This window comes from Sceloporus occidentalis, unplaced genomic scaffold, assembly GCF_023333645.1.
Source record: "Sceloporus occidentalis isolate IW3139 unplaced genomic scaffold, rSceOcc1.0.p SCAF_54, whole genome shotgun sequence".
Taxonomy (NCBI): domain Eukaryota; kingdom Metazoa; phylum Chordata; class Lepidosauria; order Squamata; family Phrynosomatidae; genus Sceloporus; species Sceloporus occidentalis.
The window spans coordinates 4961062-5105240 of NW_028317034.1; the positions used below are offsets into that span (position 1 = coordinate 4961062).

Consider the following 144179-nt stretch of genomic DNA (forward strand, 5'->3'; position numbering starts at 1 on the left):
TTTGAAATAGAACTGTGGTTTTGACTCCCTCACGTCACTATTTATTATGAAGGGCCAACACTGGTCGCTTTCTCCATCAAGAATAACTGATCTGACCTTGCATAATATATTCACTATATGGACAAAAGTATTGAGACACCTGACCATTGTTTTATGACATTGCATTCTAAATGCATAGACATTAATATGTAGTTGCCCCCCCATGCAGGCTCTCCACAAGATTTTGGAATGTTTATGTGGGAATGCTTGCCCATCCAGAATGCAAACTTCATCCAGAAGTTTCGAGGTAAGGCGCAGTTCATCCCAAAGGTGTTCAGCGGGTTTAAGGTCAGTGCTCTGTGCGGGCCAGTCAAGTTCTTCCACACCAAACTCATTGAACAATGTCTTTATGCACCTTTCTTTGTGCAAGAATTGAATTGTGGAATTGAAAGGGCCTTCCCCAGTCTGTTTCCACAGAGTTGGAAACATAGCATTGTCCAAAATGCCATGGAATATCCCCTTTGTCCCGTGGGGAGACTTTGGCATGAGGGTCCTACTGATGAAGAAATTACTAAGATAGGACGTACACGTGTCTATTTTGACATTATATGTGCCTCCGCATTTTTCAGGTACTCCTACAGATGGGAGTGGACATCATTGCCCGGAATAGTAGATGCCCTGTTTTGTAGACATTGAAATAAATTTCATAATCTATTTTTTAGCTTGGCATTGGGGGTCGCATTACGTATAGGTGCATGGAATATACTGTCATTGGGTTACTTATAATTCAAAAACTACAGGAATTCTAGTGATATATATTAAAGCAAAGTACATGAGATGCAGTTGGAATGTTACCAGGGTATATAAAAACCTGCTCTCATTTTCTTCAAGATTCAAAAATTTGCTAAATGAAATTGTGAATTACTGAATCAAATACAAAAATCAATGTGCAATTTAGGATTTAAATACAGTATTATAACACTGTTTTGTTGGGTGATCTGCACAATGGCTCACTGCACAAAAATGTTACACACAGATAGCCTCTTAGTGGAAATCAATATACATAATAGCTAGCAGAGTGATCTTCCACACGCTGTAACATTTGATCGGCACATTCTATAAAATGTTAATTATGACAAATTATTATTCTAGAGAGCCCTTTACAGAAGATGCTGCCATATATTCTTACAAAGTAATGTTGTTCTGTCTTTTCTGTGTCGTAATTATACTGTTGATTAAACTAAAAATCTAATGAATGCATTCATATCTCTCTGCATTATCTCATCTTTCTTAATCTCTCTCGCCTTTCATTTTCTTAATCTTATTGACGCAGGTTTATGATATAAGTACCACTTTTACCCATTGTCTTTCCAAACTTACTTTCCCCAGCCAGAGTCCTCCTTCCTGCAACTAGCTTACCCCACAGTAATGATTAAAATAAAAATAGTGCAGGCACTTCATTAAATAGACAGGGAATATATGTATATGCAGAGAATATATATTTAACGAGGCGCCTGTACTATTTTCATTTACAACCAATCTGTTTTAAGATGAGGGGTCCCGTCATTGGTGTTCAGAGCATCTCTGGTGGGAAAAGCGCAGTAATCCCCACAGTAATCACTTTTCATGAAGCCATGTCTCAACAGGCTTCAACAAGTTAGAAAACTGGCCCAGAGTCAAAATATTGCCTAAAGTGGCACATGTAACACTGGATTTTCATGTCCTATTATAGTTGGAATCTAGTTTAAGATATTGTGCTGTTTCAGTTTTATGATACAAAAATAGATCAAAGGAAAGCTGAAATAAAGCTATCCCTACTGTAAGATTTAGCTGAATCTGTAACCTCTTTCAATAAAATAGTTTGGATTATTCTAATTTGTAGGTGTAAATTCAGTATCTTATTCAGTATCACCCCAGGAATACCAGCATATATATATATATATATATATATATATGTTTTTAGATGGTTACTTATAATTAACAGAAGTAACCATGGGGGAAAAGAGAAATTAGTTAACCTGTGCAGATTTATCCTCTTTGATATAGCTAACTTGATGAAGACAGTATTTCAAGACGTGAAGTTCTGTATACACTCACAACAGTTTTAGGGTAAATCAAAGTTTTATTCGTATTTTTGGTATTTCAAAGAGGGGGAACAGAAGAAAAAAAGGGGGGGTACAAGGCAAAAATACACAATATTTAGAAGGTATCTCCATACAGTGCATAAAACAGATTGCAGTATTAGTAATGCCGAACAACTGGTGGCTTGAGCGCGCAACACGGGGCGCTTTCCAAACCAACGATAGGAACATTGCGGCCAGAGAGGACACGGCAGGTCAGGGGTAGTAGAAAACGCGGGTTGGTATGTGTGCACCACAGAACATGAGCATGAGTGGAGTCCTAGCGCACAGGGGGCACCAGACGTATGACGGAAAGGATGCAGAGGGGAAGACGGGGAAAAAAGGGGGAGGGAGAGAGAAGAAGGAAGGGGGGGGGAAATAGGGGGGGTGATGGGCGAAGAAACACAGAGAAGAAGAGAGGAGATAGGAGCGCTCTAGGGAGGGGGGGGATTCTAAGCCAGGAGGGGGCGGATAAGAGGACCAGATACAAACTCCAGTCAATAGAACCAGGTAGACCTGTATCGCTCAGTCGCCCCAGTCGCCAATAGGGGCAATTCCTCAAAGATTCGTATCCGCTCTATGCGGAGGACCCATTCCTGGAAAGAAGGTGGAGCAGGACTACCCCAATGCAGGGGGACAAGCGCCTTTGCTGCAGCCAGGAGGTGGCGTACCACAGACTTCCGGAACCAACGCTCAGAGTAAGGCATATGGAGAAGGAGAAAGAATTCCGGGGTGAACGGGATGGTCCTGTCCGTAAAGTGCTGCATCTGCGAGTGGATAGAAGTCCAGTACGGGGTAATGCGCGGGCAGTGCCACCACAGATGAAGGAGGGAGCCTGGGGCGGCATCACATCTCCAACACCTGTCGGGGACATCGGGACGGAAAGTGGAAGTTATACTCGGGGGCCTGTACCAACGGGCTAACAGTTTATAGGACATTTCCCGGTCCCCATTACTCCTACAACAGCCATGAGTAAGGAGGCACATTTTCTCCCATTGGTCAGCTGAGAAGGTGGTCTGAAGCTCCGACTCCCAGCCCCCCAGGAACAAAGGCGGGAGCGCATGAAAGGCCTCAAGAAGGAGGCCATACAACCTGGAAATGCCATGCGGCGGGAGCGAAGAAGCCAGGCAGAGGTCCTCAAATCGTGTGCAGCTTCTCAACATAGTGTGCTTCCGAGGCTGGGACCGGAAAAAACTGCACAGCTGGGCGTAGTGGAACCTATCCATTAGGGAAGGAGGTGAGCGGGCAGCCGATTGAGTTAAGGGCTTAAGACCGCCGTCGGACAGGAAGGAGCGGATCGTCGAACCCCCAGTAGAGCCGGGAGCTGGGAAGAGGTCGCCGCCCATCCCGGGGGGCGGGGAAATCAGGGTTGTCCCTAACTGGGGTCAGCGGAGAGGGGACAGAAGAGAGCCGTGTCTTCCTAACGATCTGGTGCCAGACGTCAAGGGTGGCTCGGATGAAAGGATGAGGTAGGGATAACCTACGAGCAATCGAGAGCCAGGGTAAGCCCTTCACGGGGAGGCCAAGCAAGGTCGCCTCAACAGAAACCCACTGCTTATGGGCAGGGCTGTGGGACCACTCCAAGACCCGGAGCAGGTGGCAAGCTCTGTAGTAGGAGCGGGGGCAGAGCCAGGCCACCCGCAGCTTTGGGGAGAATCAGGGTGGCAAAGCGGATACAGGGGTTCCGCGAACCCCACACAAAACGCAGGAAGACAGTCCGTAGCGTATCAAAAAAGGAGGGAGGTATCGCGATGGGAAGGGTCTGGAAGAGATACAGAAGACGGGGCATAATGTTCATTTTGATCGTGTTGATCTGGTCAGTCCAGGAGATCGCCAATTTCTTCCATGAGAGCAAATCAGCCTGGAGAGTCGCCAGTAAAGGTGAAAAGTTGTAATGGAAAAGCTGGGAGAAATCAGGAGATAGCCAGGTCCCAAGATACTTTATTTTGGGGCTATGCCAGGCAAAGGGGAAGGAAGCCCTCAAGGAAAGAGCCACCTTCTGGGGCAGATTAACATTTAGGATTTCTGATTTAGAGGCGTTAAGTTTGAAATTAGCGAGTGCGCCATAGGTCGAGAACTCCCGAAGGAGAACGGGGAGGGTGATCCGTGGCCGGGTGATGACAAACATAAGGTCGTCGGCGTATCCCAAAACCTTGTGGTGCGTGGTCCCCATCCGGAGACCACAGATATCCGAATTCATCCTGACGGCCTGAAGGGAGCCATTGCGAATAGCAAAGGGGTCAGAGAAAAAGCTGTTGACCCGGACGCGAGCCGTGGGTGTGGAGTACAAAAACCGAATCCAGGCCAGGAGACCAGGACCAAAACCCATGCGGGCCAGGGTGGCCAGTGCACCCTGTCAAAGGCCTTTTCGGCATCAGTGGAAAGGAAAATAGTCAGGGTAGAGGTGTGTTTTGCAGAATGCATAAGCGTGAGAGCACGGATAGTGCTGTCCCTGGCCTCACGGCCCAGGATAAAACCAGTCTGGTCAGGATGTACTAACGAGGACATGAAAGGTTTGATCCTGTTGGCAATGATTTTAGCGAACAGTTTCAAATCCGTGTTCAACAGTGATATGGGACGGTAACTGTTGCATAGTTTGAGATCCTTGCCCTCCTTAGGGATCAGAGCAATGGAGGCTGATAGGGTATGATCATGAACGCGGCCCCCCTCTAGGATAGAGTTAAAGGCAGCTACGAAGCGAGGGCCTAAAATGTCTCTAAACACAGAGTAATAACGCAGTGGAAGCCCATCTGGACCAGGGCATTTGCCAGAGGGGGAGGACTTGAGTGCCAACTCGAGCTCAGACACAGTGATTGGGGAGTCAAGAAGAGCTGCCTCTTCCGTGGTGATCTTCTCCGGGGAGAATCCAGATACGATTTAATGGCCGCCGAGTCACTAGTGGAAGGTGGGTCAGTAGTACCTGGGCGAAGGTTGTAGAGGCCTTCATAGTAACTCTGGAAGCAGCGGGATATATCCGAAGGATGAGAGAGGGTTCGGTTATTGGAGGAGCGCACCCTGGTGATATACGTAGGCTTCCGGACTGTGCGTAAGGCCCTAGCTAAATACTTGCCGGGTTTATCCTCGTGCTCGTAAGACAACGCCCTGGTTTTCAAAAGAGAACGTTGCATCCTACTGTTGAGGATAGAGGCTAGTTCTCCTCGGAGAGTCAAGAGAAGTTGCAGGTCGCTTCCTGATAGGGAGGTTTTATGAGCCTGTTCAGCTGCGGTGATCTGGGCATAGAGCTGGTCAATCCTCTCCGTCTCAAGGCGCTTGCCCCGAGAGCAAATACTGATAAGATGTCCCCGAAGGACACATTTGTGGGCTTCCCAAACAGTCAGCGCAGGAGTGTCCGTTGGGAGGTTTTCCTCAAAATAGGGTTGTAGGACCTGGGAAATCTTGGTGCGAGACAAGTTGTCCGACAGGAGGGACTCGTTTAACCGCCAGGAGCACGTAGAAGGCCGAGAAAGGGAGAAGGCTAGTGAGATAGAGACTGGGGCATGATCCGACCAGGTCACCGTTCCAATAGAGAGGTGACGCAAAAGTGGGGCAAAATGGCAAGGAAGAAAAAAATAATCGATGCGGGAATATGAACCATGGGGCGTAGAGTAGAAGGTATAGTTCCTGTCGGTGGGGTGAAGAGCCCTCCAGCAGTCCACCAGCTTATGTTCCGTGAGGAGAGAGATGATCCTCCGCAGAATGTGGCGGGGAGTCCGTGCGGTGCCCGCAGAAGTGTCAAATGCCGAATACAAAGCAACATTAAAATCCCCACCCAGCACCAGGATCCCGGACTGAAAGCCGGTGAGCTCCCGGAGGGTGGCACGCAGAACAGTATGTTGTCCCCGATTGGGGAGATAGACATTAGCAAACGTGTATGTGCGGTCAAGGATCGTTCCCTTGACCAGCAAGAATCGGCCCTCCGGATCGGCCCTCGTGTCCAAAACCTGGAAAGGAACACGGGCGGAGAAAAGAAACGCCACACCCTTGGTCTTGGCCACCAGATTATTGCTAAAGAAGCCAGAGGGATATGATCTGCACGAAAGCTTGGGGGCCCGTGGCCCCTGAAAGTGGGTCTCCTGGATGAAAGCAACCTCCACACGCCCCCTCCTCAAGTCTCGGAATAGGGAGGATCGCTTCTCGGGGGTGTTAAGGCCGTGGGCATTGATGGAGAGCAGAAGGAGCGCACTTTGCGCTGGTGATGACATGGAGTAGAGGAGAGTGGAGCAAAGAAAGTAAGAGAAAGCGCCGGGGGGGGGATAAAGACGAGGGAGGGGGAAAAGAAAGAGAAAAAAAATTAAACAAAAAGGGAGGAGTGGAGGGGGAGGAGGGATGGAGAAGTGGGAAGGAGAGAAGGACGTAGGGCCAAGGGGGGGAGGAATGAAGGAACGGAGGGAGAGCAGCAAGGGTAGGGAGTAGTGAGAAGTGGGGGATAGGGTAGGAAAGACACACACTACGCCAGACGGGCAATACAGACCCGACAATATCGAGGCGTCACAGTGTAGGGGAAGAGTCTACCGAGACAGAGAGGCCAGGGGAGAAACAAACCAGAACTGGAAACATGAACTGAAAAGAAAACGAGAGAACCAAATGCGGGCCGCCGCCCGCAACACTCTGCAAAAAAGGGCATAGGAAACAGCGGAGAATAGCCGCGAAGGCGGAAAGAATCGGTCCAGTGGCCACGCCGGGGAGCTTAGGAGTATACCAGTAACCATCAGAGTGAGAAGAAAAGAAGAAAAAAAAAGGGGGGGGGGACTCGAAGCCACAGTAGGAGGCATCGGAGCGGAGCATCAGAGGAAAAGCAAGACATACTAAGGCATAAGCAAGGTTCCACAGCAAATGAGCAGTAATATACAATATGATGCATGACACTAGCAAGGATCCACCGTAAATGAGCAGCAACATATAGTATGAAACATGACACTAGCAAGGATCCACAGCCAATGAGCAATAATATACAATATGATATGATATATGACACGAGCAAGGATCCACCGCAGATGAGCAGTAAGATATAATATGAGACGTGACACAGGCAGGGATCCACAGCAAAGGAACGGTAATAAACAGTATGATACATGACACAAGCAAGGATCCACCACAAATGAGCAGTAATATATAATATGATACAATACATGGCACGAGCAAGGATCCACCGCAAAAGAGCAGTATTATGTACAATAGGGCACATGACCCGAGCAAGGAGCCACAGCAAGTGAGCAGGAATACACCAAATGATACATGTGTGAATATTGAATATGTGCCTTCAGCTTCTCAGCGGAAATTATGTTAACCCTGAGTGTCCTTTTCTGTGTGATTCTATGTGCAATGAAAGATTAAGAGTGGACAGGTGTTTGGCTATTTCTTGCTCCAAGTAAGTTAAAAGAAACTGACCAAGTCTATTCAAGGACCACAATGAGGGGGGTCAGAAGTGATTGATCATCTCAGCTGCAAACATGGTCTTTGACATAAACTGACCATAATAGGATAAATGATTTTCTGTATCTTTCTGTATGTATATTTCAGGACACTTGCTACGTAGACAGATCTTAGCACGTAGCTGTCTTGTTTGTAAAGGTATATAAGACGTGTTGTTTTCATGGAGAGAGAGTAGTCTGGCTGATGACACTCCCTCGTGTGCACGAGCAATAAAATCTGCTTATTCAACTCTTTTGGGAAGAATGTGTGTCTCAAAGTTATTGAGCATTCACAGTTGGGGGCTCGTCCGGGATCCCACATTTCGGACTCAGGATCCAGACGGTGCAGACTCACGATCCTTTACTCAACATTGAGCTCATCTGAAAGAAGGTAAAAGGCACCTCCTTTAAAAGAAAGCCTTTAGTGTAAATTATTGGGTAGAGGATACGGGGGTCGGCCACTGGGTACCTATCTGAATAACGGGATCCCAAAGAGTTGAGTAAGTAAGATGCATGCATGCTGTTCTATTTTGTATGTTTATAAGAAGTAAGTTATTGTATTGTATTGTCAGAAGTTGCAACTAAGTTGAGTACATAGCCTAACCCGCTATTGTAGAGTACATAGCCTAACCCGCTATTGTAGAAGTACATAGCCTAACCCGCTATTGTAGAGTACATAGCCTAACCCGCTATTGTAGAGTACATAGCCTAACCCGCTATTGTAGAGTACATAGCCTAACCCGCTATTGTAGAGTACATAGAAATCATTTCTCCAGAGTTACCCCGGGGTCCCCTCTAGAAACCATGATTAAGAAGCATGGCAAAGAGATGGGAAAATATATGTATAAATGGAAATTAGCCTCAGAATCAGATGAGGATAATTTTTATTGTTGACCCTCACAGGGATCTTTAAATATGGAATCCTTAAAAGGACTCTGTATGATTTTAAAGAAAGACATTTCACATGTCTCCAAAAATGAATGGAGAGTGTTTTGTATGTGGTTTGGGGAAGGTTTCAAAATCTGGAGAAAGCATAATGAGTCTGCTCCACTTGAAAACTCCCAACACCCTCAGGAGGCCGCCAGTTCCCTTTATCCTGTTAGGAAAGAGGAAACTGATAAGAAACTGCAGAAAGAATCTCAGAATGTTGTACTTGTTGATAAGTTATATCCTCCATTGCTTACTAACATTTATATGACTTTTGATGATTTAATATTTAATCCTCCCCTTATAATCATGTTGCCCCTGGAGCTGATGCTCCTGTTCACACCCCATCCCATTCTGTCCCAACACCCTTTTCATCTCTATCACCCTTATCCCAATCTACTGCTTCCCCTCCTCTTCTGCACCCAATTTCCCCTCCTCCTTCTATTGATGTTAAACACCCCTATGATTTAAGAAATGCAGTTGTTCAGCCCATTTTTCCCGTTGTTCCTAACCCTACTACTATCCTGTCCTCCATCCCTTCAGAGGCCAAATATTTCACGGTAATTGATCTAAGTTCTGCTTTGTTTAGCATACCTTTGCATAAAGACAGTCAGTACCTATTTGCATTTATAATGTGGATGATTTACTTGTCACATCCCCTACTGAAGAAGTGTGTGTTGCAGATTCCTTTCATCTGTTGCAGGAGCTGGCTAGGAAAGGACTTAAAGTGAACAAACAGAAATTGCAGTGGTGTCTCCCTGAAGTTAAATACTTAGGACAGCTTATTTCCCATGGTTATAGGTCTATCTATCCTGATAGGTTGACCCCTATTATCAATTGTCCAGTGCCCCGTACAAAGAAACAGTTACGTGCTTTTCTGGGAATGGCAGGATACTGTAGACAGTGGATTCCTTTTACAGAAGCTGATCTAAATTTGTTTGTAGATGGCTCATCCTTCATTGACCCAAAAGGACAAAGAAGGACTGGCTACGCAGTTGTTGACTGTTTTCAGGTGATTGAGTCAGGACCTTTACCTGGTAATTTTTCAGCACAGGTGGCCAAGTTGGTGGCTCTCACTAGAGGATGTATATTAGCTAAAGGAAAGAAAGTGAACATATATACCGATTCTAGATATGCCTTTGGAGTTGTGCATGATTTTGGTGCCATCTGGCGATTGCGAGGTTACCTTACTTCATCAGGTTCCCCTATTCTTAACCATACACATGTAAAAGCATTGTTAGATGCTCTCATGATGCCTAGTGCAATAGCTGTAATTAAAATTGCAGCTCATACCAAGGGCACTGATGCAGAATCGAAAGGCAATGAGTTAGCTGATAAATCTGCTAAAGAAGCTGCAGGCTTGGCCTTTACAGAACTTTTTCAAGGAGCTGCTAATGTAGACCCCACCTTACTTTTTTTCATGGCCCTCAAATTTTTCAACATTTACCAGCTTTACCTCCTGATTTGGCTCCCTACATTATCAGACTAGCGCATGTGTCTAGTGAAGCAATGATTAAAGCTATATAAGCTGATTGATGGGCCCCAGGTATACGGCCCCTTGTTAAAAAATATTGTGAACAATGTGTTATTTGTCAACAGCACAATGTGGGTAAGCGAGTACAAAAACAAGGGCATGGGAGGATTCCGTGTCCCATGGGACCCTTTAGAAGTTTGCAGATTGACTTTATTGAAATGCCAAGATCTTTGCATTATAAATATGTCCTTGTTATAGTGTGTACATATTCCCGCTGAATAGAAGCCTACCCATGCCAACGTGCAGAGGCAAGAACAGTAACAAAGAAACTACTACAGGAATTTATTCCTAGATATGGTATACCTCTGCACATCTTTTCAGATCAAGGAACGCACTTTACTGCTGATATAGTACAGGATCTTGCTAGAGTTTTAGGTATTGTGTACCATCTGCATTGTCCATATCACCCTCAGAGTGCAGGAAAAGTAGAAAGAGCTAATGGAGTCTTAAAAAATAAGATTAGCAAAATATGCACAGAAACCCATATGCTCTGGCCAGAAGCTTTACCCTTAGCATTAATGTCTATGCGAAACCCAGTTCATGCAGCCATAAAGGTTACACCTCACAAGCTTATAATGGGACGTCCTATGCTAACTGCTAATTCTCTAGAAGTATTTGTGCATGATCATGGTGATAGATTAGCGTGTATTGTAAGACTCTAATGAAGTCCTTTAAGTCTCTCAAATCACAGGTGCAAGCAGTGCGCACGGACAAAGAGGACGACAAACCAATTCACCAAATCCAACTAGGCGAATACGTATTGTTTGTCAAAAGTTTTCAAAGAAAGAAAGTTCTTCAACCTTCAACCATATCAAGTCTGCTTGTAACTAACAGAGCTGTAAATGTAGCCGAGATTGCTTCTTGGATACATTGCAGCCATATAAAGCTTTTCCCAATTCCAAGGAAATCAACACGTTAGTCCTCCAACAGGCACAATAATCCTAGCTGACTAACCTACGTGGGAAAGCCGAGAAAGGTCAAGAGGCCACTTGGGAAACCATGCAGCAAAATATTGGAAAAACCGAAAGAAAGATCTAAATGGGGTTTTTTTTGCATGTCTTGTTAGATTTTTATGGGATTGTGCATGTTGGCAGAATTCCCTTTATCAGTCTAATACAGAAGTGGTCAACTCTATTGTCAGACACTAAAGGGAGGAGATTAGATACCATGGGAGAGGGATGGTTTGTATATTGACATAGGCAGAATGTTTTGTGGAGCTTCGGGGATGGATCAGTCATGTTGGGTGTGTGGGTTTGTTCCACATGCTGCGGGTGCTCCCTGTGTTGGGGGTTCCTTGTGCCAGGTCGGGGGTTTCGCGGGAACTAGGTAATGGGTTTAGTTTTATAAAGCAATGAGGAATGGGATCCATTTGGCCTTGAAAGATGGTTCGGTTCACTTGGAGCCAAACTGGTGACTGGTATGATTGTGGCTTTGTTTGTTATTGTATGTGTGTGTATGTCTTCTTTCTGCTAATTAAGTCGCTGAGTGTAAAGTGTACTGGCACTAGCCACGCAATGCCTTTGTTGGAAGGTGAAGAATCCCCCGATTTTAAAGACCCGGAAACTCTGGATAACACATTGTATGACGATCCACATGAAAAGGAATTAATGGACACATGGTTTGCTATGCAACGAGCTCCATCTCATCCAAAAACAAATTATTGATTACTTAACAGGATCTGTTAAGAATAAAAAAGGGAGGACTGTGAATATTGAATATGTGCCTTCAGCTTCTTAGCGGATATTTTTATGTTAACCCTGAGTGTCCTTTTCTGTGTGACTCTATGTGCAACGAAAGGTTCAGAGTGGACAGGTGTTTGGCAATAAAATCTGCTTATTCAACTCTTTTGGGAATAATCTGTGTCTCAAAGTTATTGAGCATTCACACATGACACGGGCAAGGATCCGCAGCAAATGAGCAGTAATAAACAATATGAGACATGACACGAGCAAGGACCCCCAGCAAAAGAGCAGTAATGTACAATATGATACATGACACAAGCAAGGATCCACAGCAAAAGAGCAGTAATATACCATATGATACGTGACACGAGCAAGTAACCACAGTAAATGAACAGTAATATATAATATGATACATGAAACGAGCAAGGATCCACCACAAAAAACAAAACAAAAAAACACCCCACAGACCCCCCACCCAGGGGTGAAACGCGGAAGGTAAGTGCGGGAGCGAGGTTGATTCCTCCGCGGACGAAGAACTGGCCGGAGAAGCGGCCTCATGGCCGCCTGAGGCCTGGGAGGTCAGGTCGGCCGGGGTGCCGAAATATTCCCGGAGGGAAGTTGAGGAGGACCGAGGACCACCCCCAGGGGTTGACGAGTCGGACCCCGACTTTTTGGAGCGCCCCATGATGGGTAAGCGGCTACATGGCTGCGGAAATGTGCAGGCGGCGACGGAGGACTCAGCTCAAGCGGCCATCTCTCTCGGCGGTCGGACATGCCCCCCCTCACAACAGTTTTAGATGCCTTTGAAAGTAGGTTTTTTTATTGGGAAACAAATTTATGGAAAGAGATAACACTGTATTGGACAAACAAGTAAGAAAAAGAAAAGTAAAAATGATTACTGAGAAAGATGTACTTTCATAAAGACTTTTTATTATTTGAAACAATTTACAGGCATTACATTGCCACAGCCAGTCCACTTAGGAACATGCAAATATCAAAATCAGAGAAGGACATGTCATTTTGATTCAGAGCCTCCATACACGTGGAGTTAAAATGGAATAAAAACTTTGTGCCCCCACCAGGTTTTTAACTGTATCCACGAGTTTAAGGATCTTAAAGAAAGAAAACAGCACTGCTTCTAAAAAGCACAGCAGAACTAAACATTGTATCATTTCCAAATGTTCTCTATCTCTGAAATAGTGGAGTGGACTTATGTTCTCCTGGTCTTGTAGTTGCTATACATTTCCTAGAACTAAGCCTCACATCTCTAAAACAATGATTTCTAGCTTAATATGGGACCACTGAATGATCCTATTTATGACTATCTATCTGGCCAGAGTTTTATGATGGACTGTGGACTGTTGGCAAACACCAACTGATAAGGTGGCATATTGCCCAGCAAATGGACAGCTATAAAACTGTGCTTCTTCAGGCAACATATCATATCTGACAACATATCTATCAAACTACAAGAGTAAGCAATGTTTGGAATGCAAAGCACCATTTACATCACCTGCCACTCAAAACACCCCCAAAGTAATAGTTTTTGTAGCTTTTTGCAACTGCATAAAACTGTCTGGCAGTTGTCTTGATTAAACCTGCAGCTAACTTCAATTTATATAGATATATATGTTTCTACCTATCAACTATTTAGGGGGTTTGACATACAAGACCTTATCCAACAATCAGCCTGCACATACTGATAACCAGAGATAAACTGTTGTATAAAAAAGATTATTTTATCTATGGACAGTGAAGCACCTTTATTTGACAAAAACAGACAAAGTGCTGGTGAAAGCCAAAAGCAATCAGATGTCATGGCATGGCTATGGACTGCACAGTAACTGGCCAGACTACTGGATCTGCTCAGGGATGATCTTCTAAAAGAAAACATACCAGGTCAGACAAGTGTGAGTGATCACTCATGCTTTATGTGGTTTGATACATACTGAGCGCACTTTATCTACAAGTTTCACAGAAGTTATGTTCCCATACCAAGTTGCTCCTAAAAGGAACCAAGGTGTCAGTTTGGCATTACCGTGATTAAAATCGACCGTAGGACTTCTGTCGTTTTCCTATAATGTGTCACTTCTAAAAGCCAAGTATAATCCATATTATAAAGCACTGTCCTTCACACATCTCATTGCTGTCTAACTTCATCAGAAACTGTGGCTCTTGTTTACAAATTATTAGTACCACACTGGCCACCCAACAAGTGACATTATTGCACAGGGAACTAAGCAACTGTTATTGATACCTGCAGTTGTACATCACCTTAAACAAAATGAAAGGTGTCAAATGAATGCATTTTTTTTAGGAAATGAACCACCTGAATTAGTGGAGTATCTCCATAGGTTTTCCAATACAGATTACACATAGTATAGAATTGGCAATATCCCACGGCGAATAGGGACTTATTCATTGACTTGAGGACAGTTTGCACCATGACTTCACTATACAATATAGACCAACCTAGTAGGTTTCTGCAGGTAGAGCTTAAATCAGTGATAATTCTTCAGTCTGCTCACCCATTGAACCAGATGTTAAGCAGTGCATTCTTGCCGGAGAAACCTGCTAATGCTGGCCCTGCATAAAGAATAGTGAAGTGAGAGAGTTAAAGCCAAAATTCTTCTACAAACTCTCCTGCCAACTTCGCTTCTAAGTGTATGCTGTGATTTGGGGGATTCAGTCCATTATAGGTTTTGTACTTCGAATTCCTTATGTGTCCACATTAGAGGTGGCCAATCCATAAGCTGAATTCTTCTATGTATAAAGATCTTTTTGTGTCACATGAAAGGCTAACTGTTATATTAATGTAAGGGATGACAGTGTAAGGCGAGTAGTAGTTTTACACTGACACATCAGCAATAAAGCAGGCTTTACCTACTAATAATAAAATACAAATGTAACATTGCAAAACTGAAACTTAAGACCATGAAGGCACATGCTTCATGTAATGTCACCAAAACTATTAAACAGATTGCTTAAAGACTGTAAATATATAAAAATATTGTATATTGCCTGTAATGCAACAAATGTTTTCCTTAAAAATAAAAAAGACGTGGGCAGATCTGAAAAACCTGGAGTGTGGTAATCTCAGTGTGACTGCTCCTTAAACCATAAACATGTTCATACAAACTATTATCCATTTTGGTATTTTAAAAATAAATACTAAAGGTCTAAAATTGGAAAGTTATGTAAACATGGAGTATAAAAAGTACATTTACAATGTGACAAGTGATTTGAGTAGTCACAAGTGTTACATCACTGAGAGAGTGATAGATACATGAAATAGCTTTCCAGAAGTGAGGGACTTATAAGGCCCCAAGGGAAAAGACCCAATGAAATGGTGGTTTTACAACAGTTCAGAATAATGGACAGACAAGACAGGCCAGGTGGTCCATTTGTAAAGTTCTGTGTTAGTGTTATAGCGTTCTTAGTAAAGCAGCAGTACAAAGCTTTTACTGGGTATGTACTAGGATCAGAATTGTACCATGGATAAAAATTTCCAACAACGCTTTTTCGTCTGACTAGTGCTTAGTGTTAATAAGTGATGGCTCCTTTTGGTCACATAGATAGATGGGTCAGCACAGCTTTGCGGCAGCAAAGCACTAGAATTCTAAGAATGGTATTTGATGCCTATAAATATGGGATGGATTATATCTTCTATGTGGGGCCTTGACCTTTTTTCTATATGAATAACAGGGTTGAACTTGATGGACTCGTGTCTCTTTTCAACCTATATCACTGTTACCTAGCAAACACTGCATAGCCTTGCACCACTGCTAGGGGGTTGCCTGTCTGGTTGTGTTCTAAACCACAGCAACTTCTCAAGCATGAACTCCAGCCGTACACCAAACTGTGCGGGGTAACTTTCTATTCTACAAGTTGTTTTTCCATCAACATGAATATAAGCAGTGGACACCTTAAATGTCCAACACACCAGAATTTTAATACTACAGCTCATGGTTGCTAATACTTATGGGACAAATATTTCCAACACGTGTTGAGAGGCTGCCCACTTGACAGTCTATTTCATGAACATATGTCTCCGTTTTTTCAAAGGCCGGGCTTGTTTGAGCTATTGATTTGAACAGTATAAAGCAGTATACAGTGTTAGGTCAAGAAATGTTAGGGTTACTGAAATGGGGGTTGCTGAATTTCCCATTGTTTTTAATTACTTCTTATGGAGTCAGTTGTTGCTTTTGCATCATCACGAGATGTGTAGCTGGAGAACTATTTTCATATGTCACTCTGGATACTGGTTTAACTTCGGTTCTAAGCTATGGAAAACTAGACTTCGCACAAAAATATCCCATTCTTGAAGTGTTGATGAGCTGTGTTCATGATGCAGTATGTTATATAATCATTTATTTTGTTTATTTAGGTCATGGGATAAAAAAACCGAACAGTCATTTTTCACATTTTGATAAGTGTAAATGTTTTGTTTTCATTAAAAAAAAATGCAATGGTAACAGCTAAATACAATTATTACCACGACAAAGGAGAAGAAACTGTTTGGAACCAGGCAGTGCATTGTAAACGGACATAACAATTACCGCATATTTCTATCAATGTACAGTTATATAATATTTATATAACAAAAAAAAAAAAAGGTTTGAAGAACGCAAACAGACACTGGATATATTTTGTGAACAATCTTTCGCTTGAATCATTTTCAGATTTGTCCAGCACGTACACCAATATCTGAATTCATCACCATTTGCTCTGTTGTTTTGAAACGGAGTCTAGTGGTCAATACTCTTAAACGTTAATAAAGATATAAAGCTGTTTTCAAAATGAAATACAAAAAATGTTCTCTTAGAAAAAAACTTATCATGGAATGTAGTTAGTGGTACGAGTGGTACGAGGGATGTGGATCACAGTGGTTCAGAGCTCAGGCAGCTGGCAGTGTACTTACATACAACTGTAATTATTGTGTAAGCAACCGTGTGCTAGTGTTCTGCAGAACCTTTTTGGACAACAAAATGATCTAAATTGTATCAGAACAATGTGGCAAAATATCACACAATGATGTGAAAAGTATCTTCTGAGGTAATATCGCCCTTATTATACATCTTTTCTCTAAGCTCTCAGTTATTACCCTCACGTTTCTCATGAATAATCAGTGCTGTCAGAGTCTGTGACTCCAGGTGTTGCAGAGCCTGTTTGGTGGTTGATATGTCTTCTCTCCTATTCAAAACTTTCCATGTTGTTGCTTTGTGTAACTGTACCTGGTATATACCTTTTTCTCTATGCACAATACAGAGATAATGGACAAACAGATGCCACTGAATCCTCAGTGGGTGACAGTTGGTTGACTTTATGCAACTCTAACATGTGGCTCCTCTTCTGTTTCCTGGCCTAAGCTGGTGTAGGTCACTGAGGGCTCCAGCTGTCCACTTGCAGGCAGTTCTACTATGGGTCCAGATGGGTTACGGAACTGCTTGTACACTCGAGGGTCCTGTGCAACATAGGTGGTAGTGGAGAAGTATAGGACCAGTCCAATTAGGATGGTAAAGAAGGACAGAAGGTAAAGTCCTGAAAACTAAACAAACATCAAAACAGAGATTACTAAACAGAAAACTCTAGTTGTGTATTAACAACAAGAGAGGACGTTAAGAAAATAAGCCAGAGAAATGGGAAGTGTGTTAACAAACCCTTCTTTTCCTCAACCTTCTGAGTGACATATCTTTCAGGTCTGAATCAATACAGATCAACATGATGGATGTTAATCAGTATTGTAATCAATGTTGATCAGTATTGCTTCAGACCTGATAAAGAGAGGAAAACTCTCAAAAGATTGTCTTTTAAATATTATGTTAGTCCAATAAAAAAGGTATCACCGCATACTCTGCAATACTCTTTTTTTTTTGGACATTGTGTCTACTGGACTAATACGGCTTAACCCATTTACATTATATATATGTGGTGTTGCATACATGTTAGATCATGCATAAAGCCCATTTAGGTGAAACTGCATAATATATGATGGGGTAGACATACATAAGAACAGGTTACATTTCATAATTATGCTATAGAAACAAAATATACCGTATTTGCCTGGATATAGGTCCACTTTCCTCCCCCCACTTTAAGTCTTTAAAGTGGGGGTGCGGCCTATATTCGGGGTTTAGCGCAGGGATGTGCAATTCGTTTCTGCTGTGGGCAAGCAGCAGGGTTAGAATCCAGATCTCCCGCAGCGCTGCAGGGTACCTGGATCCTTCTCTCTGGCAGAGGGCCCGGAGGACATCTGCGCGATGCACGTAGACAACCTCCGCTGCCAGCTCTTCCGCCGGTGGTTCTATGGTGGAGCACTCTTCCGGGGTGCACATACCCTTGCTTTTGGGGCTTCGGACGAATTGCAGAATAGACAAGAATTCATATGAATCTGAATGCACAAGTCTATTAATAACTAATGTGCATTTCAATTATACTTTAAAATGCATTGTTTGTCTCTATTCTGAACAAAAAATATTATGGCAGGCACCGCACATACGGTGCGGTCCACAAAATATGAGGCTGTTAGTTAATTATTTCCAGGACTGGCATTCAATTATTTCCAGGGCTGGCTTTTATTCCCAGTACTGCTCTGCCCCATTGTCCAATTGAACAGAATTTGTTACTCTTGTCAGGGCCCATTACCATGTATTTACACAGTGTCTGGCTTATGTGGGCCTTATTTTGATAAGCCGAGATAATTGATACAATAGCGCAGAAGTTTCCTTTTTTTCATGTGGGTACAAATACATTAGCTCTTGGAGGCCTGACCGCTAACACATTCCTATAACCAATTACAGCATACCTCACACTGCATGAGAATTAATTTGTCACAAAAGATCTTTGTTAATGAAGAGCCTCTTAAACTATTTTACTAACCACAGTTGTGACTCCTACTGAGCATTTCCACCCCGTCCTTTATTCTTAAAATGACATACAAAGAATGAGAGCTTTTAGCCATCGGATTTTTCCATGAGAGGTTTTGCTCCATTTTTTTCCACTTGTCAGCAGGCTACATGATTACAAAACATACCATGATTGTGTGTTTTTTTTATGCTTTTGTTTCCTCTTCGGCTACTGGCAGATTAATGTCTTTTCCGCCTGGAGAGTTATTATTCTTTGTATATGACCAAGCATAATTTACAGCAGAGCCATTGTGACTGTATATTCATTTCTAAGACATTTTCGACAGTGTGTTCTTTATTTTAACCCTTGTAGTGACATAGAGGAGTATACGTCAAACTGTTTTGAACGGAAAGGGCTTAATGGTTTTGTCACTAGCTTTGATGATCATGCATATTGATGCATATATGCTCCTTAACCTGGATAGCTGCTGATATTAATGAGTTAACCAGCATTAGCAGATGTGCTATGCATTGTGATACAGAAAAAGTGCAAAGGTTTAAAAAAACTGTAAAAATGCTCAATATTATACTAAGAAAGCAAAGTTCCTACCTGTTATTGGTAGGTTCTTTACATTTTCACAGACTGTACATATCATACCACATAGGCTGCTGACCCATATTGTTACTGAATGTCATGTCAGAGATAACAATGATGGCCCATCAAGCCATTAAGCAAACTGAAAAATTAATAATATTATACTATATATTAATATACAATAAGAATTGTATGTAAGACAAGGTATGCCACACTTCTGCTTAATTAAAGCCTCTATTGAATACTGGAGATCCAAAGTCATGTGGTAGCTTCCCAAAATGCAGATTAGCAAGTCATCATACATTAAATAAGGAGAGACATAGTGCATGTCTTTAATATAGTTATCATTTTAGCATGCGTCCATGCTAAAATGATGACTATTGTATTGTATTGAGAAATTCTGATAAATGAAGGTAGCCATGAATATTCATTTTTTACTTTTAATGGTGCCTACAGATGCCCTCCAAGCACCATAGATAGCAATAGTGTAAAAAGAGTAAGGGTAGCACTCAAACCACATGGATATATCATTTTATATAAAAAATAAATATATAATTAGATATCCCATCATAATTAATTTAGAAATTTGACAGTAGTGTAAATATACTTAGTAAACTTTTTCTACCAGACATACACCTATGAACAGCGGTGCCAATACACCAAGCACAGTTGCTGATTGTCCAGAATCTGCTTAAAAGAGACTTGCCGGTGGTGCTTGCAGTCTTGGAGCCCTGTGAATTGTCGGTTTACTGGTGTAATTACTGAGTCGGGAGCGAGCTGTTATCCTCTAACAAATAATGAATACTCTAGAACAACAGGTTTCATATACACAAACAAGAGGCTAATGCACTTGAAATGTACACTATCATTCTTGCAGGTATAATTAAAGAATGGGATACATGGGATGCAGCCGATGAAGGATAAGATCTGCTGGTGCATGACAGGAGGTTTATAAATATGTTTGACCTTACTCTGAGATTTGAAATTAAATATATATCAATGAATGCAGAGTGCAGACCAGCAGTGTAATACTGCCCCGAGTAATATGTTCAAGATGGTGTGTAATAAATTGAAAATAAGCCATAATATTTTTTGAAGCAATAGCATAGTCTTTCAAATTGATCTACTTGCGTTGCATACACATTTTGGAGACATGGTTTTTAACAACCTGTGCCTGGGGATTTAACACTTAAATCTTGCCCTGGAAAACAAGACAGTAAATGCACTTAATATATATGAACAATGCTCTCACAGTTAAAGCTGCAAAAGTAGGCAAGGAGACCTAAAACATGTCTATAGTAATTTTCCATATAAAGGCAAGGAGACCCGAAACATGTGTAGAATTTACTACATAACTAAAGGCTTGAATGTCTCCAAACATTAGGAGCCACACAGGTCTGGGAGCCAGCATGATATTGTTTAGAAGGGAGATAGAAAAAGGACTGGGTATTTATCAAGCGCTTTTATAAAGGGATGCCTACATTTTGAGTGCATAATGTTACCTACAATGTACTGAATAGTAACACTAATGTTACATTTAAAGGATGTAAAGGTTGTGTTTGTCGTAGATCAGTTTTGTATCAAGGGGATCAGGGGATAAGGGTAGTCTAGCTTAATTAAACTTAAGGTTCACATTACAAATAACTACATATTAATGTCTATGTATTTAGAATGCATTAGTGTCCTAATACTTTTGTCCATATAGTGTAGCTCACATTTAATGCTATGTATTCCTTTGTTTTAGGAAAGAGCTGAGTAATATCAGTGTTAGGCTTGTTTTAAAAAAAAATGTGCATTAGAGTCCATGCGCTCACCATTCAGCGGCTTTAATGTATAAGGTATATTTGTTGTGCACTGTACTGTACTTGTTTGAAATATAACACCTAATGGCATCAACAGCCTAGTACAAAGAACCGTGTCATAAAAGCAAAACAATTGATTAAGATACAAGTAACAGACTTCTACCTCTGTTACTTTCTGCTGCAGTGCCAGTTTAACCAATGAAAGGCACAAATACCAACAAAGATAATACATTTATTGCAAAAGGGAAAAACAATTCCTCCAGCTCATTAGCAAAATTATACTGGACTTCCAATTCTTTATGAAGTAATTTGGGAAGTTTGTAATTTTTCAATGCTTTATCTTAAAAAAAATAGGTTACTTGGCAAAATACTATCTACTTGTCTATTGTAATTATTAACGAAAAAAAAATTGTTTAAGGGGAAATTCTTAAAATCCAGTGTCGTATACAATAATGTAGGCTAGCATTGGCAAAAACATAGTTTTATTTCATTATTTTTTAAAAAGCATTACTCTGAACACCTGCCATGGCTCTCAGTGTTTTGATATTTTGGGTGACTTTCTATGCGCCACATTGGGATGATTCTTTATGACAATGTATTTGAAGTATGTTCCTCCATAGAATGTAATTAGTTGGGCTGGGTGATTAAGACTGGGCTATTTAGTTCTCCTATATTATTATGCAAAATTAAGCATGTGTTGTGTTGTGTTAATGTTAACACAACCAGCACTATATGTGGCATGCTTTCCATGATTTGATGTGTCTTTCTAGAAGTGTTTTGTTTGTTTATTGCATCCACAGCAGCATTTTAGTCTACCTTCTTCTTTTTTCAAAATGTAGTGTAGTGTAGAAGCTTGTGGTATGACCTTCTTCACTGGAGGATAAAAGGCCATGTAAAGCTAAATTTTGTAAAGCCAAGGTATAAGTCCAACTTTCTCTACTTGCTTCAACCCATATACATATGCACAAAAAATCATACAAAAGTGTTTTTTCTGTCACATTTGACTGTTCTTTATACTGAAGATAATGGTTGAAAGCAAATACATAATTTCCAGAAAATACAAGGAATGTATATAAAGCTATTTTACTTGGCTTGTAATATATATATATATATATATATATATAAATTAACTCACCTTGTAATGGAACAAGAACAGTCCACAGAAAAAGGTATAGAGCTCCGCTGTAAGTGTCGAGAGGTTGATTGCTGTGGCACTTGTTTTCTTAATCACGACAGGCATGAAGCTGTAGAGACCAAACATGCAGGCGGTGTAGCCCACGTACAGGAGCCCTGTAGAAATATTGTTTTCCAGTTACAATTATAGCTAGTGTTTTAAGTTTCTTACACTATAAGTAAATGCTTTATGAGTCTGGCTGAATGATTTTACCAGAAAGCTTGCTTGGCGCTGTAAAATTTCTTTGCCACCACATCCCCTCTGCCCTAGCCCCCATATCTAACACACACACACAAACTAACAAAAAAAAACAAATAACTAATACACACGCACTCCATAGCCTAACACACACTCTAATACCATATACTTTAACATACACTAACACACATGCTAACACCATGCACTAATGTACATATGCCAACACACACAAAGTACACACGAACATACACTCTCTTTGGAGCAACTCACAGAGCCCCTACGACGGTTTAATGTAATTTTGCTTTATGTGACCCAGCTATCAAAAAGTTACAAGCGTGATCCCTGGAGTCCAAAACAATACTTCAAAAGAATTTTCTTGTCCTGCTTCACTGTTCTTTAATAAACAATAATACAAAAAAAGGGGAAAAAAAGAAACATAAAAAAGTCTCAGGACATTCATATAAAGTTGGAAAAGGTTTTTCTCACTTTTTCCCCAAATGATAGTGTATGTACATATAATATGTATTATGACAAAATCCCTGGAATTGTAACAGGGAGTGTGTATATAGTGCCCCAAATATTGCAGGGTATATATCCCAAGTAGCCCAGGAAGATGCAGAGTAGTACACAGTGACTTATTGTATATTTTATTCTATGTATTTTGGGTCCCTGGGGTTGAGCATTTGGACCGTAGGGTGGGCCAGTGCTCCACTTTACATATTTATACTGTCTGAGATGACAGATGAGGATTCCAGACCAGGAATTCCAACTCCCTGACTTCACTCACCTACTCCTCATAATTAGAAGGCAGATGTTTAGATACCTGGCCTGCACTGAGGGAGGGAGAGAACCATCAAAGCCTGTGAGTGGTGAATATCTTGATGATTTGTATTGTGGCAAACAGCAAGCCACCTAAGCATAGTCAGGAGAAAACACTTGTTTAGTGAGTGCCTAGCAGAGTAAAGATGCCACATGAAAACCAATAAAACAGGCAAAGGTCTTTTGATTTATAAAATCTCCTGTGTGTGAAGTGTCTCTGCACCCTTGAGGACTGTGTGTAACCAAAGGTCCACAGAGCAAGACCATTCCATTGGTTACTACAGTAATCACATCACCAGAATAATGCGATGTTCTCCCATTTTGGTTTGTCAGTGTTGAATTACCATTATTATACCAATATTATTACATTTTTATAGCATTTACCACTACATTGGCTGCTACAGGCTCTGTAAGTAAGCAGATCAATGCAGCAGCAGGAAGCATCCGTCCTTGAGATTTCTCACTCATGCCACTTATTATTATTGACTTTAGAGAAGGATAGCATGAGTTGAATCTCCTACAAAGGCATTATTTGCATATTTTAATAGTTCTCATTAAGTTTCTCTAACTTCCTGTCACTTTATTATCCCCACAAGCATTCAAGTGACTTTTTTAATAGCAAGCCCCCTAAAAATCATATGTACATAATGCTAGTAAATTTTTTTTTATTCGTACATGAGATGACTGCATAGAGATACAAACTACATATATAGCCACCAGGTAGACTAAGCAGACACCCACAATCATGTTTGCCTTTTTGTTAGTAATAAACATCATAATGTGTTAAGGCAAAGTCAGCCAACTTAAGTCATTAACCCCTTCTTGACAATGGCTGATTTTCTACCCTTTGTGACACTTATCTATAAAATCTAATGAAAAAACCTTCTACATATATTCTACTATTTGTCCTGAGTGTAGAAACGTTTTCATGTTTTTTTGCTTTTTCCTGCACATAATGAGGAAATAATTACAAGTAGCGTTTTGCTATTTCAAAACCATTTTTTCCAAATCTGGTAGTTCTGCCCCAATGTGCTATTTTAAACATCTTTGAAGCCGGACAATGCAATGTACCCCATCAAACCATATATTTTTGAAGACAAGAAACCCTACAGTATTTCAAATGCTAGTATTTTAACTCTTTTCATGCACTAATTCTACTGTCAGTCTTTGTCAAACTTTGTGGTAGTCATTTTTTTTCTTTTTTTTTTTTTTACTTCAGGTATGAATTTACAGGTCCTGGTAAATATCACACAACACCCCAATATGTGTTCAGCAACATCTCCCGAGTGCAGTGAAACCACCCATGCATGGGTTTGTCTGGCTGTTTGGGGGCAAAAGGGCCACATTTGGGGCATGCACATTTTTCAGTATTGAAATTTGACATTTGGCGATCCTATGCCCATGCCCTATTTGGTAAATTTTTGAGCCTGGACAATTCAATGTGCCCAATAAAACCATCTATTTTTGTAAACTAAACACCCCAGGGTATTTCAAATGCTGGTAGTTTAACTCTTTTCATGCACACATTTTACCACAAGACTGTCACTTACCTATGTAGAAGCGGGAGACCCCCCCACTTCTAACCCACAGCAGCAGCCACTGCAAAGAAGGGGGAGACCCCCTGCTTCGAATACACAGCAGCCTTAGCCTCTGCGAAGAAGGGGGAGACCCCCGCCTCTAAACCACAGCCGCTGTGAAGAAGGGAGAGACCCCCCGCCTCGGAAACACAGTAGCCACAGCCGCTGCAAAGAAGGGGGAGACCTCCCCCCCACCTCCCAGCAGCTGCAGCCTCTGCAGACAAAAACCAGATCCAACTCCTGATGGTAATTATTTTTACATGTTACCATTTAAAAAAATATTTTTATTTATTTATTTTTTAATTTATTTTACTAATCACATTGTGATTAGAAAGCTGAGCTCCATTGACTTGCATAGTCAAATTCAGTACCTGTTTTCAACCTGCAAGGGGAGCCAGAGTTCTAAGGAGGGTCTGGAGAGGTCCTCTTGGAAATCTGTTGCAGTGGAGGTTGTGACCGCTCTCCGGAGAGGTCGCAGTGCATCCTGGGGTGGGTGTTCGGTGTCACTGAATGCCTCGCTATCGAGGCATTTCAGCAACACCATTGAAGCTTATCGTTGATTGTCTCCTAAGCTCTTCTAAAACGGGCGTCCGCTGCCATACAATGTATGGCGGGCATTGACGCCCAGGGGAGGGGACAGACATAGCCTCTGATGCCGATAGATGGGTCAAATGTTTTTTATCTGCCGTCAAATTTTATATTTTTACATAATAATAATGTAAGGCATTTATAATTAAAAAAACACTTTGTTAATGTCTGGGGGAAGCCATTACTGCTCCTTTAAAATAATGGATGTGCTGTTTCTTTAAAATTTATATTTTTGTGCATGATATCATAAGAATAATAATCATAATTATCATAATAAGATGATAACTGGGGCTCAGAGGGACTTGGCTTGTGTTAGACCACATGACAGAATAGCACCTGCAAAGCGCAAACTTAATACATTTCAGATTCTGCAGAGATTGGATTCTTTGGACAAAATATTTCATATTTACATCCACCTTGTCCAGGCTGGATTCCAACATTTTACGTGCGAATCTAGCCCTGTTGCTGTGTTTTATGCATAATTTGCTTAGAGATTTCTAGTTATGGCAATTAAGCTGGTAGCAATTGCTCTTAGTGCTTAGGCTTTATGGTCAGCTTGTTTAATGGCCTTAGTGCTCCTTTGGTCCTACTAAAAGGAACTACATTATCCTTCCTGATTTCACAACCACACTGCTCTCCTTATGGAGCTGTTCTGTGCCTGGGATAACAGGGCTATAAATGTTAAATAAGCCAGTAGGTGGGGAGCTATTTTAAGAAATATTATGAAACAGCTCTGATTTTGACAGATAGCAAAGACTTTGAAGCTTCCCTTTATTCCCTCAGTCCTTTGTTTAGTGAACCAGTATTTATGTAACAGAATGTATATGTCTTACCTATTTGCCAGTCCCAAGGCACTTTTAACAATTCCTTGTGTTCCATTATGGCCCTGAAATAAAAAAAATAGGCTTTTAAAAAAATCCACAAAACACACCACAGCAAGTCAAGTAAAAAATGTCATGGTCTCAATTCTACAAGGATCTATATGAAATATATGGTTGCATATAGTAATATCATAATATCCAATTTAAAACAGACAAATTATATATAGCATTGTTGTATATACAGTCTATACCAGATCCTCACTAGAACAGAAAAAGATCACTTTGATTAAATACACTGGAGAAGCATATTTGATATTGCCATGGTCAAATATTCAAGTAACACTATACACTAACAGTAGAACCACACACCATACCTGAGTTAGCCAGATTTCTTCTGAAACATACTAGCACTCAACAACCATTACAGGAAATAATCCAGATGTTCAGATTATGTTGGTGGTCATACTTAGAATTTTATGTGAAGGATATTTTTTTCTATGGGAATTAACCAATTTACATGCTGCAACAACATAAAATATTTTTGTCTTGCTATTGTGCTATATGTAGAGAAAACACGGCCCTTTTTTAACAAAGAAACATACCAGGGTGCCCTAATTCCTCAGCCCTGGTGACTGTCATTGAAGAACTTGAGAACTTCAATGAATTATCCCCATTATACAAGTGACCCCTACCCAACTTCCTATGAAACAAATCAACATTTGTGAGTGCCACAGAGAATGTGTGTCACTAACTGTAGATGTTAATTTTACTTCCTAATCTTGAGAAGAGCAAAAGCTACATTTTTATTGGAAAATACATAGCATACGGATATAACATGATGTCAGACATGTATTAAAATGTATTATGTAAACCTTGATGCATATTTCTGCAACACTAAGATCCTAAATAGATGACAACAGTGCAAGGAAGATCCACTCCATTAAAAAACAAGTAACTTAAAAGAAGCATCAGGCACGTAAAGACAACAATTTCTGTAACGTTTATCAAGCCAGCTGCTGCCACATGTGATTAATACATACTTAGTTTATTTTTGTGGCTGAGAATTGAAAGTGCTTCTGTTAGTTATCTAGAAAGGCTATACATTTTTCCAGTAAATACTAGTTATCTGGCTCCCTCCAGATCCTCTGCATAGAGTAAGATAGCTTTTTCGTAATAATTAATTTGGCATTTAGGCAGATTTTTTTACGATGCTAATGGATTGACAATTATCCTTATTTTAAACATTACATCATGGCTGACACACTTAACGTATCTTTTCCTTGAATCATAGAATTTTGTTATTTTAAATTTTGTGGGATAAAAAGCTTGCCTGAAAAATCAAGTCATTGAGACATCCATCTACTTATTCTATAGTGATGTTTGATTTCAACAAGTGCTGCTAGAATCTTAGGTCTAGATCTCTGGTACACCACTAATCCTACAATGACCTGTTTCTTAGCAGGTCTAAAAATTTGGTAAATCCAACCCAGATGAACAACAACACATGGTGTATTACACCATGTCATGATTTGTTCAACAAACAAAGCCAAAATGGAGAAGCCATCTGTGAAAAATCTAAGTACACCTTTACTACTTCCATTGGTATTAAGTAGCAGACAGGTGCTGCTAATCAAATGCCCTTGACCAGCTCGAAGTTTTAGCCGTTTGCTGGTCTGGAGCATTCAGGTGTGTATTAATACAATGCTAAGTAGGAGAGACATCAGCTATGACCTTAAAGAAGCCATTGTTAATGCCCATCAATCAGTTACAAGGCCATTTTAAAGTTCATCATTCTACAGTGAGAAATATTATTCAAAAGTGGAAAACATTCAAGACAATTGCCAGTCTTCCCAGGAGTGGACATCCAAGCAAATTCACCCCAAGGTCAGACCTTGCAATGCTCAGAGAAACTGCAAAAAGATTTACATCTCACACTCTACAGGCCTCAGTTAGCATGTTCAATGTTACAGTAGAATTAGAAAAAGACTGAACAAGTATGGTTTGTTTGCAAGAGTTGCCAGGAGAAAGCCTCTTCTCTCCAAAAAAGACATGGCTGCATGGCTTAGGTTTGCAAAGTTGCATCTGAGCAAATCTCATCTCCCCTCTGTCTGTGAGTGTCTTCACCCGGCAGGGACACGGCCAGGTGTCCGCACCTCCGTCTGCATACCACGTGGTCGCGAACCGCACAATGGCACACCAGGCCGCATCCCCGGCCTCTGGTACGACACGCCCGCGCGGGGCAAGTGCTGGGAATAGATTGATGGTGGGGGGCGTGTCCTGTGGCCCGGTGATGCAAGAGGACAGGCTGGGGGTGGGGCAAGTGTGGTGACGGACAGGTGAAGGAGTGTCTCTGAGATCTGGGGGAGGAGCCAGGTTTTGGCGGACTATTTAAACCCCTAGCACTAATCCATCATTGCTTGATTGTTCAAGTCCCTTCCTGTATTTCCCATACGTCATTGCTGGATACTCGTTTTTTGGATTATATGGACTTTGACCTTGGCTTGCTAAGGTGTACTTAGATTTTCACACACCGCGCCTCTTATTTGGATTTATTTTTGTTGAATAAGTCATGGCATGGTGTAATATGCCATGTGCTGTTGTTCATATGATGTTGTATTTACCTAATTCTTACACCTGCTAAGGAACAGATGATTGTTTTTGTGTCTTGATATGTAAAACTATACTATTCAATGAGTACTTTCTTTTTCACACGACTGTAGCTAACAATGGCCTTACTATCCAAACACATATGCCTATTGTTAACAAAGTATAGGCTATCAATATAAGTATGATTATTGCAAGGGATTATATGCTCAGCCAATGAACGTTGTGAGGAAACCTCAGGTTTTTGCACTGCAAAAATTCTATACCAAAATCCCACATATTTGCACCATAAAAAATGGTTTCATTGTGGCAAAAAGTTTAAGAGGGCTAATAAAATCCAGGCCCAACTATAAAGTAAATAACTAGATCCTGAAAATATTTTTTTTTTCTTTTCAAGGAAGTTTTATCCACTACCGAGTACATGCTAGCTGTCAAGTGACTTCAATAATAGCTTTGAAGATAGTCTTTCAGAAAAGGATTACCACAGACTACTGCCACTTTCCTATTTATAGTTGTCCCCTGTTATATAATTTCTCAAATGCTGTGTAAGTTAATGACTCCAGTCATAGTGCAAAGTTAAGCTACTTAGCTTTACATTAGAAGAGCAATAAAATGTGGAACTCTGTATTTCAAAAACCATAGAACCAATCTGCATATCCAATTAAATACAAATTAAGGTAATTTGTAAACTTTATCAGTTATAGCAGTCCTGGAAGATACAGCCTTAAATATTTTTAATGCTGAGGCTGAAAAGCAGTTTAAGTTATGCTTAACTAATTTTTTTTTATAGAGAAATGTAAAGAAAGTGTATGCACCATAAATAAAATGTAACACACACCCAATATATATACACAAGAAGGCTATGGAGGCTACACAAGGAGGATATGGTTAAATCACAGTACAGCAGGGGTGATTTAACACTTTTCATGCCAAATTTTCTTTAAAAAAATACACAACAATACTCTGCTATCATGGGTATCAAACAATTGCAAGTTTATCCCCCCCAAAAAGTTAAATATATGTGTGGCACAATTATTAGCACTCTTATGAATTCATATGAGAAAAGTATATTTGAAGTATATTCCCATTGATATTTTAAATTTTTTGTAATAGTGACTAGCCAGAGGCGTATATAGGGTATGGCAGCCATGGCACGTGCCATGGGCGCCATCTCAAGGGGGGCGCCGGTGAGCGGCTTTTAAATGCCGCTCACCGGCATTTATTTTTTATTTTTTTTGATGCGGAGGAGAGAGAGGGGCGCCTAGCAACCGCTCGGCGCCCCTCATTCTCCTCCACGAGCCCTCTACCCCCGTCCCGGTGCCGCTCTGCATGAAATACCGGCACCAGCGAGCGGCTTTTAAACACTGATGCGGAGGAGAGAGAGGGGCGCCTAGCAACCGCTCGGCGCCCCTCGTTTTCCCCCGCATCAAAAAAAAAAAGAAGACAGCGTTTAAAAGCCGCTCGCTGGTGCCCGCTGCTTCACTGCTGGGCGACGAAATATGACGTCATATTACGGCGCTCAGCAGTGAAGCAGCGGGCACCAGCAAGCGGTGCAGGAAGACGGAAGCATCGTCCTCCCGTCGCTGGACTTCAAGGTGAGAGAGAAGGGGGGGAGAGAGGGGTTAAAAAGTGATAAGGGAGGGAGGGAGTTAAAAAGTGATGAGGGAGGGAGTTAAAAAGTGATGAGGGAGGGGGTTAAAAAGTGATGAGGGAGGGAGGGAGTTAAAAAGTGATGAGGAAGGGAGGGAGTTAAAAAGTGATGAGGGAGGGAGGGAGTTAAAAAGTGATGAGGGAGGGAGGGAGTGGGGGAGTTAAAAAGTGATGAGGAAGGGAGGGAGTTAAAAAGTGATGAGGGAGGGAGGGGGTTAAAAAGTGATGAGGGAGGGGGTTAAAAAGTGATAAGGGATGGAGGGAGGGGGTTAAAAAGTGATAAGGGAGAGGGGGTATATATAAGTAAAGAGTGTGCATTAATGTGTGGATGCATTGAGTGAATGAGGGAGAGCATGAGTTAATGTGTGGATGAGTTGTCTGAATTAAAGTGTGAATTAGTGAGTGACTGTAAAAGTGTTTGTGTATCATAGATGTATAATTATGGAAGGGCAAAGATGGCACTAGCAGGAGGTTTGAGCCTTGGGGACCAAGATGGCACAGGCAGGGTGTATATGGGACAAAGATGGCACTGGCCGGACTGTTTGGGGACAAAGTTGACTTGTGCTGGGCTATTTGGCGACAAAGATTGCAAATTTTATGTGTGTAATCTGGGCGCTGGTCAGGTTCTATGTGGGCAGTGTGGACGCCAGGGCTGGCTTTGGGGTGTGCAACCTGTGATCTATGCCTGTAATTTAGGGGGTTTTAAATATACCTTTAATGCCGTGTTTTTATGTGAATTCCAATTGATCTTTACCTGCAAAGGTGGGTTTTTGTGTTATTCTGTAGATCCATATCTGCTATGCTATGTTTCCATAAATTATTTATGTGTACCTGCAAATACAGGGTTAATATGTCTTATTCAGTTGATCTATACCTGCGATGCTACTTTTCATATATTATTATTGAATACCTGCAAATACAGGACTTGTATGTCTGATTCTGTTTATTTGATATGTGCTGAGATCACAAGTGAATTTCAATTGATCTGGGTTTGTGTGTTGATCTATACCCAGTATCGGCAGCAGGGACTAATATATATATATATATATATATATATAGGCAGCAGGGGCTAGTAAATGGGTTTTAGATATTTGGACAGGGGCGCAATTTCAGTGCTTGCCATAGGCGCTATTTTCAGTAGATACGCCTCTGTGACTAGCAACAGGAAATTGTTCAACCATGACTTCCTGTTTCACGGGAAATGCCAATTTCCACCATCAGGGCAATGTTTAAGAAGTTCCAGTCAACTGGAAATGTTATAAATCGGCATGGAAGAGGACGTGTGTCTATATTGTCTTAACGCACTTTGAAGTGGATGGTTCGATCGGCCAAAAAATCTCCAAGGATCACAGCCGGAGAATTGCAGAAGTTAGTTGCGTCTCTGGGATCAGAAAGTCTACAAAACTAGAATCCGACGTGACATTACCACTAGATGTTTAGAAATTTTTCAAGAAAAAAGTCCATACTCTCATCCAAAAACAAGCCCAATGTTTGCTACACAATACTGGAACTTCAAATAGTAGAGGACTGGTTATATGATCTTAATTAAATCAAAATTTTGAGAGCCTTAAACACTGTGAGAAATGGCAGGCTGAGGCTCCCCAAGTCTCAGACAAAAAAAAACTCACTCTGCAAAATGCTCAGATGCAACACAGTAGTGTCACATAAAGCAGCCACAGTGAAATTAACTGATTCCCTGACTGCTCTGCTCTTATATAGGCTCTCTTCATTACTAGTCTTCTTTTTTTTTTTTTTGAAAGGTGCAGCATAGCCATTGGTCAAGCCCTCAGCATGATATGACAGGAGTGAGCTGATTGGACAAACGGAGATCAGCTCACTCAATGTACCTCCTCTTAGTGCAGGCAAAATTGTGAGACTTTCATCCTCTTACTGTAGTTAAAATGGTGGCCGCAGCAACAGAACAAAGATTTTCGTATTGCACACATACATTTTTCATTTCTTTCGTACAATGTTGCATTTGTTCATTTTTCATTCGGACTAAACCGCAAATTTGACACAAAAACACATTTGTCCGATAATGCATGCGCAAGCCTAAACAAAATCAGCACAAAACTGACCATATAATTAAGGATTTACCATGGCTATTCCAGTCACCTGATTTAAACCCCATAGAAAACTTGTTGGGTGAACTGAAGAGCACACTCTTGCCATGTATTCTGCAATCTCATCAGGCATTATAGGAGAAGACTCAGAGCTGTTATTTTGGCAAAGTGATATAGGAAAAATGTTCACCAATAATTGTGCCAAACATATATTTAACATTTTTTTAATAAACATGTATTGGGTTTTTTTGATATCCATGACAGCAGAGTATTTTTGTGTATTTTTTTTCAAGAAAACATCAAAAGGTTAACCCCTTAACGTCTTCACGACAAAGCCTATACATGTACGGGCTCTCAATGCATTGTCCTGAATGGGTTTAATGACAACCCGTTGTCATTAAGGGGTTAAGGACCATGCTGGTTTTTATTTTTGTACCCTTTATGACCAAGGGTATTTGAATACTTTTGCAGTGCTAGTGTTTAGATGTAATTTTCTCCTATACTATTTAGTGTACTCACGCTCGTTTTAATTGTTTTTTTTAGGACATAAAGGGCTTCTTCAGATTTTATTGATCATATCATCTAATTTCATTAAAAAAAAAAAAGAAATATAATGAAAAATTTAAAAAAATGACTATTTGAAAAATATTTTAATCATTTACAAAAGCTAATGAAACAAACTGCTAAAAAGATTCTATTTGTCCTGAGTTTAGAAATACCTTTTTGCTATTTCAAAACCATTTTTTTCAAATCTGGTCATTCTGTCCTCATGTGCTATTTGGGACACATTTGAAGCCGGCCAATGCAATTTACCCCATCAAACCATATATTTTTGAAAACTAGACACCACAAGGTATTTCAAATGCTGGTATTTTAACACATTCCATGCACTAATTCTACTATCACCCTTTGTTAAAGTTTGTGGTAGTAATTTATTTTGTGTTGTTTTTTTTATCACACAAAATGTACTTCAGGTATGAACAGCTCCTGGTATACATCACTGTCACACAATAACCCAATATGTGTTCAGAACGATCTCCCGAGTACAGTGATACCCCCCATGCCTGGAGTTTGTTGGATTGTTTGGGAGGTAAAACGCCACATTTGGGAAGTGCACATTTTTCAACTTGGAACTATAACACCTGGCCCTACTGCCCTCATGTCCTAAGTGGGCCACCTTTGATGCCGGCTAATGCAATTTACCCCATCAAACTATGTATGCTTGAAAACTATACACCCCAGGGTCTTTCAAATGCTAGCACCCCCCCCACATACACACACATATTTTAATTTACAGCTCCTGGTATGTATCACTGCCAAGAACCCCAATATGTGCTCAGCAACATCTTCTGAATACAGTGATACCAGACATGCATGAGTTTCTCGGGTTGTTTGATACCAGACATGCATGAGTTTCTCGGGTTGTTTGGGGGCTAAAAGGTCACATTTGGGAGGTGGACATTTTTAAAATTGGAATTTTGACATTTTGACATGCGGCCATCCTGTCCCCATGTGTTATTTGGGAAATCTTTGAAGCCGGTCACTTCAATTTACCTCATCAAATCATTTTTTAAACCTATACACAAAGGTATTTTAAATGCAAAGTTTGCTGTAGTGTTTTTTGTGTGTGTTCACCTCCAACACACATACATTGTACTTCAGGTATGAATTTATAGCTCCTAGTAAGTATATTGAACAATCTTTTACTCCCCTACAAACGCTAATGAATAAAACTATTAAACATATTCTAATATTTGTCCTGAGTTTAGAAATACCCAATCTTTGTTTCTTTTAAGTTATAGGGCAGTAAGCACAAGCAGCAAACTGCTGTTGAAAACCTTTTTTTTCCACAAATCTGGTCATCTTGCCCGATGTCCTGTTTGGGACATCTCTGAAGCCGGTTGGTTAAATTTACCCCCATCAAACCATATATGTTTCAAAACACCCCAGGGTCTTCATTTCTGCCCCCACCACATATTTTAATTTACAGCTCCTGGTATGTATCACTGCCAAGAACCCTAACATGTGTTCAACACATCTCCCCAGTACAATGATACCCCAATGCATGTGTTTCTCAGGTTGTTTGGGAGGTAAAACTCAACATTTTAAGTGTGCATTTTTTAACTTGGAACTTTGACATCCAGTCCTTCTGCCACCATATCCTATTTGGGACATCTTTGAAGCCGGTCAGTTCAAGCCCATTTAAGATCATAGATCGCTTTCTAAGCTTGTTTAATGCCAAGACATGCCAGGCACGTCATTGGTCGTTAAGGTGTTAAACAAAGCTGTATTTTTTATGTATAATATATACTATACTAGTATAATATAAACGTAGATACAAATTTTGATGCACAAGTCACTATCAAATAAGGTAATTGGTTTTATAAATGCCAATCCCTACAATTATTTATAAAAGTAATTAATTATTGCATTAGGTAGGTTTGTTTGTCTCGTGTTCTGCTTCTAAACATATGAAAATAAAAGAACCAAAGGGTTACCACTGATTTGAAGCAAAGTATATGCTTTAGAGATACACTAGACATTCTATATCATGTTCAATGTGACTATGTGAGCAAAACAGTTTTATAGATTAAGAAAAGCTATACTTAATGGGCTAAAAAAACATCTGATCACCAAATATGTCTTAGATGCCATTCTGCCTCTTAGACCTCTAGAAATTTTACATTTGTACACATTCTATAGCATACATAATGATATTTCTTAACTAAAAAATGAAGATTAAGATAATACTACATAGCCTTTGGGAAAACTAAGGATCATTCAGTTAATTAAAGCAGATATGAAAAACAAGGTATAATTTACAGGAAAAAAGAAACGAAAAGAAAAGAAAATTTACAAGAAAATATTTAACATATGGGATAATGCCCATGTACTTACAGCTGAATCCCACTAAAAAATGATCCAAAAAGTCCAATCATCCCAAGTAACTCTATTCGGCTGAGATTTCTCACAATGTACTCCTGGCACACGCTGGAAATACCATAAAGAGTGGCACCTCCAAGGACTAAGATGTCCCCAATCAGCTTACTGTCTCTTGGGTAGAAGCCTGGATAAAAAAACAATTAAGACATAAGCCAATGTAACAAAATACAACTTGTACAAATGCTAGATTACTTCAACAATTTGGTGACTCTGAAGAAGACTTACTTTCTTTTTGTTGTCTCCCCATAAGCACATCAGCCCCTGCCATGCAGCCGATGCCTAGGATACAGGCCACAGCTCCAATAAAGTGAAGTACTTTATATCGTACCAGCAAGAAAAACCAGGACAGTAATATGACCACAGGAAACACAAAGCAATTTAATAACTGTAATGATAAAAAGAAAAAATTAATTATTTATAGTTTAAATGCTTTTGATGATCATGTGAGAAATTTAGATTTAAAAAAAAGAAAAGTTAAAAGCTTACATCAGAAAGATAATATAAAGATCACTTTCACGTATGCTCAAATAGCTTAAAGGGGACATAGCTTTTAAATTTGGCACACAATCTTTCAGTATGCAAAACAGAAACTGCATACAACTATGACAAATAAACTTCTAGTTGCTATAAACCACAACATGAAGTGTGAATTGGCCATGTACCACCTAAAATATATTTCCCAAAAATAGTTTAGATTGAAAGACAGCACTATGTATGTTTATCCATGGTCTCATGTCCAGGGATGTATTTAACTTGGATGTAGCCCTGGGCCTGACCCGCCCTCTCCATCTTCCCTGTGGAGCACCAGAAAAGGACATCACAGCCTGGTGCTCCATGTCCTAAACGCGCTAAGTGCGCTGTAATGCATTCCATGGAGGCTGTGCCTGTTATGTGGGGTGTAAATGGGCCAATTGGGGAGATTAGAGATCTCCCTTGTAACTGGCCCATTTAGTAACAGCACAGTGGAGGGAAATCTTTTCCACGGTTTTGCATCAGGGGATAGCAGCCCCCCTGGGCGTAGCGCCTTAGGCCAAGTCGGCCTAGGCCAGAATACATTGCTTCTCATCTATCTGTTTACAGTAGGACTAAAGCTTCTTCAGTTCTATCATAACTCTATGGCTCTAACTGGCGATTACACCGGTTTTTATCTGAAAGTTACTGATTCTGTCCCTTTTTAAAAAAAATATGTGCCTATGTCCAACAAAAATTATAATAAGGAGTCTCCTAATATCTGTATGGCAAAGAGTTGGTAACAAGAGCAGCACAGGAGTGGCAGATTGCCCAAGAGGGCAAATTGTGGCAGGGGTTCTGCTTTCTTAGGTCAAGTCGGCCTATGCCAGAATACGTCACTGCTCATGTCTCTTTTTCTGAAGTGTTTTTTCACCCCGAACTGTAGTTTCTTTTGTTAATAGAGTTGTGTGAAGATAAGAAAAGGGCTGCCAGAACTCACAGTGATCTGTGGCGGTTAAGATGCTGTAGGCAGAAGGACAGAGCTCTGGCATAATGTTGGGGACAGCCATATAGGGGATGTTGGTTAATGTGTGTTGTGGGGTGAGGGGCTCCTAAATTGTTTTGTATATACAAAGAGAGGGGCCAGGGGCTTCTGGAGTGTTTTGTATGGGAGCGAAGGGCTCCTGGAAACTTACTTGTGTTGAGGAAGGGGGAAGGAAGAAAAAAGAAGAGGGAAGAAAAAAAGAGGAAAAGGGAAGGAGGGAGAGAGAGAAAAGAAAAGAAGAGAGAACACGAAGATGGGAGAGTAGAAATAGAGGGCAAAAGGGAGAGGAGAAAGAAAGGAGGGGAGAAGAGCAAGGGAGTTAGAGAAGTCAGAGACAAAGAAGAAAGAGAGGGGACAATAGAAAAGAGCGATGAGAAGAGATGAAAGGGAGAAATTGAAAAGTGTTCAACATTTTAATGACAGCCACATATGGTACTACTTAACACATAAAATGTGCACTCTATTAATAAAACTCTAGATGGTAGCACTCTTACCGTTAAATAATATTAACATGATTATAATAACTTACCCCTGCAGGTGAATTAAGAGGCTATTGGACTGACCAGACTTAAGAGAGACTCTCATGCTAACACTTGCAAAACAAGTTGCATAGTGACTGATATGTGAGTTATTTGCATGGCATACAAGGGTGGGTGTTAAGATTAATGTGTGTATGATATAGTGAGATTGTGTGTCAACATATGATGTCAGGGGTAAGCCTATTATTAGTGTAGTGAGGGAGAAGAGGGAGATACATGTGCATGTTAGTATGTGGATGTGTTTTCGTTATGGGGTGGGTGCCAATGAAATACTGCAACCAGGAACCCCTAGGTTCATACCTGCATGAACATATGCAACTTTAAATATTATTAGTTGCTGGTAAGGGCATAAGAGTTCAATGAAATCATGCATAGCCTCCCTTGAAATTCATGAAAATGTTCTTCACCCTCCCCTGCAATACAATAAGTAACTACATAGTTTAATGAAATCCTATTTACCCAAGGGGGCTGATGACCACTCCCCACTTAAACTTAGTGGTAATGGGGCTGCAGGGTTTAAAACTAAGTCATACATTACATTCTGCATGAAATTGAATGGGCCTTATAGTTAGTGAACCCCACATGTGTAGATAAGAACATATTGAGGATATCGAGGCACTTGAAGGCCAGCGGCCGGTTAATCATGTGTGTACAGCTACCCACTAGATACACGCACCCACACTCTATAGTGTTAGAGGGATGTAGCTAGACTATTGCAGTGTGCATAGTGTGAATGGCCCATTTAAACTAACTTTTCGAGAAACAGCGATGGACTGTATATTCGTTTAAGAAACAGGTAAACAGACATTGATACAAACATCAGCGAATGTAAAAGTACTCACGCTGCTGGTGTGACCACTTTGGCTGGAATGAGCTTCTGCTGCTCTAACATCAATTAGATTAGGTTTGGTCTATTAGATATGCAGTGGTTTAGATGTGGGAACAGTGCATGTTGGGCTGTGATTATGAGAAATGCTTGATAAATATGTATGTGTAATTGAGCAGCTGGCAATTTTTTTTTTCGCTCAGCAGTTGAATTTCTTACCGCAAGTTTAATTTTTCCACACATTCTTTTTTAGCAAACACAGGTTATTGAAACAAGACCTTGGAGTCTAGACATCGAAAATATTTTGCAGTGGTTACCATAGAGGGGCAGCAGCAGGCTAGCAGCAAATGTTTGTGTTCTGACAAGGGGTGATCAAAGTAACAAAGTGACAGAATGGAAAGCTAATAAAACGCAACAAGAATATACAAAAATCTAAATTTCAAACTTCAGAACAGGTGGCAGGCAGATGGACACCAGCAAAGTAAGGGCAGGTGGGTGATATACAGGATTGTAGTAAAGACACCTAGTATTACAGATGAAACAGGGCTGACATACAAAATATAGCAGAATCCCAGAGTATTTATAAGCAAAGGGCTAGGACTGACAGAATCAGCACAGATAGGAGAGCAAACACAAATGCAAAGGAAACCACAGCCTGCAGAGCAAAGTATGAAAATCCAAAAGAAAGAATAAAGTAAAGCACGACATGCGTGCTATCACAAGTGACCTGGGAAAAGAGAACATAAAGTGACTAGATCAATATAGGCAGCCAGTATGGCAGTTCGGCTGCAGGTGAGCTGCTAATTGACTAGTAAATCAGAAGCCTAAGGATATTCTTTTATTAGCTTCCAAGCCAGATGCTTCCTGCAGCGCCTCTGAAGCACACAAAAGAGCTGGCAACATCAATACCCAGGTACAACTTATAGCAGATCTGGACACACCTGCTAGGATAATTTCCTAAAAGGAAGTACAAACATGAAAATCAATCACTGACAGAATGAAAGCTTAAATTTAGGAATCGCAACCTTTCACTTAAGTATATTTAATACTGTTCTAACCAGAACTTGGCTTACGTTCCATTACACACATTCTGAATGCCATTTTTCAAGTCACTATTGATGTAGCTAAGCAGCTCAGCAGCATATGTCACACAGATACACTCTGCTGAGTATGGGGAGACTGGGGGTATGATATAATATACTGTATAACATGATACCATTATATCAAGGAACAGGCTGGTCCAAAATTAGGATTATTTCTTAAAAGTCCTCTTGCTAATTAAGCATGCATCATGTAGTGCCAACTCAGCCCTTCTTGCAGGACACGCTCACCTTTATAATGCATATTTAAGGTGGTACATTGAAATGTTTAACTGTCCTGCAAACTCAGTTAAGTAAATACACCTGTAACAGTGAAAATCTATATGGGTGTCTCAAAATACTAGAATAGAAATGTTGTGGGAATTAAAATCTGCCCTGACTGGCAGTGAATAAACAGTAAGCGTATGGTTGTGTGTATCCAGCAGGCAATGTACGGTAAAGGACTGGATTGACTCTACAGAAGCAATAATGGTACACTGGCATTAGCCCAAACAGCATTTGGTGTATTCAATTATCAATCAGGGCCTGTAAGGAGAAGAATAGTCCCCAACTAATGAATTTAGTGTTCGTAATGTTACTGCTGCTGTTACATAATGAAACTGTATCTAATGCAAGCGTCAGTCAAACCACAAAACTATACCAATATCCAGACAATATAACTAATTGATTGATATCACCCTATAAAATGTTAACTCTTCTCATTTGCTTTATGCTGTGGAAAAACTAATTTCAAATGTGAAAATGCAGCCATGTTTCATCTGTAATGATAATGTGATAATGCACAATTAGGAAGAAGCACGAGCCCAAAGAAGTATCTATAGTCTTTTTTTTTTTTTTTAAGGGTTCTCATAGGAACAATATTCAATTTTAAAAAGTACATTAACAACAATTACACATGGCTGTTTGTTTAATTCCTGGAGGGCATAAAATCTGAAAAAGTATTCAGTTGCATACCTAAAAGAAGATTATATCGTCAACAAAGCAAACATTTAATATCTTTTATGGAACTTTTCTGCTATCACAAGACCAATTGCAACAGTGTTTTTTTGTGATTAATTATTTGGTGGAAAGTTACACCATACAGAGTCTAAGTGGGTCAGGGTTTTTACTTGTTAACTTAGCAGTATAATTAATTCATATGACAATGTCTCCGTGGTTTTAAACACAATGAATAACAAATACCTTTTTTCATCAAGCTTTTTACCTTTGAATTTATGAATTCAGTTAAAACCGAACAGAATCTTTGTTGTCCAGCATGAAACAAATGTTCCCAGTCAACATCAGAAGCTTCATAATAACTGCAGCACCAGCTTTCCCAAGTGATGGGTGATAAAAGTGGATAGAATGCCACAGATAATTGGCCATTATGATATATGTTGTGACCAGAGTCCATGCTAACCCAGGAAGGATCTCATAGCACCAGCTTTATTAGCCTGTCTGCTGCTATCTATAAATACATTTTATGTTATATCTGGTGGTCAAATACATGGGCACACAGAGGATTGCTTGTCAGCTAAACCAGCATTTGCAAGTTTCATTATCCTGAAACAGGGATATAAAGGTCCATCTACTAGGCTTCTTTTAATTTTAACCATTTTAGGAACATTTAAATCGGTAAGGTGTGTTACGTTTGAAGCATGTATCTTTGCCACTGCCCTTGATTTGACCCAAGGCAGCCTCCTTCAGCTGCCCCACCACAGCCCCCACCCTTACGGCTATCCAGAGCCCCCCACTTCGAGTAAACTGATTATGTCAGTGGGTGGGGCCAATTATGCAATGCCCCAGGTGCTTTGTATGCACCGTATTTTTTGAAAAATTTGGAGTCTAAAAACTGGGTGCGTCTTATACAGTGGTGATAGATTTCCCCCCCCCGGAAATAGGACCTGCTGCTTACCTCTGTGTTGTTCAGCAGCGTCTCTTGATCTGTTGTGGCGACACAGGAACCCAGTGGAGTCACGTGAATGTACATCACATGACTCCGCTCAGTTCCTGTTCGAGCAATGCAGAGGGAAACAGCGGACCCCACGGAAGTCTGCGAGCTGCACCAGAAGATCTGCAGTTCAGGTAAGTGAACGAATATAGATATATATATGTGTGTGTGTGTGATAGCATGGATTTGTGTGTAGGGGGCACAGGGAGGGGGCACAGGGAGGCTGAAAGTGATGTGCATGTACTGGCTGCCTGAGCATGATAGAAGTGTGATTGCTAACAATTGCTAGCAGCTAACTCAAACCTCAGGCAGCCAGATCAATGACTTTATGTAATATATATTTTTTCACATTTTGGGCCCCAAAATTAAGATGTGTCTTATACATGGGAGCGTCTTATACTTGGGGAAATATGGTATTTGTTGACCATGTGTCTACAGTGCCATCCACAGATATTGGCACCCTTAGTAAATATGAGCAAAGAAGTATGAATCAACCTGGAAGAGGACGTGTGTTTATATTGCCTCAACACACTGTAAAGGGGATGGTTCGATGGCCAAAGAATCTCCAAGGATCACAGCTGGAGAACTGCCATCACCACAAGTTGTTTGGAAGGGTTTCAAGAAAAAAACAAACCCAACCATCTTCAGTTTGCCAGACGCAAACTGGAATGGGATAGGGTTCTATGGTCAGATGAAACCAAAAGAGATCTTTTTGGCAATAAACACAAGATGCGGGTTTGGCACACACAGAAAGGTAGCCATATGGAAAAATACCTCATGCCCACGGTTAAATATGGTGGTGGCGCTTTAATGTTTTGGGGCTGTTTTTCTGCCAGAGGACTTGAACATTTTGTTAGGATACATAGCATCATGGACTCTATGAAATAACAAGATATTAAATGAACACCTGACTGTCTCTGCAGAATGCTTAAAATGGGCCATGGTTGGATCTTCCAGCAGGAGAATTATCCAAAACATCAAAATCAACACAAAAATGGTTTACTGACCAAGAAATCAATGTCCTACCAGGGCCATCACTGTCACCTGACTTGAACCCCATAGAAAACCTGTGGGGTGAACTGAAGAGGACACTCCACCACGACAACCTTGACATTTGAAGGATCTGGAGGGATTCTGTATGGAGGAATGGTCTTAGATTCAGTGCCATGTATTCCTCAGCCTCACCAGGCATGATATGAAGACCCAGAGCTGTTATCTTGGCAAAGCTGGCGTGGAGGTAGTGGTAGCTACAGAAAGCATTAAATAGGCAGGATGTGGGAGGGGAAGTATGTTGGCAGGGTATAGGCATGGCCAACACCACACTCCTGCTTGGGGAAAGAAGAAACTGACATGGAGACCATGGGTAGCAAAGCTTCACCTGGAGACTTCAGGTTAAGCGTGTGACATTGTAAAGGTTATCACCACCATAACATTTGCACATACAGCCATGTTCAAGTTGTGTACCAACACCAGCAATATACACTTGCTTTATTCCAGGAATCTCCATTGTCCTGGAATGAGGCATACATGTCTAGGAAACTAAAAGTCACATCTGGGACATGGAATTACACTTGGATAATGCTGTTGTGGAAACATTCATTCAAAATGTATTTTTTTTAATTTTTGCTTTGCCCAGATATTTGACTCCTCTTACCTGCCAAATAGTTGTCTTACTCCTCTAATTATTATTATTTTTATTGAGCTTTTTGATGCCAACAGATTCTACCGTGTCATACAGAACATAAAATGACAAATGTAAACACATACAGAAGGTGTGGAGGGCCCTGGTCGTTAGACCTTACAACTCAATGAAATCACCCAATCTTCATAAAGCCTTGCTTTCAGTGGAAAATAACTGGCTTTACATAACAAACATTGCCCTCTGCTTTATCTTGCATTTGTTTACTAAAATTGGCATTGTGTCCCTGAGGTTGTTCCTATTGCTATTACTTTAATGGTTCCTTTTTTTCCTGGAGGTATCATAGATCAGACAGGCCAAATGTTAACGTCACAGAGAGTTTAATCTTTTTCTCTCTGTCTCTAAAACAATGAAATAAAAGCAGAACACTTACCTGTATGCTAATAAAGGTGGTATACTGATGTGATTTGACCACTAAGTATGCTGCTTCTATGTCTATGATCCCTAGGAACATGTACTTCCACCATCTCCTTTTCAAAATCGCCAACAAATTTTCCTCCCCTGAAAAAAAAAATTGAAATTAAATATGTAAAGTCTGCATTGATGTACGGATCTTCATTAACCTTTAGGGCCAGATAAAGCAAAAAATTATTCTTGATAGGGATATCTGTGTGTAAAAAGGTGAAGGCTTCCATCTCAGGACAATTATATTCTACATGGGCATTATATTCTACGTGGTATGTAAAATATTACATTAATGCTATAACCAGCACAATGATGTCAATAATTATTATTTCTGTTTCATCTGGGAAGTGTGTGGTCCAATGTAGATTTTTTTAAACAGTACAACTAATGGAAAGTAAATACTCGCGGATAAAATGTATTCATGTGTTGGTCAAACATGACAATGATAATTTCAAATCATTGTAAGATAGTATGAGAGGGGCTTACTGTATATAGGAACAGGGAAAGCCCTAGTTGGTCTTAAGTGGGTGGATCAGTGTGACCAAATGTCTCTCCCCTACCTTTAGACTTGAATAATATAGATAAATATAAAATTATGTACTTGGGTAAGAAAAACTAAAATGCTGTGCAGCTGTGGATTAGAACATAATTGTGCCTCTTTATAAATCTTTGGTAAGACCGCATCTAGAATATGCAGTGCGGTTTTGGACAAAAAAAATAATGGAAATACCTACAGTGAAGGAAAAAAAATATTTGATCCCCTGCTGATTTTGTATGTTTGCCCACTGACAAAGACATGATCAGTCTATAATTCTAATGGTAGGTTTATTTAAACTGTGAGAGACAGGATAACGACAAAAAAATCCAGAATAACGTATTTCAAATAAGTTTTATAAATTGATTTGCATTTTACGCTGTGAAATAAGTATTTGACCCCTATGCTAAACATGACTTAGTACTTGGTGGCAAAACCCTTGTTGGCAATCACAGAGGTCAGACGTTTCTTGTAGTTGACCACCGACTTTGCACACATCTCAGGAGAGATTTTGTCCCACTCCTCTTTACAGATCCTCTCCAAGTCATTGATGTTTTGCAACTCAAACCTTCAGCTCCCTACACAATCTTCTGTGGCATTAAGGTCTGGAGACTGGCTAGGCCATTCCAGGACCTTAATGTGCTTCTTCTTGAGCCACTGCTTTGTTGCCTTGTGTGTTTTGTGAGTCTGCCTTTGAGTCAAGAAGGATTTTCTTTCCCTTTGATATAACATTAATTCATTAATTTTGTCTTCTTCTGGATCAACTAATATGGGTTTGTGTAATGGTAGAACTTGATGGACTATAAGTCTTTTTTTCCGCCTAATTAACTATGTTACTATGTATGACTGAAGAAATTGAGCCAATCCTGAGTATCATCCAGAGATTCCAGAAGAGAACATGCAAGTTACCAGGTATGTCCGTCATCAACCAATTAATCATAATCAGAGATCATTTTCCAGTATTTGAAATGACGAAAGATGAATACTTTTTTGGGTTAGAGGTGGGGTGAGGCTTTATAAAGACAATTTATGTGACTTTGAGTCAAGGTTGATCCTTTTTATGGGGCAACAACCAAGACATTTAGCGTGATGCAAGCTTTTAGGAAGTCTCTTCTTCAGATGACTAAGACATTTGGGAGAAGAATATATTTCTTTCCTATAATAATATTCAAAACCTTTTTCATTTTGCATGCGCCACTCCATTTTCACCGTTCATGCAAACTGTCAACAAGACTGTCTCAAAATATAACATGTTTGAATGCATACGGGAAAAAATTAAAAAGTGCAAAAAAGATGACAGCAAAGTGATGTGTTTCCATTTGACAGGAGCAATCTAATTTCTTTATGCATACATTACACGCTACGACATGTGGGCCTCTTGGCAACTTCTAGCTGATTTACAAAGAGGCAAAAACAGAAGATGGAAAAAATCTAAAACTGTTAGCTTAGTACTTCATGTTATCTACACATTACATCAAGGTTGTTTTGCTTAATCTCAAAGATAAGTATAAAATGTAAAACATGTATAATAAAATATATTATGGTTTTTTACTTTTTTTCAATACTACAGAGCTCTTCAGCTCCACATAATGTGGAACATCGGGCTATGAGATCATATATCAGGCCTTTAACAAATGGAGATAACAGGAAAATGACAGATCTAGGGCAGGGTGTCCTACCCTGGGTCAGGCCTCTGCATATAGCCCATACTGGCTAAAATTACTGAAAGTACAGTAACAAATTATAAATGTTAATTGTCTACCCAGAGAAAAGAGGACAATCCCCAAAATATGATCACTTCTGAAAACTTTCTCAAACCATGGGTAGAATAAAAACAAATGTAAGATGTTGAAATGATTTCACTTCAGTGAGGATTTAGATTAGCAAAATACATTTATTGGAAATCTAACTTACATGTAATAAAAATCTTACGGTAGTGTTTTACAAAATATTTTTATGTGACTGTGATTTATTGAGAACATTTTGCCTTTCAATAAGGCATTTTTACTATTTAACCTATAAATACTAAACAAGTATTCTAAGAGCAAAGTTGGAAAGGGGGACTGGTGTGCCAAAGAAATACTGCACATCCTAAAAAGGACTATTTGGTAGGTACACTACTGTTACACTACAAGTGAGATAACCTCAGGACAGGAAATTTAGCAGACATGCTAGTGTTCTTACCTTTTATTCTAATCTTAGCTTCTTTGAGGTGGTATAGTCTGATATGTTTAAGCTTAATATCTCAAAATCATTAGTCAATTATATTAACTGAAAGGAAAAATACAAGCTTGTCAGGGTCTGTGTGAATGTATAAGTGTGTTTTAACATGAATGTGTATGTGCAAGCGTTTGTGTGTCTGAGCGCAAACTTGTAAGCGCTTATAAGCATGAACATATGTTTGTGTGTGTAAGCATAAACGTGTAAGGTTTTGTGTGTTAGCATGGATGTGTACATGTAAGTGTTGGTGTGTGTGAGCATGAATGTGTATAAGTGTTTGTTAGCATAGATGTGTGTGTGTAAGTATTTGTGTGTTAACACAGATGTATATATGTAAGTGATTGTGTAATAGCATGGACATGTATGTATAAGTGTTTGTTAGCATATATGTGTAAGTGTGTGAGCATAAATGTAAGTGGTGTGAGAGGGAGTTAGCGAGTATGAGTAAATGTATGTGTAAGCATGTGTTAGTGTGAGTGTCTAAGTTTGTGTAAATGTATGCACATGTGTGTGTCAGGGTGTATGTTGAGGGCCAAGGGCCACTTGGCTTTATGTGCCCCCCGGCCAGAAAGCGCCAGCCCTCACCTGCCTAATAGCCAATAAACTACAAATTATATTAGGATATAAAAACCTTTTTTTGTAAAAGCACTCTTTGTTTTTAGTTTTTAAACTGTGTTTAAGACTTTTAATAGTAATTCAATATTATGATTTGTATCCAAGGAACTATTGTACATTCCTATATAAGGTTGACTTGTAGAAAAAAAACACTAAAATAAAAAAGTAGCATCTTCAGAGTTTTTGCCTAAACGAAGGAGCAAAAAGTGAGGTCCTGCTGGAATCGGAAATAAGCCTTCTTATAAAAATGATAGGTATAAAGCTGTTCTGAATCTAAGATAAGAGCAAGGACTGATTAACCTCTGAGTCTCTACAACAGGAAAAATGAGCATTCTAGATGTGCTGAATAGTTCTTATTGGCAGCCAAATTCTATGCTTCTATGTTATATATTTAAGTATGTTACGTGATTTTAGGAAATAATGTCTTTTTGCTGGTGTGAAGTAACCAAGTAGGTAATAAACTAATCATTAATTACATTATAGGCCACTTAGCTCACTTCTTTGGATGACTTTGGAAACATCATCGGCTTCTTAAAGTACTCTTTATAACCTTACATAAGAAAACACAGAACATAAAGCAGTGCTTTGCCCGTTCATCTTTTTTCACAAAGGGAAATTTATTGTAACTGTTGCTGCCTACAAAGCTTGCAGAATGTCATTTACTGGGTTACTGGGCAGTTCAGTAGGACTTTCTTGTCTGGTCATTCTGCTCGGTTTTTACACAGTAAAGTCCATCCATTCTCGTGAATCTTCAGTCAGCCTTAAGCTATTGAAGCTGGCACCTTCTGTTGTGCTTTAATGCCACAATGGTATACAAGTGCCGCAAGTCCTCAGGCATACCCCGCCACACACTGTACTTTCTTCCATCTCACTGATTGTCAGACAGTACTGTACTCAGAACCTCATTCAGATGACAGCATATTCTGCTGGAGTTATACCACATGGCAAACACTTAGCTTTCATTCTTACTATGTAACTTTGAGATAAAATACACACACACCCAAACCATTAACATTTTTTTAAGATTAAGATTTTCCTAGGTGTACACTTGCAAGTGGAAAAAAGCTGATGTTTCTCACTTTCCCCCTCAGACTAAGTGTATGTTTGAGACACGGGCGAAGAAAGTCATCCCTAGACCAAACTGTCACAAGTAAACCAGTACGTTTTGGTTATTTTTTAAAAATATTTTTAAAATGCCAAAGTAGTATAGATCACTTGTGCCTGTCCCCATGTGGGGTGGAGGCTTCTATTAAGCTATGGAGGCCAATTTTAATGACTTCCATTAAACCCTTGTCAGGAACAAGACCGACTTCTCCACATTAGGAGCTATTTCTGGGGTGACTGTCAGCACCACTCCTACTGCAGGCACCCCAGACAACTGCCTGAATTGCCTGGCACTAAGACCAGCCCTGGGGACAAATAGGAAGAGAGATAATTATTTTACTAATTAAAGTGAAGCTCCCATTGCATTTTTATTTGTATTATTGGTAACACCTATATAATAAAAATATAATCACACCTTCCAAGCTTCCTTCTTTAAGAGGTACAGCCCCAAATCCATATGGCTCTCCTATCTTCCCTGATGCCTTTTTTCTAGGAGACTAGGATGTTTATTGGTGATAAGTGTATCACAATGTTCTACAACCCTCAAAGTGTATAGAATCACATTAATTCATTACAATGTTTTTTTCTTCTAAATACCATACTCAGTACATAAATTGCTGTCAACAAGTCAAAAAAAAGTCTTGGTAAAACCTTGCCACATAGCCAAGTTTCTAAACAAACGTGTTCCTCTTTTGAGCTGGCCATTGGAGTTTTGAGGTATGTTAAAGCCTTCCACTTACAAAGGTATTGAGGGGTCAATTCGATGAATGTTCTAAAGCTTAAATAGTCTTAGCTGTGAAACTACACAAAAATGAATAGGCTACACTGTAATCAAAGGAAAACAATGTCTAAAAAGCAATATAATGGTGTACACATGCTATTAGGGAAATTGAAATGAATACATTTTACACGTACATTTGAGACCATAAAAAAACCTTGTCTAGAATCCAAGACATGTCAAAAGAAATGTAAAGCACCAAAGAAAGGTACACATACACCCTTTTATATTTGCCTTATCAACCATTGTCCCCAGGAGGCATCTAATTTTTACATTTTGCCGACCACCATCTTTAGTGCTACTCTGCAGTCTTCAGTAACTATGATGTCACATAGCCCCCCAACTCTAAACCCTTCCATCCTCCCATAAAAAAGGAGCAGGGGAATTTTAAGAAACATTTTTTTTAGAACGTTTACTATTCAGTCTGGCATATATAAGGATAGAATGGGGAACATATTATGTTAATTTCTACCATCATATGTGTGATGTGCAATGTTCCCTCTAATTTTTCTTAGGTGGTGTGCGCAGAAAATTTCTCTTGTGCAAAAATTTTCCCAGAGCCAAAATTTGGTGCGCACAATATGCTTCTGCAAATGTTAAATTTAAATTGTTATTCTATATTTTTGGTATTGCTCGCTCATGGTTAATAATACTACATTGTAGTGTGATAATGTAGTATTAGTTACACAACAGTATTACTTACTGTAATGTTTTTTTAAAGGTGAAATTCTCACTGCATAAGTAAATTATGAGCGAATCACAAGCGGAGGCTCCAGGCCGCATAAAGGATAAAAAAAAAATTGGGAAAAACTGTTGTGCGCAGGGGCGTACCTAGAGTATTTGTCACCTGGGGTGGATCCTGTATGTGGGACCCCCCCTACACACACACTTTAAAACAGCATAGCTTCTATCATTAGGCAAACATTGACAGGGGTATAGCATAACTGTTATCATTATTTACTGAGGCATGCACTGACGGTGGTACAGCATAACACCTATCACTATATACAGAGGCACACATTGACCGTGGTACAACACAACACCTATCACTATACATTGAGCCAGACATTGACAATAATGCAGCATAACCCCAATCACTATATACTAAGCCAAACATTGATGTGGTGTAGGCCTACCACTTTAGTGTCTGGCCTAGTATCTATATATATATCTATATATCTATATATCTATATATATATCTATATATATATATATATATATATATATATGAACCGAAATGAAAATTCTGGACCTGAAAATTTAGCATTCACTTGACTGAAACCGAAAATGACCCCCCCCCACACCTTTAAAAACAAAAAACACTTTTATTAAAAGTAACACACCAAAGTTAGACAAAAAAATCAACAACAATATATATATATATATATATATATGATAAACAGCAATCACACTCCTATCATGTCCATGTTCTAGCATGTACTGGTTGCTTGGGCATGATAGGAGTGGGATTGCTGTTAGCAATCATATATATATATTAATATTGTTATCGAATTTGTTGTCCAATTTTGGTGTGTTACTTACTTTTAATAAAGGTGTGGTTAACACACCAAAATTGAACAAAAAAATATAATTGCTAACAACAATCTCACTCCTATCATGCTCAGGCAGCCAGTACATGCAGGAACCTGAGCATGATAAGAATATGATTACAGCCTCCCTATGCCATGCTATCCCCCCCACACACTTACACATCCATGCTATCACACACACACTCATTCACAAACATTCAGTTTAAACTACACCATAACACCCATCACTCTCACACACTTACTAATTCACTCTCACAGAATGTTTTCCTACCTTTTCTCTGTCACTGTCACTTCTCCTCCTCTTCGTTCTTCTGTGTCTTCTCCTTCCAGTGCAGTGGAGGCGGTGGGTGTGGCTTCAGTGCTGTGCGCCGGGATATGACATCGAATCCCGATGCACAACATCAGTTGCCGCTCGCATCGCAAGGGAGCAGGATCGGAGGTCTGCATTAACATTGCAGATTTTTTTTAAGACGGTTAGAGGGAGATCCTTGAGCTCCCTCTAACCGAGCCTGCACCTCTTACTGTCCGTCTCTGGGGGGGTGCCGTGCACACAACCAGTAGCGGACTCCCCCCCCGGTACGCTACTGGTTGTGCGCACAATTTTTGTTCGTGTGCGCTCCCTCTTAAAGCTGTGTGTTAAGCATTTTCCTCAAATGAATTTTTAAAACGGTGGGTTGTCCTGGTAAAAATATATTGTTTTTTTCGTATTTAAAAAGTAAGCTGTTTCTGAGGAAAAATATGTCCTGATCGTAAGTAGCCAAGGGGTTAATGTAGCAGTAAGAAGCAAATCACATATTTCATTGCTGCTATGCTACACCTCTGCACTTTACACACCATTTAATGCTTGCATTAAAAATATTCAACATTGGACTTTTTAGTACTGTTAACTGACGCCTACACGGCACATCACATCATTATTTTGGTACCCATAGTTTATACTTTTGTTTTAAAATATATCCAAACTTACTTACAGATCAGAACCTACAGAACCCGGCTACTGTAGACAACTACAAATATAAACCCCAGTTTTGCTTCCCCCTACAGTACCAATGACACCTACTTTATTATATTATCATTGGATAGTAATTAAATTTAAAAAACACACACACAGCAAGACAAGTGCTGCCGGTCTTCCAAGAGGTCAATTATTGCCACGTGGAGCCATTTTAACAGTAAATTTGACGTCAAACTCTACTGTGGATCTGTATGGCAATAACTCTCTGTGAAGTAACTGGAATGATTTTGGCCATCACACAATGAATGTATGAAGCTTGGATATACAACAGAAATTGTGTTTGTGTGCAGAAAGCTTAACATACTTTATATATAAGTAAATAAATATGCATAAGTACATTTACAAACATTTTACCAAGTACCCGTTTTTTTAACCTGCCACAGATCCAACTTAAGTCAACCCAAACAAAATAGCCAAGATGTATGCAAGTAAAGTGTCGGACTGCAGAGGGTCATGTTCTTACTCGCTGTTGGCATCTAATGAGACTCTGCTGTAAATATAACAAGCACCTGCTCTAGGTCTGACAATATGGATGTTTTACAAGTCAGTGTTTATGGCACATTTTAACAAAAGCTAAGTGTTCATTGCCACTCTCAGGGTAATGCTGCCACCATTGTCTATCACTCAGGACCCACATGTTTAAATGCACCCACTAATTGCAATATTAAAATAGTCTAGTCTGAACTATGCATGGTATTGATGGTACAGTCCATTCCTCCAATTATGGTGAATTATGCCTAGCAGTTCTTGGCTTGCATGTGGGACCTGTTTTTATCTTTTATAGTGGTTCACTGCCAATCTACTCTGATTTTTCAATAAGCCAGTTTATGCTTTTAGAGAGATTTTTCTGTTGACCCTGTTAGTAGGACTGTAAGAGCTGGAGGCAAAGCCCTGGGCTTCCTTTGCCTAATGAACGGCACAGAGTCAGACACCCTCTAGCTCAGCCACTAACGCGTATGAACTGACAGGAGCACTTACTGTCACGTCAAACTGCAGAAAAAGACTTTGGATTGTAAGTACATTTAAATGCCTTTCTTAAGAATTAACTTTAACAGTGAGCTAGTTCAGCACGGCTATTTAAATGTTAAAAGCAAAAATTAACAGGAATTCATTTTGCGTGTTCTCCATCCAAGGCAAAATGCCGCCTGGGGCGAATTTTAAAATGCCGCCCCCCCATTATCTACCCTTCCTCTCCCTCCGTCCCTGCCGCCCCCCCCCCATTATCTACCCTTCCTCTCCCTCCGTCCCTGCCCCCCCCCCTTGTGCTTACCTTTCAGCAGTCCTGCGGAGAGTCTCCCTGTTCGGTCTCGGTGCCGGCTTGTAATGCTGAGCGCCGAAATCTTCCGGCACTCAGCATTATATGCCGGCACCGAGACCGAACAGGGAGACTCGCCGCAGAGGAGAGAGAGAGGGGCGCCGAGCGGGTACTGACAGCTTGGTAAGCGAATACCACTCGGCGCCCCTTTCTCTCTCTTCCGCTTTAAAAAAAAAAAAAAAGGGCTTGGGGCGGCAAAGTGCCGCCCCTTCAAAAGTGCCGCCTGGAGCGGTTGCCCCACTTGGCTCCATTGTCGGGCCGGCCCTGTCTCCACCTTTTGGATTGGTTCAAGCAAGGATTCCTTTAAGAAAGGCTAGGGGAGAAAAGACACTGTGCATACTGTATGTCAGGACCTTTTTTTTTTTTTTTTTTTTTTTTTATAACTTCTTTATTACACGGAGAAGACAAAGCATACAGCATAAAAACAATGTTACATATAGACATGGTGACAGACTAGATGCATACAGGTACAAGTAATGCACAATTCCAAAAACACATACAGTGGAGGTAAAAACACTTCCTCAATCACAGAACACCGGGCCACAACACAGATACGTCCTGTCCCGCAACGAGATCAGAACCCTGGTATGGGGCGAATACCTTTGAGGACCTGAAGACAATACCACTCCGTTGTATTGAACGTTTGAAACAGTGACAACCTGGTGGCGTTATCTAGTGTAGCGATAAATGGGGACCAGCGATTGAAAAGATATTTGACCTTGCTCTCCTTATGAAGGACAGCCTCAAGCCAGTCCATATGAAACAAAAATTGCAGTCACGACAGAACCAAAGGAAGCAACGGAGGTTGAGGATCAATCCATTTGGACAATATTGCCAGTTTTGCCACTGCGGAAAGATGTCAGAACCTTTTAATTTAATATTATATTTAGTCATATAAAATAAATTTGTATAATATATATAATACATAATAATAATTTAAAACATAGTAGTTTGTTTCTATTATAAAAAATGCCAATTTGATCTGAAATAAAGGTTTAGGGGGATAGTTCTGGATACAAAAAAGCCACAGTGGAATAAAATCCCAGTCACACCTATGCACTGAAAAAGGAGACATTTGCCTCTGCCAACTTTTAAAAAAGTCAGTATTTTGTTCATAAAAACGGATTGTAGTTTAAACTTTTAAAACTGTCTTATTACAAAAGCCATCAATAAAATGTTCCTGCTGAAAGGACCATTGCGGGTTGCAATAGTAATAAGATCCCTTTAAAGCTTTGTGTCAGAACCGATTATATACTGTATAAACCCCCATTGAACCAGACATCAAATAGGTTTGTGCACCTGTGTCTACTACTTGAAAACTCAAACTATACTTGTCCCTTGACACTCGTTTATGTTTAGTGTCCATCCCTTGTGTTCATAAAGGGGAAGTCCATTGGCAATTTTTTTTTATCATTGAGCATAATGTTCCATAAAATAGTTTGTGCTACCATCTGTGTTCAGAAACTTTTGATGCCCGCCTTCAAAGTCTTTCTCCAGAAGAAATATATAATTTCATAAATGAACTATAATAATAGTGTTATATTTACACTTATGGATACGTGCCAAAAGCAGTGACTGTCAATGTAATGTACAGAGCTAAGCTAACCTCAGTAAATCTGATCTGTTAAGTGATAGTAATATATAATTATATATTAAATCAAAGGAGCATGAAATTGCCAGTGAATACAAGTTGCAAAAGACACATCATGCGCACATGTATATGAAATGGGACAATGATCTTGGATTTTCTATAGTATATCATTTAAATAATTCACAAAACCAATAAAGACCTTTGCTTAACATTTGTCATGTCACTAATTGCATGTAATGATGTGTTGGATATCTCTTTAACCTAGAACCATGCAATTAATTATCACAGGATCTGAACCTTAAATTAAATATATTTCATTCAATAATATCCTTCTTTGTTACATTCCAGCTATCACAAAATGTTATCCTTGCTCTCACATATCACTTGTCAGATCATACCTCTAATATGGTTGTTAAATGAAATAATTAAATCCATAATACTTGTATTACATCTACTGTTCTTGGATTATTTGTCCAACCCTGTTCCTTTCTTGCATACCTTTGGTAAAACTGGTAGCACTTTTCTAGCTGTTGGGAACAAAGTAACCAGGCTGATAACATATGTTTGTACTGAAAATGTCATGTATCAAACATTTCATTGAAAATGTATTTATATTCCTTACAAGTAAACAGACTGCATGCATATTCATACACTCCCAATACAATTCCCCTAGTGGACGGGCTCAGGATTGCAGCCATAACGTGCCTGTGGCATTGATGCAGTTCACATAATTTGGCTGTTCTATAGAAATGTTTCACGTTAGGAGGGTTAGGGTATTTATTGTTTTAAGTGCTTGATTGTTGTTGTTTGCTAGACTATAATCTAAAGATATGCACCTAAAACATTACAATGCATCGCCATCTCTTGTCTTGCATGTTATATAACATGTATACTTGTGAAATAGGCAAGGTCAGATAAGACAGAGATGGAAATGTGAGAGCTTCCACTTTCTGACTGACATTAATGGCCTCTAACACCAACCGGGTATGTCCGCCTAGAGAATACTTTACATCTCAAATCCATGCTGGCAAAAATGTCCTTTCAAGGACATCCATGTGTCACTTTAGTTAAAGCTATTATTCTGAGCTTTCTGGACTTGTATATGTAGCACAGCTTGAAAAGGCCATGCAGACATAATGTTTACATGTATAATATATGTATGTTGTTATTTCAAAGCATCTAAACGTTCCATCATATGAATTAATGATTCATATTTTAAAATACCTATGCAGGGCTGGATCTGGAAAAACATCCCTGCAATTCTAAGGCTGGATCTGAAGCTCTGGTGGCAGTAAATATATACGTTCATCACCCTCGCCCACTGGACTTCTGGACATTTGCAAAATGTGCCAGATGGACAGTCCAGGCCTGTTTCTGTCACCATTTAAGTTGTTTTATAAAAGGCTCACAATTAAACAGACTGCATGCATATTCATACACTGCCAATACAATTCCTCCTGTGGACGGTCTCAGGATTGCAGCCGTAATGTGTCTGTGTCACTGACGCAGATCACATAAAAAGGATTGTCTGTCTTATAGAAATGTTTCATAAATTAGCATACTATAAGGGAGAGCGCTGACCCTCCGGTTCTCCGGGTCTAGACCCAAATCCTCTGGGTCGCGGGGTCTTGACACGCCCCGCTCCCCGCCCATTTTTTCCCTTTAAATGGGGGTGTTTACTGCTGCTGTCAGCGGGAACTAAATGTCCCTCTTTAGGTTGGGGAGTCCCTCTTTGGCACCCAAATCCTGTTGTCACTCTTTCATTCTCTGATATCCTTCTTTTATAGAAGCTTATAGTGTTCTCTAGGTAAAAATTGTGCCCCGAAAGTCACAAAGACATATATAATTAGAAGGAAAGATGTCTTGTAGTTGGCTAACTCTAGAATAAAAATAGGTCACAACATATTAGAAATTTCTCCTATTTAGAAATATTATATTTATTGTAGTAGTAAATGAAACTTAGCTCCTATTAACCTCAGACAGCCTGATCTTAAACTGTCTTTTATCAAAAAGAAAATACGTGCAGAATCATTTTTTCTATGTAGTATAGCTCTTCATTATATTTGGTAGACATCTGTGGATTTTGACCATGAGAAGCTTCTGTTACCACGCCATATCTAAAGGTTCCAAATTTATACATATTTAATATACATCAATAAACAGCAACATAATTCATAGCCTTGGAACTGATCACAGCCTTCCTGCATTTGATGTATTTATTCAGATTCACGCTTTCCAATTAAATTAAATGACGAATGATTCTGCACAGCCACGGCACTTCGAAAGGTGTTTAATCTAAATCTTGTGAATAAAAATGAAATTGGAAGCCTTGGTTTCTGTTTTATGTACTACTAAGCAGAGATTACATGAAAAACCGCATATTACTAAACTTTACTGCGACACAAATAAAATATGTTTATTAAAAAGGCTTTTCTATGGGTGCTTTCTGCTGGCAGCTTAAAGAGTGGGGTGTCAAACAATGGGCAAGAGCTGGTATTTTATTGAACTTTCGTCAGATCAGACAATTAACCGTGCGCAGTGGCCTAGTTATCGCATTACTTTTCCCTATGCCTGGACATACCTGGAAGTAAGAGTAAAATTAGAACACCATGTGGTCCATGGGAGAACCTAGGCAGAGATTGCAGATTACATTTAGAGTTTACAGAAATTCACAATCTGTGCCCTTCTAAATGATCAAAATACATTTTTAAGAGAATCTTAACATTAGTAAATACATTTAATAGTGTTACTTACATGTATTAGCCATGGTTGCAAATGATTTGCATCACAGATATATATATATATATATACACACTATATGGACAAAAGTATATTGGGACATGTGGCAACTACATCAGCAGTTGTTTTTATGACATCGCATTCTAAATACACAAACAATACGTAGTTGGTTGCCCCAGTTATAACAGCTTCCACTCTTCAGGGAAGGCTTTCCACAAGAATTTGGAGTGTTTCTATGGGAATTTTTGCCCATTCACCCAGTATAGAATTTGTGAGGTCAGGCACTGATGTTGGACAAGATGGGCCTGGCTCGCAATCTCAATTCACATTCATCCCAAAGGTGTTAGACAGATCTGAGCCCTGGCCTCAACCCCTCTCTCTCTATCTATCTATCTATCTATCTATCTGTCAATATTCAAGTATTCTGTTTATTGCTAGTTTTCCATCTGAAACATTCAAAACTAATTAAAACCTACTAGCAAACATACAAAACCACATGAGTGCCATCCAATTTTGGTTTGTTGCTTGCTTTTAAAATTAAGAATAAGTAAAACAATTTTATTCACTGCATGCATTATACTGTTTCATTATGGTTCAATTTTTTTAATGAGAGACACAATTGACAACATAAGCCATATTCTTCTGAATTGTCCCCTAATTACATCTAAAACTTAATTATTTCTGAAATGGGACTTATCTCCCTCTGGCAATACAGTTATCATCTTGTAACCACCTTTCAAATCTCCAGCATGAGCACAGACAATACGTGCAAGGAATTGGGTGACTGCAGCTTTAGTTGATGTGTATTTCAAATTAATCACAAGCACAGTGAGAGGGCTCCGAAGAAGCAAGGTGAAAAAGTCTCCCTTCACACTCCACATATATGATTTCTGCTTTTAAGTTGAAACTTATACTATAGGAAGTTTATGATGTTTGAGTTCATTTCGTTTAGGCTGGATGGAAAACTACTGAAACTAAATTGTAACCCTTCACCTAAAACAATATGTTAAGACAAAAGACTTGTGTACCCAGGTGAAATGCTCTAATATTGGACTAGATTGTTTCGAAATGGGCATTATTTACACATATATGGCATTAGTGTTCTGTTTGAAAAATGAAAACAAGCATAGCATGCAAATATTTTTTTCTTGCTTGCACAAACAGAATGCTAAAGGACCTAATTGAAAATGCATGAAATTTTCATGGAGACAGAGCAGGACCTTAATAGGGCCCCAGTAAATGAAAAAAAGTGTTCACTGCGTAAGCAAAAACTCCTTGCATGCAAGAATGTAAATGAAGGGATACAAATATAGCCCAGGTGTGAATTGGAAGAGGATATCAGTGTGGTCAAAGCAGTGGACTTAAGTGTGGCTTATTATTGAGCTGGACCCTTGAATAAGGCCTGAATATTAAATTCTAAGGAAAAATTGAACAGAGTTGTTAAAAATAAATAATTCATAATACCATGCAGATCTTTACTGACATCAACAAATATCAAGTAGGAGAATCTGTCTAGACCTTTACATCACGGTTGAGTGCTTTACCACTGAGCCTTGTAAGGGTTTATCTAATCTAAGTTCTTTTGGCATGGGTCTATAGTTTGTAGTAGGGCAGCATTAATAAGTGGGCAAAGAGGGCGCATGCCTAGGTCCCACCAGCAACAAGGATCCCACTAGAGCAGGCTTTTACATAGGTCCCGGTTGGTCCATGGCTTTTCTGCACCTCTCTTACTCCACAAATCTATTTGTATTATTCTGGTCCCTCTATCAGAGGGTGTGCTCGGAAGATCTGGCCTTTTGCAGGAGTGCACCGGGCAGTGCTGTACTTGGGAGGGTGAGGGGTGGTCTGACCTGGCTGCCATTCAATTTCTCTTTTTGTTCACAAAGGGCTGGTCCAGCCACATTTGTGAACAATTTTGGACTTGCCTGGGAGCCCCCCAGAGAAAGGAAGGAGATTGAGCTGCAGAGGAATGGCACAGGGCAGGCTTACCAGTGGTTTTCACCTTGTGGTAAACCCTCTGTATTTAACTTTCATGAAGTCTTCTCTTGATTTAGACTCTGACAATTATACCCTTACCTCCTGGAGAGTGTTCTTGACATGGCTAGATGGTTTTCTTCCCGAAGGAAATAATTGTGAGACTTATTTAAGTATGCATCAAGGATTTGAGTATAGTTAGGATGGCTATCCCGTACAGAGGGCAGGTTGTATAATTTCTGGAATTTGCGGAAACACTCCGCGATGTCTGGGGTAGTGGAGTATTGTTTGCCTTTTTCATCACAAATTCCTGAGATAAAGTTAGTAGCCTTTTGGGCACTGAACGCTCTAACAAACAACTTGCTGGGTTGCTCCTGGTAAGGAGGAATTGACATTTGAGATGTCTATTAGTGTTGGCGGCTATCTGAGATCTAAGAGTGTCTAGTTGTTCTAGTGTGACGGGGTCTCTGTTGAGTTTATGTAAGCGTTCTAATTGTGTTATTTTCTTGATTAAGTCAAGGGTAGTTGTAAGTTCTAGTTTTTTGAGATGAGAGCCTATTTGTATCAATTTGCCTCTGAAAACTGTTTTCCCACACTGTGTGTAGAGGGACCGCAGGGGTGATATTTTCTCTAAAGTAATGGTGTAGAGGTTCAGCGACGTCTGAGGAGAGAGTGGGGTCTGATAAAATATTTTCATTTAAATGCCACACCCAAGGTCTGATGAGGAAAGAGGCAAGTTTTATAGACATGAAGACTGGCACATGGTCACTCAGGATACTTGGCCCTATAGTAGACGAATATAGTGTGGGAAGGCGCTGGTGTGAAAGAAAAAAGCAGTCAATGCGTGTATGGCAGTTATGTAAAGTGGAGTGGTAAGTGTAATCCCTTTCTGTGGGGTCAATAAATTGGGCTACCAATAATAGTCGCTTGACACGGTTTATATGGGCATAAGGAATGTGAGAGGTAGCAGCAGAGTTGTCAAGTGAGGGATTCAAGGTCATGTTAAAGTCACCCCCTAATATAGTCAGGCCCTGGTGAAATTGCATCCGTTTTTTTAAGACAGATGTTGGGAATCATGGTTGATGGCGATTAGGGGCATAGACATTTGCCAAAGTAATTTTATGAGGGCATAAGAACCCTTTTACAAAAAGGCATCTGCCCTCCAAGTCCTGCCAGCTATCCAGGGTGCGAAAGGGTAAGTGTTTATGAAGAAGGATAGCCACTCCTTCTGTTTTTGCCTCAGGGTTACTGGAGGTAAAAAAGGTTACACATTTTTTGTTGGTTATTTTGGGTTCTTTAGTGGCCCAAAAATGTATTTCTTGAATGAATGCTATTCTTACTTATAGTACGCTGTAGTTCTGCAAACAGTTTGGATCTTGGGTTTGTTCAAGCCCCTAATATTTAGGGAAATAAATTTAATGGGATCAAGAGCCATTTTGTTTGTGACTGGCAGGGCAGGGCCTGTGTGACGGCAAGGCATAGCAATTATCAACTACATTATGAGCAAACATTTTTGTCGGAGCAAAATACATAACAAAAAACAAAAATATACTCCTATCCAAAAAATAAGAGCAAGATGCCAGAGCATCAAAGATAGAGCACCTTGACCAGTAAACTGGGTAAACACCAAATGACAGAGACCAAAGGGGCTCTGAATGGTAAGCTCTGGGGGGTGTGTACAACATTCTAAAAATAATAATATGGGAGAAGGTAAAAAGTAAAACAAAGATTGTATGAATATGTGGGGTGCAACGTGTAGTCTGAGAGAGGATTTTCCTGTAGTATAGAAGTGTAGTGAGCAATGTCCGCAATGAATATGCAGGACAAAAAGTAAAGAAATGTACTGTAGAAGAGAGGGACGTGGTACAGTAACAAGTAAGACTGTTGTCAGCCACAGTGAATGTGTAATGCAGTTGGATACCCTATATACCGTATTGGCTCGGATATAGGCCGCACCCGAATATAGGCCGCTCCCTAAAAGTTAGGTGCTTTTCTAAGGAAAAATTTTTCTTAGTTTTAAAAAAATGTAGAATAGATCTGCTGCCACTCTGCCCTCCCCCGAGATATGCTGCCACTCTGCCCTCCACCCGATATATATACTGCCACTCTGCCCTCCACCCGATATATACTGCCACTCTGCCCCCCGATACGCTGCCACTATGCCCTCCCCACCCCCCGAGATACGCTGCCACTCTGCCCCAAGATGTACCCCCACCCCCCACGACTTACCAAATAAGACTCCCGTGCGTCTTGGGGGGCCGGCAGGGGACACCTACGCAACACGCGTAGACAACTTCCGGTGCCGGTACTTCCGCCGGCACGGGAGATTGTCTAAGAGCATCGTGCAGACGTTTACCGGCTGCGGCGATGCGGGTAAACAACCTCCGCTGCCGGGACATCTACATGATGCGCTTTAACAATCTCCCTTGCCGGGACTCCCCTCGTGGGAATTCCCGGCAAGGGAGATTGTTAAAGCACATCGAGCAGACGTGCCAGCAGCGGAGGTCGTTCACGTTCATCGTCGCAGCCGGTAAACGTCTGCACGATGCGCTTAGACAATCTCCCGTGCCGGCACTCCCCCCGTGGGAAGTGCTGGCAGGGGAGGCTTTCTGAGTGTATCAGAGACTAGGATGCAGGTCCCCTGCACCACTGCGGGGGATCTTTATCCTAACCCTGCTGCCTGCCCGGCGCCCAGGACTGCATGTCCCGGGCGTCGGGCGCTAGACCCCGAATATAGGCCGCACACCCACTTTTAAGATTTAAAGTGGGGGGAAAAAGTGCGGCCTATATTCGGGCCAATACGGTAACTATATTGAGGGAGGAAGGTTAATAACGTGTCTTTGGAGCCGGTCCTCATACAGAGGATCTACGGACAAAAAGAGTCCAATTGCAGAGGGTTCTACATCTGTAGCCGTGGAGGAAGATATCTTAGCTGTTACGTGTTGTGTGGATAGAGTGGTCAGTCCTCAGCGTTCGTGGTCCTGGTGATCCGTTTATGACAAGAACCATGACCAGTCTCTCGTCGGGTCCAATAATTTGGGTGCCTTGAACGATGAAGTTGTCCAATCCGGAAGCCCTACCGTGTTTAAGAATCCAGGTAGGTCCGCTGGTTGACGCAGAACCACCGCTTGTGTGCCTTTCCTCGCGGTCAGAGAGAAGTGGAACCCCCATTGATAAGGAATTGAGGCTTCTCTCACTATTGTAGTGAGTGGATGTAGCAGCCTCGGATTCTGTAGTGCGATGGGGAAAGGTCTTGATGGTATGTCCTTCAAATAGGATGGAAGATTTTGATCTGCATTTCTGTAATATGTGTTCCTTCGTGCGGTATTCGTGAAGGCAGCAGATAATGTCAAAAGGAGGCTGTGTGTCAGGACCTCGAAATCTAAGCTCGCGGTTTCAGCGTGGTCAAGAATGATAGGGGTATCCACCGGCCAATCTAGTATCCTATTACATAAGGACATCAAGGTGGAGACAATGGGAAGCTGCGAATACGGAGGTTAGATCGACGTCCCCTATTGTCAAAGTCTTCCATTTGTCTAAGGATACGTGCAACAGTACCTTGTTGTAACGAAACTCAGTCCGATATTTCATCTACAGTAGCATGGCAGCGGTCTCCCAGTTGATCAAGGTTCTCCTTGATTTCTTGCAAGTCATCTCGGATGCCAAATAACGCTGAGTGGAACAGGAATAACATTTCAGCTTTAGTGGGGAGGTCTTTCACTGCTTCTTGCTATAAGAGAACTTCAGTGTCAGATTTTTAATAGACATGAAGCATTCTTTTAGATTATGTACCTTCAGTCCAATAGGAGCACATTGAACAGCCTCTAGCAACCAATATTTGTTCACTGATGGGACATCATGTCATTGTGCATTGCTATTACTGGAACTATAGTTTTTTGGTAAAGTCGTTTACTACAGCAAGGTTCCCTATGATTATTTATTACTAATCTTTGATAACATTTATTAAATACTAATTTTTAAGATATCTGTCATGTATTCTGGACTAACTACAATAATTTTTTTTAAGCAATTGGCATTTAAATCTCTGCCTTCATAAAGTGTTAAGAGCTATTAATCATAAAGATTTTTCTCTGTAATCAAAAGTTTAAAACCAAATTGAGACAGCTAAATGGAAATCACTTAGAAATGTCCCTTTGAAATAGACTATTAAGATTATCTTTCTGAAGACTGCAACTGGTGGCAGTTATATCAGTAAAAAGAATTTATGATTTTAGTATTTTGCAGTGTCGGGTCCAATTTCTGTTTTCCAGGTAAAAATACTATAGATCTAAACCATCTATAAACCATACATTAATTGTATCTTGGATTCCTTTTTTTTTTTAAAGGAATCAGTCATCATTCCCTCAATATACATGGGCCTTACTAAAAACATAGAATATCTCCCATGGTATCCATTCACACAAAAAGTGTAGAATGTTACAGAATGGCAAATTCCACACTGGAGATGGCTGGCATATTTTGGCCCATGAAGAAAGTAGAACATCACTATATATATATCAGCCTCCAAGACCTAATAATTTATAGAAAAGGCAACTGGCTCTGCCTGAAGAATTTGAACCAACCTGTTCCTAGTTCCAGAACAGCCCTTCATGGATTCCAACAAACATGTTGAGACATTAGACATAGAACATACAGTAAAACCTGTTCAAATGCATTAGTACTAATCACTTTGCTCTAAGCTGCTTCTTAGCATTATTAAATTCCACTATTATTATGCATCCACAAAACCACCAGGCTAGATGTCTATAAAATGAAGTCTTCCTATTGGCTGCATGGAACTAGAGACACTGATACCTTAAATGTTAGAAACTTACTTAGCACAGTAGTTCCCAACCTAGTATTCAGGTCCAGGTTTCTAATCTCCCATATTGGAATAGAATAAATCCTGCCCTGTTAGTGTGCGTTGAGCGAGTCAGGACCCACTGGTCTAGGCAGATGATCTTTTATGATATATCATAGGATGTTACAGCCAACTTATTGTTTATATACCTGAGGTACTTAATTTACTGTATAATTACCATGTGTGCACATATTACTGTATGTTTGTCAGCATGTATGTGTTTTTATCAGGGGTGAACATAGGGTCAGTGGTGCGAATGAGAAGTGAGAAGTAGATAATATGTATATGTATTGCAAAGTTTTATGAATGAAAAGAATCCAAATAGGAATTTGTAGTAGCATTGAATACACTTCCATCCAGGAATTATATTGCCATTGATATCTCTCCCCATAGTACCTTTGAGTAAGTCTTCATAGCTAGGATCGCCGCTTGGTAATGTGGCATTTAATTTTGTTTTCTGTTTAATGATTGGTATGCTGTAGAAAGTGAGCTTGGTACTAAATTTAAATAAAAAATGGTAATTATCATGTGCGTATTTAAGGAATAGTCACTGTTGATGAAGTTGTTATACAGGAAACTATTGTCTGTTATATTTTCTCCCAAAAAAATTGTTTCCGCCTTTGTCGATTGAAAGTAGTTTAAAAAAAAAATTTTCTTCATGCCTATGAATGTGTGAATTGCAAACAATGCATTTTCAACAACAATTAACACCTCGTAAAATGTAAATAGGTCACTGAATTAAGCTCTTGGCTGGTCCAAATTCTTTTGGAGGAAGGAGTGGGGTCACATAACACAAAGTAAGAACTTCTGTGTGCATGCACAAGGTGGACAGGGGCCTGGAGGCCACTTGGCTTTACCGGCCAAAAGAAGTCTGCCTTTCTCTGACAATGAACCTCTGAGAAGACAACAGTGTTAAATTTGGTTTCTGGATACTGCAATGCACCAGACAATTTTCTCAATAAAGAATGCATATTAAAGAAACTTTAGTAAAAGCTGCAGCTCCAGCTTCACTCTGGTTTGTGCCACTGTGCTTGAAGAAGTCAATCAGTGGCAGAAAATCACTTTCACTTAAATAAATGGGATCACTTTCTCTGCATGTGAATGTGGGTCTCATTTGACCTCTCCTGGAATGCTCACTGATTGCCAAATATATCAAATATATATTACAGCCGAATATGCAAGCTAAATTGTGGGGAAAGTGACGCATCTGGAGACTTCTGCAGTCTCTCTCCATGCAGTTGCAAGGGGAAGCCACTCTAAAAAAAAAGGGACCAGTAGCGTACTACCATCAATGTCTGGCTGAGTATATAGTGATAAGAGTTATGCTGTACCATATCTGTTCAGTAAATATTACACATATGTTGACATACAGTCAGAGGCGTATATAGGGTATGGCAGCCATGGCACGTGCCATGGGCGCCATCTCAAGGGGGGCGCCGGTGAGCGGCTTTTAAATGCCGCTCACCGGCATTTTTTTTTTTTGATGCGGAGGAGAGAGAGGGGCGCCTATCAACCGCTCGGCGCCCCTCATTCTCCTCCACGAGCCCTCTACCCCCGTCCCGGTGCTGCTCTGCATGAAATACCGGCACCAGCGAGCGGCTTTTAAACACTGATGCGGAGGAGAGAGAGGGGCGCCTAGCAACCGCTCGGCGCCCCTCGTTCTCCCCCGCATCAAAAAAAAAAGAAGACAGCGTTTAAAAGCCGCTCGCTGGTGCCCGCTGCTTCACTGCTGGGCGCCGAAATATGACGTCATATTACGGCGCTCAGCAGTGAAGCAGCGGGCACCAGCAAGCGGTGCAGGAAGACGGAAGCATCGTCCTCCCGTCGCTGGACTTCAAGGTGAGAGAGAAGGGGGGGAGAGAGGGGTTAAAAAGTGATAAGGGAGGGAGGGAGTTAAAAAGTGATGAGGGAGGGAGTTAAAAAGTGATGAGGGAGGGGGTTAAAAAGTGATGAGGGAGGGAGGGAGGGAGTTAAAAAGTGATGAGGAAGGGAGGGAGTTAAAAAGTGATGAGGGAGGGAGGGAGTTAAAAAGTGATGAGGGAGGGAGGGAGTTAAAAAGTGATGAGGAAGGGAGGGAGTTAAAAAGTGATGAGGGAGGGAGGGAGGGGGTTAAAAAGTGATGAGGGAGGGGGTTAAAAAGTGATAAGGGATGGAGGGAGGGGGTTAAAAAGTGATAAGGGAGAGGGGGTAGATATAAGTAAAGAGTGTGCATTAATGTGTGGATGCATTGAGTGAATGAGGGAGAGCATGAGTTAATGTGTGGATGAGTTGTCTGAATTAAAGTGTGAATTAGTGAGTGACTGTAAAAGTGTTTGTGTATCATAGATGTATAATTATGGAAGGGCAAAGATGGCACTAGCAGGAGGTTTGAGCCTTGGGGACCAAGATGGCACAGGCAGGGTGTATATGGGACAAAGATGGCACTGGCCGGACTGTTTGGGGACAAAGTTGACTTGTGCTGGGCTATTTGGCGACAAAGATTGCAAATTTTATGTGTGTAATCTGGGCGCTGGTCAGGTTCTATGTGGGCAGTGTGGACGCCAGGGCTGGCTTTGGGGTGTGCAACCTGTGATCTATGCCTGTAATTTAGGGGGTTTTAAATATACCTTTAATGCCGTGTTTTTATGTGAATTCCAATTGATCTTTACCTGCAAAGGTGGGTTTTTGTGTTATTCTGTAGATCCATATCTGCTATGCTATGTTTCCATAAATTATTTATGTGTACCTGCAAATACAGGGTTAATATGTCTTATTCAGTTGATCTATACCTGCGATGCTACTTTTCATATATTATTATTGAATACCTGCAAATACAGGACTTGTATGTCTGATTCTGTTTATTTGATATATACCTTCAGTGCTGAGATCACAAGTGAATTTCAATTGATCTGGGTTTGTGTGTTGATCTATACCCAGTATCGGCAGCAGGGACTAATATATATATATATATATATATATATATATATATATATATATATAGGCAGCAGGGGCTAGTAAATGGGTTTTAGATATTTGGACAGGGGCGCAATTTCAGTGCTTGCCATAGGCGCTATTTTCAATAGATACGCCTCTGCATACAGTTTACACATTTGTGAAATAAATATTCTTGCCAATATAAATTTTTATGTGTGTGGGGGGTTGCCACATACAGGATCTTCCCCAGGTGCCAAATACTCTAGGTATGCCCCTGAAAGGGACCATTGAGATGTCATAAGCAGTAAAGTGCATATTATGTGTCCCTTTAATAATACAAAGCTTCTAGCAGGGGCAGAACACCATTAGTATATATAACATAAGCAATTACTCTCAAAAGATTTAAAGAAAAAACATTTTATATAAACCCTGGATTGTATCAGGGATGAAAGGGAACAAATAAACACATTAGACAAATAACCAATTGCGTTGTGTTTCTGAAGTGGAAATAAAGCATATTTGCCTGCATTAAATGAAGGGCATTCCCTGGCTGTGAAAAGCTCTCTGAGTTAATTGAGGAACAGCTTTCTATCAGCCAGCGTTGCTTAGAACAGATGCCTCGCTTCACATTATCAGGAAGCTGCCATTTCATTCCAGAATTTTATGGGGTTTGATTAGTAAAGTTCTCAATTGCCACATCACGTTATCCACTACTGAAAGTGGAAATTTGAAAATGTATAGCAGATTATTTTTTTTGCAGTAGAGAACTTAGAACTATTACATTTAGCAATGAGTATATGAAACCATCCATTAAACATTTCATAAGATGTATAATAAATATCTAATATTCTTTTTTGATTCAGATTCAGAACAAAAATGCTAAAATTCTTATTTTGTTTGTGAATAAAGACAGACGTAAGCAAGCATTTGTCTTGTGGGTATTCTGGAATTCAAAACAAAGGTCTGAAGGATATATTTTTTCAAATTCCTTTTGTGTGTTGTGAAAATGTAGGATAAAGGTTAGGCTTTTTTTCTTGTTAGAACACCCATACATCAGAACTCTGTGTTGTTTTTCTGGAGTTTTATTTTGCGTTAAAGGTGGTATCATAGTAATATGCCACATAATTCTTGTGTGCCATCATATATGAGAACTATACGGATTTCACCCATAGGCTCCAGAAATTAGAACGCTGGCCTTCAAGTCATTTCCTTTGATCACATCCACTCCCTGTCTAAAGTCTATTTGCTCCACACCATGTGATATATATATATATAATATATATATACCCATACATACACCGATCAGCCACAACATTATGACCACCTGCCTAATATAGTGTAGGTCCCCCTTTTGCCACCACAACAGCCCTGACCCTTCGAAGCATGGACTCCATTAGACCTCTGAATGTGTGCTATAGTACCTGACACCAAGACGTTAGCAGCAGATCCTTTAAGTCCTGTAAGTTGGGGCCTCCATGGATGCATCCTGGTGCCATGTGTTCTCCAGGAAAGAAACGCACAAGCATCCGGCCATCCACGTCAGACCTGGCCGCGGGACCTCGAGGTGCAGCCCGCGTGAGATCGGCAGCCAGGATCATAAGAGCCCTGCTGCTTACTTGTGGGAGGGTCTATTCTCTGCTCCAGTCCTGCCTCCTCTGTGGGGAGAACGAGGGAGGCTGCGCCCCCTGCTGAAGTCTGTGATCGGCATTGAGAGAGCAGTAGTGCAGGTAAAGGGGTGCGGGAGTGTGTTTGAATGAGTATGCCTGATTGAGGGAATGAATCTGTGAATGAATGAATATATGTGTGTGTGATAGCATGGATGTGTAAGTGCTGGAACCTAGGCATGATGGGACTGTGATTGCTGTTAACAATCCCACTCCTATCATGCCAAGTCAGCCAGTATATGCTGAAACCTGGCTAGCTGCCCCCTTGTGTATTGATGCTGCCAGCAGTATGGGGTCTGCACTTACAGCCACTCTGTACCAGCATGTACTGGCTGACTTGGGATGATAGGAGTGTGATTGCTAACAAAAAATACCGGTACAATGCCCAGCCAACCAGTACATGCTGGAATCTGGGTATGCCTGAGATTGCTGTTAACAATCATAATATATAATTTTTTTGTACAATTTTGGTGTGTAACTTACTTTTATTAAAAGTGTGTGTGTGGGGGGGTCATTTTCAGTTTCGGCTAAGTGAACCCTGAATTTTCGGTTTTGGTCCAGAATTTTCATTTTAGTGCATCGCTAAAATAAATAGAACTATTTTATTTTTACTTATACAGAATCCTGCATTTGTAGTCACAAAACTTTCTAGGCCCAGAAATCAGTGAAAGGAAAAGTAAAGGTTTTGTGTCATTTAATTTATTTTAATCTGCATATCTTATTAAAGGCCATATTTTCTCACAGTGAAAAATGAGTGCGGCCCGCGCACGTATACAATTCTGATGAAGTGGCCCACTGCAGAAAAAACTTGGACGCCCCTGCTCTAAACCATCTAACCTGTCATCTAGCCATCACAATTTGGCCCTTGTCAAAGTCGCTCAGATCCTTACGCTAGCCTTTTTGTCCTGTTTCTTACACATCAACTCTGAGTAAAACATGTTGACTTGCTGTCTAATATATCCCACCCACTGACAGGTGCCACGATAAGATTATCAGTGCTATTCACTTCACCTGTCAGTCTGGAAATGTAATTGTACACTGCTTCTACTGAGCTTTCCGTAACTGAAGTCGTACTGTAACGTGTATTGCCCTGCGCTGCGTCGCAGTACTGCTTATCGTCTATCTGTACCGATATTACCGATCTATGTATTCCTGCTAAAACAGGTTGATGTCTGTTTTATCATAATCAGTTTTGTATAATAAACTTAAATACAAAAAAAAAAAGTGGTCATAATGTTACAGTATGGCTGATGGGTGTATATATATTTCCAATAAGTGAGCAACTTCTGTTACATTAATTGTAAGTATTTTTTGGGATCTTCAAAGAAATATAAAAATAAAAAATGCAGGGAATATTTACTGGGGAATTAAATGCAATAGGATGCAGGACAGATTCTTGAAGGAACCCTTTTGCTCGCCAACCTTTATTCTAAACATGCCTCATTTATTACAGCTGGAATGCATAAGGTTGTAAAAAAAGAAAGCTTAGCAAACGGGTAAAATTTCTAATACCTTCTTTTTATGAATATATTGTCTTTCCAAATCTAGACAAACTATGTTGTCTTCTTTATCTAGATTTAACATACTAGTTATCTAGTGAAAATATTCAAGCGGTAAATTCATGTTGCCTTGGACCTTGTAAGCCATTTATCTTTTTTGAGGCCATTTATCAGAAAAACAGACACTGCTGAAACTCAGTAAGAAAAGCATTCAGCTGTAATAAGTGAAGCTGATCCTCCACACAGCTTGTTGACTTTCCAACTCCCTTAATCTTAAAATAAAGATTCCAGGCATTATATTGGGGGTTAAATTTTATGTAGTAGTTTCATCTGCTTTATCTGTATAGCCCCATGTCTCAAATGCTGCCAGTGTATTATTTTTCACCCTGTCCATTATCTTCGTGTATGTTCCTTGTGTTCCCTTTATGTTTACAATGGAATATTGTTACGCAGTATACACTATGCCAGATTTTCTCATTGTTGCTCCTCATATATCAGCAGAAGTGATGTAGCAATCCTCGTTAGTATAGTGGTGGGTCTTGCTTTAGAAACGATAGATATTTTTTTCAGTAAGAAAGCTTTAACAAGCATGGGATTTGGCTATCCCAAATCTAACATAAGAAAGCAGAAAATAATGGGCATGCACAGGGTTGAACAGGGGTAAGAGTTAACCCTAGCGCATTTAGGCTACTGGCCACTATATGATGCACATGTGGCTGCACACTACACTCTTGCCGTGTGTATACAGCCAGTAGCTGTACACTAAAGAACCAGATCTGCTACTAGAGTGGCAGTAGAGGTAAGAGTACAGACCCATCAGGTATTTTCCAAGCCAGATGGTCAGTCCAGGCCTGGTTATTTCTTCTAGTTAACCCTATAAAATCATAGATAGCTGCCAAAACAATGTGCCTTTGGAGCAGCTACACATCATCTGCCCTGTGATGCAGTATTTCTTCTCTGGTTTCTAATAGCTTCCAAAATACAATTCAAAGATTACTAGCATTATTAGTGAGGCACCCTCACACATTTTATCCCTCAACCCCAACACCTCTAGACAAATTTGATTTCAGTTTATACCTCTATATTTCTCCCACTCATAACATCTTCCAATTCTTTAAGCCTTCTCCCTGTCTTCGAAATTACCTGCCTACTCCATTGTTAAAGAGCTTCATATGCTTCTAGGAAATAATTATCATCATTGGAAGCTACCAAAGAATGTGTCTTCTTACCATTTTTTTTTTTACATCTAACAACTCTCTGCATGTTTTTGATGCCTCAATAAAAACAGTTATAAACATGTACAGTGTCAACTAAAACAGCACCTTACCTTGCCTTACGGCTAATGTAGTTGTGTACACCAAGAATAGAAGGATATAATTAAGAAAACTTTGGAATAGGGGTGTGTTGGCATGGAAATCTTCTGACAAGTATTTACTGGTGAGTCTGATGCCGCATATTAGAAGAGATAACACCTGTCCCAGTGCTATGGACAACAACATCTCCCTGGGGAAAATAATAGAAATGAATTATTAATATTATCATTGTCCGTAAATCAAACATATAACTTTAGTTATGTACTTTCATGTAAATATGTATATTCACTTACATACATTTGCATAATTAAAAAAAATTGGATTCTAAGTTAATATTTAACATTTTAAAATAACCTTTAAAATAACCTTTAAATTTAATTTTAGGATAACAAGATAAGAAATGTAATGAATAACATTGTGAATTACACAAAAGAGCGAAAAAATAATTGGTTAGCAAAGAGTACAAGAAGCCATTTACAGGTTGGTAAATGTGCCAACCTTCAAAGTGTACTTATCTACATTACATTACATTTATTTAAATGGCGCCAGCAGATTCCGTAGCGCGTGTTTAGTGGAATAATTTAAAATCACACACAATAACCGGTCCAAAAGGAGCAGAGGACCCCTGTCTTGCGAGCTTATAATGTAGTCGGTGGTTGAGGGGCAAGTGAAACAATAGAAGAGGACTGCTTAGATGGAGATGAGCTCATAAGGTCTAGATGATCTGTAGAGGTTGTTGGTCATTCAGATGGCTTGATTAGGGTGGTGGCTAAGAATGTTAGGAGGAAAGGTTGCACGCTTTTCAAAAAAAGGTGTTTTTTCAGAGAGCTGTTGAAAGTTGTATACGAGGGAGAAATTCCAGAGAATTCCAGAGAAGGGGTACAGCAGGGGTGAATTCCTGAATACAGGAGTGAGAAGAGGTAATGTTAGTAGAAGAGAGACGCAAGTCATGAATATTCACGAATATTCGCCTGTTCCCATGTTCTTTTCAGGCGAATATTCGTGTAAGTTCTTCGTGTTCATTTTTCTTTTCCTTTGCTGCCGTTTTTATAACAGTGGTTAATACGGGTTTAACGTGGTAACAGTATGCAGCAGCTTTGTCGCCAGGATTTTAAAGGTCTGTAAAAACAACTCTATTGATCGCCGGCAGGGGCCTCCTCTGGCATCAATCAATAAAGGGCAGCTCCTCTTCATTGGTTTATGCCAGGTGAGCCCCGTGGCGGCGTAAGAGTCACTCTGAAGCCATTGCTCTCCCGAGGCCAAGTTAATGGACCTTATTAGCTCTGCCATAAGGAATCAGCATAAGGCGTATGGTAAATGAGCAGGAAAAGTCTGCAAAAATATCGCACGACTAACAACAATCAGTCACTGGGTCTGCAAATAAAATATGTTTATTTTAACAAAATTAGATTAAAGTAGGTTTAAATTATCCTGATGATGGGCAAGACAAAGAATATTCCATATGTACAACGACCACAGAAACCATCAAATATTGAAACAAATAGTTTGATCCCTGAGCTGAATGTTGAAGCGCCTGGCCCTCCCTCTCTGGAGGTGATCGATTAGTGAAAACAGCTATTAGATTCAGCTAGAATTAGACAATATGGTCCTGCCACAAGGCAACATATTATCACATCTTGAAGCAGAAGCTTACTAAACTCAGTATCCTTAATCCTAATGATAAAGTCAGTTTCTTCACAGAGAATTAAAAGGCTCAAGGTAAAACTCTGGAGGGCTAAAATGGATGTGTTTGTAAAAGCCTAGAATAAATACTAGTTAGTAAGCATGGGGGTAGGAACCCCTAAAAATCTGATGGGGTAGCATTTTTCCCCATCAGATACCCCTTTCTTTCTCCCCATCAGATACCTCTTTCCTCACTATCCCTTACCCCACTTTCTCTCCATCTCTTTTTTTGCAAACAAGTACAATAATATTTTAAAAACTGATAAAAATAATGTACATTTAATACATTAAATATAGGAAAAAACAGCTAATCTTTGTAAAAAAAAATTTTTTAAATATTGAAAAATAGGCAAGCATTTCCTTGGGCCCCCCTCCACGCTTCCTAGCATGCAATCACTCCCTATGCTCCCACACTATGCTGACCCTGACCATGACTTTGAGATGTCTTCTCCCCCATAATCATGCCCAGAGTCCCGTTTGTCTTCTCATTCACTAAGCCACACCTCTCTTTTACTTACTCCCTGTAGTTCAGGTATAGATCAATCAAACAACACATGTAAACAGCACCTGCATGTATAGATCAACTGAATAAGACATACAAACCCTATATTTGCAGGTATACATAAATAATGTATGGAAACATAGCATAGCAGGTAGGATTGATCAAATGTAATATTTACTCTTAGGTGAATCCAGAATATGCTCCCTGTGCTTCCTGAGTAACACAAATAATTTTTAGACAAACTCTATATGCAAAACTATGTAACAGTTTAAACGGAAGCCAAATGTGGTAAACAGGGCAATTTGTATAGATCTCAGATTAATATCTACATTCTGCATATCTGGCATTGAAAAGTGGCTTACCAGTACTTGGAATACTGGAGCGAGGAAGGTAATATGGTAAAAAAATAATTATTTCCAGAATCGGTAATGGTTTGTAAAACACCTTCTGCAAGACAATTTTGTTGAGAACATTCTAGGAGATTAATTGGGCACTTGATACGTTGACAGAAGTTAACAGCAGTGTTGTTATGAAAGCATAATGACAAACTCCTGCTTCTCTCACCGAGAACAGCATCTGCATGGAAATCAACTGACAGACCTGAGCATTTGAGATTTGTCTGACAATCAAACATGACTGAATGACTGTTGCCAGCTGGTAATAGGCTCAGGAAAGCACTATGAACTATTATGTCAAGCAATCCGGTAAATTTGAATATTAATATTTATTTGCGATTAACTTTATAGTTCTGTGTATAAAGTACAACAATTTGTTACCTAATTTTGTTCCAATAACCTGAGGGCTGCCATTGTTCCGTATTATGTGATGTTTTGGGGGAATTCCCTGCTCTAATCTGATACTATTAATAATTTAGTGCAAGTTCTCCTTTAAAATGATTTCATTTTGTATAAGCAGAATCAAAATTATGTTTACCTGTATGTAGCAAATAACTCTATATGATACAGGGCTGGCACAGGAGTGGTGTTAAATGCTTAAAATAAGGAGGCAATGATATAGATTACAAAAGACACTAAAGTACTCTTTTCCCCTCATTTTATCACTTACCCATTGTAAATTTATTTGCTTAAGAGATGTTAGCGTAAAGGAAATTATATTTGTAAAATAGGTACACATAGCCATTAAGACGTGTATGTGTGTATGTGTGTTTGTGTGCGAGCATGAATAAGTATGGGTGAGCATGGATATGTGAATGTGTAAACACAAATGTGTCCGTATGTGAGCACGGATATGTCCATTCGTGAGTATGGATGTGTGTGTGAGCACTGATGTGTACATATGTGTGAACATGGATGTGTATGTGAGCATGGATGTGTATGTGTGAGCACAGATGTGTGTGTGAAGGGGAGTCAGAAAGTTATGGAAAAAAGAGAGAGGTAAAGCAGATGGACTTGGCATATGTCACAGAGGTTGCTGGAAATAAAGAAATCATAATTTTGTTAATTTATAAATGTTTTGCAAATATCTGTGTGTGTACATACTGTATATGTGTGCAGTGTGCGGAGCAACCACTCCCAAAGCAGGCTCTACTGGTATCAAACCTGCTGTGGGCTCTAGCCCCAGATCTTTTGGAGACTTAGCAACACCCCTGGTGGCAATTGTTCCAGCCAAATACAGAGGCTCTTTAATAAATCGTGATTTGTTTCACCTTAGACCTCACATGGTTCCACAAGACACATACTTTCAGCTCTCTTCAAAGTGGATTTTTTTTTCCAGATGAAAAAAACACATAATTATTGAAAAGATGGTGAACCGAGGAAGCATATGCTTTATGTAAGAGCGAAGGTTAATCCAGAAGTAGATCTAAAGCTCACTGACCAGAAAGAGACTGAAATGTGCTTTTACGGTTGGTTGTTCTTTCATGCAGATGAAATTCGTCTGGCATTTTGCATCTGGAATATGCTTTAAGGTGAGGTAAGCCTGATACTCTCCTAGAGAATGTTTCTCCATATTAGCAAGTATTGCCAATAAGCTTTGTTCATTTTTTCTTCTAAGCATTATATATCTATATGGTTCACTACAACTCCTATGAATATATAATGAGCAGACACGGACAGTGGTAGAGCATGACGCCAGTTATTATATAGGGATCTAGACACTAAGGGGGTACAGCATGACTCCTATCAATATATAGCAAGCCAGATACAGATGGAGGTACAGCATAACTACCACCACTATATACTGAGACAGACATTAATGGTGGTGCAGCATAACTCCCATCGCTATATTCTAAGGCAGTTACTGATGGTGGTGTAACATAGCATTACATGTAACTATGTAACTATATACTAAGCCAGACATTAAATGTGATGCAGCATCATCATTTTTGTAGCTTTTTCACTCATACCCACTCTCACTCTAACTAATTTTCTCTCTCACTCTTATTCACACACTCTCATGCTTACTCACTCTTACTCACTCTCTCAACGTCTTCCTACCCTCTCTGCCAAATGCTACACATTCCTATCTCCTTTTCCAAAGCTTTGTTTCTAACCTTACCTCCTCGTCTTCTGTCTTCTTTCTTTAGAGTTTCTCTTTTCTTTCTTTACGGTTGCCACTGGCCAGGTGGCAACCCTACCAACCATCACACTAAACATCACACCTCACGCCCACCACACCCAGCCATCACACCTTACGCCGATCTTTAATTTTCCTCTCTTCCACTCTCCTCCTGTTTTTGTTCTGTCTCTCCATATCTCTTTCTTTCTCACTACTGTTCTACTTTTCTCCTCTTATCTCTTCCTTTCTTCCTCCTTTTCGTTCTTTCTTCTTCACACATCACAACTCACTCATAACTACCATACCTCACACCGCCATGCTTCCCATTAAAGCTTATTCCTATCATACCTCACTCCAATAACGCACCATTCCTATGACACCCAGCCATTAAATCTAATGCCTATTACACATAGCCACCACACATCACACCTCACTCCTATCAAACCCAGCCATTACACATTATAACCACCTAACCATCATACCCAGCTATCACACACTAAACCTCACTCCCATCAAATTCAGCCATCACAACTCATACCCATCACACATCAACTCAACCATCACATACATTCGCTCATCAGTCTTACCTTGAGCAGAGCTAGGATCTCCAGCAGATGCAAAAGGGGTGTGCAAGACCAGAGGAAGCAGGAATGGAAAGGAAGTGGCATATCAAAACAGACACTTGGCTGGGAAATGAGAGAGGTGGTAGATAGTCCCACACCTGTGTCTCTATTGCTAATGGCAACTGAAAAGGGACCTCTGCCTTTTTGAGGAAGCCTGCTCCCCTCTCCCCTGTTGGGAAAAAAACAGCTATCTTGCAAGCAGTTACACCCAGCATATGTGATTATGGCAAAATATTGGGAGTGTGCTGTAAATTGCATGTCTGGGGAAGCCTTATGTATTTTCATGTAAAATCTTCGCTGACAGGTCTAATTAAGTGGACCATACACCGTCATGGCAAACCTCTGAGTCTCCAAACTGCCTTTCTGTGCTACCTCTGCCCCCTAAACAGCCTGCTTGTACTATCTCTGGTCTGCCACCTATGCCCCTTAAATAGCCTGCCTGTGCCACCTCAGCCCCTAATCAGCCTGGTTGTGCCACCTCTGTCTCCTAAACAGCCTGCTTGTGCCACCTCTGCCCCTTAAACAGCCTGCCCATGACACCTCAGCCCCTTTAACAAACTGCCCGTGCCACCTCTGCCTCCTAAACAGCCTGCCCGTGTCAACTCTGCCACAACAACAGTTTATCTTCCGTATAGCTGTGGAATAGGCATATTAGTGTTTTTTATATAGTTTATAACTGAGTAGAAGTTTCTGTGCCTTGAAAACCGGCTCAACAGCATGTATCGTTTTAACTGTTTTCCAAAGTACCAATTAATCAAGGTAGTAGGAAAATTATTCATCAAATAATAAGATGTGCATTATGTGTCATGCTCTACAGTTCCCAGGAGCATCCATCAACTGAACTTATGCACACTTCATTTTAAATAAATTCATTATACATCATCCACTTGCCAATATTGATGCATCACAAACAAGCCTAAAGTAAGAAAATAACACCTGAGTTATTGCTGCTTTTCAGCTGGGTATGTCACAAAAGCTAACTCCTTACTTTATTTTATTTTGCCACTTTATGTTTAAATGCTGTTCCAGTCTCACACACTTTAAACGTTCCACTTTCTCTTTATTCAAAACATACAAATAAATAAATATATATGTCATGTCACCACTCAGTGTCTGTAACACTGACTTCACAGCCTCACAGACGCAGGATGACAATCACCGCAGTGATGGACTGCAGACCTGGAACTCACTGTTTGCTTCCTCAGCTTGGGCTCTCCGCACCACTACTTACAACTACCATCATTTTAATGATGGGTGTATCAGCTAGTATTTAGTATCTTTTGAATCATAGACCTATAAAACCAAAATCAAAATTTGGCAAGCTAATCCAAATACTTAAGGGTCAATAATTGAATTAATGTTATTCAACATTGTTTTGATCAGTGTTCGTGTAAAAACTGCAAATTTTCTGAGTTGTTTTTCTCAAGTTAACCTAATTTGTCCCAATATGTAGTTTAAACCTGGGGTGTTTTACAGAGCCAACAAAAGAGAGTGAATAAAATCTGCTAAGGTTTTGTGAATGCTTTTCGTTTGTACAACTCGGGGTGGTATAAATTATTTATACATTTAAATTACTGCATTTTTGTTTTAACAGGAAGTTAAGACTGCTAAAATTGTAACATTGTTTGTAAATTCAAGTTATGCTGAGGAATAAAAATGAGTGTGATACCTTATACATGCCTGGACATCCTGAAACTCTTTGTCTGTAAAGTAGAATGTCAGTTCTGAGATTTCATACGTTAAATATGGGGCCCTGTCCCCAAAGTAAACAGCAGACAAGACTATCTGTCATGCTGTAAAACTCAAGCTGAACCAAGATTAAATACATTGATTAACAAATGTTCCTTATTTTTTATTGTATCATTTAGAAGAATCATCAATATTTTTCCACATCTTGTGTTCCCTTTAGAATTAATCTGAAGCATACTTGGGAACTCATTGGGTTTCTGCAGATGAAGTGCTGCTTCCCTGGGTCACTCTCCTCTTTCTCCAGGCAGTAGACCAGAGTTTTGTATTCTCCAGTCCCTGACCAATTCCCTCCGACTCCTTGCTCATTTAAGGCTGTCTAGACCCAACCACTTGCGAAGCCACTCCCCAAGGAAGGAGAGCTCCAGAAGTTCCAGATATGATCCGAAGTGATAAAAACATATTCTTTTTTTGAAAGACTCAAGACATAGTTTACAAGCAACAACTTACAAATAACAACAGTAAAACACTTAGATATATAATTAGAAGGCATTTCCTCTGATTTGGTGGGTCATCATTAATGCATATTTATTTCATAGGATACAGTTCTCCCCCAGTACATCAGTTAATAAGTGAAGAAACAAGATTGTTATAGAATCTATGACCCAATTTTTAAAAAAATGAATATTTTAAGTATAAAACACGTTTTCTCTTGCAAGGATGTAATAGAGACAATGCATACGTATTTTGTTAGATGTACGGTAGAGCTGCAAGTGACTAAATCTAAATGAGAAATCTTGCCATGCCATGCACAGCTGCCTTCAAATTCACCCCAGCCAAAGAGCTTTGAACATGAATATAGATAAGCTCAGTTCTCAAATACCTCTCCAATGAATCAACCACCATTACTAATGCATTTCCCTATTCTAACTAAATTTACAAAGCTATGCTGTAGCTGATTCTAGCAGCATTGTATCTAGAAGATGGTTTTCTATCTTTTTATTAGATGGGAAGCTTGCGTTTTCATTTTTCCCAAAGATACAATGTAATGAAAAAAATAGTATCTAACACAGATGAAAGAAGTACATTCAATTGCTCAGTACTGCGTTTGAGCCAAGGAGTCAACATTTCTCTGGGCAGGTAGATATCATACATGGGAAAACTCCTGGAAATGTTGTCAAATATGCCGGGTAATTTTAAAGAGCAAAACCTTCAAAAAAGGTGATCAGTTTTGGTTTATATTTTACTAGACAGAAAGAAACATGAGTCAGGGTGTTGTGACTGTCCCAATGAAATCAGGACAGTTTGTGAATATGTATTTGATGTTGTGAACTCAAACTTTGAATGAATGGTCGTGGAAACCGTCTGACAGAAATGATCAAGATGAAATTACACGGGCTGGATTAAAACACTTGGTGGTATTGTGTCACATAGGTCTTTTTGAATAAAATAATTGATTAAGTAGTGTCTGGCCACCCAATGAAAGTTTGAGAATAGTGAAGTATACTAAAAAGATACTTGATTACACTAATCAATGAACTTTATTAGATTAATTTGTAAAGGCTACATTGGTGAATGGTGACTTCTTTTGTGTTGAGGCACTTTTGGAAAAAGTTCTGCAGTGCTGAATATAGTTGCTAAAACAATATTATTTAACTTGTATAAATAAACTACACCCGTCTTCTAAACACCTTACTCAGTTACGTAAATAGCTTTCCAATAGGTCCCAAAGTCACATAAGAAGTCTTTATGAAGCCCAGCCCCATAGGCATTCTTCTGTCAACACCCCCTTTTCCCATTTCCAGAATTGGGAGGTATTCCGGTGATGTGGTGCTAAAAGATATAATCAGTGATTATCAGTTCATAGTATAATAAAGGGGGGGGGGGTATTTTAATCTTTTCCAGCTAATATTTATACAACAAATCTGGCTCTGCGTTTGTCGTTTTGCATCAACAGAATGAGAATATTCTGTGATGGTAATAAAAAAGCTGGCAACAATATTCATTTGACAGAATGATCTCTGATGACAATTTAAATTTGAGAATGATATGCTCTGTTTAACAGAGATAAGAAAAAAGGAGTCAGGGTTTATTATGTGAACTATATGCACAAACACATAATTCAGTACACCAAAGCACATATGTCATAAATTATGTCACAAGTATTATTATACCACTATAACACTGTATACAGTCTATACAGAACCATATTTCAGTATACCACTACCTCACAGAATACACAAGCACACAGATCAGCAGGCCTGTCCCTTCCATAGGGCAAACCAAGAGTCAAGGTCTCCCCAGTCCCACTTTTTCTGCTACCAGGTGTTCCCACCGTAAAAGCAAGACAGCTCGCATACACAGTATGCATTAACACTGTGTGTTACTGTAAGGTGTGTGTTGGCATGTGGTGACCGCCTTTGGATCGCATCAGAATTATGCTTGGGACTGGCAAAAACGTATTTGCCAGGGCATTTTTCAGTATTTACGCAATCACTGGCTACATAAAAAGGTCATACTTCTATACAAAAAGACACCTCTTTTTTATTGTTTCTCAATGACCAGGAACTTTTAAAACATGTATAAATTACTAACCATATTTAATAAACTGCAGAAAAGTTTACACATTTTTTAATAAGTGTAATAAACAACAAATATATAACTGTAAACATATTCCTGGAAAAAAACACTAACAATATATAAATATATATAATTTAATATTTCTCTGAAATAGTGACAATTTATTAAACCCTTCCACATTAGTAACTCATGGCATCTGCTCTGCACCTTTTAAAAAAAAAAACAACCTCTAATGCCTAAATGTGTATTTCGTGTCACTTCTTGCACATTGCAAGAATTTTTGTGCTTTGTTTTACAAAGCTGTAAAAAGAATGACAGTCCATGTCAAATTTGATTTTCACTTGAAGTTCAGATTTTATCAGCTCAATGCTTCATCTGTTCCTCGTGTCAGACCAGCACAGTCCCATCATGCTGAAGACTCTTTCAATTGCTGCATTTGAGCATGGAATGCTGATCACAAATGTAACCACTTTCAAGAGGTTACGCAGGTTTGTTGGCCCAGCTACCATTAATATTTTTGACCATTTAACATCGGTGTTGATGTCATTATCCACTTCAGTACCGGAGGAACCTTTTTAAAGGTGTGGACAAACACAAGCATATTCTTCATAAAGGGAGTCCATTAAAAGAAAGTCTAAATTCAGAACTTCAGCTACTGCTACCAGTTTATCAAATGTAAAGTTCAACTTTAAATTTAAAAGCTGAATTTTAGACAAATAGTTTTTTTTGTTAAAATGCTAGGAATTCTGATTCTATTTTATATGATTGCAGGTGGGATAGTTTAAAGATTTCCCAACAAGGTATCCAAAAATATATTATTTTTTCTGTTTTTGGATTAGTTTGCCTCTCACCGATGTCATGATCTCATAAATATCAACTGAAATGGACTGTTCCGGGCAATCTCTGACACGTGTCTGCACGTCAGTGTATGGTGTTAGTAAGAGTATGTATCTTAGTATTTGCTGTTAGCATGTGTGAGTGTCTGGGTATGGTGTCAAAGGTGAGCTTGGGACTTTGTGGAGCTTGGTAGAGTGTTTGTGTTAGTGTAGGCTGTTAAGAGTGAGTGAGTGGGTGTTAAAGCAACCAAGGACATCAGTCTGTAGGGAGCATATTTTAAATTAACATGTCCAAACCCGTAAGAGACAGGTCATCTGGATACTTATTGAGGCTGCACGTGTGGCACCACTTTGATACAAAACAAGCACACAAGTCGGTTGCAAAACAGTAGGTTAAAATTAGGGCTTAGAGAATATTTGTAATGTTTTTATTTTAACCATCTTCATTTTTAAATGTAATTGTTTAATAAGTTTTGTGTGCGTCATAGAGCGGGGAGCATCTCTCACTTATCTTTGGGCTTTACTCCAGGGTTTTTAGAACCAAGCAATACCCTTTGTTGCTTGGAAGACATTGTGAAAAAATACTCACAGTATCAGTGTTTTCTCTCACTGCGATTTTGTGATGTTGTCTCCGTATTTTTTTCTGTTAGAATAGAGTTTAACAAATGTTTGAAGAATATAAAAGTGTCATAATCATAAGACACAGGAGGATCCAAGGAAGAGGAATATGCATTCTATATATACTTCATAGAAAATATGGGCTTCGTTGACATTGTCATGATCCTAGCAGCTTATAAAGGCTTGCTGCAATGCAAATATCTAGATTTTTATGTAATTTTAATATATATATAGACTGTAAAAAAAGCACACAGTACTCTGTCCACAGTTCTCTTCTGTAGTAATGTATATCTGGCCACATGGGATACAAATCCAGCCATGGAGAGAGCATCTTATTTATTTGTTTAAAAATGTTTTTGTTTAAAACTTATAAATACAGAGTCCCATGCAAACATCAACCTTAATATGCAAGCAACATACTGAAAACTCTCTATGTACAACAAATATACCGTAACAGCACCTTGGCTAGCCTCAGTTTTAATCATGCTGTAAAAACCTGCTTGGCATTTCTCATGAATTCCCTTAGTAATCCCGCAAGATGCTCCAGAGCCACAGCAGTAATATTTCTGAAGCTTCTATTTATAGACTTGCCACCATCATATGAAATAACACATGCAAGAGCTAGCAAAAGGGCTTTAGAACTAAAACACTCATTTACATATTTATTGCAGTCATAAAGTAATCTGGGAATGCAGTATATGTTCCATGGCCAGGGATTACTGGACTCTAGGTTACCAACTCTGATACAAACACGTTAAACGAATCGAGAATGCATACTAAATCGGGTTTAAAGGCTTTCTTTTTTTAGGGGATAAGGTAGAATAAACTTTTACATATAAATTTAGTCTAAATAAAAAGTGATGTACTATAAGATACAAATACACACATATATATATTTTATATATATATATATATATATATACTGTATATATATATATATATGTATATATATATATATATATATATAAAGTCACTAATTAGTATCCGATAGTACAGCCTTTTGTGTATCATAAGATAAACTCAACCAAACACAACCAGGTTGGTCCTAGATCAAATGGCAGAAAAAGCAAAAATACTCTCAGTGACCCGTTTATTAAATTTTTCTATTTTTACACAATTATTATAGATTCGTATAGTTAATGAACACATTCTATGCTTTACCAAGCTTTTTTTTATCTTAACATTAGTATGGCTTTCATTGTTGTAGACACTATGATACACTTATACCCAGCAAACATTCTGAGCTCTTAGAAACGAGGGGCATCAGGGAAGGAAACAAAGTAATCTGGGTCCCAAACACCTTGATCTACCCTTTGTAAAGCAGCCCAGGGGCTGCCACCACTTTGGACTTGTTTCCCTAGGAGAAATACATAAACCCCTAAGTGCAAGTTTTAAAGGCTACTATTTATATTAGGATAAAGATAAGCAAGCTGCAAGTGAATAATTACCACCATTGCTTGATTTTAAATTTTTGAGGGAGTTGGTGTGACCATTTCCAGTTCACCTGTACAAGCTGTATATGTGGCTGTGTATGTAGCTTGACTTTTTCATTGCAGTTTTTCTGTATTATTCACTATGTTGATTTATTACATTTCTTCAAAAGTCAAGTCATGAATCGCAAACTTTAGACACTAGAGGCTATGTTTAATATTGGCATCTAGAAAAGCGGTGTAGAAATAAAATCTCAAATATATGAATACCAGGGGAATTTAATTCTCCCTAGCTACCTGGTTAGCTGATGTTTGTTAATTAAATTAAGGTGTCGGAGATAAAGCCCTGTGTTCCTTTGACATCAATGCGAAACGTGTGGCCAAGGCTAAAAAAAACAGGTAGCCATACTAGCCCCCCCATACCCCCCCCCCAAAAATTCTTAGGTTACTGTTGTTTGTTAATGTTTATGATGGATCCATGTCTTGGGCTACACTTGAGAATTTGAGGGCGATTGAGGTGAGTGGACATTATAGGTCCCCTGCATGGGGTATGCTCAATAATACCACACACACATGATGGTTAAATGGTTCTGTGCTTAAAATGATCTTAAGGGGTATTTTTCTGATCTTTACAGGACTGTTTTTGTGATTATTCTAGTGTCTTAGGAATTTACATACTTTATCTCTGGCACCCAAAAAATGATCAATGGGGCCAAAGGAGCCCACCATATGCTTATGCCCTTTAACCAACGGTGTACAGGATAAGAAGGAAGGAACCTTGACTTCCAGGTTTAAGTGAGTCAACAAAAAATGTTTTTTTGGGTATAGTTTACTTTTGCAACCCTTTCACTGCAGATATGATTAGTACTGTCCTCAGTGGCAATTAAAGTGTTATTTAGTTAGTTCTCTACAATTAGGGTTAACATGTATTACATGTATCACACAGATGGGAAATCTATAACTCGTATGGTTCATGATGGGTTTAAAGAGGCAAATGATATAAGGTCCAATGGATGATTTAACCTACTTGCTGTGCTTATTCTTCATGTGCTAGCTGGCTATATAAATGGTTGCAAGTGGCCAAACAGGGCAATAAGTGTGTGTCAACCTATCTAAAATCAGTGCAGTCGATGATTAAACATGCTTGAAATCTGCTAAGCTAGTATAGGCACATTAACTTACATTGCCGAGAATGAGCTAATGCTGCTCTGCTGTATTGGGATGCTCTACTGAACATTCATTTAAACCTGTAAATGAGCTGAATTGCACTTATTTGGCAACAAAAGTCCTCAATAGTACTTCTGTGCGCTATCCGGCTACCAATCAAAATATTATACTGACTGATGCAATTGTCAGATTTTCTAGTGAAAAAGGCAAACGTGTTAAATGTAATGGATGAAAAAAATGTGCAAACGGGAGTTTATTTTCAAACCTTAATGTTTTTAATTTATAGAAGAGACAGCTCATTAGTGAACAAAAATCCCTGTTAATTATAAGCAACTCACCAAATAACCCCATGCTGAAAAATGCAACTTTATTTTTCGCAATAAACTTCATATTAGGGGGGCACAGGGACAAAAGTAGAGGGGCAATTTTAAAAATCTATACATACATGCATAAACACATACAATTAGGTCAAGAAATATTTGGACACTAAGAAGATTTTTATAATTTTGGCCACCACAATGGATTTGAAATGAAAAAAGCAAGATGCAACAGGACCGCAGACTTTCAGCTTTAAATCAGGGGGTTGAACAAAAATATCATATGAAACTTTTAGGAATTGCAACCATTTTCATACACAGTCCCCTTATTTCAGGGGCTCTAATGTAATTGAACAAATCAAGAGAATCATAAAGAAAATGTTCATATTTAATACTTTGTCGATAATCCTTGTTAGCTATAAAGCAGGCAATGAATGCTTGAAGTCTGGAACACATGGACATCACCCAAACGCTGGGTTTCCTACTTTGTAATGCTTTGCTGTCCTCAGTTGTTGTTGTTTGTGGGGTTTTCTGCCTTAAAGTTTGTCTTCAGCAAGTAAAATGCATGCTCGATCGTGTTGAGATTCGGTAACTGACTCGGCCATTGCAGAATGTTCCAATTATTTGCCTTAAAAAAACTCCTGGGTTTCTTTCGCAGTTTCTTTTCACTGAATTAGGCTGAATCTGAGCAGACAATATATCCCTATACACTTCAGAATTCATCGTCTTCTCTCACATCATCAATAAACACTAGTGACCCAATGCCACTGGAAGCCATGCATGCCCATGCCATCACTCTGCCTCCGTGTTTTACAGGTGATGTGGTATGCTTTGGATCATGACCTGTTCCAAGCCTTCTCCATACTTTTTTCTTCCCATCATTCTGGCACAGGTTGATCTTAGTTTAATCTGTCTGTTCCAGAATTGGGCTGGCTTTTTTTATAGTGTTTTTTTGGCAAATTGTAATCTGCCCTTTCTATTCTTGAAGCGTATGAATGGTTTGCACCTCTGTATTTGCTCTTGTGAAGTCTTCTCTTTATGGTAGACTTGGATAATGGTATGCATACCTCCTGGAGAGTGTTCTTCACTTGGCCGGATGTTGTAAAGGGGTTTTTCTTTACCATGGAAAGGATCCTAGGATCATCCACCACTGTTGTCGTCTGTAGACGTCCAGGCCTTTTTTTGTCGCAGAGCTCACTGCGCATTCATTTTGTCTCAGAATATACCAAACTGTTGATTTGGCCACTCCTAATCTTCCTGCTATCTCTCTGATGATTTATTTCAGCCTAAGGATGGTTTGTTTCACTTTGATTGTGAAATCGACTCCAGACCTTTTACTTGCTTAATTGATGAAGAAATAACAAAAGGAATTGTCCACACCTGTCCATGAAATAGCTTTTGAGTCAATTGAGTCCAATTACGTTTGGTCCCTTGAAAAAGAGGGGGCTACATATTAAAGAACTGTAATTTCTAAACCCTTCCTCCAATTCGGATGTGAATATCCTCAAATTGAAGCTGAGAGACTGCACTTTAAGTCCATATTGATTATTTAACAGTAACATTAATTTATTTTGGTGAACAGCGGTAATAACTAAACTTATTGTCAAATATTTCCAGACCTAACCGTATATATTTATATAGTATATTTTGTAGGGGGCATTGCCCCCTCTGCCCCCCCCAGCAACGCCACTGGGCGTCTGATGTGAGCGCAGGAGATTACTGCCCCATTAAGTTTTAAGTCAGCTTCAAAATGCAACACTGAGGAGCTGTGAAGACAGGGTTTACTGCTGGCTGTGCACAGAGGGACATCAATGCTAAACTTTAGATATGTTTTCCAGCACACGGTTTCACTAGTAAGCACACAGATACCTTGCAAAGAAGACAACTATAATACCTATGGAAAAAAAAGCTGAGGTTTCTCATTGTCATCCAATGAATTTTCTATTTTTATTGTGTTACTTTATTGGCACACTTATGTGTTACATATAGTGTTGTCTAGATTATGCACATTTTGAAAATGTTCCTCACCTACCATGACCCCCCTGTATTCTTCTGCTGCGCAAATGCAGTCAGACTCAGCACATTTGTGAATTTCACCATCATTTTGGAAGTCACTAGATCAAATGGGAAAACTGAACCAGATTGAAACAGCATCTTTAGTGGGTTAAATACAAAATCACAGGCAGTTGAAAACGCACTTATTGTAATTTTGACATGGCTCCAAGTGTCTACCAGACTTGAGCAAATGTACCAAAAATGATTCGGTCATATTTTTCATTTCGTTTTTGTCCATTCATATTCGCGCAGTAAATTTAATTTCCCTCCCTTTCGTTTCAGATGAAAATCAGAGGGCTTTTTACATTTGGAAACTACATTTGCTGTTACTTACCCTCATTCACTCTCTCATGCTATTTCACACTCTCCCACACTGTCACTCATGCTCTCGCTCATTCATGTTCTCTTTTTGGATTTAACACTTGGGAGACTTTTGACCTTGACCTGTCTTACTTCACATTTGGATAACCTTAATGCTTGACAACAAATGATGACATAACAGGATTACGGCCTTAAAAAATCTCTCCTCTGTATCTAGAAAATACAGTACACTTGAATGCTATTGACAGTGGTACATGTGAGCAGGAAGATTTGTACTGATTAGAAAGATTTAAGGTATATTTCACAGAGTTATGCTGAATACTCAAAGGACTCAAGATTGACTCTTTAGCCATGCTGAACAGTTTGCATAGTGTCTGTTAATTTGGTATTTTGCTTTTGTTGCCTAACCAAGCTACAGTCCTGTGAAACACTTTATAATATACTTTAATCCATCATGTCAGCTTCTCCTAACAATGAAAGCAAAAGCAAGCACAGCACTTGAAAGCCCCACTAATTTAATTGATTTCCATTATGTTTGCAACCCCTAATGGAAGTAAATGGTGTTTTAGAAACAGTATAAAGTGTAGCATGTAGCTGTATTTAAATGCATTTTTCAGTACTAAAGAATTGTAGATGACATTAATCCAGCCCTTGTTTAATTTGTGTTCTAAAGTTTAACAAACTTTTCATTCATGTCAAATTAACAGCTACTAAAAAAAAATTTTAGTGACTCCAAGTAAATAAACTAATGGAATTGTTAATCCGTTATTTAAAGAAGGATCTGGAGCTAAACATTTTAAGACTTAGAGATGTGATCTGGTGTGGCACTAGGACCATATTCATCCTAGCTTGTCAGTCTCTGTGTTAGCCATGCATTGTGTGAGATACTGAATATAATGAATTCCATAACTTGTAACTTATATGTGGTAAGAAACACACCCAATGTAGAACATATACATGGCCCATCATAAATCTTGAATGGGCCCAAGCTGTGAAGTCTAGAGGTGTATTGTACTACCCTTGCATACAACATGTTCCATTTTGACATTTTTTACTTAAATTTTCATTAAAAAATCTAGATTTAAAAGCTCATACACAGTCTCCAAAAACAATGGGGACAGAATCCAGGAATAATATTACAGCTTCACAAATACGCTAATATTGGAATTCCATAAAAGATTTCACTGAGGAATCATAGGTAATGCAGGATTTTTATTCATGAACTACCCTGATTTTGCGTTTGGTAGACATCAAACAGTGTGTAGATCTGAAAAGCATGAAGGGGAACATGAAAATAAAGCAATGGCAAGTAATAGTTGGCTTTCAGTGAAGGGTTCAATTATGGTTTCATATAAAATGTTCTCTTTTGTTAATAAACTATTTTTGGAATGAGCAGAGGAATGTACCGTATATATCATCATACTTTAGAATACCAGATACTGCACAATTACACATTTATTTTTTGCTGGTATTGTCACCCTTCATAAAAGATACATTGTACTAACGTCAACACTTCTTTATGCAGACGTAGGTAATATTTAATGGTAGCTATTTACATTTTCATATTTAGTGTCTGTTTCATTGTTATTTGTACTATAAAACAGCCATATTTATATTGTTGCCAATTTTGTTTTATAAGTTGCAAAAAAACATCTTCTAGCTAACAGTATCTGCACTTAATCTTTCTTATTCTTTCAAATAAAGAATTCTTGAGTATTCATTTATATGCCAAACCTGACCTAATATGATAAGTTAGGTGTCTCCATTAAGAGGAATACATTCCAGTTACCCTTGTCTTGTTAACTTCCATCTCATGCTCCTAAAATATGTCCCCATTGAACTTAGCTAAAGCTCACCTGCTAAAGAATCTGCCTCACAGATACCCCAACATATATTGAAGGTAATACACTAAATTTACAGGTATAAAAACTTTGAGACCCTTTGCCTGTTTCACGTCATATACAAGAACATTCTCGTCCCCAACATTGTGGGTTTTTTTCTGATGTACGTAGGTGTTCATTTACACCTTGACGCCTTGACGTGGCGGGTGAGCTTAATTATGCTTTGGCCAATTCATATAACCAAAACCTCTCATTTATATTATGTTTATATATTTGTTGCCAACTTTATTAGGGTGAGAAGCGCAGACAGTATTTTGTTTTTTGTATACATTGTACAGCCAACACACTGTATTTGCAGCATGCTCACACTGTTTGGTAGGCCTCATATTATACATTTGTATTATTTGAGCCTGAGACTAGCTTAGCGCACCGACATTTTTTCTTTTCCCTGTTTGCACATATTTGAGGTTGTTGGCTCCTCATTAGTCTGGTTGCAGCTTGCTGTCCAGGGGTTAAATGGGAGGAGGTTTAATTGCACCTCCCCCAACACATTAATTTGGTTTTGGTAGCAGTATAAACTGCTTTGTGTGCCCACTATGTAGGAGGTGAGAGTAGGTTCTCACCCTATTGAGAGTGTGCCTTGACGTGGCGGGTGAGCTTAATTATGCTTTGGCCAATTCATATAACCAAAACCTCTCATTTATATTATGTTTATATATTTGTTGCCAACTTTATTAGGGTGAGAAGCGCAGACAGTATTTTGTTTTTTGTATACATTGTACAGCCAACACACTGTATTTGCAGCATGCTCACACTGTTTGGTAGGCCTCATATTATACATTTGTATTATTTGAGCCTGAGACTAGCTTAGCGCACCGACATTTTTTCTTTTCCCTGTTCATTTACACATTACTACTTTTAAGCTGGAGAATGCTCTGTTTCGCTACTGGAGTTAGAAAAGAGACTTCCCCCCAGCTTCCTTTACTGACTTCTTGCAAATGCACAGTAGTACTGCCACTAAGGTAATTGAAGCTGCAGGCAATTGCATACATTTGTACAAATGTCATTACTGCTGCTGATAGCGATGAAGTGTTATTTGTGTACAGTTGATAACTTGGAAATAGCTGGTAAATGGCTGGTTTCTATTTTTAATGTATGCCTTCTTCCCATTTGGTTTTATCTTTGCTAGTGTTCTATAAATATATATATATATATATATATATATATATTATGGCAATTGTTTGTATATTTTCAGATATGCAATGTACACATGTATCAGAAAACATTTACTGTTTTGTTAAAGCATTTCAAGGTACGTTTACTCTAGCTAATAGTTTGGGCTTATTATTTCACAAAAGCTGTTTTCTGACATAACAATCTAAAAATACTCTCTATTGGGAGTCATTTTATGATCTAAGCTGTCACATAGCAACCACAATTGATTGGTTAGGATGATAAAACTACTCCCAGACACCAGATTTTCTTCAATTAATGTTTATGTTTACATATTTTAAGAGATTAACAGCAGAAAGAATAAAAAGCATCTTCTATTACTTAGCGTCTTTAACAAAAGGCGTCTTGTTGCATGAAAAATTCAGATGAGACTGCTTCCTCCTGTTCCCATGCACACACGAAGAAATAAAAAAAAAGTATACGCTTAAGTAAAAGCACATAGAGATGGTGTATTACTGTATCTGGAATAGCTTTTTGATAAGCGGTTTGCCAGTTGTGCTCTGAGTAGTGTTTCCTTGTTGACAGCTCAACTATTTTTACCACAGTATTATTACCATTTTACCATTGTTTCCTTATTCTGATTCGATTTCAAGGATAAAACCTACATACCAGGTATGTTAAAATTACATAATAACGCCTACAAACCATTCATGCAACATTGGTAGTTGAATATATAGTGGAATTCCGGGGCAAAACTGGTCTTGTTAGCATAGCAACCAACAGATGTTTCTGCTAATTGAAACTTTGAATCGGTTGCTATGGTAATAAGACACCATAGTGTAAATGGGCCGGTTGTATGATCAAAGACCTCCACTGTAACCAGCCTATTGAGCAGTGGGAGACAGCCTAAGAAAAGGATACATCACTCATGTAGAAATAACCCCTAATTTTAAAATTCCATTTTAAATACTTAACTAGAATATGTTTAAAATTCTCTGTTTAGTATAAAGCTTGGGGCGAGAGATAGGCAGTGATGTATTAATGACATCATATCCTGGCCATCATATCCTGGCCGCTGTTTAGAGTTTGAGGAAGTAAGTGAGTGAGACCCTTGTTGAATAAATAGGGGCGATTGCTTCCTCAAGGCTATCTACAAGCTGCCTCATGCCCTTCTCACCTCCACTACTTTGACAATATTGTTTGCAAATTTGAGTTGACCATAAAATTAGTGGGGACACTGCTTAATACTGTTTTCAGGGCCGCCTTTAAAATGGATTGGACCCAGGGCAACATGGGTAACGTGAGGTATCGTTTCAGCTTCCCCTGGGCTGTACAAGAGAGTTTGCTCGCCCACTACTACTAACACATTCACAAAAGCAACCACTGATAGGCTGTTGCCATAGAAACTGAAAAAGCCTTTTAAATGTTCTTGGGTTTCCATGTAATTAAACCTTATTTGGAAGGAATACAAGTACATATATGCTAAGGTTTACTGCATAATATACCAGAGAGAACAAATAATATTTGTCTAAGTGGAACAGAACCTTTAAACACACAAAATAAGAGTATTTATATGAAGTAAAACATTCTTTATCTTTAATTTTTAATTATATGGCAATCTACAATATATCTCATGCTAAACTAGAATCTAATACCCGAAGTGTATCTCCAAAGTCTCCTGCTGATGATTTACTGTAAAGAAGTAAGCAGAGAGACCCAATTAAATATAAGGTCATAGTGGGTGAACGTGATAAAAATATTTTACCGTACACCATAACAGATTCATCTGCGAGATTTGTGTGCATGTGGCATATTCCATATGTTCATTTGCATATCATCAGCCAGACTATTTGTCAGCAGTTTAGGTACTGTTCAGTGTTAAAATAGGTCATATAGAAGCCTGTATTCAAAATGTGTTGAAAATATGCACATATATATTTGTGCAATCACTTTGTATTGCATGTTAACTTGGAATTCACTTGCAGATTTGCCACCTGGCATGAGTATTCCTCAGTAAAATGGTGGTCAGAACAATTCCTTGTGCATTCTTTTAAGCCGCGAGCAGATATAGTATTATTTTCCTGAATTTCCAGGGGTTATAAAGGCTAATTATCAGAGATTCCTTTGTATGCTGGGCAGGTTTCCTCCATGATCTGAGAGAGCAACTTTCAATACGTAACTGGGTAGTTTTGAATTTGATTAAATAGATTAAACCTTTAGGGAAAATAATAAAATGAAACATCAGCAAAGGTTCATTTGTGTGACATACTAGACAGTACAATTATTATTATTATTATTATTTGTCTAAGTGGAACTGCACCTTCGGTGTTGTACAGACCACAAGCAGTCTTATGAAAATATTCTATATCCTGGCGTCTGAATTGGATCATCTTCAGACTAGGATGTTCCGTTACAAAATCAGACTGATAGGATCTCATGAAGAACACTGATTTACACGTCTTAAATATCTGATTGTATCTGTGCATAATCTGTCAGATTCATTTTCTCGTCTACAGGCCTTACCATATATAAAACAGATATTCTCCAATATATTGGTAAAAAAATGTAAGAAATCATCTGTAAACCAGCACTGAGTTTCTTCCTCGCTAATCTCAAAATCATGCTTGTCAAATCTTTATTGAGCACACAACAACAGCAACTCTTTTAGTGGTTTCAAGGTAGTCATCCACATTGCTTTTTCAGGGATTAGTTAAGCAAAGCATGTTTCATTTTCACTGTTTGGCTAAGAAAGCCTTACCCTAGAGTAGAGCTGTTTTCGATGGAAAACGATGCCTAAACACCCCCCGAGGGATTCATCGACTGCGGTCGCTTCCTATTTTCGGAAGAAGGATTCCACACAACCACGTGCCTCGGGCAGCCCGGATCTTGGGGACGAGGATTTAGATTCCCCGTGTACGAAAAAGGACATTGCAGACCTTGCTGACCTCCTCAAGACGGTCAAGAAGGACCTTCACCGTGACATCAAAGATGGTCTGACGACCCTGACTAAAGAGGTTCGTGATCTGCAATCCCGCACCACAGACCTTGAACGCAACCATGTGGCTATGGCCGAGGATCACCAGGCCGCTAGAGCAGACTTGGAAGGACTCCGGTCTAAATACCACAGCTTACAAGAACAAGTTGAGGATTTGGACAATCGGTCGAGACGCTGTAACATTAGGGTACGTAATGTGCCTGAAACGGCTCCCTTACCTGAGTTTATTGACCAATATCTTCGCCTTCTACTGCCCGAGGCCTCGGCTGAGGATTTACATCTAGACCGGGTTCATTGTGCGCTTCGGCCCCGTCCTGCACCTTCAGATACTCCGAGGGATATCATCCTCAAGTGCCACCACTACATGACGAAAGAGGCCATCTTCCAAGCGGTTCGCAATGGCTCCCCGTCCTTAGACGGTATTACACCTCATCTCTATGCGGATGTCACTCCGTCAACACTGCAAAAGAGGAAGGTACTTAAACCCATCACAGAACTCCTTCGTTCTAACGGTATAAAATACAGATGGGGGTTCCCGTTTTGCCTTATTGCACATCATGGCTCCGCTCTACATGTTCTTCGAGACCCCTTTGATGGCCCGGACTTTCTGAAACACCTGGGGATCACAGCCACCCAAGAAGTCCTTCGCCTGCAGCACCTGATGGATCCTCGTCCTCGCTCTGCTCCGGTTGCTTCGTCGTCTCCACCACCCGAGGCTGCTTCGGGGGACGCTGACATTGCTGAAGATCCCACTCCGTCGCTACTTACCCAAAGGGACTGAGAGCTTTTCTGTTCTTTTCCTTTTTTTTATATATCTCCATTTGTATATTTTTATATATGTTCCTATATTTTTTTATTTGTATTCATGTTGCCTAGCCTTCCGTTCTGCTGCTCCCCTGGCTGTGCATCTCCCCCTAGGGGGTTAATGCCTTTGTAGGCATTTGGTCTATTGACCATGGCAGGGGTAGATAAATACCATATATATATATATATATATATATATATATATAATATATATATATTTTTTTCTCTCCCCCCCTCACTCCATCTACTCCTCCTCGAATGTCAGCTTTTTGGTCCCTTGCTTTTGGTGGCCTCAGTTAGGTACCTTTCTTGGTACAGCCGCCATCTTTGTCTACCTCTGCTATGTCATGCCCCATTTCTGCTAGCTGAAGTTCGGCGACCCGCAACACCTTCCCTTGTCGGGTCAACCCTATCGGTTCGAACTGTCTGCTACTGTCTGGTTCACTGAGGAGTTGAGGGGGAGGGGTTCTTTTCATTTTATTGTTTTATTATTTCTTATACACATAGGTTCGCACGCATCATGACACACGGCTGTTTTCCTGTTTGAGTTACCATTTTGTCAATTTTCCGTTGTACTATGTTGTTCTCGGCGGGGAGTACCGTCTGGTCTCCCAGGTCCCCCCATAGAACAGGCTCGCCAGTCTCGGTGAGAGTCCTGCTCTTCGTCTGATCTCACTCCATAGGCACTCCCTTCTCACTCCTGTGATTGGGGTGCTTATCCCTTGACACATAGTTTTCTTTTTGCTTCATTGATACTTTCTTTTTGAGATCATCCCTCGATTCCATTTACTGGGCACCTGTGGGTGGATTTCCCTTCCCAGCCCCTGAGGTACTTTTCTCCTTACCCTATCTCCCCCCCCTTTTTTTTTTCTTCTTCTTCTTCTTCTTCTTCTTCTTTTCTCCTCTCTCTTTCTTTCTCTCCTTCTCCCTTTATTTATTTTGTGTTTTTCCTTTAAAGGGACACCTCGCGCCTCCTTGTCTTGAGCCGGCCGACTGTGGGGCCTGATGGATCTGCTGGAGTCATTTGGGGGGTCCATGCTAAAGGTAATAACCCATAACACACATGGCCTCAATTCCCCACAAAAACGTCTCAAAGCTATCAAAAACTACTCTGCAATATGTGCGGATGTAGTCCTCTTACAGGAAACCCACTTTAAACATGACCATGTCCCTAGGTACTGGGGCAAACATTACCTCCAACACTTTCATGCTACCCATCCCACGAAACATAATGGGGTCACGATTCTTTTACACAAACGGCTTGATTTTCTCCTTACTGGCTTGACCAAAGACCCTGAGGGTCGATATTTACGCTTACGAGGCACCTTGTTTGGCAAGGACGTTTGTATCCTCAACGTTTACGCGCCCTCTCCCAACCTCTCGGGCTTCTACTCCCAGCTCTGACTTTAGACGCGTCACGCCCCCACGGTCATCGTACAAGCCCCTTCAGCTTTTTTTACGGCACATGCATCTGTTTGATGCCTGGCGCGCGCTTCACCCCAGAGACTGGGATTTCTCCTTCTATTCCAACCCCCACGACATCTACTCCCGCATAGACCATATTTTTATATTGCAAAATTTACTTGGCTCCTTACTGTCTTCCCGAACTCATGAAATCACCTGGTCTGATCATGGTATAGTTGAGGGGACGTTCTCCGATCTTTCCCCCCGCCACCCGGGCTACACGTGGAAGCTGAATGACTCCTTATTGGCGGACCAGGCCATAGGTGCTTCTGTGGCGGACGCCCTAGAGGAGTACTTCCAATTGAACTCCTCCCCCGATCTGGCAGTGGGGACGCTGTGGCAGGCGCACAAGGCGGTTATCCGCGGTACTTTTATTCGCCTAGCCTCCCAAAAGAAAAAGGAGAAGCTCCGTCAGGAGCTCCTCTTGAGGACCGAGATACGCGACCTTGAACATAGGCATAAGTCGACTGGGGACCCCCAGGCCCTTCGTTCCTTAATCATCAAAAAGGGAGAACTTAACCTGATCCTTTCGGCTGATGTTCTGAAGGCCATCAGCGCGGCATCTCCGCCTGACCACGTGATCCCATAAAATTAGACAAATCCACACATCCTCTGGGGGGATGTCCTCCCACCCAGATGTAATTTGTAAACAATTTACTGACTACTACACCTCACTTTACGATGGTCATAAAACCTCTCATACACCACACACTGCCCAATCTATGCAGGATTTTCTACGCGACTCTCGATTGCCGTCCCTCTCGGATCAGGTGGGCTTCGTTTTGGGTAGGGAGGCCCCTGACAACATTCGCCGCTCCCTGGGCGTCGTTCATGCGTCCCGGTTGGCTCGGTCTCCAACCTTGTTACTTTCGCTTGACGCGGAAAAAGCGTTTGACCGGGTTGATTGGGACTATATGTGGGCGACGCTCAGGGCTTTCGGTTTCACTGGGGGTATTCTCACTGCCATGCGAGGTCTCTATTCCTCCCCTAGCACGGTGGTGGACACCAGGGGGGCAGTATCTTCCCCATTCCCTGTCCGAAATGGTACGCGGCAGGGCTGTCCCCTCTCTCCCCTCCTATTTGCTCTTTGTATTGAGCCTCTGGCGGCTTCTATACGTCTGAACCCAGACATTAGGGGGATGCAAGTGGGGGCTCTCATTACAAGGTCAGTCTCTTCGCGGATGATGTGCTCCTCTCCATGACATCCCCCCTGGTGTCCCTACCAAACTTATATGCCCTTTTGTCCTGCTTTTCTGCCATTTCGGGCTATAAGGTCAACAGTTCCAAATGTGAGGCGTTGAATGTCTCCTTACCTTCCCACACTGTTAAACTTATAGCCCTCAATTTTGATTTTAAGTGGCAACCTCATCGGCTTTGCTATTTGGGGGGTCTACCTGATTGCCCAACTTTCTGACCTCTATAAAGCTAATTACCTCCCGATGCTGCGACGGTTGAAAGGTGACCTTCCTAGATGGATGTCCTATAACATTTCTCTACTTGGTAGGGTTTATGGTGTCAAAATGACTTTTTACCTAAAATACTTTACCTCTTTCGTTCGCTCCCTATCCCTCTGGTGCCTCGGGACCTGGACCTTCTTCAGGCGGAGATTTTTCGCTTTGTTTGGAGGGGTGTCAGGCCGAGGTGGCGGCGTTACCACCTCTATCGGTCACACGTTACGGGGGGCCTGGGGGTACCTCACCTGCTGTCCTATTTCCATGCTGCTCAGTTGGCGCAACTTGCCCTGGTCCATCTCGGTTCTCAAGCCCCTACATGGGTTCCCCTTGAGGAGACTATGTGCCACTTACCTGATGTCTCGGAGGTCTGCTAGCTGGGGCGGAGCGCGCGCCCATCCTGTGCCGATAGCCCTACACTGTCCTTTTCCCTCTCTCTATGGGACCGACTTAAAACGCGACACAAACTGCACCACACGCCGTCTGTCCTTACTCCTCTGTTCCGTAATTCCGCCTTTCCTGCGGGGTTGGCGCTAGCGCCCTTCCACTGGTGGAGGTCCCATGGTTTTACAAAAGTTGGTCACCTTTATCACCGGGGCTACTTACACACTTCACATACACTCACTACCTCCTTACAGATGCCCCCTACGGAAGCGTATCGCTTCCTTCAACTTCGATCTTCTCTGACGGGGCTCAAATTTCCACACTCCTTACCTCCTTTGACTCCGTTCGAACATTTACTGCATAATTGTCATTCACTATACCGTTCACTAGCAGTTCCAATCAATAAACAAATGACGAGTCCCACCTGTATACCAGTCTAATAGTTTCTTGGTATTTTAAAAGAATTAACATTTAGAAATTATTCACAAAATCATACAAAACTGTTGTGTGACATTTTGCCAACTTGATACATTTATGATTCCCTATAGAAATGCAAATGCATTTCACTTACTAATCCGATTTAGTGAAATATTTTGTTGGCATTTAAACCTAATAGCCCAGAAAGCTGTTGTAATTTTTTATACCAATTAAAAAATAACAGTTAATCTGTTAAGTAAACACATAGCAATCAACTGTGAAAGGATGACTGTCATTAAGAAGCATAGGTGGTTGGGGTGGAAGCCAGAGTACAATAAAACCTATGCGTTTTTAGACACAGGCTGTACCTTGCATAGCGTCTTTCTACTGGGGTCCCGGGCTTACATTGTCCCTTTAGCCTAAGTCACAGGCTTCCGTATCAAAGACGCAGACATGTGTGATTACACACGTGCACAGATACCCAGGGCAGGAGTCAGATTTCACTAGAAATCAAATAAGGGCAGCTGAAATTCCTAAGATTCCTAATTGTATTTTGGGAGGAACACAGGAACCTTAAATCTACGGGTTCCTTTATACATACATATACATAACCCTCTTCTGGGGAGTTGCTTCATTAAGGGTTTGGGGCTAGCCCCAGACAGCCTTTGATGGATCCAGCTCCCTTACCTGAGAATGAACTGACCTATTGTCCTGGGGAACCAGGGCTTTACCTGAGGCTTCAGGTCAAAGTTGAAGACATTTAGAAACATAGAATTTGATTGTAGATAACAACCATTCAGCCCATCTATACTGCCCATTTGTTCCTGATGAAAAGACTCAGACATAAATCAGTCTCGTCTAAGATTCAGGATAGCTTTATGCTTATTTTGACGTCTACATCTTCCACAAATAGGTTGTTACACTTATCTACATCCCTCTCAGTGAAGTAAAATTTCCTTACGTTACATTACATCTCCTCTCTCTTCTTTTCTTTGCACTTTACATTGAGATCCCTTAGTCTTTTTTGAATTTTTATCCTGCAAACCATTTACCATTTTAGTGGCCCTCCTCTGAACTCTCTCCAAAATGTCAATATCCTTCTGGAGATGGGTCTCCAGAACCGTACACAGTACTGTAGGTGTGGTCTGGCCAGAGTTCTGTAAGGTGGCAGAAAATCCTCCCTCTTTCTGCTACTAATGCCTCTAGCTACAGAACCCAGCACCTACTTTTTTAGATGCTACCCAATTTTAGATGCTGTATTGCATTACCTGATTCCCTTTAAGTCCTCAGACATAATCACTGCCTACACTCTCATTTCTGTATTTACCGACAGAACAGTGTCCCCAATGCTATATTCTATATTGGGATCTTTACGTCCCAAGTGCATTAATTTTCATTTATCAACGTTACACTCCAGCTGCCACACTCTTTTTATTTATTTAAATCATTTGCCATTGGTTTTGTTCCACTCACAATGTCTACCTTGTTGCAGACTTATAATCTTACCTGTAAGACTGTTTGCAATATTACTAATACAAATGCTAAAAAATATGGCTCCCGGTACTGATCCTAAAGTCACTTCTAACAAATAATGGAAACTCTTCTTGTGCAGCTTTTGCAGCGCCAGCACTGGTGCTGATTGGCAGTAAGCACGGTTGCCATTGGGGGGGCTGCATTAGCTTCTGTTTCCTGGTGCTGGGCCCTGCACTACAGACTAGGCATGTGACAAGCAAGAAAAGTAGGCAGAGGGGGTATGCAAATGATGGTGGGATGGGCTTAGGATGGGCACAAGGGGATGGGTACTGGGGAAAGGGGGAAAGGGAAAGTTGGGGTATATGGACAGAGTAGTTTGGACAATAAGTGGAGTGAAGCAGAGTAGAATGGACACTGGTGTGGGGAGGGAAATTGAGATGGAGGAGGCAGAAGGGGATGGATGTTGTTGGAGGGAAGGAGGCATAATTGTGTACCCATAATTAATTGTCCAAGTGGATTGAGAACCATCTCAATCATCTCATCTTCCTTTCCAGACACAGAGGGGTGAGAATATGGGGGGGGAGTGGTAAGGGAGCTGAGGGAGAGAGTGGCAGACAAGTATGGACAGATAGACTGGGTAGACAAAAATGGAAAAAGAGTACTGGGAAAAAGAGGCGGTCGAATACATCAGTGCTGAACACATCTCCTGCATGGAAAATAGCTGACGGTATGCAAAGGGGCAAATACAAGCTTCTCCATCTATGAAGCAGCAACTCCATTATATATGCTGTCATATAGTGGACTAGTGCTTGAACAGCCTATAAAACTGTCAAAACAGCGTAGGCTGGGTAATCAATAACTGCATACCGATGGGGGAAGTCTAATCTTTATATTCATACAAAACTTTATATCTTTTCCAGATTCATTTCAACTCTGAAAATGTGAATGCTCATCTCTGCAGTAATGTGGCTTTGGGCAAATGCCTTATCTCTCGCCAAACAGTGTTTATAGGTAAAATTCTTTGAGATTTACAAGAGAAACCAACTTCACAGTTTGAAATCAGCAGTCTGTGAAATGTGTGTTATAACAAATGTGAAGAGAGTATATTATTGACATAAATACATCTCATTAAAATAGAAACAATTCATTCAGCCTAAATACCATATTAACTCGATTATAAGACGACCCCCCAAAATGTTTATATTAATTTAGGAAAAAAAGAAATAGCTTAAATATAAGACTACCCTATAAGAAAAAAGTTTTACTAGTAAATATTAATTCACATGTAAACTATTTTTTCATATTAGATAAAAACTATGATTGAGAAAAATGCATTTTTTTTGTTTTATTTCCTTTTATATGCCACTCTGCCCCCAGAAATGCCTTATACCCCCTATATGCCACTTTGCCTCCCAGATATACCTTTTAACCCCCTTATATGCCACTCTGTCCCCCCAGATATGCCTTATACACCCCTATATGTCATCCTGCCTCCCTGATATTCCTTTTAACCCCCTATATGCCACTCTTACCTTCCCCGATTTACCAATGCTTCCCTAGGATTGTCCTCCGTGCTTCAGATTCCTTGGTGTCTAGTGCTGCTGCCGGCACTCTGTTATAGAAGTGGCGGAGGTTGTCTGCGGGCATCGCACAGACGTCTACCGGCTGCCAGAAAGGAGGATCCAGGACCTTGCCCAGGGCCAGATTTTATTAAAAGATGATCTTGTGGCTAAACCCCTGTGGATGTCATGTTGGGAGTCATTTGTACCATAAGTCCTGTGTGATCAAGTCAATAATGGTGTTTTTTTTGTGCACCAAATGAGACTAGTTTGTAACCGCACACAGAGATGTACAATAGCAAAGTAGCCAGCCTGATTGGGCTTTGCGCAAGAGTTTCTGGAAGTCAAAGCCAATGTCATTCTGAGATACTGTGCATCTCTATTACTGTAAGACTACACAAGCCCTTTGATACAGTACCCAATCAGGGCTCATATGCCTCATATAATTCAGTGTACGCCCCAGATAGTGAGGCTACATGGAGGACTAGTCAATAGGCTAGGTTTGCTTATATGGTTACTCTATACAAAAAAGGTTTAAGGAACAACTCAATGGAGAATGGATAGATGATTGATAGCCTGTTCTATGGTGCATCCCCACCATAGAAGTTTTATGCCTCCAGTTTTAGTTCACTTGTGCCATTACAGAGAAAAAAATCTCCACTGTCATATTAGTCTGATCCTGCCTGCAAGAGCACTCCAAACTGAAATGTGAGGCACAAAGGGGCCTAAAAATCCCAAATGTATGTTTCAGCCTTCATGGACCTCGTCAGTGGGGTGAGGTTGATATCCGTCTATATGGTTAATCCCTCGTGGATTGTTAAAAGAAGATTGCTAAAAGAATTTGTGTGTCACTTTGTGAGTCAAGCCGCTGAACAGGTTCATGCATTATGGATTAACTGTTTTTATTTTAAAGGAAGTGTAGCATTTTACTCTTTATCTGCAAATCCAGGGACAAAGAGTGTTTTAAACAGAATTAGTATATTGCGTCTTTTGCTATCATTTATCCTGAAATGTTAAACCAAAGCCACCCTGCTGCTAGCATAATCATTGTGATTATATTAAGTATATCTCACAGTTAAAGCATGTTCCTAAATCTACTTAGTCTCAATAAAGACTATGAGTATCCCATTGAAACTTTATATTTCAAACAATTCTAGTTTTTACATAATATAATATTTTAGGCAGACGCGTATTTCTGTCTGGCTCTGTTACCTAAGCCCAAAGTACTAGACAAATACACTGTTCCCTATAGGCCCATCACTGTCCACTCCCTTGGGACGCAAAGGTTGCAAACTGTAACAAAACGTAGGTTCTATAGCCGTAGGTTATGTGCATGTATTGGCTGCTTGTGCATGATAGAAGTCTCATTGCTATATTAAATATATATATAATTACTAACAGCAATCACACTCCTATCATGCCCAGGCATACCCAGATTCCAGAATGTACTGGCTGACTTGGCATGATAGAGTGCTAACAGCAATCACACTTCTATGGTGCCCAGGATCCAACATGTACTGGCTGCCTGGGCATGATAGGAGTGTGATTGCTGCTAGGAGTGTCATTGCTTTATTAAATATATATGATTAATAACAGCAATCACACTCCTATCATGCCCAGGCAGCCAGTACATGCTGGATCCTGGGCATCATAGAAGTGTGATTGCTAACAGCACAGGATGGAGAAAACGCTGTCAACAGGAAGTCTATATTAAATATATATGTTTTGTTTATTTCTGGTGTGGTTGGTCACATGCATCTGCCACTTATAAGCATCTCTTAAGACAATGAATCTTGGAGCTGTTGCTTTTTGCAACTCTCCAGCAGTCCAGTACATGCAAGTGTTAATTTATGCAAGAGCAAATGTAATTTGGCAATCAGGAATAGGGCAGGTGAACTCGCATTTATTGTCAACGCGCGTGATCGTCAGAATACTTAGTCTATTGACAAAAATGCCTCATTGGATAAGCAGGTCTTTATTAAAGAATCAGCTCGGGCTGAGCAGTGAAAGTCAACCAAAATGACCCAATTCTTCATTGTTACACTATAATAACGCATATATTTTTGAATTTAATGCTCAAAATGTTTTCCTATGTGAGTCCTCCATTAAAATGGAAAACAAATAGCATTTTATATTGTGGTCAAAATCTATGCTATTTAATGTATTCCTTGGTCTGTTTTCTTTCCCCAACATTAATATTGTGCCATTCCAACCATAATCGGAAATGTGCTGATTTTCTGGTGCAATTATACATAGTTTCTTTGTAGAGAATATGCTAATAAGGGTTTAGAAATGATTAATAATACATTTAAGTTAACACATATTCACTTCATCAATGAGTGATTACCCAGTTGACATGGATTGTTTATATTCTCTTACCCTATACAAGGTGTTCTTCAAACTAACAGATTACAATATATCAACAAAAGAATGATAAGAAAGCCTTCGAGGTAATTAGATATTTCTATCTCATCCTGGAAGAATTTCTGCAAGATTACCTTTACTGACAGCAAACTCATAAACATCAAATTCACATTTACAAGATATACAACAATGGTTTTAAAGTTCAATATATAATTTGCAAATGTAGAGAACCCACAGTAATTGTTCATACAACGAAGCTCAGCATAAAGATACCCAGTTAAGTGTTGTATGAGGATTATTGTAGCTGTACGATAGGTAGCGGCAGCAGCTGATACTAAGAAATTGAATAGACAGTTGAGTTAAAGGTTAATATATGCATTAAAAAGTGAGCTGTGTTGCATGTGACTTCAAGTTTTAATTTTGCAAGATTCAGACGAGGACATGCAAATTAAATAAAATACTATCATGTCCTTGCCTGAAACTTGCAAAACTTCCCCCCTGCTATATCACAAAATGAATTTCAAATTATAAAACCTAACTTAAACCTTTATTATAGAACCCCTTATTAACCAATAGGGGTTTCAGAAGGTGGCTATATTACATATAGTGTAACCACTCTGACCCCAGTGGGCAAGGGGTGAGGACACACATGCACAGAAAAACTCTATTTTTTACCCCTGTCATGCAAAATCCCTTACATTTCCATAACAGAATCATAACATGAAGATGTTCTGTGTGCTGACAGTGTGACCTCCAGAAGGATATGAAACATAAAATGAGGGGTTTTAAAGGGCCTAAGAAATGACCTAGCTTTCAGGTAGATAGGGGGTGTTTGGAATAATATTCATGGGGACGTAATCAAATATGATGTATTAAAATATCAGGCAGGAGTTTGCTGCAGTGTCCTAAAATGTCTGGGCTACACACGTCTCTGACACGTGACACCAATTGGGCATTTCCTAAAGATAAAAGCAGAAGATTCCTATAAGAATGGGAATCTTAAATTAAGAATTTGAATTTCATTTATTGAACATCTTTTACAAGAGACTGAAACATCTGGAGATTCCCACGGATTATTTTACTTTTGTAGTTTTCTGTGTTTTTTCCTTGTTTATTTTTATACTGTTCTATATTGTGATTTATGTATATCTTCTTAGCATTATTTTTGTATCAAGCACCATGACAATGTTTGTCAGACTGAATATAAATTAATCAGTTCTGTCTTTGTGCTCTAATTTTGAATTCATAGCTTTTGGGGATAGCCGGAGTTATCACGTTACCGTTTTTCTAGTTTGCAAGTTTTACCTTTTTTGACTAAATTGGGGTTTTATAGAGTTTGAGCAGTTTTGGGATTACCGGAGCCTCCTCGGGTATTTTTAAAGACCTTAAACAGAACTTTGTGGTGGCAGCACATAAAGTTAGGGGGTCGTGGGGTCCGAGTTTGAGATTTAAGGTACATTTGTTCTGAGCCCTGCGGGTGGAGGGGCGAGTGAGCTGCTTTTTACTATTAACCTGTTATACGGCAGTGGGTTATGGTTTCTGCTCCTGTTGCTGCTGTATTTAAAGCGCTTCCGTGACAACAACCTCCTTTAACGCCATGATGCACTGTGGTCTACCATGGGAACATAGCATATACAGCATTGTGACTGCATGTGCCTGCACACCACACTATAAAAATATGTACAGAAATGGTTTAAAGGAACAAAAGAGAATTCTGGATATGATAGTGGATACTCAGAAAATATCTAAATTATATTCATGGCAATTAAGCATCTGGAGGATGGGTACATAAGTATGCAGTAGAGGTAGCATGATTGATTAAATCCCATCTTCCAACTCCAGTAACTAAAGAATACATAAACTAATTTGTATGGAGTCTGGTGAGCATTAAAAAAAAACAAAAACAATTTTGTGCATTAAACTGACCTTTTAATATACTGGAGGGGCCCTTTGTGGCAGTTGTTCTCCAGGATTTGCACGCCCTTAATCTGTCCCTGATTCTGCTGTATACCAACTACAATTCACAAGATTAGCTAGAATGTATCAATCTACTCCAAAAGCGATAATTAGAAACTAAATTACTGTGATGTATCTGAGATCTTTAGATGTTTGCAAGAAGGCAGATAGAAAAGGATTATGTGGATATTCACTTAATCCCTGGCCTCCTTTGTAGAGGAATACATGTGCAGCTAATGAGGAACACATGCTGCAGTTCTACCTAGCTAACAAACATGGTCACATACCCGGAAATAATAATGCATTTGCTAGTGTTTTTCATAATATAAAATGGATTCTCTGTTCAAGTAGTTTTGTACGTACATAGAGATGGAACATACATGGGTGCAGGGCAAGCTTACACGAGAGAAAAGAAGGAGATGAAAATACATAAAGAGGTTAAACCAAGTAAAGGAGGGAAGTACATTTTAAAGGATATGTGAAGTCAAAAACTAGATTCCTAAATGTAATTTAAGGAGGTTTCACTACAGTCCCCTGTGCAGCCTCATGAATGAAGAATGCAAATTTGATTCATGAGTACATTAATATGCATTCTTTAATCAGTCAATATATATATATATATATATAGTTAGCGTTAGGAGAAGCAGCAGCTCCAGAGGAATGACCCCTCCATGGTCCTGTTTACATGGGTTGACACAGGCAATCATTTTTCAGAGTGCTTCAGTTTTAAATGAATTGGAGCACTTTCTGCATATGTGCAAGGATCATCTTATTAGACCTTCAGGAACTTGCACTGAGCCAGCTCTGGAGCTGACTGGTGCTGAGTATATCACACGGATGCAAGCAGCATAAGTAGGGGGTACTTGTTGCACAAAATTTTAAGGCACCAATCAGCTATCATGTGCATTAAAGCCCATATGATGGCTGAAGTGTCCCTTTAATACAGAAAGGGAATTTACATAGCATAGGCATATGGCTATCCTGCATACAAGACAAGACCAATGGCTTGTTAAGGTTTGAGTCTTTTAAGAAGGAATAATTGGCAGACCAGATGTGCCAAATGCATACCTCCCAACTATCCCATGGGCTGATTGGGAAGTTTCTCTGATCTCAGAACATACCTCTATCACAGCTCACAACTCACTGGAGCTGGGTACCGCAAGACGGCTGGACAAGTAAGGTGGGCAGGTAGTCTAGCCTCCAGCTCCACCGCCAATCATACCCCTATGAAGATGTCCAAATTTAGACAACAGAATGTTGAGGGTTATGTGATTTTTATTTTCCAGCAAATTCCATGTTTCTATGCTTTATCTCAGCCATGGCACTTATATTGGTACTGCTGGCAACTGACTTTGTGTGTCATTTTACTGTGTATTGAATTTGATGATTTCTCCCTTCCTAATTCCTAAAAAAAAATCAAGAAGGGTACTAAGGTTTACTGTCCTGATGGAAGATTCCAATATGTAATTTTAATTCTCAGCAAAGTTAGTTTTACATTGTTCTTAAGCACATATACCTCATATTATTTTGTGATTCACTTTGCTACATGAAATAATTTTTATATACCGGTAGAAATCATGTAACAGCAGGAGGTTTATGTTAGGCCATCCTAAGACATCATATAACAGAATGCAGTTACTCTGCTGAAGCTATTTTTAGGCTAAGCCCCAGTGATCACAGATGAGATGCTGAGCAAGTAGGAACAGAACTGGGAAATCTTTACAGCACTAGACTGTATAGCTTTGTGCTTGTGTATTGTTTCACACAGCTACCGTGAAAAAACTAATTTATATCCAGAGAAGGTAACTGCTTGAAATTATAAATTGTTATTTAAATAATGTAATTATAGAAGCAGGAAAAGTAGCAAGGAGATGGGATCATTAGAATAGTGTATAACGAATATAGGACTAGTAGATTTGCACCTTGATTTCTTCACTTTTATAAAATTGCAACAATTTCTGGAATCTTATCTATAGATTATTCAATTAGTTAAGGCTTTTTTTTTAAGTTTTGAACATTGGTGCAGTATCCGGGTCAAATACAACATTTTTGTGGCATTCGTTCAATTATGTTGCATAGACACTGCACCAAACAATGAAGTTGTGTGATTTGAGTGTTATTACAGCATTATGATAGCTGTGTTAGGCTACTGTGAAAAATATTTACCTAGAAACCTGTGAACACAGGGCCAATCACGCCAGTTGCATAAATAGCACTGAAATTATAAGTCTTTATAGGTCTTTTCTGCAACATTAAATACACCAATTTGTGCCCATATGAGCTATCATGAAACTTACATATAGCTGCTCAATGCAAACTCTGCAGCAGTGTACTGTGTACTGAATCAAAGTGCTGAGTTCACATATGGAGGACAGTTGTTAGGTGATTCCTTTTCATCTAAGAATTATTACTTTGTGAGCAAACCGTATTAACTTTAGAGTTGCGTGACTGGCAAGCAAAAACCATACTCAAAGTGCTGATATTTTCGAGATACCTCTCCTCTGGGAGATATTAAGTGATTTCATGGCATATCAGAATGAGCAAAAATAATGCAACATTTGGGGTTTTGTTCTCTTTTTTTTTGCTCGTCTTTCTTCAAAAATCTTTTCTGTACATAACCATATGATAAAAGAAAAATATCCTCAAAGAAAGCTTCATCGCTCTCCTACATGTCTTCTTTTTGCCAAATTAATGTTATGATGAGCAGTCATCTTTTAACAGGATTTAAAAATCCTAGAAGATTATTATCAAACAATGGAATTCATTTATATCAAAGGAAATTATTGTAAAAAAAAAACATTGATTTGTGACATTAATTAAAGGTACTGAAGCTACTTAGAAAGGTCAACATTGCCACTTCTGCATGCACATGTACCAACATTTTGGATGCCTGAAGAGATACTTTCCTAGGGATGGGATCATTAACCCACCTCATATGTCCACCCACCTATTGAAGCAGAACATGTCAGTGTTACATGGGGAGCTGTGGTTGGGTCTCCTTAACTGGCCCATGTTCGGCAAGCCAGTGGCAGGTTTGCACGGGTCCCATTTGGCTGGTCTTACTTATATCAGAATATTAAAATAATGAAATTTGTCATGTCCACTAGCACAAGACACTTAACATCAATATAGGTAACTAACGAAATTATCCCAAGCAAAATACGACAAAGGAGACAGTCTACTGGTTAAAAAAAATAATTACACAAAGCTTTTATTGGCTGTGTTGACTGTGACAAATTAGGTAAATGCCAACATCTTTGTGAAAGGCATCAATGGAACACAGAAGCAAAAACATTTTTGAAGAACACAGATTGTGCCTTGTGCAGACTTGAAAAGGAAAACAGATGGAGCTGTCACTGTATTGAAGCAATCAACAGCATCTATTTATTATGTGCAACTGCTGTAGTGTAGCAATACCACTTGATGCACATGAATGTATAATGTGCAGTGTGCACCCTCCAGTCACTCTTAATGTTGCTGTTCCTACTAGTCTGCTGAATTTAACACTTTTATCACTAAATGCAGCTAGAATTGTCAAATGCCCGATATTTCTCAGGAATAATTCTACAATCACGTAAACTTTTCATTCATAATTTTGGCAGGAACACTACTATCATGAGACCCAAAAGTAGGTACTGATAGGCGCTTACCATACAAACTCATAAAGCTTCTTAGACGTTTATGTCTTGTTTTTATGTTATTACTTCTGTAAGAATTAAAGGTAAATTTGATGGAAAAAGCAAAGCTATCTAACCTGTTTTTTTTATTCTGATGATCATGAAAGATGTACTTTGCCAACCAATAGTTAGCCACACCACTGCTTATTTTTAAAATAATGTAAAAGTCTGGAATGTTTTTACCTTGTCGTGCATCGTTCTGAAGCTCATGCAGCAACAATACGGATCAATTTTTTATACAGCATAATTATTTTATTTCTGAAGATCTCGTTGACAACATACTTCAAAAGCATTATCTCATTTACATATGGGATTCACACAACGGGTTACATACAAGTATAAAACACACAGGTTCAAAATAGTGTGTTCCAAAACCCAATCTGCCTTTCTCTAAATGTTTACAATACAGGAATCTCTCCTTAAAATATTAGTGGTATGCAAAATTTCTCCTACACTGAAAAGGGTTAACTCTATAAATAACCTGGCTAGCAGACAATATTCTAGCGAGTGACTTGATGAATACAATTTCTTGGCGCTAATGAGAAAACCAACCAATGTGAATTGATCCAGCAAGGAGATGGCATGAGATTTGGCTAAATCAATTCTTCATTAATCAATGTGTTCGTGCCGCTCCACATTTTCCCTTAAGTAAAGCTGCCGGGATGAAAGTCTTTGTGCTGTTTCTGTGCGGGAACACACCTAATAAGATAACACATGTTTTAGGGTTTTTCTTCAGTTTGCTCATTATAAGTACTAGTATAAGTAATCCAGGATATCTATATAAAAATACAACTAGGGGAACTATATTCCAAAAGCCAGTTTTCTCAATGTAAGTATTGGTGGTCTACTTCCATAGCTGAACTAAGACCCTTTTCCTGTCCAACACCTGATGATGCCGATTGCTATAAAACACATATTCTGCCACATCAAAGGTGCATAGGAAGCATGAAGAGGATCTCTCATATCTCCAATGGGCCTATAACTGGATCCTAACAAGCCTGTGTCCCTGGCTCCTAGGCTGTAGCATAGGGTTCCTAACACAAATCTGGTACTGCCTATTTAACACAGAATTACTGCTATTATTTAAAATATTTAATTTTTAAAAAAAATCCCCTTGGTGCGAACTGCGTTTGAAAACAATATTTGATTTCCGAGTACCTGCTGCATTGTAACTAAGACATTGCTCTAGCCTATATAAGGAGTCTTTTGTCAAAGGCACTACCTTTGTCAAAGGCCTTCTTTTCTCCAAATATACTGGCCTTATGTAAGACACCAACCTTAACTAAAGATTCCATCTTGCCTTCCACCAATAGAGCTACAGTGCATCCATTTCCTCCCTATAGTAGAAACCATCTGCTGCTGCGCTCTAATGCATCAAAATAGAGAGGATCAAGAAAATGTCAAAGTAAAGTGGGATAATCAATACTCTGTTCAAAAGTGAAAACATGCATTCTTAAGGTTTTTTCTGAATGTTCATTTTATGTACCAATAGTACTTTATGCAGTGTGCTATCCCCTGTAAAATAATATCGCATTGAGGGTTTTATATTTCAGATTGTTTCCATCTACTTACATATATAGGTTGCAGCTACAGCTTAAATATGTATAAATATGCATTACAGTTTTACAAAACAATGCCATTTATTTGTGACTTTATTTAACAAAGTTGTATTTTGTCATTTTCCGTTCTATTTCTCCTCTTTCTCTCTTTGTCCCTTCACCTCTCTTACTCTCTTCTCCCCCCCTCCTTTCTCTCCCTCTAAATTTTGATGATGAAGTGAAAAGGCTCTATCTTTCCTTGACCTGAAAACTCAGCAAGGTCCACATAAGTTTTCTAAAGAGTTCTGACCTGCAGAGTCAGCATATAAAAGTGCTCCACCGCTACCAGTATAATTAAATGACTCTAGTAACACATAATCAGCTCCTGTCCTCAAAGAAGAAGCAGAGGAAACATTTGAAATGTATACATACTTTGATGGATACGGCTTATTAACTCTGATTGTGTATTAACGTATTTAGCAATAATATTTCATATGTAACTAGATCTTTGGACCTACTTTGTAACCAAAGTTTAAGGTGCAATTTGAAAAGTGTGGTTCAATGTAAAATTACTCACCAATCAAGGAGGGTACACAGTTACATTTTAATTTAAATTTAAAAAAATTACCATTCATAAAAAGTAACAAGCAAAAATGAAATGTTAAAAGCGGTCAAAGGAAGTACACAGGAAACAGATACAGAGTCTGAAATAGTGTTTTTTCATACTGAAATGCACCTTTTTCTTGAAAGTAAAAATCACTTGCCCAAAAAAAAATTTTGTCTTTTTAAAAAAAAAACTAAAATAAAAGGCTTGATACTTCCTCCCACCTCTGTGTTGCAAAAATACAGAGCTCTGTTTAACTCAACTGAAGCTACAGTAATTCTATCACAAAAGGAAAATATATAACCAGTAGTATTCATGGAAATAACAATGACTTGTATGCAGTGCTGGATATTCCTGCCCCAACCAAAAAGAAACAGAACAATGACATGACAAAGTATAAACCAAGTGAATGGAGTCTCTGCTAGGGATCACATTTTCAGACTATATAAGCTGGTGCCATGGTCAGTGGTGTATTTACCTTGGGTGCTACACTAGGCCTGACCCTGGCAGCTTTCTCAGCTGTCCCATCCACAACAGTCCTCCATGTTTTAAAGAAGGGCAGCGCCATTAAATGCCTACTATGGTGGCTGTACATCCCACGGTGTAAATGGACGAGCTCGAGAGGTCAGAGATCTCAAATGTAATCGGCCCATTGAGCAGTATGCACCCTGGTTTTGCAACAAAGGAAAAGGCTTCCCCTGGGACCTGTTGGAGTAGGCCAGAGTATGTCAATTAATAGGAAGGAAATATTAGTAGGAAATCGCCAGAAACCAAGGGCATAGAAAAAATAAGTTTTTTGTTATTTGTGGTAAGACTCCATGTCCTAAAATCTGGAAACCTGGTTTGAGTCCACAGATGATCAACAACAACACTTCTACTCACATCAGATCCAAAAATTCATATAGCTGCTATTAAATACAAAAGTTTTTAAGTGCTAGTAACAGCAAGTTGTAGGGAAAAAAAGATGAACTATTTTCTTGGGGCGTTATGTCTGATTTTTCAGTCCATGGTTCCGTAATCACTGTGCCTTTTACAATATCCAGAGATTAGCTCTTATGGATTATTCCTATATTCTTAAAATCAGTCTCAATGCGTTTCTGCCAAATTGCACATCTTAGGTAGCGCATAAGAAGTGGGACTTGCAATCAATGTTCCATTGTCCAATGACTTTTATCAGTCATGGTTGAAGAAGTAACATTAACACCATTGTGATTTCTTTCCTCTAAGACAGCAGGGAAAGTTTTCTGATTAACGCAGGACCAAACTCCAGGATCCTATGCGGTTTTCTAAAGAGCTCATGCATGACTAAAATACTTGGTTTACCTTTCTGCATTCTTAACATTCAGAAAGCCTCTGTCACTGATAAACATCATTAGTGACTATATATATATATAATTAGTGTAACAGATCATACGTTTTTTAGAATTAGAATTTGCTGGTACAACATGTCTTCAACATTTTCCGTTAGTGAGATTTTTTTCCTGCAATGCATGATCAAATACATTGATTAGAACAGAGTACTTTACAGACATTTGGATACAATAGATCCTCCTGGACACACTTTAAATGTTAGTTAATAGACAAGATGAAAACAAAATGGAGCTAGCAGTCATTTGGACATCGATTTCAATTCTCTAAAATCTACAAAATCTATACAGTTGCCAAAAAGCCTTTCTTTCGTGAGCAAAAAGAAACAGTTATCTTGGGAAGAACACAGGAGAATTCTTGTTTTATCTACACAGGGAGACAGACAATGAAGAAAATAAGAAACAGATGATAAGGAATGATGACGTTAAGATAAAAGCAAAAGGAACACAGAGATTTAACAGTGAAAATTAAAATGTATCCCAGTACTGCGATATGCCTGTGGATTCATGGGTAATTGTGTATACAGCAGATGGATCAATTCTTTGCCTATTGTAGGAAATTTAATATAACCCAACATTTGAAATGGCCAAATATATACACTAAAATTAAAATGGATGTTGCTTTGATTATGTTGTCACTGTTTCAGAAAAAAAATTCCCCACCTCGTTCTTTCAGACTTATTCGAACTTTAAACGCTCACTAAACAACCACCTGTTCAAAGAAGCATACAACATCCAGTTATAATTACCAACAAACTGCTTTCTGAAACAAACCATCTGTTACTCCCACCTTCGAGATCCCCCTGCCAGCAACCTCTCTACATCACCTTTGCTACAATTAAATCATCCATATCCAAACAGCTCCTCACCTTCTGTATCATTTGCTTTAAACCTCTTAAAGCTGTAAGCTTGCAAGAGCCAGTCCATCTTTTCCATCTTTATCCTAACCATATATCAGAGTTATTTGTGAAATTGTTAATTTTATATATTGCCAGTTTTTATGTCCTTGGTAATTTTGTTTTCTCCCCTACTGTAATAGCGCTAAGGCATCTGTTGTATTCTATGAATAAAATATGTTTTCGGGCACTGTCCCACTGCCCCACTGTTCATCATTTGTCGGCAGGGATGATCATGAGCCAGATGGAGGATCCTTCCTAAGAGGCCGAGGGAGCTGTAAAAACAATTTACACTCTGCTCCAATGTGGCCACTTCATGTTGCTCAGCTGCAGAGCAACACAAGGTGGCTCCTCGGATAAGGAGGGTGTATGGCCATGTGTCAGGATTAACCCCCTTCCAGGGCTGGTTCTCCCACTTCCTGCTTCGTACAACACAGGACACCAGAAATGTTAGGGGTATGTGTCTAGGATGCTGAACTAGTGCTGATGTCACCACCAGACTTTCAATCTAATCAACCAAGGAGAAGGGCACACAGAAAAACGGCAGTGCTAGAAACATTAGAGACGGCCCTTTAAAAACACACTTGGGTCCAACAGAATCTAAGATGACAAAATTGCAATTAAAATAGTAGTATATATGGGACATCTGAACCAGCAAAGCAAAAAAAAACCACACCAATTTAAACAGATGAAGAAAAACAAAAAGTTAACGTATTTTATGCTTTCCTAATGATGTTCGTTGCACATAATATCCCTTGATACTTATATTAGACTAAGAATCACATCGAAAAAGAACACCCAGCAGGAAATACCTGCTTGATCAGCTCAGGGATATGTGTACCTGGCCCCTGGTGAGTAAGCTGGCAACTGGCACTAGAATGAAGAATGACGTTACATAATGGGAGGCAGCCGCTGTGCAGAAAAGGCACATCTAACCTGTGTTGGGTCACCATAGTACATTTGAACCTTGTGCATTTAGCCTGCATACACTGCAGAACATTATAGAAAAGGAAATGTTTAGTAATTTAGTAATGTTCCTTATGCAAAATTAAAATGAATCACAGATTACAGTTTATATCCATGTGGGAAAGTGCCAAACATTCAGAGCTTTTATTATAAAGAAATAGGATTACTGAGAAATCATTGATACATATTTTAATTATACCACAGTCCATAATATTTAAGAATAAAAGTCAAACACATTGCACTGTCCAACATATGACTCAGTCCAAAGAATAAAATGTTCTATGGAAATTCTCTGGTCAACAAACTAGAACAGAATAATTCATCTAATCCATTTATTACTAAAAAAAAAAAAAAGTATAATATACATGCAAAAAGGTCCCTCCCCATAAACTCTTTCCTATCCCAGGCAAAGGACTTATGTGCAGGCCCTAGTGTTCTAGTGTAAAGGAGCAAGTACATCAGATTGGTTAAATCCCCCATCCTCTTTTCTGTTTGTTTTCTACACATCAAAATTAAAAAGTCACCAGGTGTGATATACATTGGAGACTCATAGTAATACATGGGAACTTCCCAGGACAGACTTCCTGGAAAGCTCCCATTTTTGAGGGGAGTGGCTTTGTGGGGGGTGCGGTTGCTGCTTGTGACACTGATTTGCATTGGGTGGGGCTAGCCTCCCCATTGGGTAGGGAGTGGCTAAACATCACTCCTCCTGCTCTGAGAAAGAAAGAAGTGGCCTGTGGAATTACATCTTAACCCAGAGACTCCGGGTTAAACCTTGTGAGTTTCCAGGTATGCTTTTATATTGCCATGAACACATTTTTCCCTTTTCCTTCAATCTTTACAATCAATTGTTCTTAGACCAGTTCTGAATTATTGTGGGCTCCTTCATGTACACCAACTCTACTCTCACCAACACAGCACAAGAACAAGGCCCAGTTGATACAGTACGTTTAAGGAGAAGACAGGAATTGCAGGTCAATGTGCCTCTAACAAAAATCTTTTCAATTGTTTTGCTTTGACTACCCTGTTTTATATTCACAGAGAAGCCATGATGGAGTTATATTTTAGAGCGAACACTGAAAGCCAAAAGTACAGTACACCAGGTAGAACTAAATCTTGCAACAAATAGAAGAGCGATTTGATATTTTGGGAGAAACATCAAATGTAAAAAAAAATAAATATTTTATTAACAAAATAATGGGTTTACCTGGATTCAAATTCCATTTAATTTTACTTAGTATGGTGGTATTTACTTTAAGGCAATACTCAGCAACCTTAATCTCTACGTTACATTTCAAGCAATCATTAATTTTATGGTTTGGTACTGTCAGGTCTACTAAAACTAAAGCATATTTATTTATGGCCGATATTTGCTATTCCTTTCTACTGCAATAGACATCTTCCAGGTTGCCTTAAACTTGGCCTCTAAGTACCCAAAGTATTAAACATCTTAAGAGAGTTCTTTTCATGGCACATTCGCTTTATAAGGTCTATAAAGTTTCTCTTGAGTAAAAGACACCTTATGGAGAAGTAATTCTCTTTTATGACTCTACCGTTACCTGTGTGAATCTTAAGTGCCACTGATATTTTCATTTGGCTTGTATCAACACAATGGGTTGTGTTTATACTCCTACCTCTGACCCATGTCTTCTTAATAATTCCACTCATAGATATGCATAGCCCCCCTCCATGGTAACGCTGTTTCAGACTAGGGTTATGTTAGTTTAGAAAACTGAATGCAGCTCAGGTCATTTGGACAACGATGTAGTTTAAAAGAAGAGTGAGAATCAGTGGAGTAAATACCAGGGTTGCAATGGGGCCCGTGCCTCTAGGTGGCCTGGTGTAACCACTGCGACCCCTTGCTCGTGTCTCCTCGTACCAGTTCAAAATTGTTTGGAAAGGGCCCTTCCAACCTGGTCTTGTACTGGTCAAGGTCGAAGGGACCCTTTCTAAACTATTCTGAACCGGCACGGGGAAAAAGGAGCGTATCGGGGTCATGTTGACCCCGCGGTGAAACAGTGCGAGATCAGCCAGACAGGAAGCTGCTGGAGAGGTGAGAGGTAAGCGGGGGCGGGAAGTAGGTATATGTGTGTATGTGAGCATAGATGTATAATTGTGTGTGTGAGAGAGCATGTATGCATAATTGTATGTGTTTAGATGGGGACCATTTGAGAAACATGGACTACCTATGCCTTGTGCATATTGTCACATTTCTGACTAGATTCTACCACTCACTGCTCCAGACCTTTATATTTTTACACAAGTGAGACAGAATTTTACAACTCTAGTGTAATACTAGACTTGGGCACCAGGGGGCTCTTCGTGTTTCGTCTTCGTGCTTGTCTTCGGCAAAAGAAAAAACTTCGTATTTCGCGAATATTCGCCTGGTCCTGTCTTCTCTTCGGGCGAATATTCGCGGACATTCTTCGTGTTCGGGTTTTCTTCGTTTTCCCCGGTTAAGGGGTTAAAACGGGGTTAAAGCCGCTCTGGCGCCAGGAGTTTAAATGTCCGTATGAGCAACTCTATTGGTCGTCAGCAGGGGGCTCGTCTGCCATTGGTTGATGGCAGACGAGCCCCCTGCTGGCGACCAATAGGGTCGCTCGTTCAGACTGTTAAACTCCTGGTGCCGTAATTGTCCGGCAGATCCCGCTGGTCTCCCTGTTCTATCATTTATTAACTGATAGAACAGGGAGACCAGTGGGATCTGCCGGGTAAGTTGCAGCATTGGGATTTTAAAAGTCTGTACGAGCGACTCTGTTGGTCGCTCGTACAGACTTTTAGGGTCCTGGTGCTGTAACTTACCCGGCACATCCCACTGGTCTCCCTCCCTGTTTAATTAATTAAATGTCCGTACGAGCGAACAATAAAGTCGCTCGTACGGACATTTAACTAATTGAACAGGGAGGGAGACCAGTGGCATCGGCAGGGTAAGTTGCAGCATTGGGGTTTTAAAACCCCAATGCTGTAACTTACCCGGCACATCCCACTGGTCTCCCTCCCTGTTTAATTAATTAAATGTCCGTACGAGCGAACAATAAAGTCGCTCGTACGGACATTTAACTAATTGAACAGGGAGGGAGATCAGTGACATCGGCAGGGTAAGTTGCAGCATTGGGGTTTTAAAACCTCAATGCTGCAACTTACCCGGCAGATCCCACTGGTCTCCCTCCCTCCCTGTTTTTTTAAAGGGTTTATTTTTTAAAGGGTTAAGGGGCCGTGCAAGTGAGCCTATTGGTCGCTTGCACGGCCCTTTAACCTATGGATTTCCGCTCCCGTTAACCCCTTCGATGCTGTGTTAGATAACGCAGCATCGAAGGGGTTAACGGGAGCGGAAATCCATAGGTTCGCTGGCAGGGTTTACAAAGACCGTGCGAGTGAGCCTATTGGTCACCTGCAGGGTCTTCCTCTGGCATCAACCAATTGGTTGATGCCAGAGGAGGTCCCTGTAGGCGACCAATAAGCTCATTCGCACTGCCCTGTAACCCGTGACTGCGAACCTGTGGATTTCCACTTCCGGGAACTGCCGCGAAGCCGCGAAGACAAGGTAAGTTAGAAGAGGGGGGGAGAATGGTAGACGAAGACGAAGACAATCACGAAGATCTTCGTGGTGTGTGTCTTCGTCTTCGCCTACGTTTTACCGCCGCCGTCTTCTCTTCGGCGTGTCTTCGGAACGAACACGAAAACGCACTCTTCATGTTCGTTTCCATGTTCGCCCGAAGACGAATGCACAAGTCTATGTAATACCAGTTAGATAGCTGTTAACCCCTACTCTTTTTCTGTGAAATATAACTTGCTCATTGTGCCATTCTCACCATAGTTTATCAGAATGTGGAATGGGGACTCGATCCCACACAAATGCCAGAGAAGAGGCAAATACCTCTGCTGAGGTTGGAGTGTCTCCTCTAGATAAAAAATACCTGTGCTTATCTGGGGATATTGGGTTGGGCGTATTTCTTTCTCTTCAAAGGTGGTGGATATATACTTTCTGAACATTTAGCTTTTTAGATTGGTCTTGATGACCCTGAAATGCAACTGAGGAAAGTGCTGACTGCATAGGACATCTGTTTCCCTGTTTTGCTCTTCATTGTATGATATATTACTAATTTGGGTGTATATTAGGTATGCGGGTATCAAGGGAGAAGTATGACTGGAAATTGTGGAGACTATTTTTGCTAGTGAAGCACAACTTTTATTAGCTGTAATTGATCCCCTTGCCTCTGTATCCACAGCATGGTAAACTTTATGGACCCGTGTCATGTTTAACAACTGAATAACAATGACAAATTATCAGAAAATACCCAGAAGCTAGATTTTTTTGCATTGTTCAGCAATTGTGTGTTATTAATAACTGAAATAAAGTCTACTGCACATATATTTATAGATTTGTTCTTGTCATTTAATATTGCATGCTTATGAGTTTGAATAATTAAATATCGCCCTTTAAGTTTCATCCATCTGTGCTGTTAGTAATGATTAGTCAACGTTTATAGGGACAAAATAGACTGACAGGTAAATACAACATCTGTTCTACCCCCTAAGCTCTGGAGAGGGCTACCAGGAAACAAGTGTTGATTTTCCATCATAAATCAATCTAATGCAACCTTTACAGCAGAGATGTATTTAGGGTGGGTGCTGACCTAGGACTGACCCAGTGCAGCACCCTCAGCTGTACAGCATATAATTGAGGCTGCTCTGGCTAGTCACAGTCCTCCCTAGTATCTGTCCCATTGTGCAGTGGTACACCAGGCATATACCCCATAGACCTGACGCCCCACACCTACGGTAGCAAACATCTCTGTTTTACGGTGAACTGTGGACGGAGTTTTATTAATCCTTGCAATGTTTTCCAAACATGTAAAAAAAAATAAATATATATATATATATAAATCATACACATAGAGACATAGTGGTGTTTTGCCACCATGTTAACCATTACCAGGGGTATTCACTAAAGTCAATATTACCTGAAAGCTATTTATCCCAACTGCATTTACAAATTGTGTTCAAATATATGGTGACTTCTTGTAAGTTTAGGGGAACCTAATATTCTAGTCAGTTGTGGATTTAATCATCAAAATTAAGATCAACCTTCTGTTCACATTGGCTAATTAAGAACTTGCTGAGTTATATATGAAGACTTCTGTCCAAGTTCTTCTGAGCTAGGGTAACATGTTCTAATAGTGGTGAATATTTTGAAATTACTGAATCATTAGACTGGTATAAACAGATACCATAGATATTTAAGTTCTTGAAACTAGAAACTTGGCTATAGCTATAATCAGTTGTTGGAAATGTAAAGTTTTAAATAAGTAGAATAAACATTGTAAATGAGGTTAATACCACAATGCTGGCTATTCGTTTTAAAAGGGCAGTAATAAAGATGCAGACCTTTTACAGAATTCCCATGTTAGTTAAAGTAGCTTGAGGACTGTTCTGCATTCCATAGAAAAGGACTGAGATAAAAGGATCTTTTCACATGCCTATTCTGCTATAAACTTCAAAGATGTTAAACTTTGTGAGGATGAATTATTCATAAAGATGTTTGTTCTAACAATATGAATTCAGCAGGCCCCAGGGAGAACCTCAGAAAAAACGATCTATCTATCTATCTATCTATCTACTTATCATTTTTTATCCAGTGGTCTTTTGTGATTTTCAATTCTGATTAATTATTCATATACTACAAAATACCAAGACTTAAGTGTTGCTTTAAAATGAAGCTACAGAATATGTAAGAAATTATTGTCATTAGACCATTATATTTGGGTAGCTGCTGCCTTAACATAATTAAACTAATGTTGTGAGACAAATTCAGGCTCATTTGGTTATTACGCAAATATTTTGTTTACTACTAGCACATTTTTATAGATATGATCTTCAGCAGAATTAGTTCTGTCTCCAAAAAATAAGTCAGCACTTTCAAGATTAAAGGATGTATAAGTGATTATTAGGTGGAACAACTAAAACAATACATTTGAACGTGCACCATATTGTAAATGTGGAATCCAACATTTTCTCATTGAAAAGAAGGCCAAGAAAGATTAATGTTCTTCTCCTTAACCAAATGGTCTTCCTATGTCATACATACTGGGATTTTCTTATAACTCTTGTTAGTATATCAGGAAAAACCTTCTCCTCATTTCCTAAACCAGCTGGCAGTTATGATATCCTGGGTGAGAGGCACACGTCCAAAATGCAATAGAGCGGTACCATGAACTAGATGGTGAACTTCTACCTGAAAGGGTAAAACTGCTTCCAAGCCCTCAAAAGTGCCAGAAAAATAAAAACAAAACCAGGGGACTTTTAGATGAATCTAGTTGGTCTGGTTAATCTAGTTATTGAATATTATAAAAACAATTATTAAATGAAAAGACTCAATGAGTGGTTGAACAGATCTTATGTCTTAAACTGACCGGATTTTTCTACAAATACATTTTTTAAGTGTGATATTCAATTAGAAAAATAATGTTGGTGTGGATGCTTTAAACCATTGACTATGCTATATATGTTTTATGGTTTTATGGTACACTTCATCTTCAGTAATCAGTATCAGCAATGCACCTCCAGGTACCTTGCAAGGGACAGGGGTATCAATCAGGGTCCTGAAAATAGCCTATTATGTAATGAAAATGTCATTATTGGATGTCTAAAGTGTATTTGAGCTCAAATTTATTATTCATACTAAAAAAACAAACAAACAATATTTTTACTTATTTTTTATTTACTTATTTGTACCCCAATTTGAATGTATAAAACTAATCAGACTATTTTTTTTTCTTTGCTAAGGTAACGTTATCCAATATTTCAGGATGGAAATATTGGTTTTGTGTTACAGTAAAGGCTGTAAAAATCACTGTCAGATTTCATTGTCGGAGAATGTGCCAGGGGAATTGGCCACGACTTTAAACCCGATTAACATTCAACAGGTATCATTGCTGTCTGTCTCCTGAATGCACTGCTCTTTTATTTATGAGCAATAATATTCTATTTAAATGTTCAATTAATTGGCTGTCCAAATGTTCACTAATACAACTTAATTTATTTAACTTAATATAACTTAAAATATGAATTTTGATGTGTATGTCATGAAGCCTCCAGCATCCATTTTTATTTTAATAAGGCTAGCCAATCCACTATTATGGTGTGTCTATCAACACTGAAAACAAGATAAAGCCCATAGATAGAGTGGTTGATGAGAACAATATACGTTCAGGGATTTGAAAAGGACACTCTCTCAATATAGTTTTAAAAACATTTACATGGACCTCAGTCCATGTTAAAAACATAATATCTTAATGACATGTTGCTCCTGCATGTGATATGCATATCTGCTAACATTTCAAATGGCCTTGGGTCTATTTACTAAAGGGTGTTTCAGTTCCCATACATTATAAAGGTCCATCCAAAATAATTATGTAACTTCATTTAGAAGAATGATGTATTGTATCTAAACAGTAAAAATATGCTGTTTCTTTTAGAGTACAGAACACTTAATGGGATAATTTAGTCTCCATTTTTTACATTTTTAATGGGTATCAGGTTTCTAGGGTATTTTCTGCATGCAATTTGGAGGATGCATTTGTTTGCTATCGGCTTTACAAAATAAGACTCCGCACCTAACTCCTTCCCTAACTGCCACCACTGAAACCAAGGAGCATACTTAATTTCACTTCCTGTAAATTGAGTTCCACCAAGCCTTAAATAAACCTATGAAACCTACCAATTTGCATACTTAACACCCTTAAAACCCACCTTATGTGTGTATCATGCAAGCCTCCTGTTAGTATCTGAATGACTTCCCCCCAACATTTTATTACCTCTCCCCTATTGATAAGTTGCATGCTATCGTCACAGTAAGTCTTTGTTCTGATCAGGTAATGAAAATGACTGCGGGACAAGGCATGAATTGCTAAAAGATGAGTGGAGGACAGTTCTTCTTTTGCTTTGTGGTTAAGAAAAAATTGCCACATACAAAACCTACTTTAACCCCTTCGTGACAAAGGCTGATTTTACTTTTTGTACCCTTCGTGACAATGGCCGTTTTAACATTTCTGCGCTGCTCGTGTTTAGCTGTAATTTTCTTCTTTCCCGTTTACTGAACCCACACACATTAGATATTGTTTTTTTCAGGACAAGAAGGGCTTTCTTTAGATGACATTGTTTTGATTGTATCATATTATTTACTATTAAAAAAAGTATAAAATATGGTGAAAAATCTTTTACTCATCTATAAAAGGTAATGAAAAAACCTGCTAAATAGATTCTACTATTTGTCCTGAGTTTAGAAATACCCAATGTTTGTATGTTTTTTTGCTTTTTTCTACACATTATGGGGCAATAAGTACAGGTAGCGTCTTGCTATTTCAAAGCCATTTTTTCCAAATCTGGTAATTCTTCCCCCCATGTGCCATTTCGGGTATATTTGAAGCCAGCCAATGCAATTTACCCCATCAAGTCATATATTTTTGAAAACTAGACAGCCCAGGGTATTCCAAATGCTAGTATTTTAACCCTTTCCAAGCACTAATTCTACCATCAGCCTTTGTCAAACTTTGTGGTAGTAATTTTTTTTGCATTTGTTTTTTCACACACATTTTACTTCAGGTATGAATAAACAGGTTCTGGTATATGTCACTATCATAAAACACCCCAATCTCCTGAGTACAGTGATACCTCACATGAATGATTTTGCCTGGCTGTTTGGGGGCAAAAGGGTCACATTTGGGGCATGCACATTTTCAATGTTGAACTTTGGCATTTGGGGATCCACTGCCCATGCCCTATTTGGTACATCTTTGAGCCGGGCCATTTCAGTATGCCCAATAAAGCCATATATTTTTGAAAACTAGACACCCCAGGGTATTTCAAATGCTAGTATTTTAACTCTTTCCATGCACCATATCTACCACCAGTCTTTGTCAAACTTTGTGGTACTCATTTTTTTGCATTTGTTTTGTCACACACCCCAGGGTATTTTAAATGCTGGTATTTTAACTCTTTGCATGCACACATTTTACCACCAGAATTTTTTCAAAGTTTGCAGTAGTATTCTTTTGTGTGTATTTTTTCCCCACACACCTATGTAATGTATGAATTTACAGCTCCTGGTATATGCCGCTGTCACATGACACCCCAATATGTGTTCAGCAACATCTCCTGAGTACAGTGATACCCCACATGCATGGGTTTGTCATTTTTTGGGGGAACTAAAAGGCCACATTTGGTACGTGTGCATTTTTCTAATTGGAAATTAGATGTGTGGCCATCCTTCCCCCCGTGTTAATTGGGACATTGTTGAACCCGGCCAATTCAATTTACCCCATCAAATCATACATTTTTTAAAAGTAGACACCCCATGGGCATTTAATATGCCAATATTTTAACTCTTTCCATGCGAGAATTGTTTTAAGCTAATGTGCTAATTTTAGGACTTGCTCACAAAAATATATTTTTTATATATATATTTTATTTTTTTTGCCTTTTTTTTTAAAAATGTAAAAAAAAAATTTCAACTTGAAGGTTCCCCTGATAGTGACATCAGTGGGAAATTATTTTTACATTTTACTGTTTTTTTTACTATTTTTTTCTAATTATTATTAATTTTATTTTATTTTTTTATTTATTTTTACTAATCACACTGTGATTAGAAAGCTGGGCTCCATTGACTTGCATGGTTGAATGCAGTATCTGTATTCAACCTGCAAGTGGAGCCAGAGTTCTTTAGAGGGTCTGGAGACCGTCTAGCGAACTTTTTCATCTTTATTACCGTATTGGCTCGAATATAGGCCCCACTTTTTTCCTCCACTTTAAGTTTTTAAAGTGGGGGTGCGGCCTATATTCGGGGTCTAGCGCCGGGCAGGCAGCGGGGTTTGGATACAGATCCCCCGCAGCGGTGCAGGGGACCTGCATCCTAATCCCCGATACGCTCAGACAGCCTCCCCTGCCAGCACTTCCCACGGGGGGGGTGCCGGCACGGGAGGTTGTCTAAGTGCATTGTGTGGACCGTCCGCGTTTTACCTCTGCCCCCCCCGACTTACCGGAGCAGACTCCTGGGTGTCTTGCGGGGCCGGCGGGGGACATCTACGCAATACGCGTATACAACTTCCGGTACGTATTGCGTAGATGTCCCCCGCCGGCCCCGCAAGACACCCGGGAGTCTGCTCCGGTAAGTGAGGAGGACAGTGGTAGCATATCTCGGGCAGGGAGGAGGACAGTGGTAGCATATCTCGGGGAGGGAGGACAGTGGCAGCATATCTCGGGCAGGGAGGACAGTGGCAGCATATCTCGGGCAGGGAGGAGGACAGTGGCAGCATTTCTCGGGGGGGAGGAGGACAGTGGCAGCATATCTCGGGGCGGGTGGACAGCACCAAACTTTTAGGGTGCGGCCTATATACAGGGGCGGCCTGTTTTTTTTTTCCCGGGCCGCCGCCATCTTGCTGATGGCGAAGATCACCGGCAGCTGCGGCTGTGACCGCTCTCCGGAGCGGTCACAGTCCATCTAGAGGTAAGTGTTTGGTGTCGCTGGATGCCTCCTGATCGAGGCATTCCAGCGACACCATTTAAGTTTAGGAGGTGATCGTTGATCGCCTCCTAAACGCTTTTAAAACGGGCGTCCGCCGCCATACAATGTATGGCGGTTGTTGACGCCCCGGGGAGGGGCCAGAGATGGCCCCTGGTGCCGATCGTGGCGTTGCTGAAATGCCTCGAGGTCGAGGCATTACAGCAACGCCGTTTGGGTGCAGAAAGTGAACGTAGATCGCTTTCTGCACCCGTTTAAAGACGTGCCGGTTCTGGCACGTCATTTGTCGTAAACGACTTGTTTTTCCGTGTCGTGCCAGAACCGGCAATTGTCATTAAGGGGTTAAAAAAGTCAATATTTAATGTACACCTTATGATTCAATAGCTTTAGCAGCAATAACTTGAAGTAATTGTTTTTTTATGATTTAATCAGTCACTCACATCGTAGTGGATGATTTTTGCCCCATTCTTGCTTCAGTTCATTGAGGTTTGCAGTCATTTGTTTATGCACAACTTTCTTAAGGTCCAGCCACAGCCACAGTCTTGTGGTTTGTTTAGGTGCAACTTTGCAAACATAAGCAGAGCTGCCATGTTCTTCTTAGAGTCATTTCATGAACTTTAACATTTAACATGTCAACTGAGGCCTTTAGAGTCTGAGATGTAACTTTGCAATTTCTCTGAGCATTGCATAGTCTGACCTTGGTGTGAATTTACTGGGAATGCCCACTCCTGGGAAGATTGACAACTGTCTTGAATGTTTTCCATTTTTGAATCATCTTTCTCACTGTAGAATGATGGACTTTAAATTGTTTAGAAATGGCCTTATAACCCTTTCCAGATTGATGGGCAGCAAAAATTGCTTCTCATAGATCATTGCTGATGTCTTTCCTCCTTGGCATTGTGTTAACACACACATGAATGCTCTAGACCAGCAAACTGCTGAAACTTTATTTTATAGAGGTGGTCACACTTACTAAGGATCAATCATTCAAGGGCATTTTATTAGCAGCACCTGCTACATAGGATTTTAAATTCTATGAAAGCAGTAAGGGTATACTTAGTGTGTCACACATGGCTTTTCCATTTTGGCTTTATTTTTATTGAATAAATCATGACACGGTGTAATATATCATGTGTTGTTCAAAGTGGGTGTACTTTCATTTTTACACAACTTTATATTAATATTTAATTTGGATTACACTAAGTTTGTCATATGATATGCAGGGAAAATCAGCATATGTTTTAGAAGATCTGCACAACCGTTACATGTTTACAATTCAGTACTCCCCTTCATGCACCAGATTTCTAATCACTATGACAGATAATTTTATATCTTTTTTTAAATCTTTTGAACCAGTTTTTAACTGGTACAGGAGGGGGGGAGGGCATTATGTGAGTGCCTATTCTTATTGAGCACCACAGTGGCTAGACTGCAATCTATGCATAAACTGGTTAACAGATTTAAGACATGTTAAGACAACATACAGGTCTTTCAATGCCTTAGTTAACTCTCGAAAGGTAAATATCCCATAAGAAAAATAATAATAATTATTTCATTAGGAACATTAATCAATATTTGTAGACTGTTATTCCAGGATGGCAATTAGGTTAGCATTACTGTAAGCATTGCAATTTTACCAGCTTCGGCTAAAATTTTGATGTAAGTAAGATTAACCATAAAAAAAGCATTTAACATAAACCATCTTTCGAACTGCATTTCTCAAAAGACGGGACAGACAAACCCACAGTTGTCTAGGAGGGTATATTAGTCTGATTGCATGATGAGTATTCTAAAGCAACAAGGACCTCTTCACATGTTCCAGTCTCTCAATGACCTTTCCAAGAATTTGAGAAGGGCACAAGGTTCCATTCTAAAAGGCACTTCCTTTTTCAACACAAGCTCTTATAAAAATGTGATTAGACTACAAATCTGCCATTATATTTTATACCAGCACTTGTCTTACACATAGAACTGTGCTGTTAAAATAAAATCCCACTAAGTATTCAATTAAAATAATAATGATTTTTATGATATTCATCACTACATATTATAATGACTTATTTTGTTTCTTTTTATTTTAATGGCAATACCTAATATTTTCTTACTCTCTGTTCTAATTACCTCTATATATATCTACAAAATCTTTTTTTTTTTACTATGGACCAGATGTCCTTTTTTGACTGGCATGAATGGTTTTGCGCACGTAAAACATGCATTATCTTGTAATTGTAGTATGTTTGTAGCAGGATTCATCCTTATAAATCTTAATGCAATGCTCATGCCTCTTCTTACTCCATATTTACACTTTAGGATATATGTATATACAGTTTTCTAGAAGAATGACACAATAAAGGGGATTTATATTAAAATATTTACATACAAAAAAATATACAGTATCTCAATCATATTAGGTCTTCTGAAAAAATGTAAAATTTAAAAATGTGCATGTAAGGCTCCAATGCATATATTCCAAATAAGATCACAATAAGGTTCACTGTCATTAAAATGCAGGTGATGTGGACAACAGAAAAGGGGTACAGTATATATATATTATTTTAGTGCCAGTGGTATGTGACCTTAAATTATATAGGACAGGGCTTGTATAAGTTTTACAGACTGATTAATGAAAAACCCATATTGGACTGGTATACCCAGAGAAACCCAAATTCATGGCAGAACGTTGCTGCATCTTTTAAGGGTATGCACAGTGACATATTGTGACTACCTTATGTGTCCTAGAACAGACTCACCCCAATATGTACAAAAAAAAACCATGCTTCAACATGCATTATTCTGTGGCTGGTGACTTTAATTTGCCTTACAGTGAATATCACTTAATGATTGCTAATGTTGGATGCATTTAAGTGGCTGTCATATTTTATAGGAGAACCATGAAAATAATTTATTGGAGCACTGGTAGGTTTATCAATGCTATCTTTCAAGATCATCCAAACTGGTTCTTCTGATTTAACGGCATATCTGAGGCAGATATCGGGTGCACTTGAAAGGTCATGGGCATCATCTTTGAATGAAGCTTATGTTCATAGACTGAAATAATAGCAAAACTTGAGAAAAAAATCCAATTTCTTTAGGCTCTAAGAGGATTAGTAAAGCATTCTCCTAATTCAGATCTAAAAACTCAAACTCTCATCAAAGTCTTGTTTTCAAAAAAATCTATATAACACAAATTAAAACGGTAACGTTTTGTGTTCAGGATTAAACTACCAGGCTACCTATTTGGAAATAATGAAAATCAGTCACAAAACAAGAGTTGCTCTTGTAAGATGCCTCTACAGTTTTGGTCAATAGTAACTCGATTTTAAAGGTGAACTGTGGCCTTTTCTAGTGAAATAAATTACATTTCCTTCTCTTTCTTCTTGACTATGGTTTATGAGCATAAGACTCATATGGTTTATGAGTAAAGCATATGCTGTTATTGGCTAACTGAACTGCATTAGATCACAAGCTTTAAAAATGACATATACATGTGTTGCCTAAAGAAGAGACCACTGGTCCACAGAGCTTGCATTCTAATACAATTTAGCCAGTAACTGTATATATATATATATATATATATTTATATATATATATATATATATACAGTTCCATACATCTCAAGCATCAAGCATCTGTCTCACTTCTTGCAGGCAGTGGGGATCAGGGGCAAGTTGGGGAGGTACTCCATTCTCTCATGACCCACTAGGCCCACCATGCTGTAAAATTGGTAAAGCTCTGTGTTGTTGCACATTTGAGGAATATACATTTCTATACCTTGGCTAGGGTATAAGCAGTGATTCCACATTGAAAGGGACATGGATCTCAGGGTTCTCTGTAGGAAGTTTCATAAATAAACTGCAGGAAATGTACAGGCTGACATATGATGTATTTCTGTACATGCAACAATCGTGTGCTGTAAGTGATGTATAACCATCATGCAGTGTCAGTGTATATTTTTGTAAGTGAGTATGTATGTGTAAGTGTATGCTTTTAAAGTGAAGTTCCTCTAGGGTTAGAGTATGTGTTTATGTATGTATATATGTATGCTCTTAGAGTGAGTGGTGTGTCTGTATGTGTAAGTGTATAGAGTTAGAGTGAGTTTAGGTTACTGCATGATTGTAGATTGTGTATGGTGTTAGCATTTTTGTGTGATCATATGGTGTTAGTATGTGTGTGTATGTTGTTAGTACGTGTGTTTGAACGTGTTAATCGAAGGTGTTAGAGTGTGTGTTGGTGCATATGTGTATATGTTGGGGTTACACAGCATGTGTGTGTGTTAGTATCTAGAGATAAGTGGTTCTTATATTCTTAAATTTATTATATTCGCAAAATATATGAAATGTGTTAACTTCTTATGTTGAGTCACGTGATATTAAAATACCAAGTAGGCTAGTATTTTTACACATAAATAAAGTAATTTAAAAAAATGTATTGTATTATAGAGGTTATGTTTATTATTCCATTAACATTCCACTGCATCCCTCTGTTGGTTTTCATTTAAAGAATTCCCATAAAAAGATACACAGGTAAAAGGTTACAATTTAACATTTTTAAAATGACACGACATAACAATATACTTGTTCATAAAACATAATACAGAAAGTACATTGAAGTGAAGTCGAGTAGAGCTCTTTTGCCGTTTGAATACTTTTGCCGTTCTCTTTGAAAGATAAAATAGCTGAAGAAATGAAGGTCAGTTTTCTATGAATCCCCCGACAACTCATAATCCATCATCTATAGACCTTTCTGCACATCATCAGGAGAAAGAGATTTTCCTCAGCTCTGAGCTACATTTAAACTTACTTGTTTGACCTCTAGTTGTCACTAAGTGTTAGAAGCTTAAAACCACAGAATTCAGTAAGTGGCAAGCCACTGCAACAAAACATTTTTCTGTAGAAATGCATTGTAAACCAAAGAGTGTAGGAGATGGCAGTTTTACTGTGCTGATAACTGAAATTCGAAATTTTGGGGCCTCTTACAGAACAGAGCAAATGGTCTGGGCCTTGCTTTCCAAACGACCAATATTTTTTCTTTCATCTTAGGCAAAGTTGGCACTGACAGGCTTTTTGGGGGCACTAACAAGCTGTTTGGTGGTAAAGATGCCACAGACAACCTGGGGGCACTGACAAGCTGTTTGGGGACAAAGATGGCACAGACAATTTGTTTGGGACGTTGACAAGGTATTTGGTGGCAAAGTTGGCACAGATAAGCTGTCGGGGGCCCTGACAAGCTGTTGGGGCACAAATATAACACAGATAAGCTGTTTGGGGCTAAGATGGCACACATTGTAATAAATTCAGAATGCACTCTAAATGTTTGGGGTCGACCTTTAAAATTAATTGGACCCAGGGCAAGCATCTATATCTGGGCCTCCCAACTACCATCCTTACTGCATCATACACATTTTTTTTTACTCCAGCCCAGTGTTTGGTTTGACATGAAACATTGTAATGTTGCATTGCAACTATAAATGGTATCATTTTAATGCTTTCCATGGTTTGAAGAGACTCAGTTGCTTAAGTTTTGCTTAGACTGTGAATGTATAGAATAAATTAAAAACTGTCCATTATGTTAGCTGAATTGCATTCAAATGTAGAAAATAACAGAAAATGTGTCATTTGCATATCAAGCTAGAAGCCTGTAATAGTTGTACCCCCCCCCCCCCCCAGATGGCAGCCCTGCTGATAACATAGGTATAATATTTTTTTCAGAGTGCTTAACTATGCATTCTTCTATAGTGGGGGTGTTAGGGAACATTAAACTGACCCTTTAAGAGGGACACTTGGGAAGTATGGGAACACCTACATTAATAACAACCTTGGAAGATATGGCTGAACTACAGCTTATCAAACGTGGAAGAGGAAACCAAGTGTTTGACATTGTGGACTGAGAATAGGTTTTAATTCCCATTAATTCGCTGTTTTTCTTGTGAGACCTTATTGTACCATTAGATAAAGAATAAGGAAAAAGAATGCACTATTTTATATTTCCTTTCCCATCATCGGCTTCTCGTGAGACTTTTGTCAATAACAGTAGCGCTTGTATTTTGTTTTGGTTTCTAGTATTCGTCTTCTCCTGTGATTTCCTCAGAGATGTTACAATCCAGTGTTTGTCCTCTGGCATATTTCATTCAGTCTATACAGCTGATGTTCTGAACAACTTCCTCCTTCCTAGGAGAACAAGCTGTATATTCATCAGAGTATCAGGCGATTATTAACTCTTTGATATCCAGAGGAGAGCTTGAAATGCTTCAGAATGGATAATATGTATGTCCCCATGCAACGAGTACACTTTAACTTGTTTTACACCTTAGGCTTTAGTTTGGTGTTTTACCGCAAGCCTGTTTTCTGTAATAACGTATGATTTTCGTATCAAAGCTAGATAGTCAATTAAAAGTTGCCGGACTTTCTTTGATATAATCCTAGATAATGTACCCAACTACATAGGTAGTTACCCCATAAAACTTTTCTCCAAGGTTCCTCCCTGTAGCCATAGCCCCAACAATTTCTTTAAAATAAAAATGTCCTGCTGTGACTGGTTAAAATGTAGGGAGGTACAATGTAAGATAAGGAGAAGACAACTTCAGAAGGGGCTAATGCTGTGAGGGAGTTTAGGACTTCAGTGTAGGGTAAGCAAGGGTGAAACATATAAACCGAGATGGGGTAAAAGGGTATAATCAGTAAGCTTTATTAATTTGTTCTTCACAATTTTGATTTGGAACATCTGTTAAGGGATTGTATCAGAGGCAGCTTGTCTTCAGTCAGAAGTTATTTGTTGCAGGTGTAGATACCATATACAGGAACAAAATAAATAGGGGTACATTCCTCATGCATGAGAAGCTACAGTATCCTACAGACAGTACATCCAGACTAAATAAAAAAATACCTTAGGACTGTGATGTTCAGCATATTTACAAGTTTAATTATTGAAGATTTCTACAAGTCAACCTTTCTGTCTCCTCAACAATGTTTGCTTAGCTGCCCTTTATAAAAAAAAAGCATGTGACTCTAATAGGTGCTCTTGGTCCATGTCACAAGATATCCCAGGGCATATCTGGCGATTCTCTGGGTTCAACCAGGAGTCTCCATCGGAAACTTTTTTTTCCCAGGGAAACACCTGCTTCCAACCCACATTACGGTTGCTCTCCACCTTCTTCCCACTAAAGACAGTCTAGCTATGCCCCACAAAGACACCAGGTAACCTACCCTGGGAAGAGTCCAAGGACTTTGGACAGTTTTCTCCCTGCCCAGCAGCTACATATTCTTAATACAACTCAAGGGTTAAACTTGCTTCAATCTCAATGCAATAAGACTTTGTAGTTAAATCAGCAGCTCCTGTGGAGATTTGTAAAGCAGGAAGTCACTTCACAGTTATGAGAAACAGTGGTAGCTATGGCAGTTATACTGATCAAACAAACTCAGCGGAGAATGTAATAAAACCAAAAATATAAATGTCGTTGTTTCTTAAATATAAAATTTTATGGCGCTATATAAAAAACAATAAATTATAATAAATAATAAATATACAGGAAATGTATTATCGTAGACCACAGATTTCTTTGAACACTGCCCCCGAATTATTATATTTACGAAAAAAAAATCACAATTACAAATACTTTTACTTAAGATATTGTTCATTATTCCCTATAAAAGTTAATTGGCTATTTGTTCTACTGTGCATATACAGAATGCATATGCTTAAATAAAATTTTAAAAAAATCTTTGGACTTTCTATTAGTGACAGAGTATTGACAGGTATGCATACTTCCCAAATACACGCACTAGATACAACGGAGTGAAGGAGACTCAGAGAGCTTTGTGAGCTGCACTGTAGATGGTGGCGAGGGAGAAGGGGAGAAGGGAAGAGAAAGAGAGAAGTATAGGTAAAGAAGAGGTTGAGAGAGGGAGGGGATAAGAGAGAGGGGAAGTAGAGGAGGGGAGTGAATGTGTTTGTATATGTATCTATAAAAATATGGTCTAAGATTGAGAGTGTTTCAGCGTGTGGTGTTAGCAGCATTTGAGGTTATAGTGTTACCGTGCATGCATTTGTGACTTTGGTGTGTGTGTGAGTGTATTAGTGTCAGTGTATGGTGTAAAGTGCGATTGTGTGTGTCAGTGTATGGTGTAAAGTGCGATTGTGTGTGTCAGTGTGTGGCGTCAGGGGAGAACCTAGGATTAGTGAGTTCTGAAGGCGTTAGAGAGTGTATGCATGTATGCGTAAGTATTGAATGAGTGTGTGTTTATGGGGTGTTAGGAGGTTTTCTTGTTAGTGTGTGTTATTTGGGGGAGGGCATGAAATATTGTGCCTATGATCACCAGTAGAAAGCTGGCATACACTCATGCCCAGCAAATACTATGAGCTCATAGTATCACTCATAAAAGATCACTATCAAGACAGGTAAGAGAGGCACAAGGCTTTGAGGCCCAAAGAGGGACCATATGGTTTTACCTAGTGCACGCCGTGCATACTTTCTGTAACATGGATTACCACATTGCTAAACCATGTGGTTGGAGTTGCCCCTTGCACTGAAAAATGTCAGTGCTTTCTTGTCAGAAATGAGTGGCCCCTACAGATATCAGTGCTGACACCGTGTACCGTTATACAGAACTATACGCAGCTAAGGAGCTCCTGCTACAAATCCCACTGCCTACAAATTCTATAAATACTTGCCAGAACATGACAGTTACTCAAACTTCACAGATATAGGCATACTATATTAATAATATACAATGTATTAGTGTAATTTCTGTAGAAAGTCAGAAGGAAGGTCTTTGAAAATTGAAATTTATATTATTTATATTTATAAATGCAAATCTAGATTAATTCTGGGACATGTTTTGGAGGCCAACAGTATGTTTCATGTTGATTTATTTGTTGTTGAGTTATTAAAAATAGATTCTCAGAGAAAAAAAACCAGCATGACATTTTTCATGTACCATTATGTTTATGTAAAGTAAAACATTTGTAAGTTTGTTAAAATAACTGCTTAATACTGTGATTTCTGCCTGGGTGGAGGCTAATCAACCAAAATAAGCCTGTTTTAAAAGAACGCCATAAAATTCAGCACCATATAACATAATTAGTACAGTGCTTCTAAATGCACTTTTCACTTGTGTCGTTTATATTGTGTTTATCTCACACGAGATATCAATTGTCATTAATATTCTCCATTTAGCTCTGTTTGCATTTTTATCAGATTCCTTTAAATAATGGAAAATCTATTTACCGTTATCTTCTATTCTATAATGTTATCTAAGTACTTAACACTATATACCGGTAATCAAATTGCTCCAACAAGTTTTGATATGTATTAACCAGATTGACACTAACTTCACTGTGGTGATGCTGATCGGTATCTAAGCTGGGAACCTCCTCTTATCACACTTTAAATACCTTGTCCTATGAGTTTATGGGATTTGCACTGCTTGCCTTGTGATTGTAGATAATGCCTACCTTTATCATCACTTAAGGAAAGAAGAAATGTAATTGTTGCATGAAATCAATGCAACTAATCAGTCAATGACCATTGACACCAAGCCTCTCCCAGTGACTCTTTCATAACAGCCACTGTTCTCTGTCGAGACTTACCATAAAATACATCTTTGTATTCCACTGGAATTGGGTTTCACTGTTGCTGCCAAAGAATTCCCAAGAGTATATTACTGGTCTTTGTAATATGCACATTAAGTTGAGAAAAGATCATTTTTATCACGTTCCATGAACATGATGGTTGTAATTATGGATGGGCTAATGTTCACGCGTTTTTGTTGTCTGCAAAATGTGCCAATTTATGATCATTCTATTTTACCCCTAGAGTTTTATCCACTTTTTTTGTATCATTTGCAATTTTTACTTACTGTATCTTAAAAACAGAGTCTTCATGTATCCAAGAAAAAAAGATCCCTGGTAGCGTAGCTGGATGGACAGGTCCAAGATATAAGTGTGGGGGAGTGTGGGTGTGTATGTGGGTATAAGGGGAGGGGGCTATGCGGGCTATGTTATTTAAGGTAGTCTTTCCCCTCCCTCAACAGCCATTTTATCTTACTCGCTCAGTAGCAGCTTTTGTGTGCTACTGGAGTATGAGTGAAGGCCTACGGGATGGATGTGGAGCTAACCCTGGCAGCCCTCAGGGCTGAGACTCAGATGGATGATGGCAGACAGCTCTACTTGCATGGTTCCAGGCGGCTTCCTTGATTGTTTCGCTGCCGGAGGCCAGGTTTCGGTCCTGCCACCTGCGAGATTGAGTCCAGATGCAGGTGCTCAGACCTGCTATCGGAGCAGGAGTGTGGGCAGTGATGGTCTGGTGCCGCAGGTGTCACCTTTGAGGCCTGCGTGAGGTGCATGCGGATTAACAAGACCTGGGAACTTCCATGGGTAGGCTACTTGAAGCTTTCCCTCTTCTTGGGTAGTGGATTCATAAGAGGGCAGGGCTATTAGCATGAGGAGTGGGTCTAGCCTCATATAGCACAAAATGGGTTGGGTGTAGCCGACGGGTAACGCGCGCCGCTGCTGCACTTACCTTGGCCGCTCACGCTGGGTCCCCCGACGTCGGCGGCTCCACTTCCAGTACTGCCGCGGTCACTCGGGAGGCTTGCGGTCCTGCTTCATCGGGCGCGCGCACCCGCTCACGATCCAGGCGCGTCGCCACGCGCACACGCCGGGAAAACGGCGGAAGTGCGCCATCTGGTGGTGGTTCCAGCCAACGCACCTGAAATCAATTTAGGGCGCGACACGCTCTACGGCGCGGCTGATGACGTGAGTGGTTCCTTTTCTATTTAAACCCCGTTTGTTTGCCTTGTCTTTGCCCGTTCTAAACATTCTCTAGCGTTGGGTGTGCTATATTTCTCGTTCTATTTGATCTCTGCCTTGTGTACCGACCTCTTGCCTGTTTAAATGACCACGATTCTTCTCTGCCTGCCTACGAACCCGGACCTGTTTACCGTTTTGCACCTGATCTACCTGCCCTGACCTCGGATTGTTTTTGACCTTGCTGCCTGCTGTTGCCCTCGACCTCGGACTGTGTTCTGGACTTTCTTTAGCTGTGCTTACCTGCATTGTTGGATCCCTCGTCTACCTGACCGTAACACTAGCCAGAAATGTGGCTGAGATGTAATTATACAGCTTTGGGGATCGGGGATTCCTGTACTAAGAAAGTAATCTACAGCCAGGTCCAGAAACAAACTGTAATTAAAAACTGGCCTTGGGTATGTGCGTATCGAGCAGGTGGTCGCAGAATACACTCTTAGGCTTTTGCAGCATGTAGCTGTGTGTATCCAGCAGGGGCCACACATTATACAATGTGATTGACCACAATAAAGATAAATGGCACTAGAATACGGCACCAGCATACCAGGCATTTGTCCAATGTGTCCGACGATCAGAATAATTAGCAACTGTCTCAGGATCGTCACAAGAGTCTTTTGAGGACTATCTTGGTCCACCAGTGGCCAGTGATGCCAGGAAATGTATTTCGTAAGCTGCTAATTTTTAAAGCATGCTCTCTAACAGAATAAAGACCAGTAATATAGCCCATGATGAAACTCTAAATTGAGATTCTAGAACAGTTTTACCCCAGAATATAAATTTAGCTCTTTTTAAAACAAAACCCTCTTTGTTTGTTTGTTTGTTATGAGTAATTTGATACACCATATTATTCTGTTAAACACTTCTATCTCCGAAATACTTTGCTGGGTCCCTTAGGCAATGTAGAGATTGTATTTCTACAAGATCCACAAATGATTCATCTAACAAGATGTGATATTGAAATAAAAGCTTTGGGGGATTGGAAACCCTTCTGGTTCATTTGTAGAATCAATGAAATGTGAAATATGTTCTCTAATAAATTAATTCGTAGAATGCACTAGCACGCTTTTCTGAATAAAAGGGGCGGAAATGACAATGCTCCCATGTAAAGCTTGTATAAACTCCAATTTAAAAAATAATTTCAGTAGGAACGATGGCACCTGGAACACAATTATTGCCCAGCTCCTGCAAACAGTGGTGAGCATCACGTGAAGGATAATTTGTGGCCTGTGGCAAGGTTATCATATGACTTAAGTGAAACGATTCAATTGATCCAGAACTAAACCGCATCTATTCTTGCAGTAATCCATGTGTCCTCATGTGTTGGAATCTGTGGACTAAAGCACTTTGAATATCACAGGAAAATTGTTACCTTATTTTCAAAAAGGCATTAACAAATAAAACACATCTGACCACCAGGTATATCTTAATAAAGCATATGCATAACCTTGTGTGTCCCAAATTGACATGTAAAAAAATGAAATATATTTTTTCTTCATTGTTTCCCACAGTAAGCTGACACAAGTAATCAAAGCAACAACAGCTAAATATTTTCTGGGATGCCTCAGTCTATTTAGTAAATGTAGTGATCCGATTTGCAAGAAAAACAGTATTGCATATTTTTGACCAGAGGTGTTTTCATGTAATCTCCAAAGGTTCCAAGCAGTAAGTGCTATGTAAATTGTTGGCGCTATATAAATAAAAGTTGATAATAATAATAATAAACATTGTATATGTTACATATTGCATAGGTAATTAGGTTGCAAAAAGTCGAAGTGTAACCTATGCATGATATAAGTATTTATGTTGATCCATATGAAGTCAAAAATTCCCTTATTAAGCTAATGCTGCTTTTGCCTCAAGGGGTATAAAAAACCTTCATGACACAAATAGGCAGTTATGTTGGTCCCTACAATACCTATTAATTAAAAAACAGTGTAATACCGAATCCAGATAATGAGTCCAACTCTAACTTAATTATGTATGCATGTTATGTACACTCACCATTCTCCTGAATAGTACAATTCACAACCTTTTTACTAAAGAATACCTTTCTGTGTTTAAAATGGAGCCTTTGCACACAAATTTTTAGATTGTGGCCTCTTTTACTCTGTACAGGCAGCGGATGATTAAAATATTAAAATGTATTTCTATTACAGACAAATTCACTTGCCATTGATGGAATTCCAATTGAATATAGGCCCGCTTAACTGACAATTACATTACTGATTTTGCTAATTCTGCTATGGCACAATCAGGCAATTCATTAGCTGCAATTAATTTTCCAGGAAACATTGTTCAGTAGGTATGAGCCCCATGGGCATCAAATCTGTGCCTTTTTTATCGCATGTGACTTTTTTCCTTTTTAATCCAGAGTGACATTTTTATTTTGGAAACGGTGACGAAATGAAGTTTATAGAAAAGAGCTTCCACTGTGTGGCAGATCTAAGCCAGAGTATGTCACAGGAACTGTCAGGCAATACAAAAATAGGGGTGAAATTCCCTTCATTTTTAATCTTTTCCACTGCTCCTTTAAGTTCACATTGGAAATGTACTTTAAATTGAATCTGCTCAATACAAACAGCAAACAGCTCCATAATGTGGGCTAATGCGAAAAAGCAAATCATTGAGGATAATGACTGGATGTCACAGGTGTCTATAAATTCTGCATATGATTGTTAAAAAGCAGAATTAAGGGCCATGGAGAAAAGTCTACATATTATAGATCACATGAATCATTTCAATCACTGTGACTCAAGCAGCCCAAGGGTGAATAGAAAATGCAAAAAAAAAATGTAGCAAGAGTGCTTTCTACAATAGAATGCTAAATAGAATGCTAAGTAAACTAAATTGGAGATGTACCTTTTATTAGAAAGTGGGGTTCTTGACATTACATTAAATTAAAAAACTTCAGACTCACCAGGTGCAAATAATAGCAGAATCACCAATAAATAATAGTTTACTGTTAAGTTTCCAGGGCAGGGTAATCAGAGCTCTACCTCTTCTGGTGTGGTAGCTTCATGTAAAGATGGGACTTGCCCCACAGGGTTTCTTCGTAGTAGGAAATATAAGAGGGGTAAGGGAAAGCGGGTGTCAGGCATCACCCAGAGTCCCACAGACCGCAAGGCATGGTTGCCCCCTTTAAGAGGTCTGGCTGGACTTAACCTCACTAATGTGTTATCACCCAGTTCTGGTATGGACTGCACCCTGCCTCTCTCACCTGGCCTCGTCAACAGGCTTTAAAGATCAGCCTCACCTCCAGCCCAGTATCTGGTTGTGTGTGTTTTGGTTTTTTTTTTGCAGCTGGATGTGCTTTTATTCTATTCCTGATTTCCTGGACATTGACCTCTGCTTTGATACACCGTTTGTGAACCCTATCTGCCGGCTCTTTACGTTTGACTCTGCTTTTGGATATCCCCTGTCTGTACCGTGTACCTGTTTTGCCCCGTGCACACTCTCACTGCTCAAGTGATTCCTCCATCCTGTCGCTATGAGCAGTGTTATTTTGCAAGGATGTGTGCCATCTCCTGCAACTGGGCTCCAACTCCTGGTAAGTCCTTACAGCGGGTAGCTAAGTATAACGTAGGCAGTAAGTGGGCATGGCCACAGGAACCTGGGAAGTAGAGCTTCATCCTGAGACTCCAGGTCAAACCTGCGGAATTCTCAAGTATTACCACCTGGTGAACACTTCATATGTTCTCAGTGATAAATAAATAGCATTGCAGTGAATTGAAATGTAATGTAGTCCTGCAATTATTGTATATGAATGCTAGGTGTTTTAACTCATCTTCTAGATTTGTATCTAGGTATCCTAGGCAACCCACTATTGGATGCGATAACAAAAGTAATGTCATACATACTAACTGCTTGCTGCATCAAATAGCCAACACACCTGTAGCCTATTAGGCCATCAGGAAGATTATATGGCGACATAGTAATACATTTATATACAGTATAGAGCTCCTGCAGATCCCATAACAGTTACAAGAGGGGCAAGTAAACATTAACAATAACAGTAAAGTTGTCAATTTGTATACAAAACTGACAATAACATTTACGCATATTCGAACATACTGTACCAGAAGGAGAATGGGGTCATTGTTTTTACACTTGTCTCTCCTTCCCTCCAAATGCTTGGTCGTTTTGATGTTATTAGGTAGAATGATCACATTGGCTATTTTTCCAAGAAACATATATGGTTCACATGTTCCTAACCAGGATACGTAAAGTGTTTCCCTGGGCTAAGCTGGATTTACACACTCACTTAGTGTATAGACATCTTGGAGGCTAGGGTTAGTCTCTAAAGCTTTGGAAATTATTTAATATCAAGAGCTCTGAAAATTAGGTGTTCATTAAAATTGAACATAGCAAAATATTATTATTGATAATAAAAAAGAAATACCAACAAAAAAACTAAAATTGCTAACTATGAAAAAGTATCTATTTAATAAAACACAGAGATATTGACTCATGACACAAAATGTAGCACTTCATGCATTGCAGGCCTCTATGGTACCTTTGATGGGGTCACTTGGGGACATTTTTACCTGTAACATAATTGCTAAAGGGTTTTCTAATGATCAATTAGCCAACTTGGATTAGCCAACATAACATGCCATCGGAACACAGGAGCGATGGTTGCTGATAAAGGGCCTCTGTATTTCTGTATGCTCTGTATTTCTGATGTTATTTTAATGGACAAAATTAGCTTTTCTTTTAAAAACAAGAACATAGTGGCCCCAAACTTTTAAACGGTAGTGTATATGTGTATTATATATATATATATATATATATATATATATATATATATATATATATATATATTATAGCCAGTAGGAAAATTATTTAATTGGTTCATTATAAGTATTTTAAACCAAAGCGCCAAGGGAGGCTTTCTATGCAATACATTATACCACTTATTAAAAATGACTTCTGAAAGAAATAGAACCAGTCGCTATTAGGAATGCATGCCCAATCCCGAGAGAACCAGAAGCTGATTATAGTATTTTTCCGTTTCATTTATGTGACAGATACCACTTGTGGACGAGCATTAAATATTAGGAATATGAGTTTTGCTAACTTAACATATGATACAAAATAAGGGGATATCTTTTTTTATTTTCAAAGTATTCTAGAATTTAAAAAAAGCTTCAAATAAACTGTCTCATGTCAAGGATAATTATGTCTCGGAGCTTGGGATCTCAGAATTGGTTACTGAATGACTGACAGACTCCTATATAGTGTGCGTTTAATTGATGCACCCTATAATCCTTTGAAAGATTGAAGTAGAAATAGTCAAAATGATTTTCATTAGACTTCTGTAGACTGTCCCAATTCTCAACCCAGCAACACAGCCTATGTATCAAAGCACTCCTAATAATTTGTTATGACAAGTTCTCTTGCTATTTGTATATGGGTGGAAATACCGTATTTGCCCGATTATAAGACGGTGCTTAGTCCGGGCAGCGCGTAGAGCTCTACGCGATTCACGTAGACAACTTCCGCTCAAGCGCGTAGAGCTCTACATGCTGCCCGGACTAAGCACCGGGGACTCAGAAGCACCGGTAAGTTTGGAGGAGGGAGAGGGAGGGAGTGTTAAATGGACGGGGGGGGGGGCATAAGGCATTTCTGGAGGCAGAGTGCTCTGTGAAATGCCTTTTAACCCCCTTAATGCCACTCTGCCTCCAGAAATGCCTTATACCTCCCTATATGCCACTCTGCGCCATAATATGCCTTTTAACCCCCTAAATGCCAGAGTGGCATATAGGGGTATAAGGCAATTCTGGAGGCAGAGTGGCACATAGGGGGGTCAAAAGGCATATCATGGGGCACAGTGGCATATAGAGGGTTAAAAGGCGTATCATGGGGCACAGTGGCATTTAGAGGGTATAAGGCATTTCTGGGGTAGAGTGGCAAGCCTGGGGGCAGATGTGTATAACTGGGGGGGCAGGTTGAAAAAATAAAATAAAAACAAAAACAACATATTTTTCTCAATCGTAGCTTTTATTAACAAACAATTGTTCACATAGTTTACATGAATTAACATTTACTGGTAAAACTTTTTTCCTATAGGGTCATCTTATATTCAGGCTTTTTCTTTTTTTCATTAATTAATATTCAGATTTTGGGGGGTCGTCTTATAATGGAGCAAATAGGGTAATACAAGCATCCCACAAATAAATTATAGTCACAAATTCTGCTGTTATTGAACCCCTTATGAAAAGAAATGTTGGTGCCAATTATTTTCCGAAAATAAGCCATGAGCAAATCCCCAATCTAAATCTGTTGGCAATGAAAAACTACCCTACTGACTGACTTCCACAATGACTTTCAGAAAGACTTTCACCTTCACAGCAATCTTGCCGGTGCACCAACCATGTTGAAGCTCACCATGTGTGCTTACAATGTATATGCCCAATGTCACTCAATAGTGCAAATATAAATTATTTCCTGTAGAATTCAGGAAAGGATAACCACTTGTGGCAGCTGGTTGCCTATTTTGTTTTCACATTCTGGTGCCTAGTAGAGAGCAGATGTTTGTGCCTCTCCTCAATGGAGGGTTCTAGTGGTTAAAGAGCAGAAAATCTAGGTATTTTGGGTCACGGAGAGAGTGACCGCTAAAATGGGAGCTGAGAGAGAAAAGATGAAAGTGGGCTGGAGGTCAGGAACCTAGGTGAGAATGGTGTGGTTGGAAGAGGAAGGGGGAAAGATGTTTAGGGAAACAAAGGGATACTGATGGAAAGAGGTGTGACCATTCATGGTCATAAGGCTTAGCTACACAATGTGACACTGACTGCTGTTTTTTTTTTTTTTTTTTTGCAGTGTTATTAGTTCCAAGTAAAGTCATATTTTTGCTACTGTGCTAACAAGACGTTCTTTTTTCACACTAATCAGCAGAATGTTCTTAGGGCTTTCATGGAAAGCAGGGTAAAGCTGGCTTTAAGTCCTATGGTATCCCTAGTTATATCCTCTTAATTCCCACCAGGTTGTACTTCTGTACCCCCCCCACCAACCCCCTATTAAACATTTGCCCAAAGTGTAGCCCATTTTGAATTAAAGAGGGCATCATCAGCATTTTTTCATTGATGAAAAAAAAATAACCATGCTGTTTTACAGCAGCAACAGAAAAGACAAGAACATATAAAAAATGTGGCCACTTATTTATGCAGAAGTAGAAAAATACCCATTACTTTTTCTTTAATGCTTCCAGTCACAGATTCCCACAGGGTAAGGCAAGGGAGGATATTTACCTTTCAGCAATCAAGTTGTGCCTTCTAAATCAGTTGACAGCTTGGCTGCACCATTTCAAAGGATGCTACATGCCATATGGAGGTGCCTTTATGTGCCTATATGTGCCTGAGATTTCAAGCTAGCCTGGACCTACTCTCTTCATCCTTCATCTTTCCTCCTCAATGAAACATGTATGTGCTACCAGTCCTTTCTTAAAAGAACAAGGTGTATTTTCATGAAGTAAACACATTTAATGTTTCAAAGCTCTGGAGTAACAAACACACAATTAAAAATGTTTATAAAGTAGGAAAACAAAAAGAAAAAAAACATCAAAGCAAGTACGGTACATTTTTTAACAAGATCCTTTTGGGTATTAAAGAACCCCCAACATAATTGCATTACAATAGAAATCTTCAATTGTAATAGCCATAGATCTTTCCAAAAACAGCATTGTCTACATTTAGAACAGAGTATAAATCTCTGCAACAGCTTAATGGGCGCATTACACCTAATTAGGATATCAGTGTTGCAGATATGAAATGTGACATGTTATCTTTAATTCTTTTTCCAATAATGGATTGGCTGTGTTGTATGAGGATGTAATTCAACTTCATTACTGCAGTATAGGCAGAAGCACATCTGGGGACCACCCTGGACATAGCATTCATAAAACTAATGCTACAAACTTAAATAGAGCATGAAAAAATGTAAATACTGACACGCAACATAAACAGAAGCATAAAAAATGTAGTTAACTTATTTGTTTCCCAATAATATAATATAGGAGCCAGATATATCATATTGTACAACGCTGCAAAATGTGATGGTGCTACATAAATCAATAAATAATCATCATAATATAGTTCACAGAAAAATACAGCAAAGTACATGTATATATAAAAAAGCTGGACTATAACACTTAGAAAAGAGAATTAGAATTGATATGCTTACCAAACCTTATGTAAGGAAAAGGGGGATGTTATAATCAGTATGATTCCTGTTAAGAAGCAATCTTGGGCATGTGGCGGTGCTTTTATTTTCATCTGTACATCTCCACACATGAACTGTCTCAAGAAATTTCGATTGACATGATCGATGTCGAAATGACAAATTTCTGATCACCACCTAAATGGCATCTGGTGAATGGACTGGTAACACAAACCATCAGCAGAGCCTGTGTGACACAAATGAATGGCTACTTTGCCCTAAAGTTTATTCTGCTTTGCTTGGCTTGGATATACCAGGCATCATTTTCTAATTTAAATCCATATCCAACTCTTTTTAAAGGGGGTTAGATCTACAATTTGACAACAGAAATCAATATAGATGGTTATCCTTCAATGAATAATTGTCC

The 144179-nt window shown here is 39.5% G+C and overlaps 1 protein-coding gene across 1 annotated transcript; it reads right to left on the bottom strand.

Annotated features, from left to right (window-relative positions):
- Positions 1-16976: 16976 nt before the first annotated feature.
- LOC149288049 (queuine/queuosine transporter SLC35F2) lies at positions 16977-87268 on the bottom strand. Its single transcript, XM_089492177.1, has 8 exons — positions 87204-87268; positions 71027-71202; positions 43295-43422; positions 35558-35717; positions 35288-35456; positions 26085-26137; positions 22031-22185; positions 16977-17201 (listed from the first exon to the last, which is right to left on the bottom strand). Exons 1-8 carry the CDS (start codon positions 87266-87268, stop codon positions 16977-16979), a joined length of 1131 nt encoding a protein of 376 aa, XP_089348303.1.
- Between the last annotated feature and the right edge of the window lie 56911 nt (positions 87269-144179).

Bases quoted from the DNA above. Each gene is read 5' to 3' on its own strand.
- LOC149288049 (XM_089492177.1), bottom strand. From the start codon at position 87,268: ATGAATGGACAAAAACGAAATGAAAAATATGACCGAATCATTTTTGGT. The intron at 43,423-71,026 runs GTAAGGTGCTGT...TTTTTTTTTCAG, and splicing joins TACATTAGCCGTAAGGCAAG to GGGAGGAAAATTTGTTGGCG. The intron at 22,186-26,084 runs GTAAGACATATA...ATATTTCTACAG, and splicing joins GCCTTGGGACTGGCAAATAG to GGCTCCTGTACGTGGGCTAC.